At 53.6% G+C, this 112,403-nt stretch overlaps 27 protein-coding genes across 27 annotated transcripts; 15 read left to right on the forward strand and 12 right to left on the reverse strand.

The window, feature by feature from the left end:
- Nucleotides 1-12,541: 12,541 nt before the first annotated feature.
- Nucleotides 12,542-14,960, forward strand: BDZ83DRAFT_613353 (uncharacterized protein). Its single transcript, XM_060507753.1, has one exon. The coding sequence runs from the start codon at nt 12,663-12,665 to the stop codon at nt 14,664-14,666; it is 2,004 nt and encodes a 667-aa protein (XP_060367417.1). The 5' UTR covers nt 12,542-12,662; the 3' UTR covers nt 14,667-14,960.
- Nucleotides 14,961-15,682: 722 nt separating this feature from the next.
- On the forward strand, nt 15,683-17,690 carry BDZ83DRAFT_717881 (KptA family-domain-containing protein; the record flags this gene model as incomplete). Its single annotated transcript, XM_060511997.1, has 4 exons — nt 15,683-15,910; nt 16,059-16,610; nt 16,953-16,956; nt 17,566-17,690. 4 exons carry the CDS (start codon nt 15,683-15,685, stop codon nt 17,688-17,690), a joined length of 909 nt encoding a protein of 302 aa, XP_060367418.1.
- Nucleotides 17,691-18,353: 663 nt separating this feature from the next.
- Nucleotides 18,354-19,082, reverse strand: BDZ83DRAFT_213499 (uncharacterized protein). The gene is made up of 2 exons (XM_060501723.1): nt 18,605-19,082; nt 18,354-18,536 (listed from the first exon to the last, which is right to left on the reverse strand). Exons 1-2 carry the CDS (start codon nt 18,984-18,986, stop codon nt 18,460-18,462), a joined length of 459 nt encoding a protein of 152 aa, XP_060367419.1. The 5' UTR covers nt 18,987-19,082; the 3' UTR covers nt 18,354-18,459.
- A 261-nt stretch (nt 19,083-19,343) lies between these two features.
- Nucleotides 19,344-20,735, reverse strand: BDZ83DRAFT_613359 (uncharacterized protein; the record flags this gene model as incomplete). The annotated part of the gene is made up of 2 exons (XM_060507754.1): nt 20,244-20,735; nt 19,344-20,176 (listed from the first exon to the last, which is right to left on the reverse strand). Coding segments are annotated over exons 1-2 (971 nt in total), but the record flags the coding sequence as incomplete, so codon positions are not given.
- Nucleotides 20,736-21,084: 349 nt separating this feature from the next.
- BDZ83DRAFT_213519 (WD repeat domain-containing protein) lies at nt 21,085-24,735 on the forward strand. The gene is made up of 5 exons (XM_060501724.1): nt 21,085-21,784; nt 21,842-22,471; nt 22,522-23,091; nt 23,139-23,231; nt 23,283-24,735. The coding sequence occupies exons 1-5, from the start codon at nt 21,205-21,207 to the stop codon at nt 24,557-24,559; spliced, it is 3,150 nt and encodes a 1,049-aa protein (XP_060367421.1). The 5' UTR covers nt 21,085-21,204; the 3' UTR covers nt 24,560-24,735.
- Nucleotides 24,736-26,555: 1,820 nt separating this feature from the next.
- Nucleotides 26,556-27,731, forward strand: BDZ83DRAFT_717885 (phosphoglycerate mutase; the record flags this gene model as incomplete). The annotated part of the gene is made up of 3 exons (XM_060511998.1): nt 26,556-26,591; nt 26,874-27,549; nt 27,616-27,731. 3 exons carry the CDS (start codon nt 26,556-26,558, stop codon nt 27,729-27,731), a joined length of 828 nt encoding a protein of 275 aa, XP_060367422.1.
- Nucleotides 27,732-28,591: 860 nt separating this feature from the next.
- Nucleotides 28,592-29,279, reverse strand: BDZ83DRAFT_213561 (uncharacterized protein). The gene has a single exon (XM_060501725.1). The coding sequence runs from the start codon at nt 29,062-29,064 to the stop codon at nt 28,672-28,674; it is 393 nt and encodes a 130-aa protein (XP_060367423.1). The 5' UTR covers nt 29,065-29,279; the 3' UTR covers nt 28,592-28,671.
- Nucleotides 29,280-33,711: 4,432 nt separating this feature from the next.
- Nucleotides 33,712-35,031, forward strand: BDZ83DRAFT_717886 (uncharacterized protein; the record flags this gene model as incomplete). Its single annotated transcript, XM_060511999.1, is given in 4 exon segments — nt 33,712-33,989; nt 34,002-34,021; nt 34,064-34,888; nt 34,952-35,031. 4 exon segments carry the CDS (start codon nt 33,712-33,714, stop codon nt 35,029-35,031), a joined length of 1,203 nt encoding a protein of 400 aa, XP_060367424.1.
- A 4,571-nt stretch (nt 35,032-39,602) lies between these two features.
- On the reverse strand, nt 39,603-42,426 carry BDZ83DRAFT_613377 (WD repeat domain-containing protein). Its single transcript, XM_060507755.1, has 6 exons — nt 42,244-42,426; nt 42,064-42,181; nt 41,846-42,007; nt 41,256-41,788; nt 41,063-41,205; nt 39,603-41,012 (listed from the first exon to the last, which is right to left on the reverse strand). The coding sequence occupies exons 1-6, from the start codon at nt 42,264-42,266 to the stop codon at nt 39,760-39,762; spliced, it is 2,232 nt and encodes a 743-aa protein (XP_060367425.1). The 5' UTR covers nt 42,267-42,426; the 3' UTR covers nt 39,603-39,759.
- A 228-nt stretch (nt 42,427-42,654) lies between these two features.
- Nucleotides 42,655-45,851, forward strand: BDZ83DRAFT_613384 (adenylosuccinate lyase). The gene is made up of 14 exons (XM_060507756.1): nt 42,655-42,894; nt 42,958-43,089; nt 43,217-43,270; nt 43,331-43,353; nt 43,472-43,497; nt 43,546-43,623; nt 43,724-43,762; nt 43,815-44,228; nt 44,373-44,384; nt 44,527-44,569; nt 44,618-44,666; nt 44,728-44,781; nt 44,913-44,953; nt 45,151-45,851. The coding sequence occupies exons 1-14, from the start codon at nt 42,768-42,770 to the stop codon at nt 45,475-45,477; spliced, it is 1,419 nt and encodes a 472-aa protein (XP_060367426.1). The 5' UTR covers nt 42,655-42,767; the 3' UTR covers nt 45,478-45,851.
- On the reverse strand, nt 45,614-46,428 carry BDZ83DRAFT_213804 (uncharacterized protein). Its single transcript, XM_060501726.1, has 2 exons — nt 46,321-46,428; nt 45,614-46,207 (listed from the first exon to the last, which is right to left on the reverse strand). Exon 2 carries the CDS (start codon nt 46,205-46,207, stop codon nt 45,851-45,853), a length of 357 nt encoding a protein of 118 aa, XP_060367427.1. The 5' UTR covers nt 46,321-46,428; the 3' UTR covers nt 45,614-45,850.
- A 618-nt stretch (nt 46,429-47,046) lies between these two features.
- BDZ83DRAFT_613390 (uncharacterized protein) lies at nt 47,047-47,949 on the forward strand. Its single transcript, XM_060507757.1, has one exon. The coding sequence runs from the start codon at nt 47,300-47,302 to the stop codon at nt 47,711-47,713; it is 414 nt and encodes a 137-aa protein (XP_060367428.1). The 5' UTR covers nt 47,047-47,299; the 3' UTR covers nt 47,714-47,949.
- A 483-nt stretch (nt 47,950-48,432) lies between these two features.
- BDZ83DRAFT_213849 (uncharacterized protein) lies at nt 48,433-49,720 on the forward strand. The gene has a single exon (XM_060501727.1). The coding sequence runs from the start codon at nt 48,670-48,672 to the stop codon at nt 49,375-49,377; it is 708 nt and encodes a 235-aa protein (XP_060367429.1). The 5' UTR covers nt 48,433-48,669; the 3' UTR covers nt 49,378-49,720.
- Nucleotides 49,721-49,800: 80 nt separating this feature from the next.
- Nucleotides 49,801-53,052, reverse strand: BDZ83DRAFT_572712 (uncharacterized protein; the record flags this gene model as incomplete). The annotated part of the gene is made up of 2 exons (XM_060504541.1): nt 49,801-50,075; nt 50,124-53,052. The coding sequence occupies 2 exons, from the start codon at nt 53,050-53,052 to the stop codon at nt 49,801-49,803; spliced, it is 3,204 nt and encodes a 1,067-aa protein (XP_060367430.1).
- A 4,124-nt stretch (nt 53,053-57,176) lies between these two features.
- On the forward strand, nt 57,177-57,625 carry BDZ83DRAFT_613400 (uncharacterized protein). The gene is made up of 2 exons (XM_060507758.1): nt 57,177-57,495; nt 57,548-57,625. The coding sequence occupies exon 1, from the start codon at nt 57,213-57,215 to the stop codon at nt 57,447-57,449; it is 237 nt and encodes a 78-aa protein (XP_060367431.1). The 5' UTR covers nt 57,177-57,212; the 3' UTR covers nt 57,450-57,495; nt 57,548-57,625.
- Nucleotides 57,626-61,494: 3,869 nt separating this feature from the next.
- BDZ83DRAFT_572810 (F-box domain-containing protein) lies at nt 61,495-63,555 on the forward strand (the record flags this gene model as incomplete). Its single annotated transcript, XM_060504554.1, has 1 exon — nt 61,495-63,555. The coding sequence occupies one exon, from the start codon at nt 61,495-61,497 to the stop codon at nt 63,553-63,555; it is 2,061 nt and encodes a 686-aa protein (XP_060367432.1).
- A 595-nt stretch (nt 63,556-64,150) lies between these two features.
- On the reverse strand, nt 64,151-65,695 carry BDZ83DRAFT_717891 (uncharacterized protein; the record flags this gene model as incomplete). The annotated part of the gene is made up of 3 exons (XM_060512000.1): nt 64,151-64,392; nt 64,472-65,566; nt 65,623-65,695. 3 exons carry the CDS (start codon nt 65,693-65,695, stop codon nt 64,151-64,153), a joined length of 1,410 nt encoding a protein of 469 aa, XP_060367433.1.
- A 2,181-nt stretch (nt 65,696-67,876) lies between these two features.
- Nucleotides 67,877-70,140, forward strand: BDZ83DRAFT_213941 (uncharacterized protein). The gene is made up of 3 exons (XM_060501728.1): nt 67,877-68,279; nt 68,349-68,797; nt 68,856-70,140. Exons 1-3 carry the CDS (start codon nt 68,048-68,050, stop codon nt 69,864-69,866), a joined length of 1,692 nt encoding a protein of 563 aa, XP_060367434.1. The 5' UTR covers nt 67,877-68,047; the 3' UTR covers nt 69,867-70,140.
- A 273-nt stretch (nt 70,141-70,413) lies between these two features.
- BDZ83DRAFT_572747 (uncharacterized protein) lies at nt 70,414-72,528 on the reverse strand (the record flags this gene model as incomplete). Its single annotated transcript, XM_060504542.1, has 2 exons — nt 70,414-71,339; nt 72,165-72,528. 2 exons carry the CDS (start codon nt 72,526-72,528, stop codon nt 70,414-70,416), a joined length of 1,290 nt encoding a protein of 429 aa, XP_060367435.1.
- Nucleotides 72,529-73,913: 1,385 nt separating this feature from the next.
- Nucleotides 73,914-75,800, reverse strand: BDZ83DRAFT_649722 (uncharacterized protein; the record flags this gene model as incomplete). The annotated part of the gene is made up of 1 exon (XM_060510305.1): nt 73,914-75,800. The coding sequence occupies one exon, from the start codon at nt 75,798-75,800 to the stop codon at nt 73,914-73,916; it is 1,887 nt and encodes a 628-aa protein (XP_060367436.1).
- A 5,047-nt stretch (nt 75,801-80,847) lies between these two features.
- BDZ83DRAFT_613429 (major facilitator superfamily domain-containing protein) lies at nt 80,848-83,233 on the forward strand. The gene is made up of 3 exons (XM_060507759.1): nt 80,848-81,187; nt 81,299-81,399; nt 81,508-83,233. The coding sequence occupies exons 1-3, from the start codon at nt 80,969-80,971 to the stop codon at nt 82,856-82,858; spliced, it is 1,671 nt and encodes a 556-aa protein (XP_060367437.1). The 5' UTR covers nt 80,848-80,968; the 3' UTR covers nt 82,859-83,233.
- Nucleotides 83,234-86,870: 3,637 nt separating this feature from the next.
- Nucleotides 86,871-87,656, reverse strand: BDZ83DRAFT_572759 (6-phosphogluconolactonase; the record flags this gene model as incomplete). Its single annotated transcript, XM_060504544.1, has 1 exon — nt 86,871-87,656. The coding sequence occupies one exon, from the start codon at nt 87,654-87,656 to the stop codon at nt 86,871-86,873; it is 786 nt and encodes a 261-aa protein (XP_060367438.1).
- A 5,832-nt stretch (nt 87,657-93,488) lies between these two features.
- Nucleotides 93,489-95,403, forward strand: BDZ83DRAFT_214145 (Wd tetratricopeptide repeat domain-containing protein). The gene is made up of 2 exons (XM_060501729.1): nt 93,489-93,502; nt 93,600-95,403. Exon 2 carries the CDS (start codon nt 93,678-93,680, stop codon nt 95,382-95,384), a length of 1,707 nt encoding a protein of 568 aa, XP_060367439.1. The 5' UTR covers nt 93,489-93,502; nt 93,600-93,677; the 3' UTR covers nt 95,385-95,403.
- A 1,353-nt stretch (nt 95,404-96,756) lies between these two features.
- On the reverse strand, nt 96,757-97,020 carry BDZ83DRAFT_750160 (uncharacterized protein; the record flags this gene model as incomplete). Its single annotated transcript, XM_060513885.1, has 2 exons — nt 96,757-96,777; nt 96,835-97,020. 2 exons carry the CDS (start codon nt 97,018-97,020, stop codon nt 96,757-96,759), a joined length of 207 nt encoding a protein of 68 aa, XP_060367440.1.
- A 2,181-nt stretch (nt 97,021-99,201) lies between these two features.
- BDZ83DRAFT_750161 (uncharacterized protein) lies at nt 99,202-100,730 on the reverse strand (the record flags this gene model as incomplete). The annotated part of the gene is made up of 6 exons (XM_060513886.1): nt 99,202-99,657; nt 99,744-100,101; nt 100,181-100,369; nt 100,419-100,426; nt 100,526-100,533; nt 100,610-100,730. The coding sequence occupies 6 exons, from the start codon at nt 100,728-100,730 to the stop codon at nt 99,202-99,204; spliced, it is 1,140 nt and encodes a 379-aa protein (XP_060367441.1).
- A 1,158-nt stretch (nt 100,731-101,888) lies between these two features.
- On the forward strand, nt 101,889-103,047 carry BDZ83DRAFT_613453 (uncharacterized protein). The gene is made up of 4 exons (XM_060507760.1): nt 101,889-102,119; nt 102,211-102,377; nt 102,468-102,625; nt 102,723-103,047. Exons 1-4 carry the CDS (start codon nt 101,906-101,908, stop codon nt 102,880-102,882), a joined length of 699 nt encoding a protein of 232 aa, XP_060367442.1. The 5' UTR covers nt 101,889-101,905; the 3' UTR covers nt 102,883-103,047.
- A 5,909-nt stretch (nt 103,048-108,956) lies between these two features.
- On the forward strand, nt 108,957-111,865 carry BDZ83DRAFT_613463 (uncharacterized protein). Its single transcript, XM_060507761.1, has 6 exons — nt 108,957-109,237; nt 109,289-109,316; nt 109,366-109,687; nt 109,738-109,975; nt 110,035-110,169; nt 110,228-111,865. The coding sequence occupies exons 1-6, from the start codon at nt 109,181-109,183 to the stop codon at nt 111,503-111,505; spliced, it is 2,058 nt and encodes a 685-aa protein (XP_060367443.1). The 5' UTR covers nt 108,957-109,180; the 3' UTR covers nt 111,506-111,865.
- The last annotated feature ends 538 nt before the right edge of the window (nt 111,866-112,403 follow it).

The raw sequence follows: 112,403 nt of genomic DNA on the forward strand, positions 1-112,403 counted from the left end.
GTTCTGATTCTTCGCTCTCCGCCCGTACGCCCGCCCCCGCGCCAGCTCAGCGTTAGGCCTGTTTGGCATCGGAGAGGTGTTTGGAGGAGGAGGCTTTTGTTGCGATTTACCTACCAAATGCGGAAAGTCTTGCTTCCAGCGGGCGATGGGCGGCGATAAGTATGGATTTGGGGTAATGAGGATGGGGAGTTCATTGAGTACACGAGGGATCGAGTCGGATTTCTCTTCTCATTCAACGGCCGGAGCCATATCTTCCCATCAAGTCTTACGTAGGTCACTATGTTTCTTCAGAATGGATGCTGTATGGCGTCGTGAAAGTTGTCTGCCGTGATATCCTCCCTCGAGGCGTCGTTAACGAGTAGAGAAACCCACTTTGAAGCCTCTGGAAACAATCCGAGTTAATTCAGGTTTGTAGTTCTTGGGGAGTAATACCCCTTCAGAGAGCCGCGGTATGCTCCAAAGTAAACTAAGGTGAGGTGAATTATCAAGAGGCTCTGTCCCCCGGATCCCGACGCCGATCTTGCTGAGGCGGGGCCCGGAGGGGGTGTTGACCACCGGACGGTGCGCGCCGGCCAGCATCCCCGCTTTTCACGTTTGGATGTGGCCCGCCGCCGTCGGGATGCGCATGGTGTTGTTGGAGATCATTAGGATTGTCCCGAGCCTCGATAGTGTCTAGCAGTAAATAACTTTTGCCCTACCACGCCTTTCCGGTTTTCTCCGTTCTTTGATAAGACTGTATGTTTTACTTTGTTCTGCTTTTGTTACAGAGCTAGCTATGGAAGATCAGGACAGATACGATATGAATAACTTGCTTTCAATGACTTAAAGAGATACGTATGTACTAGTATACACCATTAAAGGGAAATTATATATAGAGATACACTTATATAGGGTGAGCTTATCACGCACGTAGTGCATAAAATCAATCGAAACCAAATAACTTGCTTTGAAATAGGCGGTGGCGGTAAACCGTGAACAGAATTTTATGGCAATTTTCTCGCAAGCGATTTCCCTTTCGGCGGCTATGCTTTGTCTCCTTGTCTGCCTTATTTGGCTGTTTTGTTCTCTTTGGTTGCGCGCGAGGGGGTTTGTAGCCAAGACTTGTTTCTGTTAGCCGGCCGGCGAGGTCGGTTGCAAATGTTCTTATCATAGACTGGCGAGCAAGTTTGCAGTTTTGTTCTACGCGCGCGCGTTGGATATACTCTTAGTGTTTGTTCGACGTCAACCTCGAGTCGTGAGGATCCGAGGACGTTCGAGGGGGTTCGTGAAGTTTTGACGGCTATTGCTGCAAGGGATTGAAGTAGAGCTCAAATGTGTGAGTAGTGGTGGCGGTTGTTTTATACAGCTCCCATGAACATGTACTCTAATAATGGAGAGTTCTCAGGCCATCAACTTGATTTTGGAACCGTGTGTTTGACGTGAATCATTCTGCCTTCCTTCTTCTTGATGAACATTGAGGTTGGTGACTGAGAGATGAAGGCCGTGAAGTATCGACAGTTGTATAATGCTCGGTATTCCTTGATTCCCCTGTGTTCGAATTCTGGCTAGCTTTTGTTCAAGGTTTGCTCTCCGTAGGTCAATTATTTGTGAACTTCTTCATAGTCATGAGATGTTTTTGTGCTGTTCTTATGGGACTGAGCGTGTGTAAAACTTGATACCGTTGAAGGGCGTGCAGTAAGTTACGAAGGTATTCTTGACTACGTGAATGCGAATGTATATGTAGCGCCATACCATTTCTCCCAACCTATTGTTACATACAGTCTTTAGGGATGCATATTATGTTCCCGCTTTCTCTACAGATTCATATCACCTACTCAGAAACCATCTCCATCTTCTAATGTACTGGCCAACAATCATCCATAGCGCAAGATATCACCGTGCGACGTAGTTATAAGAGAATGCAGGCAGTAAGAGGGAATCCGACGAAGGCTCACCTACCATTGTCTTAGTAGGACGAAGCACACGTCAGTTGTAAGTTCCGAAGTGAAAGTAGGTGGGTTTATCCACAATCGTCAGCACGGCTCGAACTCTTGGTTCAACACGGCAGGTCGCCTCTTCTTCTCTGTGTGGACAAGATCTAACAATAAGAAGCATCCCTTTGCCATGTATTTGTGATAGAGCGACAAAATTTCAATCCCCGGGATGGGTAGCAAACGTGGCGCTTTGTGCGGTTGAGAAAGAGTTGGCTAAGGGCATGGGGTCCGTCGAGGCCATTGAGAGGTTGACCTATCTCCACCGCCTCTATTCAGATAGCATGTAAATGACTACAGATTCGCTTCACGTAACATTAATGGATTTCACAGAGAGCAAGCTGGAAGCAGAGGGTTCCAATTAAGGGTCGCTGCTGATAGGGCGCCTGCGCACACAATCGCAAGACAACATACTTGAATACGAAATACGTTGTATTTCTAACCCCATTAGGAAAACGCTTCTCCGAACTCTTTTCAGGTATTTATGTAGCCTCAGTGTTTCTCGGCGCAGTGGATTGATTAAGAAGTCATTCAAAGAACTCGGTTGTGTGTTGCCAGAGTCTCTGTGGGTGGCTTGAGACACACGACGCTGTGAAAGCTTATCATTTGAAGCCTCCTTCAATATATAGAGGCCTTCGCCGGCGCTCTTTAAACATTCTTCAGTGATCTTATCAACCACAGTGTCTAAGTAAGATCATAATCAAGCGAACTGTGAGCATCCCGAACTCCATGCCGTGGGTCTCAACATTTCAAATCCTCTGTGAGGCCGAGGTTAGCCTTGCGCCGGGGTGTTCGCGAATCTGAGAATGCTAGATCAGGTACAAGGCTGGTTAGTTTCCCTTCCATTTTCTATTGATATCTGTCGACGGGCATACTAGGAACCCCGCAATGAGCACTCTTGTCTGGTCTACGTGGGACTATCAGTCAAATACCTTTGACGGCTTGTCCTCCAGCAAACACTCCGATGAACGAGGAAATGAGACCTCTGAAATCGAGAAGGTTGATGAGTGATTACTACGCTGACAAAGAACCGACTATGAGTACGACCTGTCCCGCCAATTTCCGTCTTCCATCAAAGAAGGAAGCGAAGCCTCCGAGACATTCACCCCCTGGCGCCGTTTTCGTGTTACACTGGGCACATAAAAGCTCTATCTTCACCTTCCCGTAAGATTTGAAAAGTCGTCAGTCCTGGGTCTGTCTGTCGAAATTTCGCGCCGTTTCGGGAGAGATGTAAGTGGCTCTCAACAAGTCTTGTTTACAAATATGTATCCGTGAGAAATTATTGCCGGGGTAGACGTTACTCAGAATTGGAGGAAGCTGGGAATCTTTACACTAGACTGCCAAAGTGTGAGAATGGAAGAGCCATCTTGGGCATGTCTGCCTGTGAAACTGTCATTCGGAAGTTGAATCACAACCATTCTCAGTCCTATAGTACTTAACTTGAAGTCGTCACTCAAACCAATAGTAATTATAATTCCTCGACTAAAAACGATATTCTCTGGCCGAGCACTTGTATGGACCAGTGTTCATCTGCGTCTCCGATCAGTCTCCGCTTCATGCGTATCTTCTTGCCTTCTGTCTATCTCCCCAATACTTCTGATCTGTAGCCCTTCACTCGGCACACACAATGCTATAAGAGACTTGTGAGACCAGAAGAGTGGTACTCCTTCATCGCATCTGAACGTAACAATAATTTATGGCAGGACGAAACTGACGCATTCGTATTTAAACTCAACGTCCAGGCTCCTCAGATCAGGTTAGGAGCCGGGGAGGACATTGCCGCTGCCGGCTTAAGATATCATGGAAACCTCTATGCGCCCATTTGATTCCTACAGTGTCTTGACTCGATAATTAATACTCGGCAAAGTGAATTTTACTGGTCAAGTTTCTTCATGAATGAACCCACGTAGTATACCACCACACCACATGGCGACAGAACTAATGGAGGTAAATCCGAATCGTATAGAGCATAAGTCAAGCCGTGAGAAGAGAGAGAAGGCACAAAGTACGCTCTCGACTTAATATTCTTAGTCATCGTAGCGCCAGCGGACGTCAATTAAATTACAAGGCGCATTCGAATCTATACGTTACGGCTGAAGTCTTCCAAGTACGTCTATTTTTCCGCCCTTCGACCCAAACCCGAGCTATTGAGGAGCTGACCTTTGCAAAGGTCGACGTGGTAAGCCTGTAATCATTGGCATATGGAAGATGGGCATTCGGCATGTGCCCCTAAGCCTGCAGATGAGAGGCTAGTCACGAGGGCCTCCAAACTACCGCAATATGGCCATCTTGCATCGACCTAATTGGTCTCAAGACGACCTATTTCATAGCCTTCAACAGCCCTTGGGCATCTCCAGGAAGTAAACTTGCCCATAAGTTTTCCTCCGCTCATACATCTCTGCAGATTTCCTCGGCTCCTGTTGACTCAAGGCGGACGACCTCACACTGAGACGAGCCAAGAGTAAGATGTTCTTCCCATAAGGTTTCCCCCGCTCGCTATGCTCCGCCTGCAGAGCTTGTCTCAGATAAGAAACCATGGGCATTGAGAAAGCCAAGCGTATCGAGACAAAGGAAACCTCTTGAGAGTTCACAGCTCGGATTCAGTATTTACGATTCTCTTGCGAACAAAAATCGTACAGAGATTGGCAGTTCCGTGGCAGACACAGACACTCTTTCCCCCATATCCGTGAACAAGAAGAACATAACGTTGTACACCCACAAACACACAAACATCTAACCGCACATGATTTTGAAGGAAGCTAAAGAGTGGCAGGAAAGGAGGGAGGGGGATAGCTGGCGTTGTAATCCACGCCCCTCTGGAATCGAACAGCCTCAGGACGGAGCCCTAGGACGACCAGGGACGCAGGATTTGATGAATGGAATATCCGTATATGCCCATCACCTCAGGAAGACCAGGGAAGCAGGGACTTGCAGGTGAGGCAGGTGCCTGCGGGGACGGCTGTAGACCGAGGAGAATCACAAAAAATAGTAACAAAGATGGGCTTCAAACCAGCCAAACCAGCCAAGAAGGGACTCATGAGAGCTCGGTGTCAGATAATGCGGCCGATCGACCGTTGACTCTCATGATTAAACTTTGTCCTGCGAATGACCTTTTTGAGATGGGACGACTGTCCGCCCGCTCGTCCGTCTGCGGGCTTCAGAGGGTGTGAGGACTTGATATGCCGGGTCGAGCTCCAGAACAAGGCTCCCTCTCGACTCTTCCTCAAATCTAGCCTTCGGACCTGGGACACTCGCTTCAAGTTGCGAGGCATCTTACCCTTTGCCGCCGTTATCGTTGGAGAGCAATCACAGACTCAGCTGTAGACTTGGCGTCGAGCAAATTGTTTGTCAGAACGTGAGGCTGCCAACTGCGCCCCAAAAGACTTGTTCCAGCTGTTCCAGAATAGCACGCAATTATAGTAATTGCTTCGTAGGAAAGGACGCAAACAAGAGCACCGTGCGATACAATACCTGGATGTGCCTAATAAAAGGGGGGAAAGCTGCCCGGCCACGCAAGCTTCAGACGAAGTTGAACTGTCGACCGTCGACTCACGCCCCATGGTTCATCCAGAGTGCCCGGTTACAAACATACGACTCAAGAGATATAGGACCACAGAAATGTTTCGTTTCGTTCCACGCATTCGAGATCCGTGGATGCTGGCTAGCTGGAATAGGCTGTAGCCACTCTTCGGCCGTGACTGTCTTCCTCGGAATATGTTTGCCGACTATATGTGAGGTCGTCTATATTCACCGGATCGTTTACCGAAGTGTTCCGGGGTCGATCCTCAACCAGGGCTTACTGATTTGGGGGCCCGTTTCGTGAAAGCACCGGAGTCTGACGCACATCAGACTCCAATGGAAAATTGCTGCGCTCTGTTCAAGCATCCGCTTGGTCAACATCGCTAGGAGAGCTTATTCACAGGTCACCCCGACTTCATTGGACTTCAACTCATTTTGCTGACGCGCAACCGCCAGGCGGGAAGACCGTGCGGCTGCAAGTATCCCTGCTCATATGCGTACGGAAGGAGGAAAAACCCAACATTTTCCTTGCTAGATACGAACTGTCCTCGGGCCATGCGAACGCGCCTGATGGGCCCATAACGTTCCTGTTGTGCTGCTGGTTTCCAAACACAAGGGAGAGGATGCCAAAAGACCTAAGTGATTCTGCGTTCGATATGTGCTGTTCATCAGTGACGATCAAGTACGCCCCTGCGTGCAATGACAAGCAAATGGAAACTTTCTTTCAAGCAGTGTAAAGGGGCAATACGCCACTACGGCAAGGCTGTTCCTTTCAATGTAAGGATATGGTCGGGGGAGGGCAATGTATCCACTGTCACCGTGCAAAACCGCGGACGGCGATAGCCGCTCAAACTACTCTTAGGACCCTTGCGACGGTAAAGGTAGAATGATCTTTGGCCGGAGAAGTGATGGGACATGCGTGCTGATGCATTTGATAAGTTCTATCACTGCTTCTTAGGTGGTAGTAGAAATAGTTCAGAGAGCATGGTTTAGTTTAGTGTCGCACGACTGAAGAAATGCAATGCATGTCTTGTTTGATGTGGTTGGAAGGTTGAAACACCGTCGATGCGGAGTGCGGATGTGGCTTTGGAGCCACAGGAAACCGACGTTCTCTAGAATGTGATATTGCAGCCGATCTTTCGCGCGACTCAGGACCTTTAAGTTCTGGAACCTAGGAAATTTGTTGATCGCCGTACCTGTATCCGTATCCAGTCCAGATATACGAACGGGCCAGCGGTATTGCGTTTCCTGCTCGAACTTTGCGTGGCTGGCAATTCTGCACCTCATCGAAGTCTCATTCGAGTATCCTAGTCGTAAGAGCCCCGGTTTGACGGTGATCGGCATCGCTAGCGTCTCCATTCCATAGGGAGAGCAAATATCAACCAGGTTGAACCCATGTTTGCTTTGTGTGGAAGCCAACTATGCCTCTTGGAAATCTCTCCAGCACCATCATTTGGCCAAGGAGAGAGGCTGTCAGAGAGGCTTTAAAAATTCGAGTAGTAACACAAGAAACAAGACTGTCTGCGCGTTGGCGCGGATATCACGGTGGCGGGTGTTTCGATCCTCCTGCATGTTGAGAGTCATGTCACTGGTGATGACCTGCAGACCCCTTGTGACTGCATATCCGGGGGTCTGCATTCCGTAATGTCATTTCTTTCCAGTGGTGAGGAGTCGAGGACTCGGATCTCGAGGAACTGGAAAACTGCAAAGTGACAGGTCGGCGCCGTCGCAGGTGGATTGCGAGGAGAGGAGCTCGAGCCTCGTCCCATGTTGCATTGGTGCCGACTAGCTTGGAGGAAACAGAAATTAGTTGGGGAGCACTGAGCGCAAAATGACAGAGGCATCTTTGGCAGGCAGCTGTCATTGTCAACCATACGTCTACATTTGCGGCCGTCGTGCCCCACGAGTCCGAGTGTGATTACAATAGATTTGGCAGTGGGGTTTCGTCTGTTGTCTGTCCGTACGGGTAGATCATCTCAGGAGACGAGCCCGATGTGGCCTTTCCTCGCATACGCTGCTCGCGTTTCGAAGCGTGGGCATATGCGAATGGAAAGCCGCCTTATGCCTCGGAATGCCTCAATGTCTTTCGATCGATTTTGGCACATATTTGTCGCCCAACCCCCTATTCTGCCGGCCGGTGAGGAGAAGCGATTGCAAATTCAGTCAACTTGGAGCTCGGCTCTCTATCGCGAGTGGTTTCTCTAGGCTCTCCAATACAGATATCATACGGGGTATTCGTAGACGGGATGTAGATTCTGCGACTCAAAATCTTGGAGCAGTACGGAGTAGCAGCGCTGCAGTATCGATGTTCCATGTTTGAGACAGGCACGAGTCCGAAGCCTGTGACCTCTTTGGCCTGGTTTGCAGCTGAAGTCGGGAAACGCTAAGACGACCATCAGCGATGGTTTGGCCGAAGCTAGAGGCTGGCTTTGAATCGGTCGAGGAGCCATCCCCTATTTCAGCTGGGTCAACCAGCCACCTCGAATGGCCGAGCTGTGAGTGACATCAAAGACCCCTGGAGGCTTGTTGCCCGAGAGCCGCGAATCCCTGTCCTCGCAGCTCATTTGTCCTGATTAAGGTGCTGGACTTCCCTGCGGTATCCCACCAAAGTGGCCTTGGCCTTTATGTTTTCTCAACGGCGGGACTCGGGGCCTTTGATCTGTCTGGTATCCGTACCTGTGAGAGGGAGAGAGGGAGAGAGGGAGAGCCCTGGTTTTGAGCTTATCACATCTTTAGTGATAGTGAGAAGCAGTCGGAGTTGTCGCGGCTGAAAATCTGTGCCAGAAGTACATCGTGAAGTAGAACTATGGTGCCAGTACTCCGTACTTCTTGACTGTGCCTGTCCATGGGTCTCTAAACAAATCCTATGGCTGGTGGATGTCGAGGTTAAGCGGAGTGAAGGAAGAGGGCGGTGTGTTGATGATTGGTGCCTCGACCCATTTCACTGCTCGGCAACGAAATCAGAGGGACAGGTTTACCGGAGAGGTGGCGGGAGCGCATACGGCCCGCCATAGGGATCCACGAAACCCATCTGCTGGCGGCTTCTGGATGGCTGTTTGCCGTCTTGGAGTTGTGTATGTGGATGCGGTTGATATGTGTGTCGCTTTTGGTGGCCGGGGTCGTCAGGCGAGGATCACGGCTGAAGCCTGAAGCACATGGGCATCAGTCAGGACTCAGGACTAGGGAGCCGGGGCAGGCGTTGGATTTGTGACGAGGCACAATGTGCCGTGCTTTGCTGTATGTCAGGTATTCACGAGGGTGGTATCCGTAGCATCTAGAGGCAGAAGGCTTGAGACGAGGTTCAACAGAGTTACAAATGGGCGGTAGCATTCGCTATGCTTGATCGAGGTACGAAACGTGCTTTGCTTTGCATCTTGTGGAGGTGTGACTGCAAGTGAGATGGAAATATGTGTAGATGTACCTTTGGACGGGAGGATCCGGTCTTAGCTACCCATCGACTCTTTCCGCAAGAATTTGTTGTAAAGCACAGGTCAGGCTCCAGGTGAATATCGTCACGCAATCGGCAAGAACAGAGGGGATATGATAAAATGGCAAAGGACGAATGCATACGTATTTGTAGGTACTCCGTTCCCTAAGCAGTATTATCCGTAGGCCAGTTGAAGTTTCCAGTAGAGTGGGATACCAGTGGACGGGTAGAGGTACCGAAGTGACATGGGAAAAGGGTCCAAGCTGTTCGGGTCTTGCGGCCTTGCAGGTTGAAAGTGATGGGATGAGGTCCATATCCACATCCATACCCGTTCGTACAGATGGGTATCTGGAGCACGCAACCTGGGTACTAGGTCCTGGATGATGCCAGATGGGAAAGTGAGGCAAAGTTGCGGTGGCCGACGAGATACCTGAGGTACCTTGCTCTACCGGGCTTGTTTCTCTCTCCGCAGAAGGAAGAGAAGGCGACGGAAAGAGCAGAGGAAGAAGAGAAGCAGGAAGGAGGTGTGAGCGGGAAAAAAACATGTACGGAGTAGTAAGGTAGACGACGATCCATGGCCAAACTTCCTCTTCCTTTCTGATCTCACTTTTTTACCTTTACCCTTTTTTAGCTTCTGTCCCATCTTCTTCTTGTCCCGTCCAGTCCCCGAATCGACTGCAACTCTCCTTCTCCCACTTGTCTATCCGACTGTCTGGATTGGGCCGAGACTTAGCCTTTTGAGGCAAAAATCACACACCACACAGCAGAAACAAGACACCAGGGCGAGGAAGCCGTTGCTTTCACACCCCTCCTTCCTGCTTCCTCGATCCGCATTCGCACTGGACTTGTTCACGACGCTCCTTCCTCCCGATTCTAATACTAATTTCGAGCTCTCGCTCTCACAACGCTCTCTGCCATCTGCCCTCTGCCTCCTCCGCTCCTTCTACCACCAGTCCCATCACTCACTCAGTTTCGTCCATTTCCACCCTTTCCCACACACAACTGAGTTGTCCATCGCATCGAGAACGCCGGGCGTCCACCACCAAACACTCCTTGGATTTCCTACTCTTCGACAACAGTGACAACTTCTAATAAAACACACGCACACGCATACGCACGCATCTGCTCCGCCATTTGCAACTCACGAATACCGGGAAGCTCCCACGCCGCTAATTCGCACACTCGCACACACTCCCTCGTATCACCCGACGAACCAGTGAGACACTTCCCGCTAGACGCCGACGTGCATACCCCCATCCAAATCATCCGAACGAACACCTGATGGACGATCGGAACATACAGCTTGTATTACACCAACTGCTAATTCCTTCTTCACGAGAGCAACGATCTACTCATACGACCCGGGAAACTACCTACACACGACTTCACCAGGAGGAGAACCAGCAAGACGTGGCATAGGAGAAAGGTTGCTTCGACATCTGGGGATTAGACACACGCACGAACCGCTGGAGGCCCAGAGGGAACAGCAACAACGAACATCCCAGAGTCACAAAATCTGCAGCATCGCAGAACCACAAAAAAGAGGAACCGTTGGGAGACGAAAAAAAGAAATAACGATAACGGTTATCAGCAAACGAACACCGGCAGGCGCACACACCACTAATCGACCCGTGAGCCACAGAACGCGACCGGTTGCTCATTGGACGGAGTGGATTCCCACAGGAACAGGCCCTCGACATTGGTGGACTGGGGTCAGTCAGAGACAAACAGCGCAAAGAGCTCACCCCCGGCCCAGGGAAACTGACGAAAAAAAAAAAAAGGAGGGCGAGGACGAGCAAAAAAAGGAAGGGGAAGAACAACAAAGGAGCCCCGGCCACACTCGCAGGCGCAGCGACCGAAGCGAACTGAAAGCGGACCCCCAACCTGGATTTCCTGACCGAGAGAGCACAGAGACACCACCCGATCCCTAACAGTCCCCCCTCCCCCCCGACGCGAACATGGCCACGGCCACAGCAGCACCGCCAGCACCAGCACCCGTACTCGCACCCGCAACAGCAGCACCAGCACCAGCAAATGGTGGTTTCGAAGCTGCGGGCCATGCCCCGACTCTGAATCCCACACAGCTCTCTTCTGCTACGGTATCCGCATCCGCGTCCGCGTCCGCGTCTCCTTCATCCTCATTCTCTTCGCAAAGTGCTGTTGCATTCCATACTCCCTCACTTTCTGCGACATCTTCAGCAAATTCACCTTCTTCACCTTATCACGCACACCGGCTGAGCCACAACTCGTCCAAGCTCCCTGCTTTTCGATTCGCCGACTTACACAAGCAATACCAATCCCCACGCCTAGTGCTCCCCTCACTACTGCAGCACATCCCGCCATCGCCTGTCTCGCCTAAATCGACTCCAACATCCAACGAAATTCACTCGGCACCTGCGATTGGCACTGTCACCGACACAATCACTTTCACCGACACAGACGCCCTCACTGACACTGACATTGGCATTGGCATAACCACCGACACTGACACCGCCTCTCCCACCACCCTGCCAACAACGTCAGACCTGCAGCTGCACCACCAGCAGCCACAACAACACAACGTCGACCCGGAAAACAACATCCCACCCCAAAACATCCGTTCGACTTCACTTCGACTACACGACCGGCGCCCCTCCCATCGCCAGTTGTCCCAACTTTCCCCCCGGATTTCGAGCCCGATTCACGAACTGCCCGAGTCGCCTCCAAAACTCAGCCCTCGATCCCGCGCATCAACGTATCAGGTTGCTACCCAGTCCACCCCTGCAGCTTCAGCCACCTCACCAAGACGGCCCGCGTCTTATCCCGACCGCCCCGTCATCGTGCAGTCCATCTCATCCCACAGCAACGTCGCAGATCTCAAGACACCCGCCCCTCTCTCCCGACTGCAAACTCGACGTGCGGCTGCACACCGATCCCGCGAGTCGAATGCGACCGATACCGAGTCACCATCCGCAGACACCGATCACTTGCAAACCCCCGACACTCCCGACGACGTCGCTCAACCCCAAGGCGACAAAACAACAAAGGACTGGGCCAAGGGACAGCGTGAGCTGATACTGCCAAAGACATTGGAGAACGCAAGCCCGACAGATGAAAAACGAAAGTCGATAGCCTCGCGACCCCCCGTAACCTTTAAAGCCACTACCGCTAGCACCCCGACCACCTCGGTGCGCGTGGCTCCCATCCGTTCCTTTCGCTCATCCGGGTCTCGTCGAAGTCTGGGACTCGACAGTAGCACCTCCACCATGCGGTCTTTTGACTTTGGCGACGACTACGCCGACTCCAATCAGCGCGACCGCACTCTGCGCGCCCTTGAAGGACGACGCGACGACGACTATTCGCAAATGACACCGCCGTTGTCAGCCGACGCCGACGACACGACCGGTGACGTCTTTATGAAAATCGCCAGACAGGAACCAACGCGCCGTGGTTCTAAAGAGGTTGCGCCAGCGGAGCAGCCAAGTGCCATAGTAAGTTTAGCCATCTTTCATGGGTTTGCGTTGTTGTTTCGGGAAATCTGTTAGCGCGATGCAAACGGCCGTGCCCTGCGATGGCTGGCGTCTGTTCGCCATGATATCAAGCCGTCTTCCCGTATCTTTTTGCTTGATCTTCCCGCTCTTCCCACATTTCCCTATCCAAATTCCCCATTTGGATATGATAGTCCACCAACTCTCTAGCGCTGCTTCATTTCCCACGCTCCGGTGACGCTAATCCTGGCGTACTGGACATGTTGATAGAGTTTCGCCATGGATGACCGTGAGCTTACTGACGATGAACAACAGGCCCGTGTCGCAAGATCTTCGCATCGCCGACCCCTCTCCGCAGCTGTTCCATTGTCTTATCATCATCCCGTCTCCCCACCCCAGATCAGCCGTCGTCTGTCTGACCAACAAGAAACCTCTAAGAAGAGAATACGCCAATCGTCAGAGGACGACAGCGCTGCTGACCCAATGGCTCGCGCGTTGGCGTACCGATCGCCTTTGACCCGAGACCGACCTTCATCCGCGCATCCCGGCGAAGACCTTGGTCGCGCAAAGACATTCCATCAATCTTCCTCTCGCTCAACTGTCAACACACCCCGGTCCTTCACCTTCCAGGATCCGATGGGAGAGAACTCTCCATACGCACGGAGAAGGCCTTCCTTGACAGACAGCAACACCGGCTACTCTGCGCGCAGCTCGGCGTACAGGCAATCCAACTTGTCGTATGGCCAAACGCGTACGTATAACTCTTCGCCCTTGGTTCCTAAATCGATAGAGGCACCGCGCACCGAAAGCCATCAAGACGCAGTAACGACAGTCGAAGGAACCGAATCGACCGCAACAGCATCGACAAACGCACCGTCGACAGTGTGGGACGAATTGGACGATCTCAAGTCCCGCATCCATCGTCTGGAATTGACCGGCAAGTTGCCCAAGACCTCGGGCGCCGCAATGTCGAGAGCCTCAGATGATCGCCCTCCGACCGCAACCAACACGACCATGTCCACCTCGCCGAAACGAGCTTCCGAAAGTCAGCACCCTCACACCGACGCAATTAGCACGACATCTTCACAACGCGAGGTCCAGCAACCCATCCTCCTTTCTGCTGTCAACAAGTCCAAGCCATTCCTTAGTGAAGAGGTGGCAAAGGCACTCGAGGTGGCAGCAACAGACGCTCTGGCACTGGCCAACATGATGGGGACGGCAGGCCAACCTGGGCCCATCTCAAGCGGCGCCAGCACAATTGGCGTCGGCACCAGCCTGACGGATCGTCAATTGCGACGCAAGGCTGACAGCATTTGCCGAAGCCTTACGGAGCTGGTTCTGGCATTGAGCGAAGAAGCGGCTGGCAACAAGACTCTCCAAGTCAACGTTCCTGCACCCAAAGAAACGACGACACCAGTCACACCAACTATTAACAAGACATTCACTGGCGGATCATCCGGCCAGCGACGTCCTAGCATAACATCCGCTGAGCAGCAGACTCTCCCGAAGCCCAATGCCAATACGGTTACGAGCCCTAGGGCCCTGTCAAAATACGAAGAGAGGCGCAACACTATGCTCAACCCGGCTTCGCTCCCCAGTCCTAGGTTTGCGCTCCCACCCGGCACCATTCCGAGTACCCCTGGAGACGGCAGCAAAATGGCGAATCGAAAGTCATCCTTATTGATTAGTCGGTCGCGCCGTGCTGTTACCGAAGAGCCTGAGGATGGCCGTAGGTCATCCATGCTGAGGACCCGACGAGCAGGCACAGAGGAGCCGGAGGATTCACGCGAAGCAGCAGGCCGCGAGAATGGACGTCAAACGTCGCTTCTTCGCTCACGCAGGGGAACTGTGGGCGGCGAAGATGAAGATGAATCTAGATTCCGCGCCCCATCCCGCGCTGCTACAGAGCTCACCACACCGGCCCGCGCAGTCTCACACACCTACCTCTCAAACTCCAACTCCAACGAACTATCATCACCAGCTTCTTCTGCCCTGCCTCGCAGACGGTTCGGAGCCTCATCCATTACTTCTCGGCTGGTTGCGCCTTCCACACCATCGCTGGCGACGCGCCGATATCTGGAACGAACTCCAGAACGCGAACAACCCTCATCGGCCGAGAAAGCCACCGAGGAACGGCCGCAACAAGTTGTTGCGCAGCCGCGACACTTTTCCCTCAGTCACACTTCGTTGCTGAACCGGGCTAGCAGCATTAGCCGCAGACCGAATCGCGACAGCACGATAACGAACTCATCAACGGCTGCTCAGTCGGGCAGTTACCGATAACGTCTTTACGAATCACAGTCACACGGATGAATGTATCATAGATGTCTTATTCTCACGCTGGCGTCATTCTTGTTTTGCATATGGTAAAACCGCATGGGCTCGGCAGCGGTTACTCTGTACTTGTATGACAATCCACGAGGGAAGGCCGATTGATTTCTTGGGATTCGCCTTTCCCGTAAAAAAAACAGGCTGGAGTAGAGCATTTGTATATCGAGCAGTCCATAGGAAACAAAAGGTCAAGGATAGAAGCATAGGATGCTTCTGACTTGTTTGGTCAACTTTATGATTCTCAATTAGGGATTACGTGATGTTGTCAGAGACGTGATGTTCCGTGCATTCATTGTAGGTTCTATGCAACTGTAAGTACATTCGCTACGCCTCAACGTTGTATTGAGTTTGGTCACATCGCCAGCGGACCAGCCATAAACACTTCAGGGCCCTGATACGTGACCGTGCGAGGCCGCCGTTGCATCCGTTGCGTTGAGAGGTAGTTGGCAGGGCTGACAAGTTGACTCATCGGCGACGAGTCCAGAGAGGAAGTGGAAGTATGTTTGACAGGTGAAGAGAGGGGGGGGGGGCTTGTTCATTGGATGAGCCACTCACTAAAGGAGGGCTGTTCTTTTAAGCGGGTCTGGGCCAAACCCAACTCCGACTTCACACATCGACTTGCCTTACTTTGTACACGGAGCTGATGTTCTATACATAAGGCGTTCTGCACGCTTTCTTCTCATTCAGCGTCTTCCCACATGCCAAACCGCCTCATTGGATCCCCTTCTTTCAGACGAGTTAAGCACCACGCTTTTCGTGGCCTCAACCCCAAAAGACCGCTGAGTTTACTTTTCTCAGCGACGTTTACTACTCAGTCGCGGACCCCACTTGCACCACCTTCCTCACCCGCGAGAGGGACCACCAGAGGTTGCACCAGGTGGAAGACGACTTTCGGCTCTCAGAGGTTCACCGGTTCAACTGTATCTTCTTCTCGCTTTACATCATCGTGGACTCAGAACAACGGAGAGATGGCCGACCAATTTGCAGAGACTGCCCCCGCAGCTGGGGACAGTGCGCAGCAACAGAAAAGAGGGGGACATAGAGGCGGAAGGGGAGGTGGTGGTCGAGGAGGAGGCGGAGGGGGCCAGCCGAGAGAGGTGTTAGTTTCCAAGGCGCTTTCGAAGCTTTTGAGGCATCAGGCGGAGAACGCGGGTCTCAAGCTCGACGAGGGCGGGTATGCGCCCCTGGACAAGGTGGTGAGTTTTGAGAAGTCTCCTTTTCTTTTCATACATGAGAGATGATGAGGATGTCGGGAGAGTTTGTCTTCTTGTGAGGGAGATATAAGGGTCCCTTTCCGTCTCAAAGTCAAAATCGACAAACAGCTACTAACGAGAACGCAAAAAGCTCGCATACGGCCCAATCAAGTCTCTCAAAGTCACCTTTTCCGACATCCAAGTCGCGGTCACGACGTCGGACAAGCAGCGCTTCGCACTCAAGCTCAACCCCACGGCGGCGGCCGAGACGAGCGAGGAGCTATCGACGGAGCCCTCGGACTGGCTGATCCGCGCGAACCAGGGCCACAGCATCAAAGTCGAGTCGGCGGGCCTGCTAACCCCTCTCACGCTCGAGGCGGGCAACGTGCCGGCGGTGGTGGTGCACGGGACGTACTTTGCTTTTTGGAAGCAGATTGAAGCGTCGGGCGGGTTAAAGAGGATGGGGAGGAACCACGTGCACCTTGCGACGGGGTTGCCCGGCGACGAAAAGGGCGTTGTCAGCGGGATGAGGAAGGATGCCGAGGTGTTGGTGTATGTTGACGTCGAGAGGGCGTTGAGAGAGGAGGAGGGGATCAAGTGGTGGGTTAGTGAGAACGGTGTCGTTTTGACGGAGGGGGATGGCGAGGGGGTTGTGCCGTGCCGGTTGTTTAGGGAGGTTGTTGCGAGGGACGAGGGGAGCGGGGTTGGTGTGCTTTGGAGGGATGGGGAGAGGGTTGGGGAGTTACCTGAGGGGTTGAGGATGAGGGCGCCGCCTGGGAAGGGGAGAGGCGGGAGGGGCGGTGGTGGTGGTGGTGGTGGTGGGAGGAGGGGAGGGAAGGCTTGAGGTGGTGGTGTTGAAGCAAAAGGAAAATCTAGACATATCACAGAGTGGACAGATGGCTTAGGCATAGACGTGTGGTTTTCGCGAGTTGCAAAAAGAGAGATCCTTGGATCCACGGCTCACTAACCTCAATTTGATGAACCTTCGGGCCAGCGAGCATGGACGGCAACCTACTATGGCCATATTGTGAAGGGAATTATTTAGTTTGGTTAAACGTGGTGAAGGATGTAAGTCATGATGCGAGTAGTTGAGGGTCCTTTTACAACACAACCTGGTCGAGTCTTATTGATGCGAAGCGATTGTTGCTGTACTGTTGGGATATCTTTGGCCAACGAACCTCGGCCCCTTATATATCTCTCTTCCCCAAAACTCCTCATACATGGCCTTCCACCTTTCCACAAAGGTACCTCGCAAGAATCCATCTAAAAGCTCACAAACGCCACTCAAGTTTCCCCGAAACCCGAAACCTCGCCCCTATCCGTCATACAATCACTTCCCCAGCAGAAGCTTAGCCGTCCTTTCCCTCTTCTCGACCTCCCCCTCCAACCAAATCACAATCGCATCCGCCATCCTCTCCCGCGCAGCCTTCTTATGCAATACCCGCCGGACGGTGCCCAGGTCGTCCGGGATCCGCGGGTTGCCGTCAAAGTCGGCGCGGCCGTCCCAAAAGTCCTCGAGCGTTGGGTCGGGCGTCAGGATGTACCGCGGCACGGGGAAGTGGAGCTGTGTGCAGAGGTCGCGGACGCGCTTCTCTGCTGATGTCGTCGTCGTCGTGGCCGATTCTTGCGCTGGCGTTGATACCCGTGCCGGTGTTGAGGTTGGTGCGGGAGAGATGGCCGGCGTGGGAACCTGGGACTGCGCTGTGGCGGCGGCGGCGGTGGTGGTGATGGGGGCTCCGGCGCCGCCGAGGGAGGGCGTGCTCGCCGTGGATGTCGTCGTTGAGTCTTGGGCGGCGGTGGAGGTTGGTGATGCTGTCACGTTGAGGGGGAGAGTTGGTTTCGGCGCCTTGGAGGGCATGGTAGATGCGGGAGGTGGTGGTGGTGGCGGTGCTTGGTGACTGGGAAGACTGCTGATGTTGCTGCTGCTTGCGGTAGTGCTGGGTGCCTGAGCTGGTGGCGATGGAGATGTCTTTGGGGGCTGGTTTATATCCTGCTTCTTCCTTGATGCCGCAGCACTGCTTTCTGTTGGCGGCGAGCTCGGCGGGGATCTCTTGGAAGGTAGGACTGACCCGGATGAGCCGCCGCGACTAGGAGAAGGAGAAAGAATAGGGGCAGTAGCAGGATCAGGAGCGGGAGCGGAGGCAGAAGCGGCGACAGCGAGCGCAGCACTGGCAGCCGGGGCGAATGGCTTGGGAAACTTTGGCAGGTCGCCCGAGGGCATCATGTGCCCGTTGTCAATGAGCCACTCGCACGCTGCTTTGGCCGCCCACTGCTTCGCGTCCTTCTTGCCCGGGAAGGACGGGCCGGCGCCGCCGCGAGAGACGTCTGCGCCAGCGTCCATGCCGTAGCCCGGCTGAGGGAAGACGTCGCCGGTGCTGTCAAAGGTTGCTGAGCAAGCCCAACGGAGTTCTTTGGCCTTGCCTAGGCCTTGTTCCTGGCGGGCTTCGTCGGTGAAGGTTACTTTTTGGTTTCTGACTTGTTGGAAATCTGTATTTTGTTCTTCATTAGTATGGGTTTGAAAATATGGTGATAGGTGAAGGCAGTTTGGTGCTTCAGATCAAGAGGAAATGTGATCCTCGTTGGGTAGAGGGGGAGGGGTTGCTTTCCCAGCCTCGAATAGATACATGATCTGAGACGTAGAACGAAGGAATTATCAAGGGAAGTGTATCAAGAATTTAAAAAAGTGCTTGAACTCACGATTCAACAAGCCGAGCCAGTTCGTTTTACCCAAATCCGGTTCCGGTCGCGGGGCCGGACGGAGGAGGACGGCAATGGCCGAGACCTCGTGATCCGTGAGCGGGGCGGGGTGGCCGTGTTCTGCCTCGAAAGCTTCTTTGCCGGCAATGTAGGCTCGGAGAGCCGACCAGTCTACGCGCTGGGCGGCCGTGCTGTTTGCTGATGAGTCTTTCGCCATCGCGTTTGTATGTTGCGCGCGTGAATATGAGAGTGTGTTTCCGTATGTTAGGGTCGCTGCGGCTGCGGCTAGGGGGCGCACCGGAGTAATTGATTTCACAGGTGATGATAGAGCGTGGGTGGATTTGAGATGTTGTCTAATACGACATTTAAATCTGAAGAACATGAATGAGACTCATGTTGCATTGCATGAGATGCGCTCTCCTTTATGTATGAGAATGAGGAAACGAAGATACGTCAGTAGGTTGAGACCGGGGGAAGGTTAACAACGTTGGTGGGGTCGCGTTTTCTGGCCGCTCTGTCCCTGCTTCCCTTGGCTGGGCCAAAACGGTGTTCTGCAGGAGGCTGCCAGCTCTGCGTGGTGACGACCATGACGCATCTGCTATCTGCACCTACAATGGAAGCCAAATCAAGCTGTTGAACGTGATTCGTCTTTTGTCCGCCTATCATAGAGGTTGTTTTCGAACGTTATTGCAGCCTGGTCTTCAACGTACCCAATGTTAATACTGCAGGCTTTGTATGACTTCATATGGCTTTCGAACGACATGTATACACTTATACTGTCTGCCGTAGAATACACGATATGACCAACAGTAAATGTGATCAAGCTGACAGCATGATCAAAATGTGCTTTTCATTGCCGTGATCCCATAAGACTTTTTGGGGGTATACTATTGACTACCAAAACGCTCAACACCTCGCCCTAGTTTCTTTTCCCGAGCTCTCACTCAAAGAAGCCCGTGCCGTCATCTTCCTCTTCCACCTTGGCGGGAGCCTTCCTCTCAGCCGCCCTGCGCTCCCTCCGATTCATCGGCTGCTTAGGATCCCTCTTCTTCTCGAACGTCTTCTTCGACCTGGCCACCCACGGGTCCTCCTCCTTGACTCTCTGCGGCCGCGTCTGTTGATTCTGTCTCGCGGACCGCTGCGGACGGGTCTGGCGCTTGGCAGGGCCGTCTGTCGGTGACCTGCGATCGCGCAGCCGATACAGCGCCACTTCGCCTTCCGGCAAGACCTTCTCGATCGTGGCCCACATCTTGGGTCGTTCGGCGTGGAGGAATTGCAGGGCCTTGGGTTGCTTGGAGGGCTTCGCATCTACATCCGCCTCCGCCTCCGCTTCCTCTTTCTGCTGCTGCTGCTCTTCCTCGACCTTGTCCTCGTGCCCCTCCTCCTTGGCGTTCTTGTCCTTATTGGGGTACAGACTCTCGTAGCGCTCCATCAGGGGGAAGAAGCGGGCGTAGGCGACATCGACTTCGGCCACGTGGGCTTCGGTTTCAAGGCGCTTCTTTTCTTCGGGGTCCTCGGATTGCTGGAGCTTCTTGCGGAGCTGCTTTAGTAGTCTCTCTGCCTTTTTCCGTTCTGCAACGGGAAAAGAAAAACCGGGGTTAGCTGATGGACATCGGTGCAATGGATGATGAACACGAACCAAAAAATCGAACCATATGATATTTCTGAATCATGTCGCCTCTCCTCTTTTTGAAGTTGTGCTCCTCGACTCTCTCCTGCAGCGCTTCGAGCTCTTGTTCCAGCTCATTGCGTTTCGTAGCAGGCAGTTGCTTGCCGCTCTGCAAAAGTCTTCTAATGTCTCTCGAGCGCGTCTTGTTCCAGTTGGTTGTGCCCTCCTTGGCTCTCGACTTCTTCTTGGTGGTCTTGAACCGCTTGTTCTCGTGCTCGCCGTCTTCCGAGCCCGATTGCTGCTGTTGCTCGTAGGTGTCGTCTGGGATTGCGCCCTCCGCGGCGAGCTCAGAATGCGCTCGTTTCGTACCCATTTCTTCTGAGTGTGTGGTGGAAATCCTGCGTGGTTCCCTTTCGATGTGTGATGTTGCGACGCGGGTGGTTGAGGTCGGCTAGAATGCTGTGTAGAGGATGAAGGGCCGACGATGGCATCGCGGACTTCTCTTTCAAAAATTTGGCTCGTTATCGGCTACGAGGAAGTTGCCGACCCCACCTGGGGTGCTTATCAGTCCTAAACGGGACTGGTAGTGCGACTGGTCTGTGCGCGCCAATGACAGGTCCCAATTACAACGGTTCACTGATCTCGAAGCGAAGCGGTCCCGCCCAAAGCTCCAGCGACTTCAGATGATACCTGATTGAAAGCGACTACTGGCGCGGAACTTGTCTTTGCATACCTCATCTTCAAGATCATTCATTAATCGGGGTTGAATTCATAAGAATATTAGAATTTCCCCGTCAAGACGCCATTATCGCGCAGCTTATACTGGATCATCTTATCCAGTGCAGCCCACCCCAGTACCGGGCTTGTCCTGGCAGCTCATGAACGAACCTTCTTTCGACTTTCGTTATTAACATAGGTGCTTCTCTCGAGCTATTCGCCCGAGCAAGGAGAAGGCCGAGTCCATCACGATATTCAGGCGCGTGCGGTCGCCATGGACCGCCCGGAGCCTGGACTGATCAAATGGTCGCAGATACCCGGCTATGACAGCTTTATCCACATAAACCTGCAGCATCGCGTCGTGCAGCTGTATGAGCCCAACGGACTTGCACAGAGAAACCGCTTCGATTATACGAGGCACTCGAAGCATGATGACTTTCCAACACTCACTACCTATGACTGGTCGCCAACGGTCCCAGGTCTCCTGGCTGTGGGCACTCAGACGGGCGTCGTCAACTTGCTCAGGATGGACGACAACTCCAACGCCTACATCGAATTGAACCTTAAGATGACAAGAACATGTCAGGCAGTGGCGTTCAACACCGAGGGTCTTCTTGCTGTTGGCTTGGACCGAGTGCGCATGGATCAGTGTCTACACATATGGGATGTCAACAGGTTGTCGACGATGAACACGACCGCCAAAGGCTTTCCCAAGGATCTCCACGCTTTCTCAGACCCAGCATATCGACTTGAACACAGCGTCTCAGTGTCGAGCGTTAAATTCTTCGAAGACAACCCAAAGACGCTGGTGGTCGGTATCAAAGCCCAAGGTCTACACATCCATGATCTGCGAGGTAAGTAGCAAATATACAATTTGTCGGAAGAAGCCTGCTAATATAATTTGACTGCAGAACCTGGCGCTGTTGTGACCTTCCAGACCAAGTGTAACAACAACCTGGCCATCGATTACGCTGACCAGAACTACTTCGCATCATCCGCACTGGACCAACCTGGCATCATGATTTGGGATAGACGAGCAACGTCTCGGCCAGTTGCCTCACCATCTTATCTGGGCGCAGTTGACGAGGATGACCTTCCGTGGGGTGGAGCCTTGAGACTCGACAGAGTGGTTGAGATGGATGACGATTCCTCCTTGAGCGAAAGCAAGCACTCCATCGTCCGTTCATTGCGCTACTGTCGAGACCGCCGGGGTCTCCTGGCTGTGCTATCTCGATCCGGCCAGCTCAAAGTATTGGAGACGAACAAGGAGATAACGCATCGCGACATGGCTCTTGAAGGTAGCCCAGAGCTTCTCGAGGTCCACAAATCCCACGACATGGATGTTCAGTACGGCGATAGCGGCAGAAAGAATGACAGAATTGTCTCTTTTGACTGGGTAACACTTGATTCTTCGGTCCTGCAGCCTCGTCTGCTTGTCTTGAGGGCAAACGGGACCTTTGAGATACTCGAGCAACCGTCGTATACCTCTGACTATCTGTACAAGCTGACACCTTGGCAACCACCACATCGTGGACTGGAAGGTACATATGCCAGGCTTTTCGGTTAGATACAGACCACTAACATTATATAGAAGGAGGACCTTACCACGAGATTATGGAATTCGAGCCGTCTCAATCTTCTGACATGCTCGGCCCCTTGTTTGTCGAGGAAGCACTGTCAGACATTCCTATATTTGGCCCCAACAAGGCTGATGTTCAGTCTATCGTGGAGAAGACATTGCAGTCAAAGTTCTCTGCGGCAGATCTCAACAGTAGGTTGACGGGCAATGACAGCAACTCCCGGTCGCCCCTCGACATTTCCAAGTCCACTGCGGAAAAGATGCGAGCTTTGAGAACAGAACTTAAGGAGAAGGCGAGGAAAGCAGATACAAATGGCGCCGAGATCTCCATCATGGAAGAGTCAGTCAGCTCGCTCGCTCAGTTATCACTGTCTACCGAAGGGCCGGTCTCGTGTCGCCACATGCATGAATCTCTTCTTTCGCTGCCCTTGAAGGCCCGGGACTTGTCGATGGAGGCACAGTGTCTCCTGGACCACGTCATGCTTCTTCGCGCGAAGGAGAAGTACCTCTTCGATTGCAATATCAACCGTGTTGTGGTAGCCGATGATCCGTGGCTGCGGTACATGTGGGATTGGATTTCAGGTGAGCAGGTTGGATACGCCAGGGTTGTTGTTGCTAATCATCAGCAGACGCCGAAGATGCTGCCGCGGATGGAGGCATGAAGTTGTCGCCACTCGACCTTAGTTATATGGGCGTCTGTACTATCTGGTGTGATGATTTGGGTCCGTAAAGTGTCCACCGCAATCACCAAAGTCGCGACTGACATGTAGCAGGCCGAAAGCCGTCCTCTAGGCTTCCAGAGGCGTCTCCAATTCCCGAAACGACGTTGTGGGAGAAGTGCATTGGTAGCATCTGTAAGAAGCGGCGACTACCAAAGTATGAAGGCATTCACACCAAGAAGCCTTTCCATAGGCAGCTATGTCTAGATATCTGCGAATGGGGGGACACGGCAGCACATGAAGCCAGGGGAGCAGCGACACACGATCCCAGCCAAGACTATCCCACAACAGCACACACGATGGCAGCAGCTCGGGCTCTTTTCAAGGGCAACACTCAAGAGGCGATTGGAATCCTGAAGACGGCGAGCGTTACACACCCAGAATTGTTATTCGTCTCTCTCGCGCTGCAACTCATCGGAAAGAGCAATCATCATCTTAACAAGGAGCAGCTTGATTTCGACGAGGCCGTGGCATCGAAGACGGATCCCTACCTGAGGGCAATCTCGTCACTGATTGCCACGGGAGACTGGTTCGCCATTGCAAACCAAAAGTCCCTGCCCCTGTCAGACCGGGCCTACGTCGCGGTACGGAACTTTAGCGACGAACAGCTCACCAAGTGGCTCAACGAACAGGTCTCAATGGCGGTGGGCACGGGAGACATTGAGGGCATTGTTCTCACGGGCATAACGGACAGGCTGGTGGACATTTTCGCCAAATACGTTGAGAAGTTCAACGACTTCCAGACGGCGACGCTAGTCATGTCGATATGTGCGCCACGTTACATTGACGACTACCGCTGTCTGGCTTGGAGGAATGCGTACAGGACATATCTACAGCGGCACAAGGCCTTCCTCCAGAGAACCAAGTTCGAGGTGGAGAGCACGAAGAAGAGCAAGCGCGGTGGGCGCCCAACGATCAAGCCACCTTCGCGGCAGATTGCGCTCCGGTGCGTGTACTGCGACGCGGAGACAACTCTCGCTGGGCAGGGAGGAGCCGGGTCGGGACCGCCGCCTGGCGCGCCTGATTCACGTAACCCCCTTATGGCGACGAGCATAAATGCGGGAATCAGCTGTCCCAATTGTGGTCGGCATCTGCCGCGGTGCGTTGTTTGTCTTGAGGTGGTGGGCGTTCCGAGATCTGACCGACCGGAGCACAACGGCGAGCCGGAGAGGTGTATGGCAGCCAACTTTCCGACGTTTTGCTTGAAATGCGAACACGTTTTGCATCTGGACCATGCAAGGCAGTGGTTCACGAGGCACGTTGAATGTCCGGTACCCGAGTGCCGTTGTCGATGCAATTTCAGGGCGAACCCAGAGCTGAACTACCATTGATTACTTACGAGTGGCAGCCTGGTTGGTGAGAGGGCGTCAGGATCAGGATTTGGTACAGGATGGGGCGAATCGAGAGGAGGAGGCAAGGGGAGGAGAGGAGAGGAGAAGAGAGGGCGCATCATGAACAAGGGCCCAGACTGCAAGCATGACTGCTGACGGGCGGCCGACGACGATGTGCCCCGTGTTTTGCTGGGGTTGTTTCTTATTATGTCCCGTCGGGTGGTTGTGACGGAATACTTATGACATGATTATGTATCTGCATTTCATGGTCTCTTGCAGATGGATTCTGGACTCTTTGGCATTCTGCAACGGGCGCGGAAAGGGTATTGCGGAGATTTGACAAGGCCCTGGTCAGCAGGATGCGTTGCCGCATAGCCTTCCTTCAACGGTGTGTGTGCGTGTGTGTGTACTCCGTAAGGGAGCGTACGTGTGTAGGTACACATCGAGTACTCCCGCAACCCCTTTCCGTACAATTACAGCCACAGACAATACCAATAGCGACACGATATTGGCGCTGGATTGCCTTGTACGGATTCGAATGCAGAATTGGGCTGGGACTCGGTGAGGCCTGGACTTGTCACATTCGCGCGCCCGTGCTGCATGTTGATCGATCACCTGCACATCTTCCAGGTTGCGGGGACTTTGACCGGTCGGTGGAATACTACGTTGGGGTTCCCGGGTGATGCCCATTGCAGTGTCCCGGTCAGCGGCCTGTCCACACCCTGTTTGATGATGATGTGTGATGTGTGTAGGTCCTCCGTAATGTGTGTCGTCTGCCCGACGCGCTCGTCGATTCTCTCGACAACCCTGAAGTGCGTGGTGCGTGGCAGGCAGGCACCCGTTCCCCCAAGCCTACCCAAGCCCTGAGCAGCCGCCGCCCATGGTTCTGTATCCAGTCACCCAGTGTCCGTAGACCGGACTCGACAATGGTGTCGGGTGTGAAAATGAGATGTGACCTGCCCCGAAAGCGGGCTGACAGGGGCGGAACCGGAAAGAGAGTGCCTGAGCAGTAGGTAGTGAGGTGGAGGGATGGATGTATGGATATCATTGAGGGTCGTCACTTGTGAGGGTGTTCGGATGCCATGAGGTGCTGAAGGATGTGGGCCCCACTTACCTAAGGTAGGTTGTACTTCGCAAGGTACCCCGTGAAGCAGGGAGGACTGGCGTAAGGTATCCAATTGCGTAGCTTCGCTAGGGAAAGGTACTAGATTATCCGTACGATACCAAGGTAATCACGGTGCACCGAGAGTCCCCTTCCCGGACACATTGACCAGGTAAGCGTGGTAAGTTCGGACGGGTAGGTATTCCCAATGTATTCCCAGGGCACTTTGGTCTGGGCAGGTAGGCTCTTTCCAGGTTTGGCCCTGCCCTGCCTGCCCTGCCCTGCCTGCCCCGAGTGCCCTGCCCTGGTCCCTAGGTTCCTTCCCAGCCCGTGGCAGGTCACTCTTGCCGTCCCATTTGCCTCGGCAGGGTGACTGCGTTGGTTTGGGGGAACACAAAGCGCACGGGGAACTGGTCCGGGCTCTTTACGCACTCTTAGTTGAACGACATCTTCAACCAACCGCCACCAGACACCCTCTCTTTTCGTCCACCTTACGTCTCCTCCCACACATCCCACACACACATACGGACGGGAAACTCATTCACACGCAAACGCTCTCAGATGTACGCACACCCAACCTCTCTTACTCCTCTGACTCCTCCATCACATCCTGTCCCAATTTACCGAGACCTGGACCAGACACCGAACATCCATGACTCCATACGGATACTGACCTGCCCACAGCCACCGAACCCTGCCCGGTTCCGCCTCACGCCTCACGGTCCTCACCTTATCCTGGAACCAACAAGCACCACGCACACACACACGAGACATTCGACGACAAACACGACACGCTCGACCCCATCGTTACTTACCCGTTTTCTGTCTCCAATTGGTCGGTCCTCTTCCAGGGTTACAACTTGCGACGCTCCGCTTTGCTCTTTAGTCTCCAACATGTCACTGGAAGTAATCTACATCACCCGCCATGGAGTAAGTATCCGTTTTCCCCTGCCCGTTTCTGTCCAGTCTCCTTTCGTGTCCGGCTTCTTCTCCGAAACCAACGTTCCAACAAGAATGAGCATGGCCGATAAGATGAGGGCTTGTAACAAAGTTCTTTCACGGAGGCTTCTTCAACCGATTCATCGCCAAATTCACATACCCTGGTACTTGATAGGGATCCGCGGGCAATTTTCTTGAATTTGTCACTTGGTGCTGGCTCTGCTGGTTTTGAGCAAGAGAGTTGATTCTGACAACGGCCTTGGCATTCTTCAGTTCCGGTCCAACTGGCTTGTCGACCCTGCCACGGGAAGCTACACGGCCTCCATCCCGTCCCCGACAGGTATACCTGCGGATCCGGAATTAACTGCCCATGGCGTTGACCAGGCCAAAGAGCTGGGCGCCCACCTCCTGACCGTTGAGCCTCCAATCGACGCAGTTTATTCCAGCCCCTACTATCGCTGTCTGCAAACCATCACGCCCTTTGTTACCCTCAACCAAGAAAACCTCAACCGCCTTCGGGGAAAAGACGTTGGCGCGAAAGCCGATGCTGTCACCATTCGTCCCGAACACGGCCTCTGCGAATGGTACGGCGCCGCTCCATTCGAGCACCCGACCCCAGCCTCGACGGACGTCTTGAAGCCAATGTTCCCTCATATCGATGACACGTATCAGAGCCGCGTCTATCCCGCCCGCAACGGCGAGACCATCGCTGAATTGCACGACCGTGTCGCTGCTGGTGTTCAAGCCATCATTGAGCAATGCGACGCCCAGGGCCACCGTGCAGTGGTTTTGTGCTCCCACGCTGCTTCGATTATTGCCCTTGGCCGAGTCCTTACTGGCGAAATGCCCGAGAGTATTGATGCGGAAGATTTCCGAGCCTTTACCTGTGGGTTAAGCATGTACCGGAGGAAATCGCCCTCTTCTTCAGCAAAAACTCCAGGAACCGATGGTAGGATCCGAACCCCTACGTCATCATCAGGCTATTGGAGCTCACGGTTGACAATGGAACCAACAGGCCCAATCGCGGATACCAAGTCGTGGAGGAATGGTCGGGGAGTCGCAGGCGGGTGGATATGTGAGCTCAACAGCGATTGCAGCTTTTTGAGCGGAGGAGAGGAGAGGGGATGGTAAGTACTCCGATGGACTTCCCGCTCCAACCCGCACCCACGCGCGCGCCCTGGCTGAGATCAATCCAATGGGACCTCGGCTGGCCCTCACCCTTGCTTTTGCCCGACACCCACCGAGGGGCCGCCCCTCCCTATCTTTTCTTTTCCCTACCCGTATTCCTCTACCACCGCCCGAGAATCTTCGGATGCTGTCCTCGGAATAATGCTGACTTGAGGAAACCATCGATAGGCGATTCTCTGGCGACGAGTCCTTTTCCACGGCCGAAAACTCTTCGCAGGCCGACGCTGGAGTGGCGCTCGGCGTGGTGGTGGAAGGAAAAGTGAAACCTGACAAGGTCTCTCCCCACAGAGCTGCAGGTCATCATCGACTCTAGGAATTGGTTCATTGGCGGCGTGCTTCGTCATTTGCATTGCAGTTTTTCTTCTTTTCATTCTCAGGATTCTCCAAAGGACAGTTCCTCGACGGGTCGCTCAGAAGGGTCGAAGGCTGCGACAAAGTTCTAGGTCCTCCAGCCTGACTAGAAACCGATCCGCACCATCCGTCCTTGCGGCCGATACACGATGGCAGCTAATGCCGGATAGACTTGCCTAGCTGCTGCGGGATGCATCATCTGCATGTCTCTGGCACGGGCTGGGTGCCATCAAATCTGCGAGCCAGTCAGCGCAGCGGCTAGCCCCGAATCCATGACAGAAAGACCCCTGTCACTTTCATCTTACAGCTGCCACACCATTTCATCGTTCCATCTCTTCAACTTCAACTGCTCACCCATTGCTCTTCATTGAATGCCTTCAGCACACGAACTCGCACCTAAATTCTCGCCGGAAGCACACGGCTCCTCCTAACCTTCACCGTCTGATCTTTGTCAACCGAGATCGGCTCCTTCAGCTGAAGAAATCCAATCTCGTATCTGAGGCAGCCATTGGCGCTCAATGTCTATCCTGTGTCATGAGCACATGCAAGACGCTTGACGTGCCTGTATCTTGCGTCTCGTCTCGCCTCGCCTCGCCTTGCCTCGCCGCTGCCGTTCACTAATTGGTAACCTGATTTCGATCCCTTGACATCTTGGCTCCTGAAGGTCTGCGCGGGGACTACTGGCGAGAGCTCGAATATCGGCTGATTCCTTATCACAGTGCAGCTCAACGTCGCGGATCCGTGTCCGCTTCCGTGCCCGCCACCTCCAGGCTCCGCAGCCTCGCTCGCCCATTGCTCGGTCTCTGCTTGAGCCCCGGGAAGTGGATATTCGCATACAGAATAATAGCAATAACGAAATGAGTATCAGATCTGGTACAACGCGTTGCTGAAGAAAACTGACCTTGGCAGACCGTGCCGCAGGCATGCCTACAAAGCAATCTCTCTAAATTTGGCACAATTGGTTTTCTGTCACGATACGGTCAAAGAACAGACGCAACAATATCAAACGCCCGCTTGTCATTGTCAAGCTCAGCTTCTCGGTCAATTTCGAATTTCCATTCTCCTAGAAGGTTTAGTCTAGCGTCTGCGTGGGGTCCGATCGGTGCCGGATGCATCTTCCGAATCGCTCACCTAGTGTCCTTGCCGAGACCCTAGCATCATCTTCGGATCTGGCTCGAGGTTGGCCTCCCTAGCGGTGTAGGTTTACACCATTTGACTCAGCTGGTCAACGAGGAGCGTTCCTGTTGAGTCTAGCAAGTATTTCGTACACGGGGCGTACTGCCAGTGGCTACGGCAACTCTCAACTCCTTCACAACACCATCGATTCCGCCAAGCTGCAGTTCTTGAGGAGCTCATGATCATGTCGCATATGTCAAAAGAGCGGTGGACAAAGGCAGCTTTGCGTCAGCGCGAGATAGGAGGGTCGGATAGGGCTCACCGTCCTTGTGAAGAGCTCGGTCATGGATCAGGCCTCGAGGGTTCATTGCCATGTGTACGACTGGGGATGGCGATATTGTTTAGTCCGCATGTGCCTCTTGCAGGGAAAGGAAAGTACAGCCTTGGTTCGACTGCAGAAGAGGCGATGATGGAGGGGTGTGTGACGTGCTTGGGAATTGCTGAACTCTCAGGGTGTTACCAAGGTGGCAGACAATGCTAATCAAGGAGAGAATTCTCAATCGGGCGGCATGCTTCTGTCGATCATGGCCCATAGCCAGCCGCGAGCTTGTCTGTTTCGGAATTTTCATGCGGGTATTGGCCTGACGAGGTTGATGGTCAGGTTCCAAAAGGAAACAGGAGAAAAACAACTGCGGGTAGCCACACGTCCGCAGGGCGGATAGGTTGACGTGGTATTATTGCCAACAAAACACGCGCTGGACTAGCAAAACCGTATGCAATGAACAGAAACGGGCAACCCAAGATATTTCGGCCGAATAGCTCCACGGAGCTCCTCTCATTAGCACCAGGGCACATACGAATACAGGAGAGAAGGCAAAGGGTTCGACGGATACACCGGGTACAACGGGTAAAGGTTGCTCGCTATCGCATATTTCGTGGCTTACGTTCCGTCCACGAGGCTTCTTTGCTCATTCTCAGCAAATGATTTACATACAGGCATTTCGCGTGGGGTAGTACGAATGCTGTCAACAACCGGCAAGCACATCTTCCAAGTTCAGGACCATTCAAAACGAGCCAGCATCATGAGGGGCCTCCTGCAATCATGTGTGGCACGTCGGGTGATTTGCGGCGCAGAGTAGGAGGCTGTGAGATGAGCAAGCCAGCCCGATGCGACGGTTTGCAGAACCAACTCCAACAAGTCAGAAACGTGCCCGCGGTGCGAGGTGGTCCAACAAGAATCAAGCAATTACATGGGTTCGAGATGTATTTCTGGGGCACAAAGGGTCTTCTCATTAACGACTCGGCTGGTTCGAGTCGCAAAGTCGTCAGAGCTTTTGAGCGGTAAAAGGCAACTGCAAAGAGAAAAAGGAAAGACAGATGCATCGTGGCGAACCCTCCTGCATCTCACACTCGACAAGGCATCGTCGCGTGGCTTCAACAAAGGGAGAAAGATCCCTGAATTTGACGGCAGGCTTGAGTTGAGTCTAGTGAAGAGTCCAGACGAGACGAGACAGGCAGGGTAATGAGATACCTCTCTGGCTGTATGGAATAAGAAACCTGGGGTTCGTTGGTTGGCCAGACGGTGATCCGGCCGGCAGCAGGTTCGCAGATGAGTGGGCAGCAGAGCTGCAAGTCAACACAAGAAGACCGTTATGGCATTATGCTTACCATAGACCGAGTCTTGCGGAGAGTCCGGGTGGCAGCGGGTTCTCCACCTGAAGACAAGTGTCTTCGCCAGCCCAACCGCCATCTGTGGCCATCGAAATCTGCGGCGGCCAGTGGTTTCTTATTCCTACCGACTCGAATCATGGTGAAGATCCAGATTGTTCATTACGGAACATGGCTACGTACTTTGGGGGGGACTCTTGACACCATCTCACCCCTCCCCCCCTGGTCAGCGCCAAACTAAGCGTACACAACCCTGCCAGCCTGCCAACCTTTCCCGCCTCTTCACCAGTCATTGGCACCCTCGTCGGGCGGGCCCCCGCAAGAGAGTGAGCGGGTTGTCGAGACTCGACACGACGGCGGCCCCACAAACCGTCTTTCCTGACCCTAGGAGGCGGCGGTATGGCGGCTGCAGTCGACGACTACCGCGTGGCCATCCATGGGCGGCCATTTATCGATCCCTCCATCTCATCAGTGGGTACAACGTACCGATGAGAGAGACAGAGAGAGTGTGTACGTCTCTCCCAAATCAGAAAGGTATCTCGAACAACCTGAAAGATTACGATGAGCATTTCCTGCGAGATTTGAGGCGGGTATGTGAGTGTGTGTGGGGAGAGGCGGGTGGGTTAGCCAAAAAGGACACTCAATTCTGCATCCCAGAATCACACCGACTTTGGCTTGACGCCGAGGACTTGCCGTGAAGTGAGCAGGCCATTCTGCAAACACAACACATGGATGGCTGTTCGGTGAGGCAGGTATGGGCGGTAGGTCATGGGTATGGGATGGGGTGGGATGGCCGTTGCAAAACGACGACAACGACAATGAGCCATGAACAACAATCAGAGCAAACACTGTTGGACACAGCCTGTCTCCAAATCCAGATGGGAGGGATGGAGGAGCAGAAGGATTATCTATAATTGCAATCATGGGTTCCAGAATCCCGGGACCATGGACGACAATAGACGGTCCAACCGGTGCACAGCTGCCAAATGTTGGAGTCAGCTTTTGGGGGCCCCAAGTCGATCCAATGGCAGCCTCGTGTTGGTCCATCAGTAAATGAGGGTTGAAGTCACACGAAGCAAAAAAGACATGGCATATGCCTGGCGGTTCCTTGCTCACTTCACTTAGTTTCTACCGTCGCGACAGTGTAAAGAGCGTGAGACTGAGAGAAGGTATCCTGAGCCTTACCTGACAAGGGCGGAGGCAACGAAAAGAGGCACGGACGACGATGAAATTGTGTTCCAATGTGTGCGGGTGTCTTTATCTCCACCTTATACCCACACCTCGAGTGTCCCGATCGAGTATCTAATCGTTCGTTCTTTCGTCTCTGCTACGTCCGGAAGACAGTGGAACTCGCGGCTTGGCCCCCGAGCGACTACCACCTCACGCACCAGTTGTGACGCGCAGCTCGATCTAAGACTAGCGCCCCTGGAGGAGAATATCGACTGTGCAGCAGGTCCCGAATACCACCTGCACTCACTTGCATCCACACGGGTTCGGGCTCGCCCTCGCCTTCGCTTGCCTCTCACTTTGAGTCTAGGCTGCTGGCACGGCCTGGAGTGCCTAGGTTACTAGCTGGGCTTGCAAGCTTGCACTGCACTTGGGGGGGGGGGGGGGGCTCGGGCAGCGGCTGCACTACAGATGGCACTATTCCCCTTCATTACCCGGGCCCTCCACGGAAGACTGTAAGTAGTAGGTATGAATGGATACTGTGATGCACTCTCATCTCGACTATTGGGGTGCTTCATCGACTGGAGCAACTTCCTCTCTCCCTTGCAAGCTGTGATCTCGCAAACCACCCCACCTACTACCTGCGGGCGCTGCTGCTTCCTTCGATTCCCTCATTCACGCCTCCCCGTCTCACTCACTCACTCTCTCCTCCTCTTACTAGGTAGCTAGGGACTGCTGTTGCTGCTGTCTTCTATTGATGCTGCCGCCAGCGCTTGCATGCCCGCGATCCATCCTCGTCATTCCCAAACAGGCCACGACCCTGTTTGCTACATGCCTCCATTCAAAGGCGGTGGCGTAAGGAAGATGGTTCTCTCCTGCAACGGCATGCATTACACAATTGAGGGGGGGAGCACGGGAAGAAAGCCACACATTGACACACCCACAACTAGGTCACTATGTACTTGGAAGAGAAGCGCGTTTCTCCTCTCTCTCCAAGTCTCTCTCAGTCCCTCCCCCAGGTGACGAGCCAGGATCTTAACCCTGGATGAGGGGCGCTCGGCGCCAGCCAGACCTGACAGATTGGGCGACCTGCATGATACATGCCATGGATCTACACATTTGGTTGCGTCTGCACATTGCCTGCTTTAGCACCGAAGAAAAAATAAGAAACGGCTTTTCGCTGTCAGAAGCCTCCGAGCGGAGCCCCGATCTCCCTGGCCCTTGCTTGGAGCTATAGAGATAAACCTGGTCTTCAACTCAACCCCATCGAACCGGGGTCCTGGCTCTTTTCTTTCTCAACCGTGTGTGGAAACTTGAAAGAGAGTGAGGTCCCAGAGCAAAAAGAGATATAACAGAGACAGAGATCCATCGCGGCCGGGAACTTGATAATCAGGGTCTGACCCGTTGTCGATGACTCGTCTTATTTCTTCCTCCCGATTAACACACACCTTTCGCCCCCAGAGATCTCACACTTTCAACGTTGTTGTTCCTTGATCAAGATCTCCGCAAGTGTTAGGCATCATTTCTGCCTTTCTTCTCTTTGCTGGCTTACACACATTCTTGATCTGAGTACTTTGATCACTCCGGACCTCGACGTCTACTACCTACAACATTCAACAACATGTTTGTCAGGTTACAAGATCACCAAGAAGGCATGGACAGACTGCCGCCTCCGCCAACCATGAGTTACCACCAGAGCCGCACCGACGACGTACCAAGGGTGTTACCAAGCCTCTCATCATTCAGCTTCGACGACAGGATGGACGTGGACGCTCGTAACGATACGAAGCCGGGCCAGCGTCATGAGGTGGAAGTGGCAACAACCTTGGCCTCCATGGCATCGTTCAACATCAAGTCGCCTACACTTCCTTCTCCCACTCAGAGCTTCACCTCAATCAAGTCAGATGGTAGGACAAATCATTTCACTACAAGTGTCATTCAAGATGGACTTTGAAGCTTACATCAACCTCTAGCCATGACGAGATCAACAAACTCTCAGTTCTCATCTCCTGAGCCGCGGTCACCAGATCTCCCTTCCGTCAACAGCCAACTTTCCTTCACCAAGGATAGCACGGCACAGATTACGCTCCCCCGCCTTCGTGAATTGGATCTGCGGCTTCCCGAGCCCGAGTTCGTCCCCAGCCCAAGCTTCATGCCGTCCGCCATGACTGGAGGGCCTCGTCGAAGCAGTATCGACTCCCTCGGCTCCTTTCAAGAACCCAGGATAGACCTCTCCTCACCAACAGCCTACCGAATCCCGATGCCACCGATGGCCTACCCGGACGCTCTCCCCTCGCCCACCTTCAGCAACTCCCATCGTAACCCCCTCTCGCCACCCAGCCGCCGTCTCCAGCACAGGCTACCAGTAACCCTACGGACAGGCTGCAGCCCCAGCCGGAGACCCCGCCGCTCGCCCACAGGGTCCCGCTGCAACGTAAAGTACACCATCCAGCAGGTCGACTTCATCGATTACTTCCGCGTCGACCACCACCTGTCCTGGAAGGAGGTTGAGGCCAAGTACGCCTCCGTCTTCCCCGAGGACGCTGCAAAGGGTCACAAGCGCGGGCCCCAAGGCCTGCAGGGCGTCTACTACCGCAAGAACAAGCAGATTCCTGCCACGGATCCCAACAACCTGCTCGTCTTTGACGAGGACGACAACCCAAAGACGTTCCAGTGCGACGTCCGCGAGCAAGGAAAGAAGATGAACAATTCGATTGGCCTGCTGGGCATGCACCCCGAGCGCGCCATCACCTACGCGTGGGTTTCGGAAGAGCACAAGCGGCAATACGACAAGCTTGGTAGGTTTCCTTCACTGCTGAAAGTTTGCGTGATGAGAGCAATGAATCTAACGTGTATGCCAGGTCGCGCAAGACAAGCTCAGCTCGACGCCGCGGAGGCACGGAAGAAGAGGAGACGAGCAATTCAGAACAGCCGTCTTTGATTCTCCTACCTTTTCTCCCTCTCAAGTTTGCACTTTACTTCTACTCATGATATCCACTTTGTTACTCTTCATCTTCTCATACCTATGGGAACCTATATACTACACACTTTGAGGAGAGAGCCGTGAGAATCAGGCTCCCCTCACCACTTCGCCAAAAGCGGCAAAAAGAAAAAGGGAATACACAAAACATCACGTTACATGAAGCGTGTAATCATTCATCTATCCAAAAGCGCGCAAGAGACACACAAAAAAAAAACTGTTTTTCAGAAGTGTACGATGACGAAACAGAGCAGCTCCCGTTTTCCAACGCGAGATTTTGCACCTGATGACAGGGAGCAGTTGTTAGGGCGTTTGAACAAAGCAACATGGGAGTTCATTCTTTTTTTTTTCCTCCCTTCCTTCACTTCTTGGTTCCCCCCAACTTTCCCTGCAATCATGGTCACGGTACCAAAAAAGGGAAGAATGTTGGGCAGGTTTTACTATTTGGGGCGGCACAGCAACAAGCGCAGGATACGCCGAGAGCAAGAGAGGAAGTTTTTTTTTTTGGGGGGGGGGGGAGTCAGGACCGTCTGTGGTGTGCATGGTGTGCATGGATCGAGATAGCATGGAACATGGAACATGGGAACAATGGATCAAAGGGAAAACGTTGATGACAAGGAGTTGAAAGAGAAAGCATTGTTCATTTTCGTGTTGTGTTTTTTTTTTTGGCAACTAAACAATTTCGGGAGCCGAAAAAAAAAGATACCAGTTGGTCGTGGCGCGTCGTGTGGGTTGGGATGGAAAAGGCAAGGGGTGTACGGGTTGTAGTCGGCGAAGATTTTGGAACTACCTATTTTTTTTTTCTCATGCTGCTTTTGCTTCTTCACACACGGTACATGGGGGCTACGATATACGAAATGTGTCCACAATGCATTCTACAATAGGATTATGAAACGGCAAACAAGGGTGGGAATAGGTTGGTCGGGCAGACGAGGGCGAGGGGGGTTCCTGATTGCCTCTGTCTGGGGGCCACGCATAGAGGTATTGTTGGTTCAGTTGGTTGGTTGGGGGCTTTTCCTGGCATACGAAAATAAAGGGAGAAGTGGATTTTTAGAAACCACTACGAATCAAAACCACAAGTTCAAAAATAATCCAAAGTTATCCTATGAGTGAGTCTGGGGTAGACGGTTTGTGCGTCCCTTCCATTATCCCATTCCAGGGTTCTGGAAACCTATTGTGTGGTTTGCACAAGATGACGGAAACGGGCCATCGGATCTTGTTCTTGACGGAATCCGCCTTATGGGGAGTTCTAGGGAGATATTGATCATAGCTAGACAAACGGATGGAAAGGAGAAGGTTTGTCAACCTCTGTGGGGTGTTTTGTAGCTTATGAACGTTGGACCGTTGTTGCCATTGTTCTTGTCCCGTCTGAAACCTGGTGATCACTGCCCTTGAGCCAAGGAGGATTAGTCGAAGGGTCCGAGGTCATCTATTGTCGAACCTCACAAATAGTGCACATTGACATGGGACTTGGACTTGCTGGAAGTTCCTCATCTGACATTGCTTGCAGTATTAGTGCTGTGCTACTGAACCGTAAAGAGAACGCTGCGAGTATTGGCCTGCAGAGTATTCTAGAAACATTTGTCCGTAGTCTGTAGCATGGTCCTTACGCAAGATTATCTTTGGAACTCGGTGGGTGGTATGGGCGGTCTGTCTGTGTCTCTATTTTGTCCAATGTTGGTAGGGTAAATGTACGTACGCGTGTTTGCGAGCCCAGGTCTATCGATTCCGACCGGGCTGACGGACATGGCGCATGTTATGCGCAGTTGTCACCGGTTCGTCACAGCGGACAGTGTGACGTGAACTGACGAGGCTGTGGTGATGCGTAGGGGCGGCTGATGTACAATTGAAACTTATGTATAGGTCCACCGCATGATGCTCTCCGGCCAAAGGCAGGGGCGCAGCAAAAACAAGCGGCCGAAAGGGGTGAAGCATTCTTTCTGCGGCGGCTAGTTTCTCCCAATACAGGAACAGTGTACCGTCATGTCGGCCTTTGGTGAACGAATTTGGCAGCCAGCGACAAGCTGGGGGTGGCGTGGGTGTCCAGAACGTTAGTAGGATCGATGCAAGATTGCGGTGGTGATGAAGAATGTTGGAGATGGTGGCGTGGATGAGATAGCAGCTTCGTTTCTGCCCCTATCAAACAACCTGGAACAGAGGTGAACCAGACGGTTGGGACCGTCGTGTTGCTGATTTCTCTTTACGAAAGAGAGGTGACAGGGTCTCGAGGTACTGTTTCAATCTGTCACCCAGTATCCGATTGAGGCTTGTTGGAAAGGGGGTGTGTAGGGAAGTCTCTCATCTGTTTGCTGCAGTGTTTGCTTGCCGTTGTTGTCATCAGCCATCTAGAGGGAGTGCTGATTGCTATTGATGCTGGCTGTTGATTGCTGGCCTCATGTGACAACTCCACACCCTTGATTGTTTTCCTAGAGAATTGCGTATTGCTATACAGGAACGCACCAGTGGATGGAAGAGCGGGTTCTTCATAGTGTGGTGCATATTCTCAAAGTTTGCCAGTTGCACCTGAGGGGTGCAGCGGGTGTTGTTTGTTAGACGCCCCGAGATGGTTGACGTTCGGACTCGGATCTGCAGCGTCCCTTTCTTTGACGACGGTCTCCTTGCTCCCCCCTTCCTTCCCCATTTCAATATCCTGGCTCCTTTCTTGCCTCTCTGTCTGGCCTCGTGGACCTGCAGGGGCGGGCAAAGGATTGGTCGGTGAAGATGGCGACCCGCTGCATGTTTGCCCTCGACGACGGCAGGGCTGCGTATCTCCAGATAATTTCTTGCAACTAACATGCGGTTCTGGGGACAGAAGCTAATTTGGGCTGGTGACCGCCGGCACGGGAGACTCCATTTCCAAGGTGTTCAGTACTCGAAGTGTCGGGCGGCTTGCTTGCTTGGCTTGGCGTTCTCTCTCTCTCTCTCTCTCTGTGGGGGCCATTCTCATTTGGCGTGGAAGCTTCATCGAAGCGATATGCTGCCAAACAAGGTGCTGACAGTGCATGTCTTCAACAATCATCGGCGCTTGGCCCAGTGGTGTTTTCGACGTTAAATCGGACGTGGTCTACAGCCACACCTCTCCCCACCGCCAAGACCGGAGAGATGGGAATGGCGAACATTGAGCATTGTTCTGGGATGCAAGTGGGTCGGTTAGATATTGGCCTTGTGACTTGTGTTGGACGTCGGTCCATGCAGTGTTTGTGAAGAAGTAGTCTTGGCTCACCAGGTATGAGAGGATAACATGCCGCGAGAGGCGAAACCTCCGAGGTAAAAGTAGAGTCTGTGTTGGAACGATGCGACAAAGTGGAGGCTGAAGATGACGGGTTCACCTAGACTTGTCGTGGCATCGGAGGACGTTGTTGGTTCTGCAAAGGAGTGAAGAATCTATCCACACTGGGTTAGTTCTGGGGTGGAGTGGTCCATCCATGTTCCAACATCAACCAAGTAGGCGTAACTAAACCAACGGGCTCCTTTCTCGGTTATCACTACGATCCTTCGTCTCCATCAAAATGGAGGCAGGAACGACATCCTCGTCAGCGCCGTTGGCACACATTTCACTGGCGCGGGAGGAAGCCGGGAGTCAGGCGGGATCCGTCTGCTGGTGCAAAGCTCTGGAGACCGGGCGAGCATCTCATTGATCGCATCGTGACAGGACATAATTTGACGCTTATCCCAGAGTATATATTCCGAGTGAGTGGATTCTGTAAGCGTGCAGCATATGGGTATGGAATATCAGGGTTTTGATCCTTTGAGGGGATAAGAGCAGGAGTGTACACAGACGTGATCATGTTTAGATTTTCTTCTGATGTCTACTGAGAGGCGCATCAATACAGGCACAGCGAAGTACCTGGAGACCTATCAGTAGCTCATATATCGCCTTGACCTCGGGATTTTTACAAGCCTCCACGCCCTTGCCCCCAGATGACCAGTGGAAAAGGTCACGACGACTTCATCGCAGTAAAAAGAACAAAAAGAAAACGAAAGGAATGTGAGCTAGGGGATACTGACTCTAGAATTTACGCCCCTGCCCGGAATCGGACAGCGCGCCCCTCAGGCCAGCACGGCTTCATTGGAGTATTTGTTTTAGCTTCTCTGCGTCAGAGTGTAAACCACCCGGCCAATCCGGATGGGTGCTAGTGACAAGAACACATATTAGGATGGACTACATATCCTCGGGTTGTGTCGAGGAAGGTCCAGGTGTACACTATCGTCTAAGACGCTCCTTCCCATCACAAATGATGCATATCTAGTACCTACCCAAGGCAGCCGTCCTAGTCATTGAGGTACGACGAGCATCAAAGTTGATCATTGAGGGACCGATGGTTACCACAATCTGCCTGGTCAATGGTTCTGCGTTGGTGTAATTCCACGGGAAGTGAAAGAAATCTCAGGTGTGGTGTTGAGATCAATGTACATTTGTTTTGACCATCGACTTGGACAGGATAGGATGCCTTATCCTGTCAAATATCTAGTCGACACCATCATGTATCATAGTTCAACAGAATTGCATATCTTTTCACTGGGAAAGAAAGTCTGGCGATAATCAAATATTGTAAAGGCCTTGTTTCTCTCGATCTAACAAGAATGTCGCATCTCTGCGCGAGCATGATATCGTAGTCATCGTATAGCTGGCTCCTGTAGCACTGCTCATCATCATTACTTCTTCATCTAAATCTCTACTCGTGATCCTCACGGAAAGGGAGACTTGGGCTTGTCCATGGGTTGTAGTCCGAATATGTCGTCAGACTTGATTGGCATAGCCTGGTCCTCGGAGTCAGCGACAACCTCACCGAACAGAAAGGCGTTGCGCTCCCTGCTGATATTCCCAGACGGCTTCTTGCGGTGTGCACCTCCTGAGCTCGACTTGGGCAACTTGGGTGGTGAGGCAGACTGGGCCGACTGGTCTGGTTCTAGCATCCAAGAGAAAGAAGACTGTGCGAGGGTTGATCGTGTTGGAATAGGCGGTTGAGGTCGTTCCAATGGCTTCACGCGAGGTGCGTCAGCTTTGGGACTTGAAACCAGAGCTGACAGATGTTCAGCTGGTTTGTCGGCGGGTGCCTCCTGTGTAATGTCCATGATATCGGGAATGGCTGTTTTCGAGGTCGGAGATTTTGTCTTTTCTTGCTCATCCAGAGACAATGTCGAAATGACGCCTGCCACACTCTCTGCAGCAACCGCCGCCCCTAGAACAGCACTGTCGTTTGCGTCTATCTCCATCAGGGTCTCGGTATTTGCCTCCTCCGGCGGTGGGCTGGTGAAGCCCTCGAGATTGGGTACTTCAATTGTCGGGTCTTCCAAGTAAACTTTTACAAATTGCACCTTGGCAGCCGCTACCTCGACAAGCTCCAACGTCTTGACCTTGTCTTCTAGATTAGTAGTAGCCAACGACCTGAGACTTGTCACTGTCTCGTCTAACATGTTGGCCAGCAGTTTGTTCCGTTGCTCAATGGCAGCGATGGCCTGTGCTGCAGAGTCATCGCCAAGCAGTTGCCTTGTCATCCGAGGAGGATAGCGTACTTCGTTTAGCCCTTGCATGTTTCTCTTGATATCGCCCATGGCGTCTCGTACCGCTTGATTGATGCCAAGTTTCTCGCCTCGCTCCAAAACGCTTTTGGCGGCGCCTTGGAAAAGTGCTTCCACACCACCTTGCTGTTGGATAAACCTACTCGCAGACGGAATTGGTGACTGGCCACCCTTGGTCCGATTTCTGAAAGATGAGAAAGCTTGGCCCATTGGGGTCGTGGGCCGCGAACTGCTGGCAGATTGTGTTGTGCTGGGCATTTTCCCGGTGTACTTCAAGAGGAGCGAAACGCCACCGGAGACATTGAGATGTGTTTTCAGATACATCGCATCATCCACAAATGTATGCGGCCCGTGGGGAGCTTCTGGAGCGGGATATTTGAGAAGTAGTTGCAAACAAACGGAGTAGTCCGCCTCGAGCACTGGCATTGATCAGCCAGAGTGACGTTGGGACACGTTGGAGAATACTCACAACTCCAGCGAATGCGAAGAAGCATAGCGACGCAAATTAGATCTATCAGGCTGAGAGACGGATCGACCGCAAAGAGGGTATCCCATAGCACGAGCGTTTCATCAAATGGAAACTCCCGTCCAAAGAGAAGACGAATCCAGCGACTGCAATGTGTAAGCCGAAAGCCAACGTGGCTGAATGCGGTTCAACTCACATTAGGAAGATTTGTGGCAAAATTTCAATGTCTTTGAGATGATTGGCCAGCTCAGGATCGACCTTAGCTAAACAAACCTCGTGAATGTGCTTGCTCTTCTCGACGATGGCTGATGTTTCCACCCGGTCTTTGGAAGCGGACGCCATCACTGCCCTTGAGATCGAGTCTTGGACTTCATAGAACGCCCTTGCCCTTTCCATGATCTTAGAGAATAAAGCAAATGCGTCATGCTCAACGAACAGAGAGTCTAGCATGGAGAGCATCTTCGTGTCGACATTGGTGCCAATGGGCGAAAGAGCCGCGGCATCAAGCGCGTCCTTGTTGACAACAAAGAGAATGGGCGCAAGAAGTTCATGCATACCCTGGCGATACCCACCACTATTGGGATGGAGCTTACAATACACGAACAATGCGTCAATAATCATTGTCTGTGTCTGCTCCTCTTGATAGAATGGTTCATCTGGCAATCGGCGAACGTCTTGTGCAATCTCAGCCCTAATAATCTCGTCCTGTCGAACAGTATTCCACGGTGACTGAATTACGTGTGAGCTAAAGATCTGCAAATGAGACACTGGCTTCATGCTACTCACCTTTGGATCGTCCGTCAACGGATCAATGGCTACCTGGGCCAGCTCCTCGGGGTGCTTGATGAACTTCAAGAAGTGATCTCTTCTTTCTAAGTAAAAACTTCGCGATTCGGCAAGCCGAGGCACCCAGTCCGACGATGCAACGTCTGGCATCAGCAGGAATGCCTAAGAAGCTGTCAGCTCCAAGTTGAGATGAGATCAATCTCCGAGTTCACACCGACCTTCCAACAAACTGATCGGAGTCCCGAAATACACGGGCTCGAAGACCCGTTATATCTGACTGCATTTTGCAAGTCTGATAGATTCCCAGCATGTTTTAATGTCTCGGCCCATCGTGTCCTATGAGTTGGATCAGTCGGTGAACATGATGTCACAGCTGTGATGGTGCGACTCGCACTCACTGGGCCTCATCGAGCGTTCTCATCTTTTAGAGAGGAGGCAATGCTCCCCTGAGACCTGCAAAACACGATCAAATAGAAGCAGCGAGACTAGCATCCCAAGGCTTCGAGAATCCCAAAGCTGCACCGCGATAACAGGAGATCAGGTTGGCGATGGCTTGGTATGTAGTTCTTGTTGTGGTTGGAGGTGGCTGGAGAGGAACAAGGCGATGGCGGAAGCTTGGGCCAAGCCAAAGTACCCGCTCGTCGTACCTGATGAGGTAAGAGAGCCCAGAAAATGCGATGGAGGGGCAGCGACAGAATGCAGGGGTCGGTGGCCTTGTGTGGGGCAGCGGGGCACTGCGAAATCTGCGACCGCCTGCCCAATTAAAAAGTACCCCGCGATCGGTCCAAGTCATGTCAGTGCCAGTCGCCGGACAATTTTCGTGCATTTACTTTCTGAGGGTGACTATTTGATAGCGAAGTTTTTCCTTCATTGTGTAAGGCGTGAATATCCTCAAAATTACCACACACACACAAATCTCAAAATGTCCGGACTCGACACGTACAAGACGCCCCTCGATGGCAGATACGCCAGCGAGGAGGCCAAGAAGCTGTTCTCCCAGCGCAACCGTCACTCCACCTGGAGACAACTCTGGCTTTGGTTGGCCGAGAGTGAGTGACGAATTCTCTCTCGTAATGTCCTAGTGAAACTCATTGCTGATCATGTTGCTATAGGCGAAAAGGAGCTTGGCATCGACGGAATCTCTGAGGAGGCTTTGGAGCAAATGAGAGCTCACCTGACATTGACCGATGAGGACTTCAAGGTGGCTGCCGTTGAGGAGAAGAGACGTCGTCATGACGTGGTGAGTAAATTCGTTGCTTTTTGGTGAATAGCTTGCAAGATGTTGACCGGCTCTTCACAGATGGCTCGTAAGTGGTTTGGGCGTAGGCTCTTATACGGATCATGATAAAATGTTGACTCATTTGGTCGCAGACGTTCACGCTTTCGGCCAAGTTGCGCCTGCCGCCGCCGGCATTATTCACCTCGGTAAGAATCCAGTCAATCACACGACGTTTGCTATCTTCCTCGTACTAATCTTGTGTGTAGGGGCAACGAGCTGCTTCGTCACTGTAAGTTGCCTGAAGTTCTCTCGCATTGAGGGAGCCGCCTTCTATGGTCCCGAGACACTTTGGAACACATAAAAAAGTCTCTGAGGCTTCATTTGGAATAAGTACTGACATACTACAGGACAACGCAGAGCTCATCCTGATGAGGTAATGCAGGAAATGAGACTTCAGAGGTTGAAGACTAACACCCAGCAGAAATGCTATGGACCTTCTCTTGCCCAAGCTGGCCAAGGTCATTCACAACCTCTCCCAGTTCGCTCTTCAGCACAAGGAGTAAGTTAGGGCTCGGTAGAGCAGTTGGATCGGCACAACTCCTAGGACGATCCGTCTGCGAGGTCCTCCGTCTTAAGATAGTGACTAACCCAACCTACAGGCTCGCAACTCTGGGATTCACCCACTACCAGGCTGCACAGTGAGTCCCTGCCCTATTCCTGCACAAGTAACACACGCTGAAATCCGTCCAGGCTCATTACCGTGGGACGTCGCGCCGCACAATGGATCCAGGACTTGTGCATGGACTTGAAGAACATCGAGACCGCGCGCGAGCGTTTGGCCTTCCGTGGTGCGATGGGCACCACCGGAACCCAAGCTTCCTTCATGGAGATCTTCCAGGGCGATGGTGCCAAGATCGACAAGCTCAACGATCTTCTCTGTGAGAAGGCCGGCTTCCCCAAGACCTACGACATCTCCACGCAGACTTACACCCGCAAGACGGATCTCGACGTCAGCAACGCTATTTGCGGCCTGGGTGCGACCGCCATGCACATCACCAATGACATCCGTCACCTCGCCCACTCCAAGGAGATGGAAGAGCCTTTTGGTGAGTCATTGATAGACCCCCCTACCCCGGAATCCTTGCATCCTCAAGGGACTTCTAAGTAAAGAGTCCAAATAAGGGGAGATACGGCTTTTGTCTGAATATTGAGCTGACGATGTCTCCAGAGAAGGATCAAATTGGTTCTTCAGCAATGTATGTGTAATTCCTAACTTGCACAAGGAATGAAATGCTGACTTCAACATAGGGCGTACAAGAGGTAGAAACATCCCGCGTTTTCTCTTTCCCCTTTTTCGCTTTTACAGGGGCTCAACAGATGGCACGCGTGTCCACTTGGATTCTCGCATAGGCGACCTTCAGCAAAGACCAGAATGATTTCAACGAGCTGACACCATTACTAGAAATCCCATGCGCAGCGAGCGCATCTGCTCTCTCGGACGCAAGGTTAGTCGACTACACAGCGTGGAAGAGTATTGATGCTGACACATCTAGCTGCGCTCTTTGCCCGCCAACTTCGCGGACACGTACGCAGACCAGTGGTGTAAGTCTCTCAAGGCCCCAAAGCTCCCGAGAGATTTCTCAAAGTGCTAATACCGTGTCAGTTGAGCGAACACTCGATGACTCTGCTATCCGCAGAATAGACATCCCTGAGGTAAGTTAACTCCGCCTAGAAGCAAAGAGACGCGACGCTAATCAGGAGTAGATGTTCCTCTTGGCCGGTGAGTTTTGAGCGGCTCTAGACGCCACAGCCACCGCTGTGCGGAAGAAGTTGTGCTAACACGCTCAGATGCCATCCTTCTCGGACTCGACAACGTCACGTCCGGCCTGGTGAGTCCTTCTGCTCCACCCTCTCACACAAACACACTTGCCTATTCATACTATTATGGAATAAACCGCTTACAGTCCGCAGGTCATTTACCCCGAGGTCATCCGCGCCCACGTGATGGAAGAGCTCCCCTTCATGGTAAGCCCCAAAATACCCCTGGAAAGTTATGCACAGATCGGCTAATGATCCTGAAAAAAAGGCAACCGAGAACATCATCATGAAGATCGTCGCCAAGGGCGGCTCGCGCCAGGAAGCCCACGAGGAGATCCGCGTCCTGTCCCACCAGGCCGCCGACGTCGTCAAGAAGCAGGGCGGCAAGAACGACCTCATCGAGCGCATCAAGGCCACCGAGTACTTCAAGCCCGTCTGGGACTCCATCGACCAGCTTCTGGACCCCAACCTGTTCACCGGCCGTTCCGCGACCATGGTCCAGCGCTACTGCGGCGAGGGCGGTCCCGTCCAGGAGCAGATCAAGCCCTACGCCGAGTACATTAAGAACACTGGCGCTGCTGAACTCAACGTTTAGGTTGAGATGGGTTGTGCCGACTTAGGTTCTCTTGGACGGAGACCATGGCTGGCAATCATGTCGGTTGTAAGTCAGCGGTTCGCTTGCTTTAGATTGATATGAGAGGGTATGAAAAGAGCGCTTTCGCGGTCTGGCCGTTAATACGGCTGCCACAAGTGCTACCTAAAATTGTTCATGATTGCGTCTCGTAGGAGAGAAAAAAAGGAAAATATAGACTGGGATTTACGGATCGTTGGTGACCAAGCGATGTTGAACATCGACGTGAGCTATGCTGAACAGAGTTACAAGTATCACAAGGTAGTCAAGAGCGTGACAACATAAAAGGTACCAAGCAGCATAATCCACGGAAATTCTATTCTTTCTCCCGGAACAACTACGCCCACCCCCACATGTTTTCAATGTTGTTACACCAGTCCGCCGGGATCCCGCAAAAGTTCTGGTCGGCGGCCGTCGGCGCCGCGAAGCACTTGTTGCCGCCCGACTTATTCCGAATGCACACGTAACCCACGGCCGTCGGGTTCGGCCACGCCTGCCGCAGCTGGCAGTCCGGGTTGAGCGTGATGGTCGTGCCCTTGTCGCGGGAGTACCACTGCCAGGTGTTGCAGCCGGGCGAGAAGCGGAACCCCGTGATGGCGTCTCCGCTGGCCGTCCTGTCGGCGCATTGTCCTCCTGCTTGGACGGAGACAGCCATGGCCGCTGCTGTGGCGGAGAGGATCGAGGCGAGACGCATCTGTGTTGGGTGGTTTGTGTGTTAGTTATTGGGTTTTTTTTTTTTTTTTTGTGGAATGGTGTTGTTTTTTTCTTCTCATGTGTTCTTGCGTGGAGAGGTGGGTGGAAACTGACTGTGAAGTTGGGTCTGCTCTTTGGTATGCCTTAGACTTGGACGGTTTTCAAGACTAGACGGGAATCAGGGTAGAGGGGCATCCGTCACACGAGAGCAGTTGCGCTTGCCGACAAGTATATATGTGCGTGAACGAGATTAGCACGATTGGTGTTCATCCCATGATTAAGACGAATAGTTGACTCTTGGATTAGAGTTGTAGGTCTTGAGTTGCCACAATTACCCTTGAATGGGGTCCCTAGAAATCAATTCAAATGCAATCCTTCCTTGAGTCGTTCGACGTATACTCGGAAATGAAGATCCCCCCTGCTTGAGTCGTGTAAGTGGTTGGAGCAGAGGCGTAGCCAAAAGCTTAATTGATCGGTTGCGCGCCGGATTTACCTTATTCGAGCTCAACCCAAAGTTCGAGAAGACTGTGCTCATGTTTCCACTGCCCAACGTCATTAGAGAACAGCGTACCGGTTGGCTTGTTCGCACGAATACATGGGAAATCGTCAAACTTACCACGCTAATCACGAGGTCACTTGTCAGCCTCAACAATTAACCCACCGGCTCCCGAAAGGCCCGACGGAAGTCGAGAGTAGTCAGTAAAGGCCGACGAAACCGCACTCGGAGGCTCCGTAGTCAATTTCCCCCGGTGTGTCTAATTGATGAGTCCAAGTATAGGCTCCCATGATGAAGCGAGCATTACAGCCCTGGGACTAGTTTGGAAACTTGGTTGCCACTTTTACTGAAGCTTATTGTATTATGAACTTCAACTCTCGAGTTGCGAGCGGCTCGTATCTTCTACAAGTGAGGATCAGCATTATAAGTGACAGGCTGAATCGCTCAGCATCCACATCTATAACCCCGATGTCTCCCTTCCACAGCTGAGCCCGCAAGACTTCTCTCCAGCTCGCGACTCTCCTTAAAGAAAGCCCAACTCTCTCACATTCATTACATCTCAAAGAGAGACAAAACATCAACTACATTCTTTTCGCAATGAAGCGGCAACACGTCGCCCTGCCGGGCCTGAAATCCCTGGCCGCCGCCATCCTCGTCGCCCGCGTCGCCGAGGGCGCCAAAACCTACTGCGCCGACCAAAACAACGTCGTGGTGGCGGACGCCAATTGCGACGGCACCAAGCCCGCAGACACCTTCTTCATGTTCTTCAGCGAAGAGGACTCCATCCCCGTCGGCAGTGCCGTCGATCCTCTCAAGACGGACCTGTACGACAGCGCAGACCCGATCGAGAGACAGAACGCTAGGTTCCCTTTCGAAGTCGACGAGGCCAAGTTTGAAACGAGAGACATGGAGCCTGGCGGGTTCGGTAGGCGAGCTTGTGGACGTACTGGCGGTAGAGTTGGAGGTGGATATATTGGAAGACCTATTGGTGGTGGCTACTACGGTGGTTAGAAGCCTTCTTTCTAGGGATGAAAAGCAGAAAGATTTGAGGGTCTCAAGACCGATGTTATACCACAATATACTTGAAAACCTTACGGGATCCTGCTCCTATTCATCCACATTTGATCTCATTACCAACGATGCTTCACGAGACTTCCGTCAGCTTCTATTAGCTGTGAGGTACGATCTAACCACGATCTGAGCTTGATTCTCAGCCATGGAAAAGTCACAATCCGTCCGTGTCCAAGTCCAACGTCTGGAAACCGCTACAGATGAATGAAGATCTTAAAAGTATAACTCTACGAGCTACCTATTCCGGACAGCGGTTCACTATGACTCTCACACGACGCAAGCACGACCAGGTTCTCAGAGCACGAGATCCAGAAATCTCCATCTGGCCAGACCACCATCCCAAGCACCATCTTGTCATCTCTCAGAAGAGAACGAGCCTCAGAAAGAAATTGGGGTCGAAACCAAGCTTTTACACCCCCTTGCATCTCGTTTTCGCATCAGGCCGATCTCCGAAGTGCTCGCAAGATGAGTAAGTACCAACCAAGCCACATGGGTCAACTCATCCTGATAAGATTTGGCTGGCTTCGAATGCTCAATTTCTCACCAGAGTTGCTCTCGTGACTGAGGTATCTTAAGATCTCAGCGTTTCATATGCTGACTACGGACCTTTATCTACTGCTGAGCGGGGAAAATAATCAGAATCCAAATAGCAGCCCAGAGACGGATCGCTATATAAGCTCGAAGCCTAGGCCTCACTCGGACCCAGAAGTTCACCGACAAACGAATGACAACAAGCGCGGGCAAAGTTCCTGCTGCCCATCCCAACAATTCCCTGGTCCTTTGCCAATCGTCATTGCAGATAGTGCCTAGATTCCATTTACCGAAACCGAATTCCCTTCAAAGTCTACCTCTACCTCAACCTCAACCTCCCATCTTCCCTTCTCTTCGCTGGTCAGATGATATTCAAAGGCGAATACACTACGGACAGGTCTCGACCCTCAACGAGAACCCTGAAAAGTAAATCCCTGAACCTCACCTCACACCTCGTTCACGGAGGCTACTATCGCTCAAATCCCGCTGGCCTCAATGGATCGTCGCCCGGGTTTTGTTCAGATCGTTTTCGCTCTGGTGTCGTCTCTTCTCTTTACATTCTCTATCACCGAAAAACGGTCCTCTCTTTTTTCGGCACCAAGTTCTTCGCTTTTATATCTCCCATCACCACACCATCACCATCACAATGTCTGCCTATCCCCCTCACAGCGGCATTCAAGCCGAACGGGCAGCACACCGAGGCCTCACTCATCCAGGTATACACAAAGCGAAGCTCCACATTCCCGCTTGAACCGCCAGAACACGTCTCAAGAACCGGGAGGATATATATACAACACGTGAAGTTGTGCCTGGGCCCCACGAGAAAGGATTCAGATACACCCGGTAGCCCTCACAAGCCTTCTGGGGATTACACGCATACCGGCATCAAGTCACACAGCTACCACCACCACGCCTCCTCCAAGCTTCATCCACATCCTAAGGCAATCGACACACGAACCAAAGTCAAAGTCATAAGCCTGACTGATAGGCACACATCATCCGCTCTCCCAAACACACCGACATTCTCAAGGTATTACGAACGAAAAAGCATACTTTGTATTCCCTATACATAACGCCGTTCTCTCCGTTTCCCCAGTCCAGGCCCCCAAGCCAAAGGTAGTATCTTTCTATAAGCTCTCTGTGCTTTGCGCTGAAATTTGCCCCCAGACCACACCGGAGCTCCATGTAGACCCATGACCGAGGGTGGGGTCGGTGGTCCTTGTTTTGACTTTTCCCCCTCAAGAGTCGTCACATGGACCCGGATCAAGAAAAACAACAACCAAAAAAAGCTAGAAAGAAAAATTCGTCTTGTTGCATCAGATGGCTCTCTCTCTAAGCACATTCGGCTCCGCCTCAGAACGAAAAGCCGTGCTGTTCAAGATTGCTCTTTAGGGTATCTTGACCAAATTCTGCTCCATGGCCGTACCGTACGGCCAGCCCCTTTCCACCCGACCTTCATATCTCTTCCCCCCCTATCGTCAATTCGTTTGCGTCCTTCACTCCTCGTCGACCTCCTGACACCAAGGGTGCGCGAGAACCTGGTTGATGTCATATCTGGCAGCCACGTCCCGGTTGAGCATGCACCGCACCAGGTCAATGCTCTCGTCGCTCATCGTCCACGGGACTCGAAGGTCTCGGTCCATGATCTCGTCAATGCTGTAGAACGGGTTCTCCTTATAGATTATCGTGTAGAGCAAGATTCCGAGCGCCCAAACATCTTGCTCCTTGCCACCGTATGGCTTGCCAGCGAGTACCTCGGGAGCAGCGTAATCTAACCGGTCAGTTTCAATCACGATATAGTGGAAGCTTTAAGACCTACCAATAGTGCCCACAAATACGTCAAAGGGGCCGTTCTTGATATACGCTGCACTTCCAAAGTCAATCAACTTGATGTTGCCCTCGCCGTCCAAGACCACATTCTCGTCCTTGATGTCTCTATGGACCACCAGTGCCTTGGTGTGCAGATGGCCAATAGCCTTGGCAACCTGGACGAAAATACTACGGCACTCAGCCTCCTCCATGTTGCTGCGGAGCTCAATATAGTCGAATAGATCCATGCCCGGTAATCCATGAGGCACCATCTCGATGTAGTAATTGACCTCGTCCTCGAAGAAGGATTCCATTTCGACAATATTAGGATGTTGCAGATCGGGCCGGCGCAGGTAGTCAAGAACGTGAATCTCCAGAGGCACTGTGCCGAGCTTGCGATCTCTCGTCCACGTGTCTACAAGGATACGTCGCTTGGTCACGTACTTGAGAACCACCTTCTTTTGCGTCTTCTTGTCCTTGGCCAATTTGACCTGGCCGTAAGCGCCCTGACCCATGTCTTCGAGGATCTGGAAATCATCGATCGACTTTTTCTGCTGCGCTGGCTCAATAACCTTTGGCACGGATGGTTTTTCCTGCTTCTTGTCCGTGGGACGTTGTGAGCCGGTCAACTTTGCGGCGGCCGTCATCGCGACTTCCTTGAGTTGTTTGGTGATGGCAGATGCCGCCGACGACGAAGACTCTCGAGGTTTTGGCTCGTCGGAATCCGAGCTAATCTCCAGTGGGGTGTGCGCCGGTGTCTGCCCAGGAGATGGCTGATGCAAGGGAGTTGTCGTTCCAGAGGCGGACGCCGACGTCACACCGAGCGTCGACCGGGCGGCGTGCATGTGCCTGGAGTAAGTAATCCAGAGAGCGAAGACCATTTCTGAGTGAGTGACAGAGAAAGAGTCGTCCTGGTTGTCCCCGTCCTTGTCTTCGTCCTCGTCCTCGATGACAGTCTCTTGGATTACGGTGGATTGTTTTGCGCTTCTGACCACCCGCATCTGCACGTCAACCTTGAGCTCTGACCCATCCCTGTGCTTTCCGGGTACCCCGTCCGGCCGCAAGAAACTCGCAGCCGCATCGGGGCGATTCTCTCGAAGACCAAGAATCGCCGACGCCCGGCGGAAGCTGTGCTCTGGCACCACAATGCCATCCTGCAGTTGAACACCATCCTCTTCTGTCAGAATATGGAGTATCTTTTCAAAGTCGGGTACCAATGAGTCAATGGCCATGCCGTCGGGCTTTTCGTAGCCAAACAGAGCACCGCAGAAGACCGAATTTGAGCTTTGAATCTTCAGAGTCTCTGGGTCCACGACGATGATCCCTGCAATGTGCGGGAAGCTCGAGACGCGTAGCTCTGTCTTGCCCCGTACTTGCTCGACACTGCAGGGAATGTTGACTTTGCTTGGGTTTGGGCATGTGAAAAACTTACGCCTCGCAATCTGCGCAAAGTCTACTTCGCCAGTGCGAGGGTCGATGCCTTGCCGAGGAATGCGTGGGATCAGCTTGCCGATATCCACGCCAGGTCTCAGTGACTCAAAGCCCCAAATCGGCGCTGTGGCTCCTGAAATTTTCTGGACAATGCCGTCGTCGTCGAGCTCAATCTGGGCCACGTCTTCGTGAATTTCCTCAAGGACCCAAATGAGACCAACCCGCTTCTCTTTTACCCACAAGCTTGCGGAGCCTGTCGCACCGTTTCGTTTCTGGATTGGAACCACGTCACCGCACAGAAGGACGCCTCTCGAGCGACTGCTTTGGTGACGTGAGCTTCCCCTGAGTTTGGGCGGACTGGGGTCTCCGCTGTGGACGGTTTGAGCCTTGCGAGTGACCACTTTCGGGGGCTGTGACCTGGAGTTCGGTTTGCTCAAGAGCTGTGCCGTAATCCCACCTCGTCCGCCCAGAAGTGACGTTGACGTCGTCGAAGCAGCAGATACCGTTGGTGCAGGCGTAACTGTTTTCGGAATATCTTCCGCCTCTTTGATCGTGTCTTCAGGGTCCATTTGCAGTAGTTTCTTCTCCAACCAATCTCTCCGCTCCTCTTGAACGACCTCTAGAATACCCATCCGCCGCACTTCTGCCTTTGTAACTCCGAAAACCAAGCAAGCAAGGTCGTTGGCCGCGATAATCGTCCATGGCGGTTTTGACTCTGTTGTGAAAATGGCCTGCGCTGCTGGAACCCACCGTGTCGAGTGTCCATGCACGGCCGGTCCTAGTGCACTTGGCATGTTCGCGGTTGTTGGTGAAGCTAGCATCTCTTGAGCTGCCAGATAGGGCTGTGCCATTGTGTCGATAAGCTGCTGATGGACCGAGACCGGGAGTGTATCTGTGAGCGTTCGCTTCAGGCTCAGTCGTCGGGACGGCGGCGGGGATGTCTTTGCAGTTGTTCCACTCTCGTTCGTCGGCGTCCTGCTCGAGTTTTCCGATTCACTGTCGCCCGTGGAGACTTTCGGATTTTCATCTTGCTGCTTTATTGACGGTCGGTCGTTCGGGGGAAATGTTGCAAATTGGGTCGTAGTGGGAGATTGGCTGGGAGACTGGAAGGGTTCAGGGCTTGATGTTCGAGGAATGAAGTTCGCCTCAAAGAGATTCTCCCCCGAAACTTGCGGAGGCCCTGTCAAAGGACCGAGGATGGACTGATCCATGGATGGAAGGTTGCCCGCTCCGACAAGTTGTGCCCTAGCCAACAAATCCAGCATGTTCTGGGTCTCGACGTCCCCAGAGGCCCTTGCCTGGGCGCTCGCAAGCGCAACGTTGGAGGGTGAAACGGACCATCCCATCCGGTCTTTCATGAATTCTATGGATCGCTTGAGGACATTTTGCCGGTTGTGTATATACTCCTCGGACTGGTGGGCAAAAGAGAAGGAATGTAATGACTCGGAGGGGAAGCGGGAGAGGTCTTCGGAGAAGTTAGGCGACGATGGATGGGAGCTAAACGGCATGCCGGGAGGGTTTGCGAGTAGTGTTGTCATAGATGTTGACCTCGATAGACCGATGGAGGAGCTTCTGGAAGGGGCTGCGGAGGGAGCTCGCGAAGACGGTTGTTGTCGGATTCGTCGCAATCCGGATAGACCGAGGCCATGGTCATGGTCTGTTACAATGGAGGATCTATGACTGGAAAAAGACCTGTCAGCACGATGATGCCTCAAATGACTATGGATTGCCATGTGATGGCCCAGTTGCCACCTGGTGACATCTTAAGTGGTGCAGCCGCACTCGTGAGTGACATCCTTCGAGCTTGTCGCCAAGCAAAACCACACTCGAATTGTTGCTGCCTCCTTTGCCGAAATACCACATCTCAGTTGGTTTCCCACTTGACTCCCACTTGGAAATGGCATTTGGTATGGGCAATGCCGTGATGCGCCCACGCGGGCCAGGCGCATCCCAAACATGAGAGGTCCCTCTATTTCGTTGCCGAGACGCTTGCCTTGGCAACCTCCAATGCCCAACTCTTCTGTGAGCTCGCACTCGGCTCAATAGCTTTGCCATTCAAGGAATATCACGGTATAATTCTGGGCAAAGAACCAACCTTGGTGGCACATGATCGCTGCCCTCTGCGACAGATCCAGCATCGAACGAAAACCGCATTCGGCCGCGACCAGTGTTGTTGTCGTCGGTTATAACGGCGAGGTTTCCGGTGCTTCGGTTCTTGGGGAGCTGCAGCTGTGTTGTCGGGGTTCTGCTCCTTCCGCGAGGTTCTTCGTGATGTGAATCGGTGCCTGCGAACCATGGAAAGGTCTGGGTTAGAGAGGGAGGAACATCTCGTGGGTGGAAGGCGAGAGAGGCGAGAGGCGGGCTCTGTATTGGGTGGCCGAAGAACGTACCATTGTTGTGAGGTCCCCCATGCGTCTGTAGCATAGTTGAAGAAAGATAGGCAGTCGACTCGGACAAATGTCAGGGTTAAGTAAATGCGGGCAGGAGGCGGATTCGACGATGCAGGCTCGGATTCGGCGGGGTCGAGGAGCGAGATTCGTTCTGGGAGGTATCGGGGTGCGGTCTCGTCTGCTCTTGGACGTGGTGGTGGGAGAGAGCGAATGGCAGTACCGGCGGTAGGTAGGTGTATTGCTGGCCGAAAGGCAAGGTAGGTAAGGTATGGTGCTGCTGTACGACAGTGGCTGTTCCGGCTAAGGTGGGAGGTAAATGAGGTGCGGATGGAACTGCTGCCCAGAAGATACCTCGGGCAGGTAAGGTAAGGCAGGGAGTCAATCAGTGGTGAGGTAAGTTAGGTAGATCGATCAGGTTCGGTGGGCAAGGTTTGCCACAAGGATAAGAGTGTGGGAGATTTCGACGGGTGGGTGTGCGGTAAGGAACGTTTTGTTTTTCTGCTCTGGTTGCTGGTGGTGCTGGCGTTGGCGCTGGTGCTGCAGTGCTGGTGGTCCGACCAGAATTGAGCAAGGCGAACGACGGAGGGAGGCTTTTCAGGAAGGATTGATGGAATGATCCAGCAACAAGCGGTCGGGGAGAGATAGAGAGAGATTGTAGGTGAGGAGTGAAGCTGAAGAAGCTGGTCCGTGTAGCAAGCAGCAAAGCAGTTGTGGCACCAGTCAGGTGTGCGGTACGGTACGGGAAGGTATCCGTAGAGCAAGCAAATTGCAAGCAAGTAGCAACAAATCCGGCAGTAGTAGACAGACGGAGCAGCAGGAGCAGGAGCAGGAAGCAAAGATGCGGACCTGCTCTGGCGGTGGTCCAGTCCGGTCCAATTCAACTCACCGAACGGCCAGGAAAGGGAACGTGAGTCGTCTCGCCGTCCCGTGCTAGTGCCACCTCAGTGCCAGCGCGCCAATGCCAGAATGCTAATGCCAGTGTCAGTGCCGGTGTCAATGCCGCAACCGGATGTCCCTGCTTGGTGGTTGCTGGACACCCGACTCTGGACTCTGGAGTGCTGTAGGTAGTACGGATAGAGTGCAGAGTGAATGCTAGGTGCTGCTGGGCTGCCTTGGGGCCAATCTGTTTTACCCTTTCTCTATGCGTCTCTTGGCTCTTCCCTGAATCACTCGAAATCCCACTCTGATTCTGTGCCGTTGGCAAGCGCAACAAGACAGAGAGTCAGGCAGAGGAGGACGGGCGGGAGGGGCGTAGAGAAGCGAGTGGTCCTCCGTCTCCAAGGTAAGGCAAGGCAAGGCAAGGCAAGGCAAGGCGAGTGACTGGCTTTAACACCCACGTGCGGCTGGCCTCGTGAAAGAATCGTCTGCCGTAATCATCCAAGATGACCTAAGACAACAGGCTCGAAAAGTGACAGAAAGCCCTGGGGGGTTTCTGTGGCTGTCCACGGTCCTGGGCGATTCAGTCAGAAGTCCACACTGTTGCGGCAGATGCTTGTCCGGAAAGTGAGGGGCGGTCCTTCGAATGCTTGGAAAATTCCCACTCGTCAAGCGAATCCAATGATGCCGGAGGGCCTTGGAGGTAACAGTGGGTGGTGGCACGTCACGGACGAAGGAGCGGCGTGGGCGGCGGAGCTGGCGGGCGATGAAGGCGAGGGAAAGGACGACTGACAGAGGGCAGCACAAGCTCACTCGTTGTCAATTTGAGATGATTTGCTTTAGGATGAGTGTGTTTGATGAACAAGTAAAAGGGAAATAAGTTGAGGGAAAGGGGACGAGGGGTGGAAAACCATAGAGACTGAGGGATAGGAAGAGAGGGCGGGGGAGGGAAAAAACACAAGTCCACTTTCTGCCTCCAGTCATCGAAAATTTTGAGATGCACCTGCGTACGGAGTACACAACTTTTTGCAGCCAAATCTGCGTATTTCTCTCTATCTCACCTTATCTTACACTGCACCGCACATCTTGTGTGTCAAGTAGCCTCATGAGACTTTCGTCTCCTCTCTATGTAAAAAAAAAACCTGACCCTCAAATTCCGAACCTTGCGCAGTCATTTGCAGCTTTGGTGGGCGCACAACATGAGTTGCAAGCTTGACTTACAGCGTCGAAAAGCAAACGCATCACTGATTGGGGGGCTTAACATGCGGCAGTGGCCCTGCGAAAGATGGCTGCAAAGTGAGGGGGCACACCTGAAGCCCATGCCACTCGCATTCATCAAGCTGTAGCTCACTCCTCACTTCATGCTGAAGCTCACTCTCATCACACATTCACTCACTCACTCATTTTATCCACCACCTCACCTGAAGCAGACCTGGCGGGAACATGCACGTGAAGCAGCAAAGCTCTTCAGCTGGACTGGCGGTGGACCCACCACGCCGATATTGAGCGGCCCCAATCTCCCGGGGAGAACACCAGCGAAGAAAGGAACAGCATATCCCCGGGATACGTCACATCGCCGCAGCCAAGGCCCGTGACAAAATGCCTGACCGAAGCCGCTGTCAAGCCATCATCGCCCAGATTGGCCCGCCGCCCAACGCTTCCCAAACATGCTTGATACTCATTGGGCAATGCCTCTTATCCGTAGACCCTACACATACGACTTACTCTACTCGCCATCCGAAACAAACGCTATCGACGCTCTTCTCCTGCCCAACCGCTAGAATCAAGACGCGAGGACGGACGGGCAAGGGATCGATAAGCCAGCTAATAGCTGCTAGACGAAGAAAACAAACATTCCGTCGTCCGCCCACCAACCACGAAAACAACGGGGCAGATCCCTGTGGATATCTTTTCCAAGGCGACGCATAAGTGACAACGCAACCCGTCAATTGCCCAGACCCAAGTTGTCGTCTGCCTTGCTTTACATATCAAGCATAGGGCGGCGCGTTCTCCAATAAAGCTATCTAAGGGCCTCTTCATCAACACCATCGGTTCGAATTGAAAATGGCCGGAACGCCAAGGCCGTTACAGATCCTCGAAGCGACTAGACTGTTGACGGTCCTGCCTGAAGTTGTCAGATCTTGCTTACCCACCTCTAAGCAAAACCGGTAAGGAAAGCATTGGCGGCCATGCGGATCATGAGGATCCTAGAGTCAATAAATAAGCTGCGCCTCATCAGTGCCCTTCACCTCTTTACCTTTGGGTGTATGCTTGAGCCGTACTTCCGTCTTTGCGGAAAGTCGGCTCAAGATACAACAGCGGCCATAATCGTGAATGGTTGGATGATGTCAGTTGCAAAAGTAGTATTGCTGGAATCGTGACGGCAACTCGTGGTGCCTCTCATGACTTCAGGCAGGCTATCGTTTCACTTAATCATGATTGGCACTATAGGCGAGCAACGACGAAAATTCCGGCGACATGGTCGCTTTCCAGGCTTGCCGGCAACCCCGCATTTGGCGTTTTCGTTAGCTAAAAACGAAGAACTTCAATCCCGTCAAGTTTGCTGTGACAGCACAGCGACTTTCTTTTGTCTTCTTCTCGGTCTCGCATCTACCACCAACAAGTTTACACAACGTTGACGACGCCGCGGGAGAGTCGGAAATCAAGTGAGCCAGCTGGCATTATCTGCCAAGATATTAGCAGGGTTCGAGGTCGTTTCCCGTTGTAACCAAGTTACCGGAACATAGTACTTGGTAACCATGAGCTTCTCTACCCCGTCGTCCGTACCTAGGCTCTGGTAACTCTGATGGTCGGGCCGAAACACAAGCGTGCCTGTTATCTTATCGGAAGCTATCAGCAATCGTACCTAAGGTACATAAGCAGCACGTGGTTTATATTGACCACAGCAGCTAGTAGTAAAACATTCCCTTCGTCCCGAGGTAAGGTAAGCTGAGAAAGTAAGTGCACAACCGATCTATGGCTCGGGTTCTGCATCAAAGCTGTGGCACTCGCTATCCGGGCATGAGCGAACATATGCGACTTTTCTCTGTCGCATCCAAGATAACGAAGTATTCTTCTACTATTTCGACAAATGCGCGAATTGCGTAGCTTGTACACTGTCGATCTGTCACAAAGTGTAGCTCTTGTACAGATTAGGCTTGAGACAGCCGGGTCACCAGACTACACAATAGAGGCCACTGGGCAATGAGTCAATGAGCGGTAGAGTCGTATCTTGGGGAGGATACCAAGACAAGAGCCCAGCATGAGGAGAGCATTCTCTCTGCGGTAGAGCATGCTTTATGATCTTGGTGTAGATAGCCAGAGTCCGTGGCGAGGTGTCGCGTGGCTCACGGCTTGCTACGTTCTTATCTCGTACCCGGGTCGCATGATATGTCATGACGGTACGCAGAATCCCGATTTCGGGTTGAACAGTATCAGGCGACCAAGGGAATGTGTGTCTAGTGGTGCTAGAGTCGCTACATTGACAAAACGGGGCCAGGGCGTGGAAAACTCGTGAACGTGTTAAGGATCGTAGTGTCAGATTGCCATGACGGATCTGGATGCAGATCTGCTAAAAAAAAAAAGTCGCGACCCTGCCAAGACTGCAAAATCGACCGGCCGCAAGGAAGAACATGCGCCTTTCAAACAAAGTACGGCGATGTCAGCTTCGGCCAAGCTTCAGACGAACAATGCTGGTCCTACTGACGGGTCAGAATCCGGACCGATCACGGCGGAAGATTCGCAGCGCTTGCAGCCCAAGCAGCCCCACAGCTCTCCTGGAGGCTGGAGTCCACGAAAGAGCTGTGGCGAGGATCTTCAGAAAGAAAGGATTCTGAAGACGGATTCGATTGTCACCGTGTCTCTCGTAAACGTGGAGCGGGAGTGTTAGCCCCGCCAAAACCTTCGAGTTTGGGTTCCAGAGAATGTTCCCCGTTCAGGGTTGTTCGGATGCGGCCATGGCAAAGAGAGAGAAAAAGAAAAAGGTGGGTTTCGGCCGCCAAAATTGCATTCTCCTCCGACAAGCAAACGTCGGGTCGAATGCCGTCTGTGGGGAGGCTGGGACACCAAAGACATGCCGCATGTCAGCGTCGGCGCGAGGAAAGGCATCACAGAGCAGCAACCGACACAGGAGCTTGCCTCGTACTCAACGACATGCTCCTTGACCGATATCGATCAGAAACCAAACGTCTTGCCAATTCTGAGCTTGGCATATCCGTACCTTGATCGGCCTTGTATGTTGGCGAGTCAGTTCGTTCCCGCCAGTTTCGAGTGTGAGTGTTTCCCCGAGTCGGACAATCGGCAACTTGTTCCCAACAACGACGACTTCAGATGGAGAAGAGACAAAGGTATCCGCAACGCATGTGGTCCCAGGACAGACAGTGAGAAATGCTCTGACAGGCTCGAGAGACGGCGCCGCGGCCGTGCAGACAGTGAGCGGAAAGGCGCCTTGAACGCCCCGGCGAGGACGATGGCGGTTGGAGAAGTGAGAGGCAAGTTCCTCCAATAAGCGATGATAGAAACGGCGGTGCCGTGCTGCAACTTGCTAGTCGGTTTGGATACACCACACCAAGTGCGTTCAAGAGTTCAAGGGTCCAGCCAACACGCTAGCGAGCTAGGGACTGTTGGGTACCGCTCAGGATTCGTCCTGCAGGTCTGGTGTTCAGGTCCCTGCTTATTGCAGACCTCAAGAGGCGGAGGAGGACCCTGCGATAAGTTGCTGAATGCAGCAGGACATGGAATGTCTTCTTCGGAGCGTGGTTGAGGAATGGTCGACGAGCCGTGTTCAACCTGACGTACCATGACCTGACAATGTCGATAAGGCAGATAGATTGCTTCTAGGAATCTGTCTCGTCGGATTGCACGTCATTTGACTGAAGAAATGGCGGGATAAGGGATAGTGATGGTGCCACGAAAAGGAAGAAGGTGACTTGGGCAAGTGCTCATGTCATGCTCTCGCTCCCGTCTCTTTGGGGGTCTTGGGGGGGCAAGTGCGGTGTCAGTCAGCAGCGGTCTGAATGGCTGTAAGAAGTGGAGCCTGGATCTTCTGTGATCCATTTTTATTCACCAGCAGCCGCAACGATTGGAGAGGGAAGCATTGATGGAAGGAAGGAGAGGGCTTTCCTGTCTTGCCTGTCTGCACTCCGGGCGGACCCCTCCTCTTTCCCCCCTCGCCCTTCCCCCACCTGCCCGCTCTTTGCGCCGGACCACGGGCCCCGCACGATGCACCATGTGGATACCTCACGGCAGAGGTATCTTTCTTGCGTTTCGGCCGCTACTGTCGACTTCTATTCTCTGAGATCCCATGTCTTGCCTCTTTTTTTTGCCTCCTCTGGTCTGGCCCTCACTGTGCCTCTTTGCTTGTACTGGCGGTGGCTTCTGCTTCCAGACTCTTTCCCGCCGCCATGCCTTTCCCCCAGCTATACAGAGCTATTGGATCCGGCTAGAAAGGCAGGTGAGAATATCCCAGCCAGCTCCATCCGTTTCGGCGGGACTTTGTTTCCCAAGTCTTGTCTACAAGCATCCGAAATCCCGAACAGCCTTAACTGCTTCCTAACTTGCTGAATGTACAAGGCAAGGTAGAGAGACACAGGCACGACAATATCGCCAGGGCCCTGGAGGCATTTATTGACATTGTCGACCGTCAGACTGACCCGTTGGTGTGGGTGATGGGCGTTTTGTATGGCGAACCCAGGACCCATTGGTGCCCATGGATAAGGAGGGTCCTTGTTTCGCCGACACAAAGGGGATGGATGGTGGGATGGGATGGGGGGTGTGAGGGCCGTTTTGTGCTTCCGTCCAGAGCGCGTTTTAAGCTTCTACTTACTTCCCTTACCCGGCCTTCGGTGCGGTCTACCACAGTATTGTGTCGGTTGTTCCAAGTGTGAGTGGTTTTGTTTCCGCTCGACTCGACAACTTTTTTTTTTGCTCTTTCTCTTTTAGCCCCTCCATCCGCCGACCTCTTCTCTTCTTCTTCCACTGCCACCCTCTCACCATCCTCTCTCTCGCTCTTCGCAGCCTTGCTTGTGTCCCAGACACATCCTGCTCGTGTGACCTACCACACAGGAATCAGAGGCCATGATATCTTGAGTCTTCAGTGTGCCATGTGCTCCGCCCCAACCCGTAAGGTCCCCTTTCTCCAGCCCTCTGAGGCTCCACACCCCGCTACCTGCACCGGCTGACCTCCATTATCGATAGCCGGCTCACACCCGTTCAGATAGCAGATCTCCACCAAAAATCCCTGGACCCTGGCCACCCCTCCATCCTGACCCCCCCCTCTAAGAGAGCCGAAAGCCTTCAAGACCATAACTCCTCCCCGATTACTCGCGCTTCATGTCTTATCCATCTTCCTAGAGACTTGGTTTGTCTTTTAATCTGTTTCTCTGTGTGCCTGCGGTTCTCTTTTGCGACGCCGAATATGAAATAAGACCATCCGCCGACCGTTCCGAGCCTTTTCTCAACTCACCGGGTCTAAGACGTGGACCACCGAGCTCAGCTTCACTGCACCGCGCTACCTAACCTCTCTAACAAAGACAATACTGGGAGAAACCGCGCAACTTTGAGCAAACGGACTCAGTCGCAGTCTGACTGTGGCGAAAAATTGACAGCATTATTCGACGTCTTCTGCTCCTTGTCTAGAGGCGTTTTGTCCTTCAACCAGCTATCCCACTTGGTCAAGTCTTCGCTATGGCTGACATCGAAATCCCCGCCGGTCCGGCTCCTATGGAAGTCGTTGATGAGCAAGGCTCAGGCCTTTCAAACCCCTCAGGCAAAGCCAAAGGTCGACACCGCGTGCTCTGTGGTGTGCAACGAATGTCGTCCTCGCCTTCTTTGGCGAGGAGTAGCCGCACTAGATCATATAGCAATCCTCAACGTCCGAGGGGGAATGTTTCCTGCGTGAGCTTGGCAGGACCCTCGACCGCGGGGACCTCATTCACTGGCGACTCTTATTTCCCCGCAGGCGCAACAGCATCAGGCTATGCCAGTGCCTCCTCTTCCGTTCCAGGAACACCATCTAGCGAAATCATTCAGTTCGTAGGCATCGATGGCCGACTTGCTATTCGCCGTGTCGACAATGTCTTCCCTACTACGCAGTCCCCCGGTTCCCAAACTATTGGACTCCCATCCGATTTAAGGACGACGAATAAAGCCCAGGTCGCCAACCCCGCGGTCCCCAAGCGTGGCTTCAACTTCTGGGAGAATATGCCACACGAGATGCGTGTGCACATCTTCTCCTACCTATCCCCCAAACAGCTTGTACGAGCCTCACGAGTTAGCAAGACTTTCCACAAGATCTGCTTCGATGGACAACTTTGGACGTCTTTTGACGCCACCGAATTCTACCAAATCATCCCTGCCGAATCCCTCGCAAGAATCATCGTGGCCGCTGGACCCTTCATTAAGGACCTCAACCTCAGGGGCTGCGTTCAGGTCGAACACTACAAGAGGGCCGAGGTAGTCGTCAAGGCCTGCAAGAACTTGGTCAACGCGACGCTCGAGGGATGCCGCAACTTCCAGCGGAACACGTTACACAGTCTGTTGAGAACGAACGATAAGCTCGCTCAGCTCAATTTGACTGGTTTGACAGCGGTTACCAACATGTCGTGCAAAATTATTGCCGAGTCATGTCCGCAGCTGGAGATGTTCAACGTGTCATGGTGCGTACACATGGACGCAAGAGGCATCAAGGCAGTCATCGAAGGGTGTCCGAGGTTGAAGGATTTGAGAGCGGGAGAGGTTAGAGGATTCGACAATCTCGAGGTCGCCGAAACGATATACAAGACGAACAGGCTGGAGAGACTGGTTCTGAACGGCTGTGCCGAGCTCAACGATCGCGCGCTCAAGGCCATGGTTCACGGCGAAGACCCCGAAATCGACATCCTCACCGACCGACCGATCGTTCCCCCGAGGAAATGGCGTCACCTCGACCTCAGCCGCTGCGCCCGTCTTACTTCCCAGGGAGTCAAGGCTCTGGGGTACAACGTCCCGGATCTACAGGGCCTGCGCCTGTCCGGCTGCACCGCCCTCACGGATGCCGCGCTGGAGCCAATCTTCGCATCGACTCCGCGCCTCACGCACGTCGAGCTCGAAGACCTCTCCGACCTGACCAACGCCCTCTTCTCAGAACACCTGGCCAAGGCCCCCTGCGCGCCGTGGCTGGAGCACCTCTCCATCAGCTACTGCGAGAACCTCGGCGACAGCGGCGTCCTCCCCATTGTCAAGAACTGCGTCAGCCTCCGGGCCATCGACCTCGACAACACCCGCATCAGCGACCTCGTCCTCGCCGAGGCGGCTTTCATGGTCAGCAACCGCTCCCAGAGCAACGCCGTGAAGCCCAAACCCAAGGTCGGCCTGCATATGGTCGTCTACGACTGCCAAAACGTCACCTGGACCGGCATCCGCGAGGTTCTCTTCCGCAACGCGCAGTCCAAACCGTCCATGGCCGAGATTGGCAAGTTCGCTTACGCCGCCGAGGCCATTAGCCTCAAGTGCTTCTACAAGTTCCAGATGACCGTCGACGAGCACACGAAGCGCGTGCTCCGCGGGGACCTCGCCGCCGCCAACCGCCTCGAGCACCGGTGGGCCGATTACATGCAGGCGAGCGAGGAGGCCGGGACCACAGGCGCCGGTCACCGCCGGCGCAGACGGAGGGCGAGGGAGGCGCAGATGTTGCATGCCGACGAGGAGGAGGGCGGCAACGGCGGGAGGAGGCGGGGTCGAACCGTCGGGGCGTGCACGATTATGTAGTGGGAGCCAATTCTGCAGCTCGTGATCGTGTAAGTGAGACTTTGGAGTCTCACTTGGGGAAGAAGTCTTTCTTTCTAGCCACATTCTTTCCGACAACTTCTTCGTCACATGGGGCACATACTTTGCTTGGCGTTCTGGAGCCCATCACACACACACAAGAGAGACAACAAATACTCTCAACTTCCATTACTAGATCTGGGATGCAGCATCATCTTCAAGCCCGTGGAGCGGAATTGAAACCCGGCGTCTCGCATCAGTAAAGGCTCTTTTATGCAGCACATTCTGTACTTTTTTCCTTTCTTTCTTACAGCTGGAGTACTGGATGGGAACCGGGTTCGGAGATATTATCCTATTTTAGGGGTCTCTGGGATAAATCGAGGAATTTACCTCTGTGTGAAGGAGAGAGCACTTTTTCTTATATCCACTTTAAGGTTGGATAAATAGGCTACTTCAATTGCACACCACCACATACACTCACAACAAAATTCCTCGGACCAAAAGACTTGACTTGGGCACTCGTGCAGTGTCATGTGCCTTGAATGTTGGACGCTACCCTCTTGGTATTATTCTCGATATATTCCCAGGTCACCCGGTTTTACATGTCGCCGTGCTGGCGAATGTAACGCCGAATCTTGTCCTGAAAAACGTCGTCCTCATCCCGCCGCTCATCGCCCTCCATGACGTACAGATCGTCGTCCTCGTCCTCGTACGGATCGCGGGTGTCAAATTCCTCCTCGTCCGAAGCGTTGGCGTTGCGGAACAAGTAGGCGTGGCGATCGTACTCGTCCTCGGAATCGACCTCGTCTTCGGGGTAGTCCGCCGTGTAGTGATTCTCAGCTGTGCGCGCACATTCATGTCAGTAAAGCCTCCCGGCTATCTGCTGGAAGAAAGAGCTTCGTTCATTTCATAGACTTACCATTCTCATCTTCATCATCGTCGAGGTCCGAATCGTCGTCCTCGTTACCGTAAAACAGCTCCAAGTCCTCTTGCGAATCGAATCTGAGCACACCGATTTGCTCGGGCGGAATTTCCGCCAGCACCGGCTTCGAAGGCGCCAGCTCGTACACCTCGATGACGTAGTCGTCGTCGCTCTCGTCCTCTTCGTCGCTAGCCTCTGTCATGGCTTCGTCGCCGCCGTTGAGCTTCTTGACCATTTCCGGGTGGCGCTCGGCAAAACGTTTGGCTGGCGCCTTGGGCTTGAAGCGTGAAGGCGACGCAACGGTGGACGGGGAGCGCGGCTGCTGCGGCGGCTGCTGCTGCTCCATGGCCTTAAGGTTCAGTCCGATCTCATGGAGGACCCACTGGTCCATGTCGGCTGCGATCTTGCTCAAATCCTGCGTGGGAGCTGCGCCGGGCATGGGCTTGCGCTGTGGCTCAACGCCAGGCGTCTCCGTCGCTGTCGTCGCCGCGGAGGCTGCTCGTGAGGGAGGGGGTCGTTTGGCAAGGGGCTTCTTCGGCGCCGGCTTATGGTCCTCCTTCATTTCGACGTCAACGGGCAGATCCTCCGTGGTCATCGTCGTCGGTGTGGTACCACCGGACGCCGTGGCGGCCCGGCGTGCACTCTTCTTCTTCCCTCGCTCCACGAAAACGGCGGTCCCGTAGCGTCCCCGCTTGGAGACACCACCGGCCTTGAGTATCGTGCTGCCTCCAGGCGAGCTCATGGCCGACCTGGACATGTGGAATCGTCTCGGCTCGGTGGCGGGGTTCTGAGGGCGTTGGGGATCGGAGGCGGTCTGCGGTAGGGGTTTCTGTGCGTCGAGTTGGGTCCGGGGCGACGGCACCGCTGCCGCTGCCTTTCCTGTCGGAAGAGCATGGCTGCTCGCGTGAGGTGGGCGATGCGGGCTCGAGATCTCGTCACCTGGCTTCGACGTCTGGATGACCGGTATGGAGGGTTGCGATGGGCGCTGTGCTGCGGCGGCAGCGGCAGCGGATCTTGCGCTGGCTTTGGCGAGGCGCCTCTGGTAGACCCAGCTGCTGCCGGCTAGATGTCGTTTGGATCCCGGTTCGAGTTCTGTCTCCTATTAGTATGCCCGTCCGTTGATTGTAAAAAAGGGAGAGTGGTCGTACGAAGGTAGGTGACCGGAGCATCTTCATCGCCCCGCTTCCTCTTAATGTGGATCAGTTGAGGAGGGGCAGACATGATGGGCTAGAGAGAATAGTTGAGGCTGTGAAAGCAGAGAAACGCAGGGAATGGGGGTGTTTTCGGGGTCGTGAATGAGTTATTGTGGGTGCCGAGAAAGAACTCAAACGCTCAAAAGTCGCATCGACGGTTCCTGGATTAGACTAGATCCGTTGCGACGTGGCAATTCATGCAGTTCTGGTTGACGATATTTTTTTTCTGGGTTGATTTTTCTGGAAGCAGCCGCTAAGGCACACAGCAACCACATGTCGAGCGCCGTGACAGAGTGCCATAGAGCTACGATAAGAGATACTTATCGCGGGATCACGTCATTGGCCAAGATACTCACCGCTTTCGGCAGAAAATAGGCCAGTGCTGAGGATGGGAGAATTGGAAGCCCCGCCATTTCCGATCGAGATTGAGCTTCTCACCTTTTTCGAGCAGCATATAAGCGTCAAAGTTCAAGGTGCTGGATGAGATGCCATCAATTGAGCGTATGAAATCATCCAAGGACGCTTCTCAAGCATCTTGAGTGCTATCTTATTGGCTTTCATAGATTTTGAGATGACTGAGACATGGGGAGCTGGTTCCTGCTCTCGCTGAGCTTGGTGACATTCGGAACCTCTTCAACATATGCCCCTCTTCACTTGTCTGGGCTTTGGACAGGAGACGCTAGTTTGGGGTTTCGCACACGACCACCTCAGCCATCACGCCTGCATATGCATCTCAGGGCAGTGGCGCTATGAAAAAGGCCTACGGTGTTGATCCGAATTGCGCGAGGTGGGTTCCGTCGGCAGCGACTTCGTTGATAAATAAACATTCGAGATGGTATTGCGGCTGATTGCCAGAGAAATACCCATTCCACGGAGCTTGTTTGGCATGATGGAGGTGGCTGTTAGCTCAATGTCTGAAGTCGTCGTCCCGGTCTGGCCAGGCCCTCCCTCTGGTTCCACCTGGACCCACTATCAGCTTAGCACGGCGGCTGTGGAGATGCATGGCTCGTGCGGTGCGAAAGTCTCCGATACTTTGGAAACGGGAGTAAGTGCAGCCAATGGGCATGTCCCAGCGACTCCCCTGGTCTCGGGATGCATCAGGGATGATGACGCACAAAGCATGCCGGTGCTGAGATGGAGCAGCTGGGTGGCCATTGACTGCGGTGCTGATAACCGCTATTTTATGCTGGGGCAATGATTTGCGGGAGGTTCAGGTCGCGCATTGAGCGTTGTGTCGGGAGCTAAACCGCCAACAAAACTTGAATCAAACGGGAGGAAGGGATAAGTAATGTTGGTGAAAGAGAGGAAGCGGCAATCTCGTCTCATACCTCAGCACAGCTTTCTACTGAAGGACCAACAATTGCCATGTGTCATACAAAACAGATGGTGCACTCCAGCTCAATTGCTGATAAGCCCGGGTCTTATTTCTCATCGTGTCAAGATAGGAGCCATGGCAAACAAAGTACCCGGCCGCCAGTTGCAAACCTCATTGCATTCAAACTCGGGCAAGTAAGGAAGCTGAAAGTGAGCAAGTGCATTGCCTCAACTTACCTGGATAGCAATTAGCTTCCTCTATGACCTCGCCATTCCCAACCTCTTCCCAGTCTCCTTCCTCTCCGGCCGGCACATCCCAACCTTTGACATGGCACATACGACATACGGAATAATCATGCAATAAACCCCTCCTGTGCCGCAGCTTCCCTGTTCTGAGCTGCTGCACCTCCCACACACCACACCCAGAACAAGGTATCGGCTTCTCGACCTTTCTGCTATCTGAGCTCCCCTCACTCAGCTCGCAGCATCTGCACGTTACGTCTCTCCTCCGGCCTCCGTACGACCTTGCTGCGGTAAGTGCTCTTCCAAACCCCAACCAGCTCGTTCCCTCAAAGCCGTTTCACTCGCACAAAATACGCAAGCCCCGAATCTTCCTCGTTGGCGTCGTTGCATGAAACACTCATCCGGAGACTCCACACTCCAAATTCCTCTCGTAGAATTGTCTCGCATCCTTTCGTGTTCTTCCATTTCTTTTTTTCTCATCAAAAGTCAATCCCATCACCTTGACGCCTTCTTGCTCCCTACAACTAGCGCCGCATTTTAAGGTATCGCCCAGAGACAGCCGCATTCGTCAGCGTTGTTGCCCATCTCAACCCGCCACCCTCGCTGTGGAAGGGAACGGCTTCCTTTTCTACCATTTTCGTCGAGTTTTCCTTCCCGAAAGGTTTATCTTGCCTGTGCTGACTTGAGCCGTAATAGAAGGCCAGCTGACGAAGAAAACCCACCTTTCCGAACGCTCTTCTTCGTGTGATTGAGTTGGCCGAGTGACGACGAGAGTTGAGCTTCCCAACTTCAACCTACCTCGCCGCGGAGGCCGTTGTCGACAATGGTTTCTGTAACCATCACCTACAAGCAGCCCGGGACGCAGCCTCCCATCTTCGTCGCCGGCTCCTTCTCAAATCCAAAATGGGAGCCCCAGGAGATGGAATTCACCACCGAAAAGGGCGGAGAACACACGTTCTACAAGAACATTGAAGTTCGGCCAAACGCGCAGATCGAGTACAAGTTCCGTGTTGGTCTAGGAGACTGGTGGGTTCTTAACGAGACTGCAGCTATAGGTATGCCTCCTCCTGAGTTGCGCAGTACGGCATTCCCAGTAAGCACTTCTAACACGAGGCAATCTATAGTCACCGACGGATCTGGCAATCGCAACAATCTCCTGACAGCACCTGCGTCTCAAGAGTTGAAGCAGCTCAACGGTGTGAACGGCGACAGCCAACCTACAAGTGAAGACGCCTCAATTTCCGAAGACGTGGACGCCTCAAAAGCTGCCAGAGACCATACTGCTGCCCAGCTTGAGCCGAAAACAAAGCTTCAAGATCATCTCAAGGATGAGGAACGGCAAAGACTCTCGTCGACCCCGATTGGCCAAGTTGCGGACACCGCCGCAGAGGTCGCTGATACCGCCGAGAAACTTGACGCCGAGGTCGACATGTCTAGACGTGCACCGCTCCCCAAGGGCGTGGAGCACCTCAAAGACGAGGAGAGGAAGCGTCTGTCTTCGACGCCGATTGAACAAGTTGCGAGCACTGCGGCTGAGGTTGCCGATTCTGCCCAGAAGCTGGACGCTGATGAGGTACGAGCCAAACAAGCGGCAAATATTAACTGCAGAGCTATGACTGACAGTATGTTAGGACCCTAAGGAAGAGGATTCAGACGATTGCCCCGCACCTTTGTTCGCCCACGAAGCTCTTGGACCCTACGAGCCTTCAGCCGATGATGAAGATGAAGTTGCAAAGGACTACGATCATCATGGCACTGTGGAGTATGATGTCGACACGTATGACCTCAACGATCCCACCCTCGAGCGGTGGCCCTCTAACAGGGACGGAATCATCGATGCCGTGCGCAAGGTTGAGACTGGGCGTAACGAAGATCAAACTGCTTTCTATGGCGCACCTATCTCGCCCATAAATGGAACACGCCGAGCCAGTGCTGATCAATACTTCGATGAAGCTGTCCTTTCGTCAGGCCCCTCTAGTCCGGGTTCCACCAAGAGGCTGGAGCTTCCACGAAAGTCGCATGGCTCCATGGTCTCGGATAGATCGCTCCTTTCTCTGGGATCGATTGCCGAAGAGGATAAGGAGACTCCGAATGCCGAAGAGGCCAATCGCGAGAATGAGGGCTTGATCAGAGTTCCGAGCCCCGCGGTACGGCCAACGCCGCATGTTTTTACATCGCCCGGGAGTGACGATGATGAGGGAGTCGTTATGAAGGGCTCTAAGTCCAGGAAAAGCTCAGAGTCATCAAGCTCAGATTCACCTGCTGCCAACGGCCAGTCCAACGGCAAGCACTCGAGGGATTTGTCTCCTAGGACTCGCCCCGCCGAGCCTGATAGCCCTGCCATCCGCGTCGAACCGCCTCAAGACAGAGCAAGCTCCAGCGCCAGTCAGAACGGCGAACTGGCAAGGGCTTCTGCTTCGAGCCCCGGTGATGAGGCGTCGTCCTCCAGCCGCGATGGCGGACACAAGGGCCAGCTCAAGAAGCGCGGGCCAGCATCGACCGAGCGTCCTGGAACCCCTTCCTCGATACACAGCGTCACAGACAGCAAAGGAGGCTGGCTCCAGGCCTTCTTCCGCGTATTATTCGTAGACTGGATCGGTGGACTGTTTAGCCGGTTATTCGGCAGCAAGAGAAAGGCGTAAGGTCATCTCTCTATTCCGGTTCGCATTGCACAGTGGATCGGTTACTCGTGTTCTTCTTATTACCTTTTCCTTTGTTTGTCATTATTCCTCACAATATCTGACAGGTTGACTTTTGTCCGCAGGATGCTGGCCACGAGCACGGCTGCCATCGTTGTAGGAGTTGCATGGTGGAAGTTCGCCATGGGCGGCGACTTGACCTGGCTTGAAGCATTGATTTGATGGTTTACACAAGGGTGGGAAGGGTGTATGCGGGCCGAAATTGCAAAGCACCGGAGGTTGTAGTGAGAACAAAACAACTTTTGATTTGTACAATTAGGTAATTGGGTGTGGAAAGTATCGTCATAGGGGACGATGAATCGATTACCGACAACGGAAGTGATGGATGACAGCGGAAAGCGGAAGTTGTGTTGAGAGAGTATCAAAACAAGCATTGACGTTGGTGAATTTGAAGCATACCTCTCCGACAACGATTGCTTGCTGGCCTGCTGGCCTGAGTATGTGACGAGTGTTTGTTTATACAGGATCAGTGAAACCAGAGCCTGTTTCCTCAAATCACTCTCCAAATGGCACCGGCTCTCTGGGTATCTCTGCCGCGGCCGTCGTCTCCCTCCCTATTCATCCTCTTGATCCACTCGTTCTCTCTCTCCACCGCCGCGGCCTCAATGTCTTCCATGACGGCCAGCTCGTCGAGCATGTCTTTGACGAGACTGGCGCACCCGTCCAGCATGCGCTTCAAGCTCGACGCTTGCGTAGTAGTATCAGTGCCAGCACCAGCAGCCACGTCCTCGTCATCATCGCCGCGATACTCTAGCTCCCTAAGCTGCGCATCCCACCCCTCGAGACGCCTCACCAGCGCCGCGGCATCGTCTTTCCAGCGCGCGTCGAGGCCGCCGCCGAAGCGGACGTCGGCGTTGTCGTCTAGGAGGGCGGAGGGGTCGGCGCCGTCTTCCGCGCGGGCGCGGGCGGCTTCGAGGTCGGCGAGGGAAGAGGCCCAGCGCTCAAAGGCGCGGACGAGACGGTGGTGTTTTCCGCCTGGGCTGTCGAGGGACCAGAGGGATGTGAGGAGGGCGTCTAGGCGCTGGATGCGGTCTTCCAGCGGTAGGAACGATGTCTTGCCGCCAGTGGATGGAGTCGCTCCCCAATTTCTTAGCGCTGCGATGTTACGGTGCTCCGCGGCGTCGGATTCGAGGGTCGCGAGGCCCCTTGCGGAGGCGGCGAGGTCGGCGTGGCGCGCGGCGAGTTTGGAGCGGGCGGTGGCGTGCCATTGGGACGTGACCTGCGGCAGGTCGCGGTGGAGGAGGTGGAGCTGGAGGAGCTCTGTTTGGAGGCGGGCCGTCTCGGCCGTGAGGGCGATGTTGGCGGGGAGTTTTGAGGGGGACGGGGCGGCGAGGTAGGTTGCTGTCAGGGGCTTTGGGGCGAGGGATTTGGCGGGGGAGTAGTGCTGTTGTAAGGTCGAGAAGGCTGGGCGGAGGACTGGTTTTGTGGTTCTGGGTGGTGAGGTTGGGGAGGGGTGTCGTTGTTGGGCTTGTTGGCGGGCGGCTAGATGTGGTGGTTGTGATGCTTGTTGGGATTGTGATGGTGGTTTGTGAGGTTGTTTGAGGGATAGGCGTGGTGGTGCTGTTGTTGTGCTGCCTGCTCGGGCTGTGCGTGTTGATGTTGTGGTTGTTGCGGAGGAGAGAGAGGATACGGATGGTTTCGAGGAGAGGCGATCTGTTGCTGAGGGTGGACGAGGCCTCGTGGTCGTGGATGCTGATGAGTTTGTGTAGGAAGACGTGGGAGGTGCGCCGTATAGGGACGTCGGGCGTGATCTCGGTGGGGCAGCGGCTCCGGTAGACGATGTCTGGCTCAGGGGTCGTAGGACGGTGCTGCTGTTCAGGGTCGCGACGCTCCTTGCGCGCGCGTGGCCCTTTGTCGGGCTTCCTGTCGCTGCAGCCGCTGTTGTTGTTGTCGATGTCGTCGCTGGTGCGCCGGCGCGTCTTGAGGATGGTAGACCGCCCGAGGTAGTCGGTCTCGCTGTCGTCGGTGTCGACGGTCCAGAGCCAGCCCCGGCTCTAGCAGCTGCGGCATTGGATGACGAGACGAGACTGAGATTGCTCGTCGAGGCGTTTGCGGGGTATCGTGTCCGCGACAGACCTGGTTCCCTCGTCGAAGACGTCCTCGTGAGGCCTGAGAGCGCGCTTGTCCTGCTTAAAGGGGCGCTCGTTGGTCCCGAGCTAGCTGATCCTCCTCCTGCTCCAGCACCCGCTGCCACATCTCTCTGCCTTGTCGATGTCGATGTTGTCGCGGACGCTGGTTGACGCGTGGAGGAGCTCCGGCTTAGCAGCGACGATAAGGGGTTCGGCCTCTTCTTCTTGGGTGCCTCGGAGGCGGTGGTCGCCGCCGCTGCTGTACTGCTCGCGACGCTGGCGCCGGAGACGGTGCGTGTGGTTGGGCGTGTTGCGGCGAGGGAGCGGGGCGCGGGGAGTCTGCTCGGGGAGACGGGGCGGTGCGACGTGGACGCCGATGGCGCTGCTGCTCCTGTGGTCGAGCTCGCGGGGCCTCTAGCTGCCGTGATCGAAGCCGAGGAGGATACTGAGGTTGTGGTCGTCGTCGGGGGGAGATCGGTCGAGGAGCCCTGCGTAGGCTTCCGCAGGGAGCGGGTGCGGGCTAGTGACGAGGACATGACTGCGCCGGGGTCTCTGGGATGTGTATGGTGATCATGCGGCTCGGGTGGTCGGTGGTTCTCTCCCGATACTCGATGGTCTCGGCGCGAGTCGCGACTAGGGTTTTGAGGTCTCTGCGGGGGCCCCGCGCTTTACGATAGGTCGTTCTGTCGGTCGATTGGCGGGTAAGGAAAAAAGTCGCCAATGTGAGATTGATGAGGGCCGTGGCAAATTCGGTGGGTATCTTCGCCAAAGGGCCGCCGGGTTCGCGATGTTGATGTTGATATTCGACGTCAGGGGCCGCGCCGTACGGTTTCTTTGCGGTGTGGGGGTTGCCAGGGGCCCGGGCGGCGGTAGGGGGCCGATGATGGATTACGTTCAGATGGGAGTTTACGCTAAGATATAATGGTACTTGCTTCTAATTGTCAGACTAGGCGAAGATAAAGGTATTGGAGTAACGAGCTGGTCTGCCCGCTGCCCTACAGGACTCCAGGAGTCTTCTAGCGCCGGTGCTTTGATCAACTCCACTCCAACGTCGGCGGGCTGAGCCGAACAGTGGCACCCCGTCTGTTCGCGAATCTCAGCTGGTGTCTTTTTTTCCTTCTTTTTTTTTTTTCTCCGATGAGACCCCTCCCTACCAGTCCGTATGGATACTCCGTACTTCGTGCATCCCTCGCGTGTCCGCCGACGCGATGCAGCAATTTCCGGTGCATCCGATACATAACTCGACGTGCCTGATTTTCTTTGCTGGACGTCGTGCCCCGACACACAATTGCAGATGGGCGAGTCGAGGAAACAGTTCCCGCGCGCTCTTGCTTGGTACACGAGGTGTTGCGCTTCTTGTTAGTGTCTGGTGTCCCGGGAATATGGGACGTATGTAGCACCACACAGTTCACCGCGAATACGAGCTTTGAGATATTTAGTTTCAATTTTCTGTTTTTGAAAAAGTAGTCGGGTTTTAATTCCGGCTCTCTGAGAGCCCACCCTTCCAAAATCTGGAGTTAACCTGTCTTTTCCCATTTGCCTGTATTGCGTCCTTTCTCGTTATGAAGCTTCGTTTTCGTATGCTCAGAGCTTGCATCAAGCAAGTGGTAGTAGTAGTAATCCCTTCCAACAAACAAGAAAAAATGTGCGTGTGACCCTTTCCCCCCTATTTCCTGGGGGCCACGACTTCCTATACACAAACATTGGTATCTTGGGGGTGAGAAGCGGTATCAACCAATCGACCTCTCTCTATCTAATCCCGCAATGCAAAAAGTTGATCTTTTTCCCTATTGACGAAAATCCGTGAAAGTCCGGCCGCCGGGGAAAACGTTGAGGAACCGCTTGGAAGTGAAATAGCCATGTGATTTCCCTATGCCAAGCAAACAAGAAAAGAATCGGAAAAGTGTGAATTTGAAAGCAATTAGGCTGTGACTGATTGCTGGTTCTGTTGTTGTCGTTGAGCCTCTGTACGCTGCTCCTCTTTCTCGGAGGCCTCGATGTGACCGCTCTGGGGGTTGCCCTCCAAGTGAGCCATAAGCTTGCGGAGGTCTCTGCGGTTGCTGTTGAAGATTTGCAGGCAGGAAGCGCACATGCGTACGTAGCAGAACTGGCACTTGTAACGGTCCTCGGTATCGGCCTTGCCGCACGTCTGGCAGGTGAGGGCGTAGTTGCGGTTGCGAGTTCGGTCCATGGTGCGGTGCTTGACGTAGCAGTCGAGCATGCTCTCCTTCAACGGCAGAGCCTTGTAGATCATGCCGGGGCTGGGAGGCTCGGAACCCTGCATGGGGAAGAACGACGCGCGAGGGTCGGCAGGCGGCAGGTCCTTGACCTTGAGCTCGCGGTACTCGACGGGTTCTTGGTTGGGGCGCTGATCTCTCGAGGCAGGTCGCATATCCCCCTGCGCGAATCCGGGTGCCGGCGCATAGGGCACATACTCCCGCTGCTGCTGCTGCTGCTGCTTATTGGGGGCGGCCCGAGGCGGCAGCTGGTTCTGAGGATCGGGACTAACGGGGCTGACGGCAAAGTCTCTTGTGGTTGTCGGGGGAGCCTCGCTGCTGGTGACAGGTCCATCCGCGCGCATCTGAGGCAAGCTCTGAGCGTTGTGTAAGTTGCGCGCCGTGACCGCCTTGCGGGGAATAGGAGGCTTGGACTCGTTCGATTGCTCGCGGCCAGGCTCTGGAGAGGAAGCGGGTGAGACGGGCGAGACGATTGTTTCGACAACGGGCGTTTTGACATCCTCCTTCTCATAGTCAGGAGTCGGCAGGCGTTGGGTTGGCGAGAGCGCTGTGTCGCTGTGAGAGGTTCCTACATTTGCGCCATTCTGATCATCGCGCAAATGATGTACTTTCTCCTTCAACCGCGAGACCTCCTGGCCCATGTTGTTCGTTTGAGCCGCTTGACTTTGAGAGGGTACTGGACGAATATTTCTGCCGGGAAGATTGGAAGTGCTGCGAGGGGGGAATTGTTGCTGTTGGGCCGGAGGAGGAGTTGCTGTGTATGAGGATTGCGCGGTATTTGGTTGAGAAGAAGCAGCGGTTGACCCGTGGCTGACTGTGAGGTGTAGATCTGGGACCTCTATATTACGATCAGATTTTACGGATCTCCTCCTCCATAGTGGTCGCTGTTGTTGCTGAGGCGATGCTGCTGATACATAGCTTGTCGGGCTGCCAGCAGTCGGTGCGGGTGTCGAGTTGACCGAAGCGGCGCCAGCCTGCTCATTATAGTAGGCCGGGTGAGGCGGTAGGCCCTTGTTGGATGTGAACTTTTGTGCGCCGTAGTGGTCATTGTCACCGGATGACAACGAAGTCGGCGTCAAAATCTTGTTTTCCCTTGTCCCATACTGTTCAGAGGTATATGCCTGGCTCGAGTCTCTCTGACTTGCGCTTCCATCCGGCGACATGATGAGGGACTCCCCTGAGCTTCTTGAATAGGCCGAGAGCAGGCTGCCGATGGAATTCCTTTCGTCCTCGGGAGAATACTGTTCTTGCTGCTTCTGCTGGTTCGCCGGGGCGGAGGGCGGTGGTGCTTGCTTTGCAACTGGGCGGCGAGGTATATGTACCGGGGGCAACGCTTTTGTCTCGAGAGGAGGGAGGGGAGGGAGAGACTGGTTGAGAGGTTGCGGTGGTGGAAGCGGTTTGTCTGACATGGCGAGTGTCTTCGTCTTCTTCGACGGAAGGGGAGGAACGGGAGGTATCGAAGGGAGTTGCTTAGAGATGGGAAGAAGCTCGGCCTTTGGAGACGGAGGGGTGGGTAGGGCTTTTGAGAAGCGGGATCTTCCCTTGCGACTGTGAGAACGGAGGAAGTCCATTTTGAACGAGGGCCCCCAGATGGCGGTGGGTTACCCTATAATTGGGATGACGGCGCAGTATCCGTACTGCGTACTGCGTACTCCGTTACCCCTTCCCCTTTGCTACCTTGCCTCTCTCCTCTTTGGCTTGACTGCGGATGTAGTTTTTTTTGTCTGCTTAGCCTCTCACCAATCGGCTGGCTGGAGGAAATCACCAAGGAGGTAGGGCCAGGGGGGATCGAGGCACCGGAAGCTGGCCACGGAGGGCTGGTGGGACTCGAGAACGTGGGACGAAGGAGGGATGGCGACAGGTTGATTGGAGCGATGAAGTTCGAGGGGGGGGGGGTTGCCTTTGCCACGACGTTGAGTATTTTCAGTGCCGTAGTGTTGCGATGCTAGGAGAAACAAGCATCAAGGGTCTTGAGAATTGAGGAGTAGGGAGGAGTAGACGAGGATTCCGCGACGAGGACCGCAGCATATGCCTGTAGGATAAGGAGTACCTTGGTAAGGAGAAAGAAGAAACTTGAGAGGTGTGTCCAGGAGTTGGTTGGATAAGAATGTAACTTGACGGGGTGGCAGAGGCAGAACAATGAGTGAATGACACCGGAAGAGATGGGAGACGGAAGAGAGGATACGGAGTACAGGGTAATAGGTGAGGTGGTAAGGTACTTAGTGAGTTGCGTAGAGGGGGGAGGGGGTGTGAGTTCGGCGTCAAGTTTAAAGCTGGCAGCCACGGAGAACCCTGCGACGGGGCCGGGTGTCTGAACATTGACCTTTTCTTCCCTCTCTCTGTGGTTGGGAACTTGGGAAAGTTGGGATGGGATTGGCAAGGATGTCATCGAAATGTTTAAGGTGAAAAGTACCTTGTGGATTGCCCACCTAATCAGCAATGCAAAAAGGGCACTGGACCTCAGATGCGTTAGTACCAAGGGGTACGGATACGCGGCGTGCCTAACATGCGTGCGTGTCTACCACGGTATCTGCCTACCTAAGGTACCTTTCCATTACTAAGGTAAGCACCAAAGGTCACCTCAATAATTGGACGGAAGACATGCCGGGTGAGGTACCTTGCGTGCGTTGTCAGCAGCCAAAAGGTACTTGCGTTACCTCCTCAGGTGGTAAAGCATCGCAAGCCTTCCATTTACTTCGCGACGAAAGGCACTAGTTTACTTTTGCTAGCGTGCCTGCCTGCCTGGACGACTGCGGCAGCGTGGCACTACAAAGTCCGTCATTGGCTCCGTCAGACTGGATCCGGCCCCTCCCATCCCAAAAGTGCGGAGCAATTGGCAGTTGCGACCCTCCTCAGCGTCCCAGCAAGCATCGACAGCCCTGCAATGAAAGCAGGCATTGCAAGCAGGATTCAGGAACAAGAACAACAACTTGCCGGGGTTGTTCGGGGCTGGGTTTGTCTTTGGGGGCTGGCTTGTGCGTGCACTCACTACCGCAGTACACTCCGTACACTGGCAGCACTGCTTGGCCGGCTGGGGCTGGTGGAGTGGCGGCTCGCAGATGTCTTGACACGTCCCCATGTACCCCACCACCAATCTCACTATGGGAATCGACTTTGACAGCTCACCTAACCACCTCACCACCTCGCCAGCCCACCACCGTCGGCACCTGCATCATCAACCTAACTCAACCCACGGGCAACGGAGGCCGAGACGGGGCCATCTCTTCAGGCTTCAGCTGTCAATGTCAATCCCTCCCATACACCTTCCGGGCTGTGCTTTCTCTCCATCACTACTCCGTACACTACTACGTACCACTACCACGAGTCTATACAACCGAGTCTACAGCTACGAATCACTCAGCAACACAACAGCCAGCCACTCTTTCATCACAATCAACCTCTTCCCGAACGCATCCGTCCTTTCGCGCGAATAGAGTCTGCCGCAGATTAGAGTCCGCATTCACGCAACCAAAAAGCCCACTGGCTTTCGCTTCCACGCGCATGCGGCTCCTGAATCAATCCCATCTTTAATCTTATCCTGCATGCCTCGGTCGCGGCAGCTTCGAGACATTAATCAGAGGACAAGACAGGCGTGCCTCCATCAACTCACTCGACCACCACCCCTGCCCACTCCGTCACCAATGACCACTCGTCCTCAATTCCCATCTCGATTATTGGTACCTAGGCTGAAACAGCCCGCTGATGGAGGGTGCTGCCAGTATTCGTTCGACCCAGACCCGCGTTTAATCACTACGGATTGCACATCCCAATGACCGAGAATGCGTCTTGTTGCGGGTTGACTGTATTACAAGATGGGCTCCTTCCCACTCCTGCATTCTCAACTTTTAAAGGGTTCGCCAAATGACACCATGGCCTCGTTCGTCAGCTGTCTACAGAGTCCAAATGGCGAGGCCACCCGACTACCCAAAATGAGGTGCCTACAGGGCCCCCTACGGTAGGAATCCGATCTCCCTCATCCGATACTTCCTCCCGGCGTATACTGTGTATGTACGACAAATCGTTTGCGGCGCGTATACAGATACGTCCTCCATGATCCTCGTGATGGATGGCACACTACCTGCGCCTCAGCCGCCATGCCGCGTGTTGAGGCGACATGCACCTGGTTTCGCACTTGGCTCGAGTCGGTATCGGCATCGCTACCAGAACGCTCGATTTTCTCCTGTGCTACCGTGGCTACCTCCCCATCCATGCTATTATATGCGCCATCACGAACGATTCCCCTCAAAGAAATAGAGGATTGTACTCAAGCTAAACTACCGGCGGGCCGCCGTTTCTGCCCGCAACGCCTGTTTGCGGAATCGAAATTAACTTACTAGCATCATGGCCTGTCCAGCGGGACGTGGAACCTCATGGAATGCACCGTTGCAGACTCGAAGCAGGGAGAACTGAGGTCACAAAAGTCACCAATCGCAGCCCACGCATCGTCTCGTTGAAGCTGAAGAGAGGCCGCCGTTCAGCCACCCTCGACGTGGCAGAGGTTAAACCCGCCTGATGTCTCGCCCGTGCGTAGACATAGCGCGACGCACGCGATTAGACTATTACGATCTCGAGCTCTAGCCTTGCAATCTGTCAACTAGGCCATTGTGTCTTCTAGACCGTGTACGATGATTGACAGCTGGTCTGCGTTCGCCGCTCGCGTTTCTAGGGCCGCCGCCATGAACGCCCATTCACAGGAAGTCGTAGCGACCTGAGCCTGCCATATAGCGATCTGCATCAGGGAAGCCAACCAGACTTCAGAGCCTTATGACTGCTGGGTCGAGGGCGGAGTCACATCTCACGTTCATATCCCCGTCCGGCATCAGAGATATGTGGGTGCCTTGCGGCTCGCTAAGCCCAGGAGCCCGCGCTGCCTGTGTCCCCCCTGACGAGGGATCTGTTTAGCAAGGACGACGCGAAATCGAAGTCTGATGAACATCGGATCAAACCCCCCCTGAGAGCTGCGCCTGGTGTCGAAAGGTAATCCTGCGGCTGCAAAACTGGCTTTATTACCGGAGCAGTGCCCCGGAGGGAACCCTACGTGAGTGTCTACGAATTACAGCGCAATGCCCTTGTCGCTCGCATGAACAGCAGGTTTGAGCCATTTTGAGTTCCTCGGTCATCCGAGTCTCACACGCCTGCCTCTAGGATGACCTTGCAAGCACTTCAGACCGAGGGATGCCGTGCCTCCGCCGGGCTTCCCCTGTGGCCTGTGCCCCCCCTTGGAAGCCAGAGGGCGATGACGACAAATTGTCAACTCCAGTCTCCCGCCTTGCAGACGCACAAAGTTGGGACGACATAAGGGATCTGATGCGCCATGGTCGCGCTGCGTACCACTCTGCCATCCGTTGACCTCTGAGTATTGAAAGCTTACATTCGTGAGGAGAGGTCTTGCACCGTGAGACGACATCGACTGGAACCTATCCAGAGATGTGGTACAGCACACGGGAATCGAGGACGACGCTGCTCCAAAGTACGTCTGCGCTGTTGGGTACCTACTCGATGAGTCGATTCGAATGGGACAAGCGGCCGTTTCATTGGGGAGCGACGTCCGCGGGCTTGGCACGAAAAAGGACGCATTGCAGCGTACCAACGACAAAGGCCTTGTTCCTGTTGGTCCAAGTCTAGCCCGCCATCGAATGGTTCGCATCGCAGCATGCAGGTTACGTTATCGCGGGAACCCACATTGCGGAAAATATAGATTAACATTAAAATGATTTTTGGGGCTGTCTTTGTGGAAGGATGGAGCAGAGACGCGACGGTTTGTTTCACACCGGCAGGATTTTTAAGATGAGATTCGACCCGTCCCCATTCCACCTCATGGTGAGCACCCTCGTCACACACTCATACTGTGGTTCATTGTTCGCTCTGGTTCTGCTTACTCTTACCGGCCGATTGATTTGATTAACGAGGTGACTGGTCAATCGATAGCCGGGAAGCTCGGGGCGATTCGGTCGAAGGCCGGGCGATGTGAGGAGTTTTCCCCCCACGAGGTTATGAGTTTTGGGAGCAATGAAGCGGATGAACGGGTTGCCAAGCACACCAGGCCGATTTGATCTCCGACGCCGTTACATTTCCACCTCACCGGCTAACACCCCTGGCTCCGTCAAAAGTCTGGCCCCCCGGTGGTCGTGTCTTCGCATTCTTGTTTTTTTGGTTGGCCGTTGTCAATGAAGGTTTCGCATCGAGAACTTGATTGCAGAAAGTCTTTGTTCCAGTACGACCCGGGTCCAAGTCAAATCACGAACTAGGGTTCAGACCAACATCTTTATTGCTGTCTTGACTCTTGTTTTTAGGACTCGGGACGGGAGACAATTTGAGCCACATGCTCTTCAGTCTCCACTCTTGAAGAGACTTTTGCGATCACGTGCTTCGCTGCCAGAGTGTCGTCACGAACGATAAGCCACGGACTGGGCTTATCGGGCGGGCAAGCATCCGATGAGGACCCCGACAGAAACGGAGCTTAACTGTATGCAGGAGGCAGATTAGCAATCCTCGTCGGCCGCAATGCGAAAGTCGGAGAGATAGCGGGGGAGAGATAGGGAAAATCAATTGACTTCATAAACGACCGGCAATTGGTATTGTCTTTTCTTGTTTCTAGAACGATTTCTACGTTTTTGGCAAAAGGGGGGGAAAGACAGCAGAAGTCTCGCGAGTAATTTCCATCAGGTTCCCAAAGCACAGCAGCAGCAGCAGCAGCAGCAGCAGCACTAGTTTCGGCCGTTACTTCATTCCCGCAAAGATGACCGGCTCCGTCAATGGCACCTCCGTTCCGACGGAGACGTCGCCGCTACTACGCAGCTCCGACTCGGAGGCGGCCAATGGCAACGGCAACGGCACCGTCGACACCGGCGTTCAGCAGAACGGCGCCACTGCCGCCACCGAGGCCGATGAAAATCGGGACGGCAACCCGGAGATGGCCAAGAAGATGCACTTTCTTCTTCCGGCCGTCGGCATCGGCGTAGGTCCCACTCCAAAGCCGGGGCTCTTCCCCGGCGTAGAGCCTCCGGGCAACGGCCCAGGTCGACCGCTCAGGAAATCGGCAGGGACTAACTGACTGGCGTTTCTCTAGATCTATCTCTGCGCTGTCGACCAGCTGCTCACCGTGGCGACGTACGCCAAGATCGGGAGCGAGCTTCATGCGCTAAATTATACGAGCTGGCTTGCAACATCGTGAGTGACACACCCTCCCCTCCTCGTCGGAGACGGTCATTCCATTCCATTCAGCTTCATGTCTGATGTAAGACAATGAAGAGTGAAGTGCTAACATGATACCCACAGCTACTACATCACCTTAACCAGCTTCCAACCCCTCTATGGCAAACTCAGCGACATTTTCGGCCGCAAGGAATGCCTCCTCTTTGCCTACACAATCTTCGCCCTCGGCTCCCTGGGCTGCGGCCTGGCCCAGTCCTTCACACAGCTCTGCGTCGCCCGCGCCGTAGCCGGCATCGGCGGCGGCGGCATGAACAGCGTCGTCGCCATCCTGCTCAGCGACATCGTCCCGCTCCGCGACCGCGGCGTCTGGCAAGGGTACCTCAACATCATCTTCGCCGCCGGCACCTCCACCGGCGCGCCCCTCGGCGGCCTCCTCGCCGACTCGGTCGGCTGGCGCTGGTCTTTTACGGGACAGGTCCCGCTCTGCGTGCTCGCGTTTTTGGCGGTGTACTTTGTCCTCGACGTACCCAAGACGGACCACGCCCACTGGCGGGAGAAGGTGAAGCGCATCGACTTCCTCGGCGCCGCCACGCTCGTCGCTGCCGTCGTCGCCCTGCTCGTAGGCCTGGATTCGGGCTCCAACAACGGGTGGTCTAGCCGGCTTACCGTCGCCGCGCTCGCCGCCACGCCCGTGCTCTTCTCCGTCTTTGTATACGTCGAGATGCGCGTCGCATCGCACCCCTTTGCGCCGGGCCACATCATCTTTGACCGCTCGCTGTTCGCGTGCTACCTCGCAAACTTCTTCGGCATCGCGGGCCACATCGCCTCCATCTTCTTCATCCCGCTGTTTTTCCAGGCCGTGCAGGGCGCCTCGGCCACCCTCGCGGGCGCGGCGCTCGTGCCGGCCATGATCACCTCCGTCACGGCGAGCGTCAGCTCAGGCTACTTTATGAAGCGGAAGGGGCGGTATTACACCCTCACGGTGCTGGCCTACGGCCTCATGGTTGTCGCGGTAGCCCCCACGGTCGCGGCGCTGTACTTCCGCTCCTCGGCGGGCGTGGTAGGCGGCATGGCGCTGCTCGCGCTCGGTGGCGGCGCGGGCATCACGACGACGCTGGTGGCGCTCCTCGCCAACGCCGCGTCCCGGGACTCTGCGGTCGTGGTGGCGTGCTCGTATCTGTTCCGGAGCCTGGGGTCGAGCATCGGGATTAGCGTGTGCTCGTCTGTGCTGCAGCAGGTGCTGCGGACGCAGCTGGCGGCGCGGCTGCGGGACGGGGACGAGGCGAGGCGGGTGGAGGAGCGGGTTCGGGAGAGTTTGGATTATATACGGGAGCTGCCGCCTGCTGTCGCTGGGGAGGTGAGGGCGAGTTATCAGGTTGCGACGTTGGGGGCCATGGTGCCCATGGCGGCGTTGCTTGTGCTTGCTTTTGTGAGCACGTTTTTTATTAAGGAGAAAGCTTTGGGGAAGAAGTAGAGGGCGTGAGGGAGAGGGGCTGGTGGAGAGGTCTTTCCCCCTTGAGGTGGAAGCTTCGCGGCGAGGCGTAGATCCGCGACCTGGTGTAGTATATGTACTCGTGAGGGTTGAGTTTGCTGTAGTATAAACTGTAGGGAGTGGTACAGGTTTTACTATATCCGTACGGGCTGGACATACCTCCTCTGTGCAAGGTAATGAATGGGTCGGCTTGTAAGCGCGTCCGTATCCTGTATAAAGAATTTCATGCAGAACCCTCGAACCCAAGGTCTGATCATTATAACTAGCAATCGGCCATGTACTTCAGCGTGAAGAATAGATCTTATAGGAAGACACCTGTGACTTGGGGCCGGGGCTGAGAAACAGTAGGAAGCGGTGTTACGAAATGGGGATACGAAGTATATTATCTTATCATGACGTGTGTCTGCGATGATACTCTCTTCCTCTCCATATCTAGGTGACTTACATGACTGTTGAATCTCTATGCTATTGTCACCAGGCTGGGCAAGGTAGCTAGTTAGTTAGGCATTGTGTAAGAAGAGAAAACTGCCGGAAGACACCTTTGTACTACGTACAAGCCTCATTCAGAGGTATCTAGGATCCAATCCGGGGAAGGCAAACCCGACAGATTCTCTTGAACGGTTCTTGTGGGGGTGAGAAGCAGGAGGGCGATGATGCCGCTGGTTTCTAGCCAGCTCACTATTTACATGCCTGGACTAACGAGCCAGCAGGAGGGTGATGTCCTGAAGTTTCAGAGATTCTCCTCTTCTTATACCGAGACCCCGTATATAGTGTATTCTCACGTTAATGTTTTCCGAGTGAGAGAAAGAGGACAAAGAAGGTCGATCTTATCATTTAGATTTCAACGTCTATCAAATCCCTCAGGAGATTTGTCCGCCAAACAAGATGTTACACGCTAACAGCATAGACTTTCAAAAGAAACATCAGTCCTGCAACATATAAGAGCTCTTGAGGATACTTCAGGCGGAGGAGCCTGGCAGCTGCTTTAAAGGGTCCTTAGACGCTCTCGGTTCATGTAATGATGAGTAGGCTGATCTGTAGCTTAGGTTTGAGTGGCTCGTTCCCTGCCTTAACTAGTATAAAAACCCAATTTCCTATCCCTCTTAGAAGGTAGCCAGCACCGCAGGGGTTTGTTCTCGAGCAGCTTGTTAAAGAGATTCATAAGAAAGCTAGGCTTCTCATTACCGTAATAGATATACAGCGCCCCCTTGATAATCAAAGAGCGAACGAGAGCGGTACTTGCCTCACATACGTTATTGTCGTCTCTAGATAGTAGTGCTTGAGTTTGTATCAGGGATGAGCACGTAAAGAGTGTTGAAGAAATTTAGAAGCTACTTCAATCTCGACCCATTCCGAGTCGGCAAGATGTATCGTGCAGTTGGTCTCGGAGGTCAGAGACCCAGAGCAATCCTGAACGACTGAGGTAGAGTGCAAACTATCTTTTCCAATTTGTGAATAGAGCAGAGCAGAAAGGGCCGAACAAAGAGTCAGCGAGAGTTTCGGATTGAAATGAAAGCAGAGACTTTCCTGCGCCTCAGGTAGATCAAGTACGGTTGGTGTGTGATCAAGTCAAGAGTGCTGGGGTCGTCTGGTCTAGGTTCTCTAGCAGGATGTGCTGCGGAGGGACATCTGGTCAGAAGGCAGTCAGTTCCACGATTTCACGTTGCGTTCGACGAAGCAATATGAACCGACATCGACTAGCTAGAATCCTTTTTTTGCTTTTTTTTTGTCCTCTACTTGATAAGTCGTTCTAGGACAACTCGGGTGATACAGCCTTATGTTACCCACCAACGAAAACCCCTATAGAGATAGCATGAGCCGGGACGGACGCGGACTCCATACATTGTGTTGTATTTCCCGTCTCTTGCGTGTGAGCCAATAGATTGATGCTCGAGGTGCGCCTTTCTTTGGAAGGGAGCACTAGCAGGCTTGATTGCTCTGTATCTCATCAATGGAGAAGCCGGCCGAAACCAGACACAGTTTGCCATGGCGTTACTGAGATTTACATCGTCAAGAAGTTCAGTTACTCACAAAGAGGAAGTAAGCAATTCATCAATATACTAGACGGGCCACTGCCCAGCGGAACGCGGAGGCTCTTGTATAATTGCAAGCGAATACACGACAGATGGAGGAAGGCGATCTCTGTGGGCCGGGTTCAAGTTTAGGTACTACACATACACACATAATTATAACTGTAAACGTATGATGAAGTCCCATCACCAGAGATACAATCCCACTTCTAGTATGAAGCATCTTGGACGTGCTGTGGTGGCGTTCTTCTTCCATTGGACCAGGAAGTGTAAGATATAGGGATAGGTCAACGACACGCTTACTCCTGTAAAAAGAAACACCAGCCGGAAAACGAGAAACACAACGGATACCATCATAGAAGATCAACGAGCGGTCGAGTTCTCCAGCCAATTCTCTTGACCTGATGTTCTGTGAATTCCGCGCCTCCAACGATAGGCCCGCCGAGAGACTGCCCAGGGCCTACTAAGGTACCCAGACCATCACGATCATCGAGAAGAATCTCCAAGCATACGCATACGCGGTCGTTTCAGGGGCTATCTCGTCTCTACGTGTCCCTTCTTGTCCGCACTATTGATTAGGCGGGCATCTCAGCCCTCCCATTTCGGCTCCATTGTGCCGACCCTCGCTTTTCATCAAGGATGGACAAGGAAGTGGCAAGCAAGAGGTACGTAAATCATCAGAAGAGCATTGGCACCAGACCACAGGCAAAAGTAAAAGCGTAAGTTCATACCACCCCTTCTCCGTGGTATTTCCAGTCTCCAAGATCCGGAGTAGAAAGAAAACATCTAGTGCGAGTCTCGAATGTTCATCAAAATGACCGCCTTGACCGGCAAAAAAAGGCGACGCACAATACGGGGGTCGGTCGTATCGTCTCAAACTCGAGACGAAAAAGAAACCATCCCAGGGACCAAATCTCTCAGTTCTCATGCTGTGATTCGAACTCATAGCCTGTTATTGAGTAGGCTGTCTGCGTACTCATGTAATTGTCCGTCGTTGTTGGACCTTTGTCCACTCCATCACCAATCAGTAAGACAGACGCCTTCTGATTGGCGACAGGAACAGGACGGAGGGGACGTAGATGGTTTGGGCTTCTTCCTCGTCATAAGGTAGGAACTGGCTTTCCTTCTCACATACCTTACTCGGCCCGAGAGTTTGGGTAGGCAGGCTCGGTGAGGGCCTGAAGGGAAGATCTCTACCCATCTCTCTCATCTTCCCCCACGTCAGCAGTGCATGACTGGAGAAAAAAGCCATATCCTCAGCCCTACATGGATCGTCATCGGCGGGGTGAGGTAATGTGGCGTCCTATTACCAAGACAGACGCAGGCAGAAGCACGACTCTCATACGGGATACAGGGAACGAAGGCAAAAACGCAAAGGCACTCACTGGTCGCCACCACCCTCCCACATGCTTGAGAATGGGGAGAGGACTGGGGATGGTATCAAATCACTATACACTTCAATTACTCATGGGATGGGGATACATGTCTTTTTTGCATTTGCTTGTCCCCTTCTCCTTCGTGGGAGAGGAGACCTGTCAAGCTATCTACTGACATTTGTGCGTCACGGCGATTGAAAAAAACTGGTAGCCGCCGATCCGTCTGGCAAAGTTTCCCTCCCAAAGTCTCTCGTCTCGTTCCTTTGTATCGTGAAATCATAAAGTCTGACGTGAGTGGATATCAAAAGTTCGAGGCCCAGCGAACAGATAGCAAATCCTGAAAAGGGGTCGGGAAAAGAATTCCGGGGCAACCCAAGACGAGGTAGACTTGGGACTCGGACACCAGGTCGTCGCGATTGTCGGTACAGTCCTTTTTTTCCTTCGTAATTTCCATCCCTTTGAGAGATGTGCCGTTCGTTGAGTCTCTGTCTATCTGGAACGAGCAATGGTTATTCTTTTTATCTCACAATTGTCCTCCACATCATCAGATCTATCCGCCTCCTCTCTCCCCACCGTAGTTCTTGGTGTTTACAAGAACGAACGGCGGGGGAAGCTGACGCCCTCGACAGCGGCGTTATCGACGAACCAGCTGACGCGGTCGCCGGCGCCCTCGTTGACCAGGGCGCAAGGAAGTCCATCGCCGTGCTCAAAAATCCTCTTCATGATCTCCTTCTTACCGCCACCAGTGGCGACAAAAGCAATCTTGACGCCGTGATTCACGACGGGGAGAGTGAGAGTGATGCGCTTGGGCGGGGGTTTGGGGGAGTCCTCGATGGGAGCAACCCAGGCAGTCGTCTCGCGCAGCAGTTCGTGGCCGGGGAACAGACTGCAGGTGTGTCCGTCGGGACCGGAGCCAAGGAGCAGCAAGTCGAAGATGGGGAGACGCACGCTGTCGCGGCTGGCAAAGCTGGTGACGAGAGTCTTTTCGTACTGATCGGCCAGCTCCTGGGTGTCGTTCAGGTAGGTGGTGTCAATGGGATGGACGGTCGGGGCACCGAGGTCCTCGGGGATCTTGTCGAGCAGCTGGCTCTTGAGGAGAGCATAGTTGGAGTCCTCGTGGTCGAGGGGAACGGCGCGCTCGTCGGCGAAGAAGATTTCCCACTTTCCAAAGTGAACCTGGTCTTCGGGGCCGGTGGAGGGTGTGAGCAGTGCCTGGGCCAAAGTCTTGGGCAGAGAGCCGCCAGAGACGGCGACCTTGAAGGCACCGTGACGATTCAGACCTGCATTTTGTGCTTGGATGACGTAGGATCGCAGGGCGGGCGCGAGTTCGTCAACCGACGGGTAGGCGAAGAGGTTTGGCTGTTTGTTGCTCATGGTGGGGTAAAGTAAGCTGGAGGTAGGTTGGTGGAAGGCGGAAGGCGGGGGGCGGAGAAGTGTGATGTCGGAAGCGAGGTTTACGTTGTGAAGGGGGGCGAAGAGGAGGATGTGAAGGAAAACGGTCTGCTGTCGGTGCAGAATGAGGGGCGGCCCGAAATTGGAGAAGGTGCGCGCAAACTCCGGTTTCTTGCTGCGGGATGTACTGCGTTTTTCTGGGCTGGGCAGATATGCTTGCGTGTTCCGTATGGTTGGTTGAAAGATGGAGGTTCAGACGAAGATGGAAGCTTTGAGAGTGCCGTCTGTCAGTCTGCACACGGGAGGGACGTAATAAGGACCGAGGAGATAAGTAGCGTCGGTCTAAGAATCAAGCGGCGGGATGGGTCATGGATGTTTCCAGATCCAAAAGTGCCAAAAACACCAAAAAATAATAATAGGCCAAAAGCCGATAGCGGGGCAAATGATTGAATATTTTGTATTTGTGTCACCTTTTTTTTTTTTTTTTTTTAATCGGGGCAGAGAGTGCAGCTCACACAGTAAGGTCAGGTACGTATTCGTACAGACAGAAGTCGAAAGAGCACACCTAGTTGTAAGAGCACCTCAGTCCAGCAGCTTGGGCAGGCTGCAGTTGAGTGATTTGAGTGTGGCTCGACCCAATTATTCTCTGCCGGCTGTGCTCTGAAGCTTGGGCCCTGCAATCCAAACGATTTGTTTGGCTTAAAGGTCAATGAGGAGCAAGTGCTTGGTGCTTGATGGTTGGTGGTAATAATCTCATGTGAGATAGCGTAGGACGAGGGTGGGCGGATGTATGCGGGCTGCAGATAGATTTGCACCGTTTCACCATGGATTCGTGATCGATAACGGCGGGCAGAAGGCAAGTCGGGCCTTGATCAGAGCACCGCTGCGGCAGCTCACTACCTACGACCCATTCCTTACCACCTTACGCAAGTGCGTGTACTGTGTAAAGTAGCGGGGTTGCCATGTTTCCAGTGGACCGGCTGTGATGTGGTAATCTGTATCTCGAATGCCTTTCCTGTCTTCATCGTTGACCTACTGTAGAATCCGGACTTTCAATAGGGATATTTGGATAGCCTTAAGCTGTTGACTCGCCAGATAACGTCGGTGGTGGCACTCGGGATACATGGTAAGCTTCATTCTTGACGATGAAGAGATGAAGAGTATTGAAAGTCGTAAAGCTGGGTGCAATCAGAAGAGTCAGACTGAGTGATGATGAATGATTTGTCCGCAAAGCTAACTGTAGTTGTCGGTGGTCCGTTGGTGCTTCCGTAAGGCACACATTGATGATTTGCCGAAGCGGCTGCTCTGCCCTCAAGGGTCAAGGAACGATTGCAGTTCCGGGAATGGACGCTCATTGTCCGGCATGGCGCTGGTGCAGCACTACTGTCATAGATCGAGTTGGCGTGTCGGGTGGCTGGTGGCTGGAGGATTTAGGGTGATGGGGTGTCTGAAAGTAGACCAAGCTTGGCGGGATGATTTTGTGGCGAACCGAGTCGTGAACCTACTGCGGTAAGAGCATGGCTGGTAGACCCAGCGGAAGAACGACGGCCACGAAAGCTCACGGCCCCCGACCGAGCTGTCCGGCGGTGGGAAAGCAGCGCCGCTGCCTCAGAGCTAGAGCATGGAAGCATCTCAACTTGCTCGGGTGCGTTTTGTAAGGTACCTACCTACCTCAGGCATTCCGTGGAATCCATGGATGTCGAGAAGAAACGGCAAAGGCGCAGGAAGAGCGGAAGGAGGGATTTAGCTTACCTAAGCACCAGGAACATTGAGGTGGAAGGAACCTAGACCAACAGCATCCTTCCTGCCTTCCTGTGGTTCCACGTTGCTGGTCTCAGCGTTCTGCCGAATCTAATGTGAACGGAAGTACCTTAAGGTGGCAGCCCCTCCGTTATCAGCTGAAGTAGCACTTGCCCGGAGTGAAGCATCGACTGGTCGGAGGTACCTGCCTGCCATCTACCTTACGTTAGTAAGGAAAGAGACAAGAGACGAGACCAAATGGCTGGAATCGATACCACAACCTCCATTCTGTTGACATTGTTTTTCAATTTGCGAAATGCAGCTATCCTGCTCTGAAAAAGTCGACAAAGCCGGTCAGGAATGGGCATCTCATTCTGCGAGCATCATTGCGAATGCCATGCATGTCGTCAGCCCGCGAAGAGCGAGCGCTAGGCACGATCACTTCTCGCACTCCAACAACCTGCCGGAGAAAAGGCTCCAGGAGCTATTGGCCCGCCCACATGCCCCCTTGAGCATTGCTGAGACACTGGACCCAAGTGCAGCGCGACCACAAACCCATCCAAGAAGCATGCCGACTATCAGCTTGTTCATATGCTTCCGAAGCAAACGCCATTAGATCCAAGTGAAGCTTTCATACCTACGATTGTGGTCGACTCAATGCTCAAAATAAGCGCTCGCCTGACAGGAGTTGTTGATCCAAATTCGTTTGCTACAGATACCTCAGAATAGACATTACGGACACCATTTCCAGTCTCAACTCCCCACTTGTCCATCCAGCCAATCGCCCTTCTGCTGGTTCGCCGCACGTAATACAGCACTGTTAACAGACATCAGGAAATCGCCTGCTTCCTGTTGGACGTGGGATCGACACCACGATACACCTCAATGGACGAGACCACCAATTCACCCACGTTGTAACTCCCACGTTGCTATTGTGCTGCCAGCCTTTGGCATGTGCCAGCGAGTCTGGGGAAGACGCCTAGACCACTGGCCCGAACCGGCGCGCCTCCTGCGAACTACCGGCCAAATCCAACATCAGAATCAACTCTATTATGCTATTTCCACGTCAAAGGACAACAGTCTGATCTTTCGATGCCTGGCGTCCTATGGATCGCGGGCTCCCGGCAAATGCATGATTTGCAGTGCATCCTCAATTCTCCAGAAATGCACGAAATCGGGGTTCAAGTTCTGGCTGACCGCGTACCACCTGCTGCGTTACACAAGAAGATACCCAAGGAACAATACTGTCGAGCATAGGTGCCTTATTCACCATCCAAAAACACACTTGTTATGCCAAATCGACGATATACTTCGGTATCCACCATTGGTCTCTACTTGCCTGTCTCAATGTCGCCAGTGTGGGCACAGGTACAAAGGCTGATGAGTGACAGCTCTACAAATCGCTACCTCGAAAGCCTCGTCACCTCTCTTTTGCATCATCATTAATTTCAGCAATAGCGTTTGATTCATCTTGAACGAACTTGACAAATCCTACGAGCCTTTCACATGAACAAATCCGGAATGCGTCATTGTTCGCGGTGCGATTGATAGACCCCTGCATGACTCGACGAAAACAACCACCAGGTGGCTGATAAACTCGGTTTATTGAACGATCACAGCCGGTGCAAACTTGACGGTGCATCAGGGTGTTGCGCCGGGCATCGATGCATCTCGACAATGACGTCATTGCGACGAACTGACTCGGAAGTCGTCCATCTCCAATTCAAGGGAACCATCACGAACCGCCGGGCGGACGGGGGTTCAGCAGAAACCTGGTCCAGCTACTGCGGGGACGCTGTCGTCATAACGTTGACTCGAAAACCAAAAAAAGGAGGGGTGTTGGCGGGTCGCAGTGCTTGAAGTGAAGCGCCGCTTTCTGAAACGGAATCCCGCGATATCATCATCCACAAACGGTCCGGCTGTCAATTCAGCAAAATTACACGCGTGACGCTCCGCGGGAACGATCAAGACTAGGCAATCGCCGATGCATGTGTAAGAGGCGTCCGATTTACAGCAGCGCGCTGCAGGAAGTGGACATGATTCACGTCGGCGGTGTGCCCAAGGCCGCGAATCCACACTTGACGGCGCATGCTGTTGGTTCGTTCGCCGCGACCAGGCCGGAGCACGCGGAGCTATTCCCGTGTTTGCTATACTACCTACATACAACAATCCCACAGCTGATGTCGAGCGACAAACGGTGGGTACCAGGTTGCAGCAGATACGACGAAAAGTGTCAATCAACTGGACCCTTAATCACGAATGGGACGGGAAGGCAGTATCCTCGGGGCGACCCAGTTCCAGGTAGGGTGCTAGGGCCCTTGCAAGTAAGCCTCATTCTGCGTTTTGCCCTGCTGCTCCAGCTCTCCCTTGCTGCCCCAGATGGCGATCAGGCACTGACAAGGAATTGTCGAAGAAACAAAGGAAAGGAATAACTCCGGCACTGCGGTAAAAAATGGAGGCCCCATTCCAGAATTCGTACAGAAAGGTAGGCAACTGGACGGATGAGGTACCTGATCGGCCCAACGGGCGTCAAATGCTCCATCGACCGCGTCTATTTCTTGTCGATTGTACCAGTCCGAACAAGGCACAAATACCTTAGTGCATAGAAACGCGCCGGCATGTAAATTGTTACGAGGAGAAAAAAGGTTTATGCGGAAGAAACGAGAACCCATAAAAGGCAAAAAAGTCAAAACGGAAATGACGGGATGAAAGCAACGGGGAGACTGGACACTGACGTCACCAGACGTGCGGTTCCTTGGAGTTGGAGAGGGTTCCCAGGTCTCAAGCCAATTCGCGACAAGTCGCAATCCCCAGTATCCACGGGAGGAGAGCTCGGGCAAGCGCGTGGTACGTGAGGCTGACAGTGTCGAGTCCCCTTGTCGCTGAGTTGCAAAGCCAAGTGGTACGAAACCATGTTTTCACTGCCACTGCCCCGTCTCAACCGTCCATCGAAGGGTCATCTTACCAGGAACCATGAACCACGGACTCCAAGGCAAATCAAGGGTCACAACCTATCAGTACATCTAAGCTACCCCCTTGGAGGACACAGCATGGGTGTCCGATGCTCTCTCAGCCAGTCAAGCCGTTGCGCCTGGCGCTTCAACGTCAAGACGTTCCGGGTTGAATGCGCTTGCGGTCTTGGGGAGCGGTTGTCCGCAAGTGACAAAGTCCAGGCAGGGCAGTTTTACCCCTCCACGCGAAGGACCCTGAAGTTCCAGTTTTCAAGGGTCCAGTCCAGAACCCCCCACTTGTCACCACGCACCAACGGACCCCAATCCGCGGCCAATATCCAATTGATGAGTTGCAAATTTCTTCCCCTTCCCTTTCGAGGTCAAGGTCGACGACGACTTGCGTCTGTGTTTAATTTCCATCGTGTTGCCCCCTTTTGAAAAACGGCATACTTGGACGGACCGGTCATCAACCAAAAATAGGGTCTTCGTCTTACTGGGACCGAGCTAAACAAACCGGGCTAGTCACCTCCGGCTACAAACTGTCAAGACAGGCAGCAAACGCCAATCGTGGAGAATCCAGAGAGAAGAGCAGCACAGGATCAAGCACGACTAAAACGAGAGAGGCATCAGGGCGCGCCATCATCCGCCAGACCAACACCTTCGCCTCGCCTTCATTTCCGTTTAATTGACGAATAAGGCCTCCTTCCTTCCCTCCATTCCTGCCATCTCATTCTCGTCTCTTTTCCTTCATCGGCCCTTCCACCCCTCTTAAATCTACTTACTCTCGTTTCCCCCATTTTTTCAAATCCATCTTCCCCGGGCTCTTTCTTTACGCCGTAATTCAACGACTTCCAACGGATACAGCCCGGGCAGGGTTGCCACAAAGTGGTCTGACCAGTTGTGGGCTTGCCCCGTTCTCCTTACCAAAAAAAACCCCCCCTCTCAGTCCAAAAAAAAAAAAAAAAAGACCTCGAGACACAACCGCTCGCAGCCGTGTGCCGGGCTTTTTCCTCCTAGGGTTCAGGTTCATCTCACCGTTCCGTTCCCGAGACGGTGTTCCATTAAGGTACTACAACACGTCCGCTCGACTTGGACCTTGAGCCCAGCAATACCAGGATCGTTGTTCTCCTCACTGACGTCAGTGTCACTTGCATCCAATTTCGATCTCGATTCCTGGGCGGCATCTTCCTTCCTTTGCCTTGTTTCCCATTTTTATTCTTATTTTTATCAGCAGCCCTGCCTGCACCTTGTTGGATGCTAGCCCCGAACAGTGCTGCCCAAGCGCTTTGCTACTAGCTCTGTTTTCTTCACCATGTCGATAGCAAGCACCACAACCACGGGCAATGAGTCGCCCTTGGAGGATGAAAATACTCGGCGCTCAGAAGGTCTGCTCGAGCGTCGCCGACATCTCACAGAAACCCTGGTCGACAATCCATACGACTTGATCACTTATCTCGAACGTGCCGTTGTCCACTCTGAATTGGGCTACCCCGACTTGGCCGCCGGCGATGCCTACAAAGCCCTTCTTCTGACCGACGATGTCCTCCACGAGGGCTCCGAGTATCATGAGCAAGCTATCGAGGCTCTTGGATCCCGCCCTCTGGACCCTTTGCCTATTGTCCTGGACCATGGGATTCTGTCGAAGCTCGGAAGCGACTATCTGACAGAAGAGGCCAGAGACCAAGCAGGCCTTGTCGCTCATGTGGCCAAGCTATCCTCTGTTCGCGCCTTTCAGATACTTGCCCTCAGTCTTCTGTTATGCGGATGCCTGAAGAGTGCGCACGAGTTTTGCGACCGAGGCCTGCTGATCGCTCCCGAGAACGATGAACTACTTCAGACGATGGGATACATCAAGCATGTGGCAAGCCGGAGATGTCGCAGGGACGACTTTAATGTCAACGTTCTTCCGGAATGGGGGCTTGTTCGGAGGGAAGTCTACCCCTGGAACACATACGAGCCTGACCGTTTTGCTCCTGAGTCCCTCGAATTTCTGAACGCCGAACTATCAAAGTCTGCACCTAAATGTGCGGTCCAAGTGTCTAAGCTGCCAGTTCTTCTGGAGGCAGCCAGCGATATGGATGGCTACGATATCATACCCACATGCAATCAGCTGGGCCTCTTTGCGACGCAAGACATTGCGCCAGGGGAGGCCGTCTTGGAAGAATATTCGCTTTTGACCGCCAATAATCGCCTCAAAGAACCAGTCTGCGATGCTTGTAGTGCGGAGCTACCACCGTTGGGCAGTGAGCCGGCCGCTGTCAGCTGCGACGAATGTTACGACACAGTGTTCTGTAGCCAACACTGTCATGATATGGCGCAAGAACTTTACCACCCTGCTGTATGCGAGAAGGACGTCGACGCCATCGCCAAGGACCCCGAAGCTTCGGAAGCCGATGAGACACTACACTTGTTGCTTCTTGCGCGTGTGTTAGCCATGTCCAACCACCAAGAAATACATCCCTTGGATGTGACACAGATCAAGTATATATGGGGGGACTTTGTTCCTTCCGCATCGAACGATATCGAGATTTCACCGAGTGCGAATCCGCCGCCGGAATGGACGCTGCCATTTTCGTTCAAGTACAACATCGAGACCCCCTTCCACATCCTCGAAAAGATGGACGTCGACATCTATAGCACTATTCAAGAGCACGATTTGTGGGTTCTGAATACCCTCTACAGCAAATTCCGCGGTACGGCATCGGCCCGTAAGAACCCGCGCGATGGTCGACCCGATGTCGCTGCAGTACACCCCCTTTGGTGCTTAGCCAACCACGACTGCAATCCGAACGTCACATGGGATTGGGGTGGACAGATGACACTCTGGGCGCGGAAGACAAAGGTAGTGGGCGATGCTCCAGGAGGACTCAAGGCTGGTGAAGAGGTCTTGAACCACTACTGCGACGTCACAATGCCCGTCGATCAACGAAGGGCTTGGGCAAAGGGAAGTCTCGGCGGATGGTGCATGTGCCAAAGATGTCGAGACGAAGCAGCCGCTGCCGAGCCGCAAGCATCCTGAACCTTGCTCATCATCGACCGCAAGATTTAAAGACCTATCAGAGACTTGACAGTTTATGCTGCCTACTTTCGGCCGGCGATATTTGAACGTCGGAAAACTTGCGATTAGCGAGCGATTTACGGGGAATTAGAGGAAACATACCATTAGAGATTATATCATTGGAGGGGTCGAGATTCGGGGTCGAGGCAACAGGAAGATCCATTTTTACGTCCGTTAGGTTAGGGATACCTACCTCTGGATATGTTTGTACGCGAGTCCCCCGGTCATGGACTTGGGGGAGAGAGGGAGACATACACGACAAAATAATCGCGAAACGTCCTTTTTAATGCATACTACTGTGGACAATTTCTAGTTCACACATCCCCCTACCGGCTATCGCCTCCGTCTGTCGTCCATCTGCGATACCCACCAGGCCTACCCCTCGAGGCTATTCGCATGCTAAAAGCATTCGCCCACAGAGTTCTCGAGAAGCTCGAAAGTATACCTTGGCACCTTTGAACACTGATGGTGTTTATCCAGACCTTGAGCTGTTACACTTTTTTTTCGTATAGCTCCTGGCATAAGTCTCCTCGGCCCTGGTGGTCTAGGGAGTATATGTTGCTACAACGTGTAAGACTGGCTACAGGCTACAGACAAAGACGTCTATTTAGTCTGCGTTTTATTGGTTTGATTGATGTGCGACGAACGCACAATCTTCCACACGGCGCTACACATATGATTTGGGTAATACGAAGGGTGACTTTTGGAGAGGCTGAGGCCCTGAGCAAAAATCCCAAAATCTCGCATTGTCGCAGTTGGGCCAAATACCTTGTGCCGACTTCCTCCGAGTCAGCCACACAACTTTCCGACACTAACATTCCGTTACCTCTGAAGGCGATCAGGGGCAGATTAGAAGAGAAATGTTGGTCAGACTTTGAAAAGCGATGCCGTTGGCTATGATGCTAGCGACCGGCGCTGCAGTTGGGCAGGGTGAGGCGAACGTGCAAGGCAGACGACAGAACGATGCCGCATGCAAGATGACGCCAGGATCAAACACCGATGACAAGGCGAAAAGGCTACCTACTCCCCAGACATGTCATAGTACATGTTACAGCACGATGCAACCAAGGGTGATGATCCAGTATAAAGAGTTGTTTTTGATAACTGCAGTCTTTCACTGATGACGTCATTGAAGATTTATCGAGTTGGAAACAAAGGACCCTCGAGTCTGCTCCTCTAAGGCTCAGAATTACATTCTAAAGGCCCGGGTTCCCTTTAAATGGTTTTCGTGTGCCAGGAGGAACGAAACGACACATTGAAGCAGACCACCCATTCTGGCAGCTTCACATCCACTGCCCCATCAGGCATGAGAGGGGAGCCCTACCTCCCCCTTCTACACCGTTCCACTGTGAGACTACTAAATGCGAGTCGCACTGTTTTATTTGAACGGGCACCGCGTGTCCAGGCAGACGCCGATGCTGGGCGTGTAGCCCGCGCAGTTGAGGTCCGCGGCGCAGCCGACCGAGGGCCCGCCGTAGCAGCAGCAGCACTCTGCCTTTGTGGGGGCGCGCTTGTTGAGGGTGGACTCGCCCGGGGTGGCGGCTGCTGCCGTGACGGCGGCGGCGAGGGCGAGTGCGAAGAGAGATTTGAGCTGCATTTTGTTTGCGGGGGAGGTTTTGGAGAAGGGGAATTGGCTTCTGTTTGGTATTATGGCGACTTTGTCTCTGGGATTGGCGTGCTTTTTGGTACTTTGGTGATGCTTTATGTACTTTTGTCATTCAAAGGTATGTGGTATTTCTGCTGGAAGGTTCAAGGCGAGGAAGAGAGGCTGCTATCTACATTCCTATTATGGAGTTATTCACCGATAGGATTCGTTGTGTCTTGAGTTACCACTCTGTCTTGGTTGATGGTGTCGCCAAGGGCCCAGCAGCTGACACGAGGCGGGGGGTTAGGTTCAGGCAACGAGTAACATAGTCGGTTCTCAAAGACCCCTCTTTCTTACACGAAAGCTCCAAAACGTTTTCAAACCCTTGAGTCTCGAGTAAGCGAGCTGAAGGAGTCTTTCGGGCGTCGAAGGATTTGCGGCACAGCAATGTGATGATCGCGGGGCTTTTTTTTTTCTTTTTGGATACCTCTAAAGACCTCATCAAAGCTGACAATCTGGAAGGTGCCAAGAAGGAAGGAATTGAGTCTAATGCGGGTTGAGCTCGGGGTTTGGATACTTGATGGAGAAGGTGCTTGTATAGATGTCTTGACTCTTGGGTTTTGCCATTTGGCGGCGATTGTTTCCCGGTAAGGAATATATTTTGTTCAAGTGAATTCACATACTTTTCTTGTTAGGATCAATTGAATGCGAGGTAAGAGGAGGGCCATGAATGGTATGGCATGGAATACATGGTATTGTGAGAGCTTAGTCACCGGGCGATTGCTCTTGCTTTCGTACAAAATTTTAAAGGACAAACCGCTGCTGCTGCTGTTGGTTCGAGGATATTTCTCTCAATTCCAAAAGGTAGGAGTTGACTCTCGAATGACCCGCCTGATCGGAAATCAGCATCGCGATGTAGACGTGAAGTTGAGAAAACTTGCGTCATGTGACCCGAGTATACAAATTAGAGGAATCAGAGTGGATTTATAGTCCCGATTGAGCAGCGAAACGTATAGGCTTGAAATCAGAGATTTGGGACGGCGGCGACGGAGGAAATGCCCGCCTCCGCGGACCGCGGGAGAGCGACCTCTCTCTAGTGTCTCAGTTTGGGATTGAAGACGGGGCCTCGTCCGCCTCCGCGGCTCAGCAAATGGATTGGCACAATGAAAACGGAGCCCGCTCCGAACCTCTCTGGAATCCGGGAGAAGGGACTTTGATCCCAAGGAAGAAGCCGAGTTGACTCAGTTGACTCAGTTGAGGGCCGAGGCGGCGGCAGGCACAGCGGAGGGGCAGCCCGCCTCCGCAGGATAGAGAAAGCCAAGGGTCTCGGACTAACTCGAACTTTGATACGGAGATAGTGAGAAACAGTGGTCTTTGGGTCACTGTACGAGGTCCTGGAGTCGCTGATTGGAACAAGAACGAACAACGTGCCAAAGCCGTTTGGTTCAACACAGACAAACTCCCAACGGAGCTTCATCCGGCTCCGAAATGGCGGCGATTTTGTTTGACTTTTTGGCGGCCTGTGTAACGTATCACGCTGACAGGTAACGCAGGTCCCACCCTCATTCCGGTCCTTTTCCTCCGCGATGCGCGCGATGCGTGTTCGGGGTTAGTGACCACGAAGGCTGGCTGGCGGGGCATAGTCCGTCGCCGCCGAAGCAGCTTTCACGTACAATCTGATCATTGTTCAGTTGCTTGGGAACAGAAATGGTAACGACGGAGCGGCGCCCGGCTCCGCGAAACAATTATATCGACTTGATGTCTGTTTCTATATAAGGGCGTCTATTGCGCTCGAGACGGTGTGAAATTCGCCTAGCCCAGAGGGCTTGGGTAAGCAGAAGACGGACGGGCTCTGCCGCCACCCCTTCTTTCACTGCCAACTGATCCTCTTGTCTGACTTCCTTCTTTCCTTTGCCATACGCAGCCAAGTCTGTTGCTGTGACTTTGAGGCAACTGTTCTCCTGCCGAAGTCGAGAATCCCAATCCTTGGGTTTTGGATGCAGATATCGGCTCCATGAAGACTACAAGCCGGCTTGCTTTGGTATCTATGTTTTCTCTTCGGATCAGCAACAGTGGGCAGCGACCCTGTTTCGAGCGATGCCTTGGACGTTGTCCTAATATCGGTCCAGTGATCGGGACCCTGGAAACAAGCGTTGAGTGTGAACAGCGCACAACCATGATAAGATTCCTTGCCTATAGCTCGTCGTGGATCTCAAGCTTCTCTTCTCCAGTCTCCTTGGTTGCCTCCTTGGTCTCCTCAGTCTCTACCTTGGAGCCGTCTCCCCCCTTCACTGGGACCTCCTCCATGACCTGCTCCACAATCTCCTCATCCGCAGTCGGCTCACCCACCTGCCAGGCATCGGCGTTACCTTCAGAGATGTCGGCAATGTGCTGCGCGACCGCGTCTACCGTGATCTTTCCACCCTTGAAGGGAAACGCTAGGCCCACGGCCGGGTTATAGACCGCCACGCCCTCGGTGGCATCCGCCGGCAGGCCAAAGAGCGACGGCATATCGGGGTACTCGCCGAGGTCGACCGTCACGAAGGTGATGTACTCGTGGTACTGTTTCGCCATGGGCTTTACGGCCGATGTCCATGAGTCTAGGTTCTCTTCGACCGTCGAGAAGAAGTAGGTCAACGACTTGCCAGACTGTGAACATCTCATACGTTAGTAATCTCCCTCTTGGACGTTGCATGAGAAAACGTTTGTAAGACTGCAATGGGGTGCCAACTGACGCTCAAATACTCGGCCTCGTTTCTCCTCGTCAACCGTGGCACGAGCTGCGACGCACACTTCTTCAGCATCTTCTTCATCGAGTCGACCTCGTCCAGCTCAGACGTCATGTGGAACGCCCCGTCGACGTTGTTATAGCACGCGATCCGCCCGGGCGCCTCGTCAATCGTCGTCAGCCCAAAGGCGTAGCGGTCGCGGTAACGCCCGGCCATCTCGGCGAAGCGCTCGCGCAGACTGGTCTCGGACTCGGCCATGTGCGCAATCAGCACCACGTCGTCGTCCTTGTTGAAGGATTTCGCGGCCTTGCTGTCGAGAGGGACGACGGCGGGGCGGAGCATGCGGCGGACGAAGGCGGTGATTCTGCCAAGAAGAGAGACGCGGGCGGCTTAGCTGAAGCTCCTTTGTGAGGTGATCAAGGGGGGGCCGATGATGAACTTACTCAGAGGCCTTTCTGGGGCCGCGGTAGTGGTGCTTCGTGCCGTCTTGGCGGTAGAGGCGGATGGCGGGGTAGGAAGCGACGTCGTGTTCGGAGCAGAGCGAGGCTGAAGTCGAGCAGTCTACTGAAAGAGCGGTCGGGACGGCATCTTCGACGGCGGACCAGTGCTTTTCGAGGACTGTGCTGGCGTCGCTGTTGTCCGTGTTAACGAATGTTGCTGTAGAGGTGCAGAATGTCGTACGCTGAGGGCTTTGGTACGGTCAGCACTTTGCTAACATGTGATAGCAGCATGGAGCTTGGGAGAGTATTCGCAAGGACATCAGCTCAAGGGTCAGAGACTCGGCTTACCGCAACAACTGTACATAGGGTCAGCGTGCTGTCAGAGAGAGGTAGAATGGGAGGGCATGGTCTCGTGAGACTGCTACAACTTACATGCTACTAAGCTATGCTCGTTCGTCTTGAGGGCATCACGAACTTCGGCTTCGGTCTTGTGCTGCCAACCCATGCCCGCGCCGGTAAGCGCGAGCAACGGCAAGAGAGTCTTCAGAGACATGGTGAGAGAGATGGTGAAAACAAGATGACCCTACGCTATGCGATCGGCACCTGTCAAGTGAGTGGTGGCGGGGGTGGAAAAAGAAGCTTAAAAAGAAGCAAGTTCCGAGGAGAAGGAGGGAAGATTGGCGCGGAAAAAAGGACAGCAAGCTCCAGATCGGGGGAGGTAGCTCCCCCATGTAAGGCATTGAATTGGGTTTTTGACTCGCCGTGGGGTGCCCCTGACGGGGGATGGGTGGCCGTCTGATTGGTGCAAGATCGGAGGGTGCGGCCGAGACTCCTGAAACGGCGGGCGGGCAGGGATATTGACGAGCGGCCGTTTGATCGCCGGAGCGAGTGGGATCGGTGGGGCCGTGGCAGCGGTGACATTCGAGTCGAAGATTCGCGAGGATCGCAACATCACACCTTGAAGAAGAAGGCATTGATATTGAGTGAATTAGGCGTTACTCAACCCATAGGTTTGGTTTTGAATATTCAACAGAAATAAGTTGAGTCACATGGATTGGACATGAGGAGCCCTGTCATGTATCTACCCAGTAATACGAGCATTTCCCTGGCAGACCGAAGGGCGCCGAGCTGACCGATCTTGGCTATTCGAGATGGTAAAAGTCACTACAGTGTCAGATATTCATTTTGAAACGTACTTTCTCACTTCTCGTAGGTATTATAAGTTAGCTAAAGTGCTCTGAGAGATCAGGTGTTACTTAACGATGTAGATGTCCAGAGGCGAGGGTGATTTCAATTTCACGCAGCTTTCGGAATCGCCCTGGGCCTGTACTCTATTTAACGTAGTTGAGAAAAAGGATTTGCAGTCGGCTGATTGATTGAATCGGAACCAGGCTTTGTGCCGGAAGGTTTTCAACAAAACATGCTTTGGCCCGCAGGGCAGAAGAGAATAGAGATCCAAGGGAGCAAGGGAGTGGGCCATCTTGGTACGGTAGTACCACAGCGAACCCTGTGGTCCCAATGCGGTCAATCAACAGTGAAAGCAAAAATGACATACAGAATTTGGCCTACGTTATCAAGTCGGTCGAACATCTCTACATATATAATAGGCTTCAGCCCCCTCTGCATATGGATAGATCTCTGGAGTCAGCAGTCGATTGGGATTTCAGTGCTACAGTTCCATCTTATATCAACAGGCCATGATCATTTCGTCATCGAGAATCACTCAAGATGCTCCTTCTACTCAGAACTTCTATTTGTGTCCTGGCAACTGCTCATCTGATAGCTGCGGCTCCCACTGACGTTGGATCGCCCAGTCCTGTACGCTCCCTCACGCCGTTCACCTTCGAGCAATGGGCTGATGATATTATCAACAACCCTACGGCCAAGCATATGTCTGCTGAGGAGGCAGCCGAAGCTGCAATCAGAGCTCGCAACATCATCGGTAAGATCTTCAATCCGGCCCTCGCCTTGTCTTTGTTATTATATGACCAACAGTGCTGGATGATCCACTAACACTCAACTTCTCGCGGCAGGCTGGCAATCTACTACCCCTCACAATACTTCTTGGTCTGAAGATCCCAGTGAAATTCAACTAAATAAGCGAGATAAAGTTTTTCTCAAGTCCAAGACTTCTGAAAATGGCAAAATCATTGATATCAACACCGTTCGATGCAACAGCTACCCCACAAACATGGCACCGGTATGTGTTTAGACTCAGCTATTAAACCTATCTCAAGCGTGACACAAGATATGCCATCTGGCTGACGATCTTTATTTTATTTTACTGCAGATTGAGAACGCCGCCTGGTGCATTCAGTGGCTAGCAAACCAAGATGACAACAAGTGTGTTGTGAAGGAAAAGGAGGTGACAGGTTTCTGCCGCTCAAATGGAAAAACTTTCATTCTCGGATGGAGGAAAAACAAGGAATCTCTGCACCAGTCAACTTGGTAAGTGCTTTCTCCCGCCCTCTTCTCCCGTCCTCGCTTTCGCCCTCCTCGACTCCTCTAAACGACTTTGACTGACAAGATCCTGCCGGAACCATAGCCAGGAAATTGCAAGAACCGCGGGAAGAATCATGGATTACTGCACCAGCAGCGGGTTCGTACAAGGGGACACGACTGCGTGGAATGATACCGCTACCGGGGTTATGATTCGTACATTTGAGTCGGGCGATATTGACAAGGACATTAAACTTGAGATATAATTGGATCTTCCATACAGCTGTCATCGAGCCTCAAGCTTTCTTTTGTCATATTTTCTTCTTTCCCAAAACCCAATCTCCTTACCTTTATAGTTTCGTTCGAGTGAAACCTAAACTGATTGCAGAGGATTAGTATTAGCTGTAGGTATTCAGCCCAATCATTCACAAGGTACATCGTGACGAAGTTTCACACCTAAATCACTTAGCCGCTCCTTAAGATATAGCTTATATGAGATTTTTTAATATCAAATGTATTCAAGCTTGAAAATCTTACCAGGGGTTATTGGGATTTTGCCCGTCTCGTTCGCAGATCGCTTAGAACCTAGACTTACAAATTACAACTGACAACTCTCTGGTTGTAGAGTCTGGGAGATCTGTGACAACACATGAAGCGTTTGATCGTAATAAATAGAAACTCTTATAATCTCAAATTTTCAAGAAATGAAGTTCCAGCTACATTGTATTCGCCCTCGCCTCTGTGGCGCAGGAGTCTAGAGGAGTATGCCAATACATACATACATACATAGTTTATTACGCCCCGGCTAAGCTGTTTAGGGCTCGCATGATTATCTACATATTCTCCACATTCGTTCATATCCTTGCCTCCCAGAAGCCCATACAAGTCTTGTTCGTCTCCGTATGTGTCTTTTTTAGTTTTGCATGTCGATGCTGCGGTTGCTCGTGGGGTTAGTAGCAGGCCATCTCGGAGTTGTTTCTCAAAGTGTTCGACGTCCTATCGTCGGCGGCCGAAGCTAGTCCTGCTGTCGATGGCACGAGGATGCGTGGGGGTGTCTCCGGTTAATTTGATGATGTTAGTTGCGTGTGGTTTCGCTGCTGGCTGATCTGTGCATCTAGCCTCTCCGTGCTCATGGCGAACTTGATCGTCTCTTTGACAACGTCTACGCTTGGCGACCAATCCTTAGGGTCGGACGCGCGCTTTCCTCCCAGGAAGTATGACAGATTTCCTCTCCGCGTTTCCGTCTGTTGGAGCATCCGAGTCCGCTGTGCCGTCCACTGTGTGCATCGAAAGAGAAAATGCTCTACCGTTTCTGCAGATTGCCCGCAAGCGCATAGCGCCGCGGCGGTTGCGCCGATCTGGTAGAGGTACCAGTTCAGCCTTGCCATTCCGGTGCGTAGTTGCGCTAGAATGCTGGCTTCTTTCCAGGCCAGTCCGTCATACAGCTTGCGTGTGTGGTTTCCCGGCAGGGCTATGTCGATCTTCTTCGAATATGCTCCTACGTTGTCGGGCAAGGCTCCGTGCTTCTGTCGCACGCTCTGTAAAGCGATCCTAAGTGCCGTCGAGTAGGCTCTGGCCGGCCGTTTTTGTGGTGTCTTGTTTACTTGGGTACTTTCCTTTGCTGCTGCTTTGGCCGCTTGCGCCAGGTCTGACTCTATCGATGATGGAAGCCAGAAGAGAGTGACTCTGTTGCCTCGTCTCTGCAGAGCTTGCACGCTGGCATATAGTTGTCGGATCTCTTGTTGGCCTGACTGCTGCCGCGGGTTGTGCATCACCAACACTGCCGCTTTGTTGCGGGTGAAGACGTGGATGGCCCGGTACTCGAGTCTCTCTGGGAGAGACTTGACCGCTTCTGCCAGTGCCGCTAGCTCTGCTACATACGGGTTCTGCTCCGTTCTCTGACCGAACGTACGCGAGGCCGTCACGACGCCACCGCCCCCTCTGAAAGATGCGGGCAGCGTCGTCGCCGTTCCAAAGCCCACAACCTCGTTCCTTGCTGAGCTCCCTGTCGCTATCCTCACTGCCCATCCAGACCGGATTGCCTCAGAGGCCTTGACCGTGTCGTCGTCGACTACTGTATCAATACGACGTTCCCAAGGAGCGATCGAATACCCTTCGATAGTCTCCAGCTTGTCAAGGGGTAGGTCGCGATAGGCCTCCGCCATCAACTGGAAGGGTGACGGAAACCGTCTAAAGGCCACCGCCCGCAGACGTCGAAGCGGATGGGTCTTGGGAAGGCTTCGCAGCCGTACCCAGAATGTCGTTGATTTTCTGTCGTACCTCTCTTGCGCCGATTGTATGCTTGCCTCCGCTTCAGCGACCGCCGTGGCCACCGTGTTGAAGGTTCCCACGATCGCTTGGGCGCCAATCCTCTGCACTCGGTTGATCACCCTCATCTGCGCTGCTCGACACCTGTACCTCCAGACGTTCGACGCGTAGTCCATCGTCGGTGCTACGGCCGCCACGAAAAGCTGTCTGGCCGTCGCCGGAGACAGGCCTTTGAGCCGTTTGAGCCCCAGCACGGCCTCCAGCCCTTTTGTCGTCGCGTCTGCGATGTGCTTTTCGAAACGGAGTTTCGTGTCCATCATCACTCCCAATACTTTGACGTGGTCCTTTGCTCGGACAGTGTCACCTTTGATGACGAAGCTGGTTGAGTCCGCCGGCAGCCTCCAGTTGCGCGTGAAGTGGATGATGGCCGTCTTGTCCGTCTCGAACGTCGCCCCGCTTCGTCGTTCCCACGCGAGTGCTCGATCGATAATATCTTGGATGCCCTGACGGTTTGCTTCGCGCGATCGGCCTGTGACCCACGCCGTGTAGTCATCGACGAAGGCCAGCGCGCCCCCGTTCTCGTCGATTTGGTGCTGTACGAGATCGGCGTTGAAGAAGAGGAAGAGCACGGGCGAAAGCGGCGAACCCTGAGGCAGTCCGGCTTGTGGTAGCGGACGAGCCTCGGACTCGTGACCGTTAACCAGGATGCTTGCCGTTCTATGGGAGCAGAAGGCGTCCACCCATCTCACCAGCTTGTCCGGGATCCCCCGCGCTCTGAGTCTTTGAAGTAGTCTCTCTTTGTACACACCATTGTATGCTCCCTTGACATCGAAGCTGACCAGACTGACCACCTTTCTCTTTCTCCACGCTCTGTAGATGTACTCCTGCAGCAGTACCAGCGCCTGCTCTGCCGACCTCTGCTTGCGAGCGCCAAAGTGGCTCGTGGGAAGGAGGCCGAACGTCTCGACAGCGTGCGAGATACGTTCTGCCAGGACCGACTCCAGCACTTTTCCGAGCGTCGAGAGAAGCGAGATCGGTCGCCAGGCCTTCGCTATACCGTAGTCGCTTTTGTTTGGCTTCTTCAGCGGGATGATCTTTGCGTGTCGCCACTGCCTCGGCAACACCCCTTCATCCAGTGAGGTCTGGAAGAGTGTAAGCACCCTCTCCTTCACCACTGGCCACGTGTGCTTCCACACTGCCACCGGCAGACCGTCCTCTCCGGGTGCTTTCCACGACTTTGCCGCAAAGAGCTGTCTCTCTACTTCTCCCAGTGTGAGGTTAGGGAAGGGTACCGGCGATCGTTGTGGCCGATCCCCCTCCTCCTCGATCATGCTGGGGAGAGGAGGGAAAAATGTGGAGAGCAGCTCTTCGGCCTGTTCTGCGGCGTCTCCCGTTTGGGAACCATCCGCCCTTTTAAGTTGAGGTATCTTGTCGAAAGATGCCCCTTTACTGGCGTCGAGATACTTCGCGGCCTTCCAGATATTGGCGTCGTCGGCCAGAAAGTCCTCCCAATGGCTCTTCTTCTGTTGTCGGATGGCATCGTGATATTGCTTGGCTGCCGAGCGTGCGCGTTGCTCCAGTTCAGGTTGACTGTTACCTGCCCTTCTCTCCGCTCTCGCCCGGTTTCTCCAGTGGGTATGGATCTGCCGGAGCTGGGTGAGGTCAGCCGTCCACCATCTCTTTGCATACGGTGATGGCTTGGCCGTAGGTGTCAGTGCCTCTACTGCCTCGCACACCACAGACATCAGTCGATCCGTCTGTTGCTGCACCGTACCTCCTGTTGGCATTCGCCCTAGGTTTGCTTCTACTCTCTCATTGATTTGCTTCCATGGGGCGTTCTTGAGGAGGAGCCGTGGCCGGCTTTCCATCTCAGGCGCGGCGATGTCGAAGGTCGTCTCGATCGCCCGGTGGTCCGACCCGTGGTCCGTCTCGTGCAGGCCGCATCGTACCACCGTTCTTGCTAGCTCTTCGGACGCGAGGGATAGGTCGATCGTCGTTGCCGCATCGTTCTTCTCCCACGTCTTCGTGCCACGCGGAAGGAGGCTGCGGAGCGAGTACTCGCTCATTAGATCGATGATCGGGTCCGCCTCGCCCTGCCGGCCCTCCGACACATCGTCACCTCCCCACAGGTAGTCGTGGCAGTTGAAGTCTCCTACCAGAACCACGTCCACCCTCTCCCCTGTTCCTCCTCGGACATTCGTGATAGCTTGTCTCAGCAGGTCGCACGCCTGCCGCAGCATCTCCGGCCTCTGCACCGGCACGTACACCGACGCCACTATCAGTCTTCGATCCGGAAGCCGGACGATGGCCGCAGTGATATCCGAGGACGCTATCGGCAGCTGCTCTGTCTCTACGTCTCTGTTCACCCAAAGCAAACTCCTGATTCCCCATCTTCCTTCGTCCCTCCACTCCGTTGGTACCATCCTCGTCCACCTGCTATTGCCCATCGGAACCGTAATGACCTTACCTTCTATCCTCCGCGCCCATGGCTCCTGCACCGCTATGGCCGTGAAGTCGCGCAACGCCTCATCATTCATCAGACTTTCGTGCACTGCAGCCTGTTTCCTCACGTTGAGCTGAAGGATCTGGACCTTCCTACTCATGGGAACGCGGATACAGCTTCGGACAGTTCTTGCTGAACGACTCGTGCGGTCCGCCACAGGGCACACATGTCACGATCGTCTCACGGCATTCAGAGTGGTGGTGGCCTACCTTGGCGCATCGTCCACACACCCGGGGGTTTACGCACTGGTACGCCTTGTGCTTCGTGATCTGCTGGCAGTTGTAGCACTGCTGGGGGCGCGGCCGCCGTTCAAACGCCATCGTCGTGCCGGACTCTCCTCCAACGTGGAAGAAGCCCTCGGAGATCAGTCTACGCGCATCACCGGCCTTGGTCACGAACACGACCATGGACCCATACGCCTTGGGTATCTCTTTCTTGCTAAGCCAAGAAATCTTGGCAACCGTGGTCTCGTTTTCTCGGCTAAGTGCCTCCGCCGCTTCAGCCCTGACATTGCCCTTCTCATCCAGTACCTCAATTCGCTTCACGTTGTCGATCTTCACGGGATAGAGTTCGTCTCGTAGCACGCGTGCTCCACGGCCGAAGCTCTTCTCCGCGATCTGCTTGACATACCTATGCTCCGCATCGTCGCGACAAATGATCCGGATCCTATCCGCGTTCCTTGGGTCTACCGTGACGGCCAGACACCGCCAGCTACCCTGTCCGTCCAACGCGCGCATCTCCTTTTCCACCGCAGCCCGGATCCGGCCTGGGTTGAGCTTGTCGCTGCCTTCTTCAACTCTTGATGTATCGATCGTACAGAAGGGGTCGCTGCGGCTCGGCAGCGTCGCGTTGCCCGCCGTGGCTACCCGCGAGTCGCGACCTTGCCCACCTAAGCCGCTTCGCGCGACGTCCGCGTAGGACACACTTGGGCTGTTCCGCGTCGCAGCAACTGTTGCGAGTGCTTCGAGGTTTTCGTTCGTCTTGGCGCTTTCGTCCTCCACGCGTTCTTTCATCGCTTGCAGCTCTCCTTTGACGGCCTGTAGCTCGCTCTTGACTGTTTGCAGCTCCGAAGTGACCACGCGAAGCTCTGCCTCAACGTTTTTATTCCGTGCTTCCGACTTCTTCCACGCATCGAACATGATCTTGACCGCTGTGTGTAGCTCTTTGACCTGCTTGCCCATCGTCAGGAGCAGCCCTTTGTCGTCATCCTCTATGGGTTTCGCGCGTTCCTTGGCCAGGGTTGTGGCTCGCTTGGTCGTCGTCCGCCGGCCACCACCAGCAACCTCCGTCGCTCCGTCGGTCGCATTGTCGATTATCTCTTGATGAGTCTGGTTCAGTTGGGCTTTCGCGGATGGCTTTCGCACCCTTCGTGATGGCAGGTCCTCGTCGCTCGCTGCCACCGCCTCCCTCGCAACGGTGATGGACGTCGAATCTAGCTCGAGATCCATCGCGTCGGGACGTGCGCAGAGACGCCACGCGGTAGATCGTGCTAGTGCCACGTAGCGCGTTTCGGAGCTTCTCGACAGCGCTCAACCCAACAACGTCGAATGATTCTTCACACAATCAAATATCGAAAATTCCCCAATCCTCTGATCAATACTACAGTAGAAGTCGAATTTGGTTTCCGTCTTTCTGGGATACAGATCAGTATGCCAATAGGCAGACCCTCAATTGTAGTATGCAACAAGACGAATTGATAAGCACAAACGCACGGGCCCACCACCCCTTTAGCTACTTCTCCCTTCACCGGGGTCCTCAACGTCCACCCAAACATCAAAAGCAGCATTGCGCCCATGATGAGTTCGCGGCCCTTCACCTGCACAGAGTGCACACAGACATTTACGAGAAACGTAGGTGCCCGTCAACCTCTACTCAATAATGGTGACTAAGACACATCATAGGAAAACTTGGAACGACATAAACGCTCAAGTATGTGTCAGCCTCGAAATTCCAAAGTTGCGAAGCTCACATTTGCCAGGACATGGTAGCGATAGCCGTAGGCCGTTCAGATGCGAAAATTGCAAAGCCAGGTTCACTAGAAAGGACGTGTGCAAGAGACACGCCGAAAGATGTAGAGGCACATTCAGCCGTGTGTTGACGATCACCGCTATCGAGAACGGAGCGGCGCAACAGGCATCGGCCGTTGAAGACACTGCTCTTTCACCAGACGACCAGGATGATTCGCCCTTTTCAACTTCTCAGGAAGGCATTAACGCTGGAGTTGGAGATGATACCATCTACCCAAATAGCCCACCAGAAGCTACAGAAGTGCCTAATCCGGAGCAGCTTCTAGTGACGGAGTATGTTATCCAAAGATAAGGTCTCCATTAATAACTGACTGTTTGTTCAGGATTATGACGACCGGAATAGAAACTTACGTATCAACGTATTTCGAGAGTTTCCATCCATCATTCCCACTTGTGCATCGACAAAGCATAGGGAATGAGTTACCTAAGTTGTCGAAGCAGATTATCGTCTCAATTGGCATGCTATATGCTTCCAGAAATGTGTCTGAAGAGGAAACGGCATCCTTGATGCAGAAGAGCCAAACACTATGGAAGTATGGTCATAATGAACTTTGGCGAGTTGTAAGTCAAATATGCGACGTCAAATCAAGTATTGGCCGTATTAAACTCACTTATGCCAGGTTGAGGCGGACTGGAGAGAAATCCGCAGGGCATGGGTTATGCAAGCATGGCTCTTGCATATCATCTATGGGGCGTATACTGGCAATGCGTCTGACTTCGATAAATCAAAGAAGATGCTGCGATGGATTGTCGACGTTAGTTGTCTCTCTTGATATGTGTTGGCTGACTATCTCGTTAATTCAACCTAAATAGGCCGCCCGAGACCTCGGTCTCCTCCGCCAAAACGTTTTCCAGTCAACATCCAGGTTCAGAGACTTGGAAGAACAGACATTACACGATCACTGGATGTCATACGTTGAATCGGAGTCCATGAAGCTATCCATGTACACCCTTCTGTTCCTCGACTTTCATATTTTCTCCCCTTGCAACATTCGCCCACTTACCACTCCCACCGAGCTCGATTGGGAGCTGCCCCTTGCTTCATCATTATGGGAAGCGGACACCTCGTTAGCGTGGGCCCAACGGCTCGGAGACGAACCCCGAACTGTCGGACTGACCCGATCTCACGACACGCCTGGCATGACTTGCCCAACAACAAAATCACTGAACCTTGCTATGCAATCATTAATGACGGACACACCGAGTCCGCAATTGTTAGCGGCGCTGCGTGCTTCGCCGATGGCAACGCTCTTCGTCCTTACCAGTCTCGATTCCCTCGTCAGGGATTTTACCCGGTGCTACTACCAACTCCCACCGGCTTTGGCCGACCCAAACGCATACCACATTCTCACTCAATCTCAAAACAGACAGGTCAGTGCAGCTTTACGATACGTCTCCGAAATCATCACAACGCAAATCGCCGCGGCAGATAGCTCGAACTGGCACATTCTGAACTTTGCCGAGCGTATCGCACTATCCGTCAAGCTCGCGCTCTGCAAACCCGATGATCTTCTGATTGGTGGTATCGTGGAAAATAGCGTCGTTGCCGGCCTCACAACCGCGACACATCTCACCATGGGACTTCAGGTTGGAGCTCGCAGATCGTTGCAAAACCTACTCAGATACAATTCCGGTGATGACGGAATGTTAGTCTTCCTTGATGACTTGATGGACGTCCTGTCAAGTGTGACGAGCATCGAGAGGCAAGATGCGTTTCGAGAAGCGCCTTGGGCGACGGTGGCTACGTACAAGATCCTCCTGGCAATATGGAGGTTACTGCGATGGGCAACAGGAGAGATGCGACGGAAGGCAGGTACCCAGGCGACCGTCCGCACTCGGTTTGAGGCTTCTACAATCATCTTCGATTCCATTCTTGAAGTCCTGCAGCGACAAGAGCACATCAGTGGCCAAACTCGGCGCCTCTCGGTTCGGGAGTCCACCTCATTAGGCATGGCGTCGGAGGCGAGTGAGGTACGCTTCATGGAAACCGTATTACAGTTCTGGAAGGGGAGACCTATTTGGGCAATGGGGTCCTTCATGACAACGGTGCTCGAGGAGGTCATCTCGGCTGGTGGTATGGCCTATGAGTAAGGGTGTGCCGACTAGCGCGCGGCGAGTAGGCCGCTGCCTCAGACCAGGGTTGCTGCGGAGCTCCGCCGCAGCCACCACTTATCTCGAACTGTATATCTATACTTTGAAGAGGCACTTGAATTGTCACCTGGAGTAGTCTGTGACATCCCGAATTTCCCGAATCGTTTCAATCTTCCAACGGGTTTACCGCCGGCTATATCCTACACCAAGTCAACGCTGATTGTGTGTGTCCCCATCAAACAGACGCCAAGAAAATCATGGCTGCGCAGGATAATTTTGGCTGGGTATTACTTCTCCTACCATTGATATCATTTCCTTATTCACTCACACGTGGCTCTCACTCTTAGAAGTACAACTTCCCTCTCGCCTAATTTTTCTTGGCATCTGCTGTTAGTGAATGAGTGAGCCTACCACCAAATTACTAACAGCCGAAAACTCTTCACCTCCCCTTGCCGGAGCCCGCATCCGCGATGGCCTCACAGCCGCCGTCGGGCACCGGACTGATGTCGGCCGACCAAGCCGACCCCGAACCAGGCTCCGGGACACCTCCGGAGCCGAACCCCACCTCAAGAGCTAAGCGACGCCGCGACGCCGAGGCACAGCCGACCCGGCCCAGCCTAACGGGAAGCCAGCTTGATGCCACCACCGACGCCCCTACCTCGGCCGAGGGGCCCGCAGCCTCTACCGCATCTGCTCCGAGCGGATCTGCCACAGGGTCCGTCTTGACAGCCCTTGCAGAAGAAGCTAGACAGTACGAGGCACGGAAAGACGTCTTTCTGACCATTGCACGGTCCGTCGACAGCGTTGTCGCCAGCTTTGACGGTTCTAGAAAGCAGATCGCGAAAGAAGCCACTGCCTATGTCATTCAAACCCTCAAGAGACTGATCAATCACGAGAC

Source organism: Colletotrichum acutatum (genome assembly GCF_030867785.1).
Source record: "Colletotrichum acutatum strain CBS 112980 chromosome Unknown BDZ83scaffold_25, whole genome shotgun sequence".
In the NCBI taxonomy this organism is placed as follows: Eukaryota; Fungi; Ascomycota; class Sordariomycetes; order Glomerellales; family Glomerellaceae; genus Colletotrichum; species Colletotrichum acutatum.

Coding starts and splice junctions, on each gene's coding strand:
- BDZ83DRAFT_613453 (XM_060507760.1), top strand. CDS start 101,906: ATGCTCCTTCTACTCAGAACTTCTATTTGTGTCCTGGCAACTGCTCAT. Junction 102,378..102,467: donor ACCCCACAAACATGGCACCG/GTATGTGTTTAG, acceptor ATTTTACTGCAG/ATTGAGAACGCCGCCTGGTG. Junction 102,626..102,722: donor TCTCTGCACCAGTCAACTTG/GTAAGTGCTTTC, acceptor CCGGAACCATAG/CCAGGAAATTGCAAGAACCG.
- BDZ83DRAFT_613353 (XM_060507753.1), top strand. CDS start 12,663: ATGGATGACCGTGAGCTTACTGACGATGAACAACAGGCCCGTGTCGCA.
- BDZ83DRAFT_613429 (XM_060507759.1), top strand. CDS start 80,969: ATGACCGGCTCCGTCAATGGCACCTCCGTTCCGACGGAGACGTCGCCG. Junction 81,188..81,298: donor TTCCGGCCGTCGGCATCGGC/GTAGGTCCCACT, acceptor GCGTTTCTCTAG/ATCTATCTCTGCGCTGTCGA. Junction 81,400..81,507: donor ACGAGCTGGCTTGCAACATC/GTGAGTGACACA, acceptor TGATACCCACAG/CTACTACATCACCTTAACCA.
- BDZ83DRAFT_213849 (XM_060501727.1), top strand. CDS start 48,670: ATGATATTCAAAGGCGAATACACTACGGACAGGTCTCGACCCTCAACG.
- BDZ83DRAFT_213499 (XM_060501723.1), bottom strand. CDS start 18,986: ATGTTCTTCAGATTTAAATGTCGTATTAGACAACATCTCAAATCCACC. Junction 18,537..18,604: donor CTGGCTCGGCTTGTTGAATC/GTGAGTTCAAGC, acceptor TCTACGTCTCAG/ATCATGTATCTATTCGAGGC.
- BDZ83DRAFT_613400 (XM_060507758.1), top strand. CDS start 57,213: ATGACTTCAGGCAGGCTATCGTTTCACTTAATCATGATTGGCACTATA.
- BDZ83DRAFT_613384 (XM_060507756.1), top strand. CDS start 42,768: ATGTCCGGACTCGACACGTACAAGACGCCCCTCGATGGCAGATACGCC. Junction 44,782..44,912: donor AATAGACATCCCTGAGGTAA/GTTAACTCCGCC, acceptor TAACACGCTCAG/ATGCCATCCTTCTCGGACTC. Junction 44,954..45,150: donor ACAACGTCACGTCCGGCCTG/GTGAGTCCTTCT, acceptor CCTGAAAAAAAG/GCAACCGAGAACATCATCAT.
- BDZ83DRAFT_213519 (XM_060501724.1), top strand. CDS start 21,205: ATGGACCGCCCGGAGCCTGGACTGATCAAATGGTCGCAGATACCCGGC. Junction 23,092..23,138: donor CATGTGGGATTGGATTTCAG/GTGAGCAGGTTG, acceptor AATCATCAGCAG/ACGCCGAAGATGCTGCCGCG. Junction 23,232..23,282: donor TATCTGGTGTGATGATTTGG/GTCCGTAAAGTG, acceptor GACATGTAGCAG/GCCGAAAGCCGTCCTCTAGG.
- BDZ83DRAFT_613377 (XM_060507755.1), bottom strand. CDS start 42,266: ATGAGAACGCTCGATGAGGCCCA. Junction 42,008..42,063: donor TCCGATCAGTTTGTTGGAAG/GTCGGTGTGAAC, acceptor ACAGCTTCTTAG/GCATTCCTGCTGATGCCAGA. Junction 41,013..41,062: donor TCTTCGCATTCGCTGGAGTT/GTGAGTATTCTC, acceptor GATCAATGCCAG/TGCTCGAGGCGGACTACTCC.
- BDZ83DRAFT_214145 (XM_060501729.1), top strand. CDS start 93,678: ATGTCGATAGCAAGCACCACAACCACGGGCAATGAGTCGCCCTTGGAG.
- BDZ83DRAFT_613390 (XM_060507757.1), top strand. CDS start 47,300: ATGAAGCGGCAACACGTCGCCCTGCCGGGCCTGAAATCCCTGGCCGCC.
- BDZ83DRAFT_213561 (XM_060501725.1), bottom strand. CDS start 29,064: ATGCCTGCGGCACGGTCTGCCAAGGTCAGTTTTCTTCAGCAACGCGTT.
- BDZ83DRAFT_213804 (XM_060501726.1), bottom strand. CDS start 46,207: ATGCGTCTCGCCTCGATCCTCTCCGCCACAGCAGCGGCCATGGCTGTC.
- BDZ83DRAFT_613463 (XM_060507761.1), top strand. CDS start 109,181: ATGATGAGTTCGCGGCCCTTCACCTGCACAGAGTGCACACAGACATTT. Junction 109,317..109,365: donor GGAACGACATAAACGCTCAA/GTATGTGTCAGC, acceptor CACATTTGCCAG/GACATGGTAGCGATAGCCGT. Junction 109,976..110,034: donor ATAATGAACTTTGGCGAGTT/GTAAGTCAAATA, acceptor CACTTATGCCAG/GTTGAGGCGGACTGGAGAGA.
- BDZ83DRAFT_213941 (XM_060501728.1), top strand. CDS start 68,048: ATGGTTTCTGTAACCATCACCTACAAGCAGCCCGGGACGCAGCCTCCC. Junction 68,280..68,348: donor TAACGAGACTGCAGCTATAG/GTATGCCTCCTC, acceptor GGCAATCTATAG/TCACCGACGGATCTGGCAAT. Junction 68,798..68,855: donor AGAAGCTGGACGCTGATGAG/GTACGAGCCAAA, acceptor ACAGTATGTTAG/GACCCTAAGGAAGAGGATTC.